The sequence below is a fragment of the Eurytemora carolleeae genome, unplaced genomic scaffold, assembly GCF_000591075.1.
Source record: "Eurytemora carolleeae unplaced genomic scaffold, Eaff_2.0 scaffold733, whole genome shotgun sequence".
Classification (NCBI taxonomy): Eukaryota; Metazoa; Arthropoda; class Copepoda; order Calanoida; family Temoridae; genus Eurytemora; species Eurytemora carolleeae.
This window is the reverse complement of record NW_019396767.1, coordinates 28682-154023: the sequence shown is the minus strand read 5'-3', so window position 1 is coordinate 154023 and position 125342 is coordinate 28682. Positions and strand designations below refer to the sequence as shown.

General features: G+C 34.2%; 13 protein-coding genes and 3 long non-coding RNA genes across 33 annotated transcripts in view; 8 read left to right on the top strand and 8 right to left on the bottom strand.

Annotated features, from left to right (window-relative positions):
• Positions 1 to 2778: 2778 nt before the first annotated feature.
• On the bottom strand, positions 2779 to 6841 carry LOC111708439 (zonadhesin). The gene is made up of 5 exons (XM_023481818.1): positions 6801 to 6841; positions 4868 to 5331; positions 4684 to 4713; positions 4120 to 4229; positions 2779 to 4030 (listed from the first exon to the last, which is right to left on the bottom strand). The coding sequence occupies exons 2-5, from the start codon at positions 5320 to 5322 to the stop codon at positions 2958 to 2960; spliced, it is 1668 nt and encodes a 555-aa protein (XP_023337586.1). The 5' UTR covers positions 5323 to 5331; positions 6801 to 6841; the 3' UTR covers positions 2779 to 2957.
• A 4977-nt stretch (positions 6842 to 11818) lies between these two features.
• On the bottom strand, positions 11819 to 20212 carry LOC111708430 (uncharacterized). The gene is made up of 14 exons (XM_023481808.1): positions 20132 to 20212; positions 19320 to 19411; positions 18284 to 18356; positions 16508 to 16578; positions 16343 to 16391; positions 15865 to 16234; positions 14891 to 15057; positions 14691 to 14801; positions 14388 to 14565; positions 14199 to 14244; positions 13912 to 13974; positions 13537 to 13664; positions 12944 to 13117; positions 11819 to 12777 (listed from the first exon to the last, which is right to left on the bottom strand). Exons 1-14 carry the CDS (start codon positions 20156 to 20158, stop codon positions 11921 to 11923), a joined length of 2406 nt encoding a protein of 801 aa, XP_023337576.1. The 5' UTR covers positions 20159 to 20212; the 3' UTR covers positions 11819 to 11920.
• Positions 20213 to 22688: 2476 nt separating this feature from the next.
• Positions 22689 to 24629, bottom strand: LOC111708434 (UDP-N-acetylglucosamine transporter). Its single transcript, XM_023481814.1, has 2 exons — positions 23910 to 24629; positions 22689 to 23019 (listed from the first exon to the last, which is right to left on the bottom strand). The coding sequence occupies exons 1-2, from the start codon at positions 24613 to 24615 to the stop codon at positions 22748 to 22750; spliced, it is 978 nt and encodes a 325-aa protein (XP_023337582.1). The 5' UTR covers positions 24616 to 24629; the 3' UTR covers positions 22689 to 22747.
• Positions 24616 to 25073, bottom strand: LOC111708435 (tetratricopeptide repeat protein 32-like). The gene has a single exon (XM_023481815.1). It carries the CDS (start codon positions 25020 to 25022, stop codon positions 24639 to 24641), a length of 384 nt encoding a protein of 127 aa, XP_023337583.1. The 5' UTR covers positions 25023 to 25073; the 3' UTR covers positions 24616 to 24638.
• A 2497-nt stretch (positions 25074 to 27570) lies between these two features.
• On the top strand, positions 27571 to 34072 carry LOC111708424 (protein kinase C-binding protein 1). Its single transcript, XM_023481788.1, has 3 exons — positions 27571 to 28032; positions 29097 to 30773; positions 32039 to 34072. Exons 1-3 carry the CDS (start codon positions 27960 to 27962, stop codon positions 33874 to 33876), a joined length of 3588 nt encoding a protein of 1195 aa, XP_023337556.1. The 5' UTR covers positions 27571 to 27959; the 3' UTR covers positions 33877 to 34072.
• Positions 31514 to 49518, top strand: LOC111708429 (signal peptide peptidase-like 3). The gene is made up of 10 exons (XM_023481807.1): positions 31514 to 31520; positions 38094 to 38098; positions 42944 to 43083; positions 43226 to 43482; positions 44206 to 44302; positions 45337 to 45581; positions 46046 to 46275; positions 46714 to 46858; positions 47678 to 47758; positions 47830 to 49518. Exons 3-10 carry the CDS (start codon positions 43032 to 43034, stop codon positions 47896 to 47898), a joined length of 1176 nt encoding a protein of 391 aa, XP_023337575.1. The 5' UTR covers positions 31514 to 31520; positions 38094 to 38098; positions 42944 to 43031; the 3' UTR covers positions 47899 to 49518.
• Positions 49502 to 62286, bottom strand: LOC111708425 (aprataxin and PNK-like factor). 16 transcript variants are annotated; one of them, XM_023481805.1, is made up of 7 exons: positions 55988 to 56143; positions 55474 to 55530; positions 54348 to 55054; positions 54219 to 54293; positions 52256 to 52732; positions 51954 to 52180; positions 49506 to 50083 (listed from the first exon to the last, which is right to left on the bottom strand). In XM_023481805.1, the coding sequence occupies exons 1-7, from the start codon at positions 56110 to 56112 to the stop codon at positions 49862 to 49864; spliced, it is 1890 nt and encodes a 629-aa protein (XP_023337573.1). In that variant the 5' UTR covers positions 56113 to 56143; the 3' UTR covers positions 49506 to 49861. The 16 variants fall into 16 exon arrangements, with proteins under 16 accessions (XP_023337570.1, XP_023337573.1, XP_023337566.1 ...); XM_023481798.1 differs by lacking the exons at positions 54348 to 55054; positions 55474 to 55530; positions 55988 to 56143 and adding exons at positions 59271 to 60085; positions 60479 to 62242; XM_023481800.1 differs by lacking the exons at positions 54348 to 55054; positions 55474 to 55530; positions 55988 to 56143 and adding exons at positions 59325 to 60085; positions 60479 to 62242.
• A 50-nt stretch (positions 62287 to 62336) lies between these two features.
• On the bottom strand, positions 62337 to 67711 carry LOC111708428 (E3 ubiquitin-protein ligase MYCBP2; the record flags this gene model as incomplete). Its single annotated transcript, XM_023481806.1, has 11 exons — positions 62337 to 62852; positions 62923 to 63007; positions 63690 to 63768; positions 63827 to 63899; positions 64176 to 64260; positions 64726 to 64800; positions 65169 to 65238; positions 65483 to 65583; positions 65731 to 65783; positions 66665 to 66801; positions 67311 to 67711. Coding segments are annotated over 11 exons (1338 nt in total), but the record flags the coding sequence as incomplete, so codon positions are not given.
• A 490-nt stretch (positions 67712 to 68201) lies between these two features.
• LOC111708423 (uncharacterized) lies at positions 68202 to 68906 on the bottom strand. Its single transcript, XR_002766665.1, has 3 exons — positions 68665 to 68906; positions 68354 to 68412; positions 68202 to 68240 (listed from the first exon to the last, which is right to left on the bottom strand). It is a non-coding gene; the product is annotated as an uncharacterized LOC111708423 (long non-coding RNA).
• A 3800-nt stretch (positions 68907 to 72706) lies between these two features.
• LOC111708438 (zinc finger protein 628) lies at positions 72707 to 92634 on the bottom strand. Its single transcript, XM_023481817.1, has 6 exons — positions 91923 to 92634; positions 76415 to 76564; positions 75809 to 75997; positions 75502 to 75751; positions 74491 to 75014; positions 72707 to 74291 (listed from the first exon to the last, which is right to left on the bottom strand). The coding sequence occupies exons 1-6, from the start codon at positions 92103 to 92105 to the stop codon at positions 74208 to 74210; spliced, it is 1380 nt and encodes a 459-aa protein (XP_023337585.1). The 5' UTR covers positions 92106 to 92634; the 3' UTR covers positions 72707 to 74207.
• Positions 92635 to 98816: 6182 nt separating this feature from the next.
• On the top strand, positions 98817 to 101179 carry LOC111708433 (uncharacterized). The gene is made up of 3 exons (XM_023481812.1): positions 98817 to 98915; positions 99336 to 99784; positions 100189 to 101179. The coding sequence occupies exons 1-3, from the start codon at positions 98841 to 98843 to the stop codon at positions 100568 to 100570; spliced, it is 906 nt and encodes a 301-aa protein (XP_023337580.1). The 5' UTR covers positions 98817 to 98840; the 3' UTR covers positions 100571 to 101179.
• A 1458-nt stretch (positions 101180 to 102637) lies between these two features.
• Positions 102638 to 104383, top strand: LOC111708431 (uncharacterized). Its single transcript, XM_023481810.1, has one exon. The coding sequence runs from the start codon at positions 102713 to 102715 to the stop codon at positions 103946 to 103948; it is 1236 nt and encodes a 411-aa protein (XP_023337578.1). The 5' UTR covers positions 102638 to 102712; the 3' UTR covers positions 103949 to 104383.
• A 345-nt stretch (positions 104384 to 104728) lies between these two features.
• LOC111708422 (uncharacterized) lies at positions 104729 to 114023 on the top strand. The gene is made up of 13 exons (XM_023481787.1): positions 104729 to 104846; positions 106636 to 106985; positions 107395 to 107520; positions 107910 to 108191; positions 108372 to 108497; positions 109341 to 109640; positions 110203 to 110241; positions 110406 to 110531; positions 111236 to 111550; positions 111609 to 111739; positions 111840 to 111872; positions 113078 to 113153; positions 113886 to 114023. Exons 1-13 carry the CDS (start codon positions 104729 to 104731, stop codon positions 114006 to 114008), a joined length of 2145 nt encoding a protein of 714 aa, XP_023337555.1. The 3' UTR covers positions 114009 to 114023.
• Positions 114024 to 114857: 834 nt separating this feature from the next.
• On the top strand, positions 114858 to 117346 carry LOC111708437 (uncharacterized). The gene is made up of 3 exons (XR_002766669.1): positions 114858 to 115172; positions 115233 to 115388; positions 116545 to 117346. It is a non-coding gene; the product is annotated as an uncharacterized LOC111708437 (long non-coding RNA).
• Positions 117347 to 117417: 71 nt separating this feature from the next.
• On the top strand, positions 117418 to 118842 carry LOC111708436 (uncharacterized). 3 transcript variants are annotated; one of them, XR_002766668.1, is made up of 2 exons: positions 117418 to 118004; positions 118129 to 118842. It is a non-coding gene; the product is annotated as an uncharacterized LOC111708436 (long non-coding RNA). The 3 variants fall into 3 exon arrangements; XR_002766667.1 differs by having other exon boundaries at positions 118113 to 118842; XR_002766666.1 differs by having other exon boundaries at positions 118104 to 118842.
• Positions 118843 to 121288: 2446 nt separating this feature from the next.
• Positions 121289 to 125342, top strand: part of LOC111708432 (pumilio homolog 2) — a 27331-nt gene continuing 23277 nt past the window's right edge. Inside the window, exons 1-2 of the mRNA XM_023481811.1 lie at positions 121289 to 121609; positions 122689 to 122746. Of these exons, the coding sequence (XP_023337579.1) occupies positions 121590 to 121609; positions 122689 to 122746 (78 nt within the window). The 5' untranslated portion in view covers positions 121289 to 121589. The remainder of the gene's footprint in view (positions 121610 to 122688; positions 122747 to 125342) is intronic.

Here is a 125342-nt window from a genome sequence, read left to right as displayed (position 1 = left end):
TTATATTAGCTGTCACTGTAGGTAACATTTCGTAGACTACACTTTGTATTGGTAACACTTGTCATAGATAACATTTCATATAGTACACTTTGTATAAGTAAATTTTCATATACGGTGGTAGGCGATTATATCAATAAAATGAAGACGACTTTCGATTTCAATTTTGATTTATATCAAGCTTTTAATCAGCATAGATACACAAACACACAAAAAGAAGGAAAAGCTGTTAATAAAAAAGCTTCTCTTTAATTACTCGTAACTTGTAATTCGAAAAAATAATTATCGTTGTATTGGCCTTATTATCAAGGCACTTTGCAACATTTCGTATATATTACATTTAGTTTCAAGGCAACATTTCATATATAGAATACTTTGTATTGGCAACATTTCATATATAGAATACTTTGTATTGGCAACATTTCATATATAGTATACTTTGTATTGGCAACATTTCATATATAGTATACTTTGTATTGGCAATATTTCATATATAGTATACTTTGTATTGGCAGTATTTCATATATAGTATACTTTGTATTGGCAATATTTCATATGGTACACTTTGTATTGGCAATATTTCATATGGTATACTTTGTATTGGCAACATTTCATATGGTACACTTTGTATTGGCAACATTTCATATGGTACACTTTGTATTGGCAATATTTCATATGGTATACTTTGTATTGGCAACATTTCATAAAGTACACTGCATATTGGCAACATTTCATATAGCATACTTTGTATTGGCAACATTTCATATACTACACTGTGTATTGGCAACATTTCATATAGCATACTTTGTATTGGCAACATTTCATAAAGTACACATTGTATTGGCAACATTTAATATTGTAAACATATTATTGGCAACATTTCAGAAAGTACACATTGTATTGGGAACATTTCATATAGTACACATAGTATTGGCAACATTTCAGAAAGAACACATTGAATCGGCAACATTTCATATAGTAAACATATATTAGTGTAGGTTCTATGCATTATGTTCCTTAACCCAGATTCGCTCTGGGCCTCACAAATAACTTGTTCTCCCCATTTTTTGTTCTAAATACAAGACAGCGTTCTCAATAAATATCTTAAACAATGGAGAAGAGGGGCGATGCGTACTCCATAACACGCTATGCTGGGAGAGGGTGTGGGCCAGGAACGAGTACTTTTAAAGTTTTTTTTCGGATTCGCATAAACACTTTTTATTTTTACAATTTAAAATTTGTTCATTATAAATCACTATGCATGCAATCTATTTCTATGTAATATATTTACACACTATCTTGGGAACCCAGCTTTGCCTAAACACTAAACTTTCTCTCAAATATTCACCCACTCAGCAATTAGACATTTTAAACCAGGCTAAGAGCATTCACTTGGTTCTAAAAACTTGCTCAGTCAAAATTTAAGGCAAATCAGTCACTAGATGTTGATCGGACATACAAAGAAACAAACAAAGATTACTACTTAATTTATATGTACACTGTACATAAACATGGGAATTTATTGACAAATTCGATATCGTCTTTTTAAATAATTCTTTGATTTAGTATAGTGATACCTACTGAGAAAGCTGTAATCTGTAAGAGTTTCGTCTGCTATGTTCACATTTTGTTTGTTTATGTTTTGACTGCATACGGTTGTACTTAGTAAAACAAGAAAATAGCAGCATACAAACAGAGTAAACTTGTCCGTCTTTACTGTATATCTTGAGGATACATTATAGACACATCTTTACAGTCTTTTACCCTTTTCATAAAATAAACTCTAGCAGACATAATAATATTATGGGTTTGAAATTAGGTATTACAATGCAAATTCATAACAAAGACGATATCCAATTCGTCACTGAATTCCCATGTTTTTTGGGACACCATGTAGATGAATTCGTTTGTCTGTTTTTTTATTGTATCTAATCTAATCAAGCTCAACGCTCAACGTTTAAAAATTTAAGAAATCAGTCAATAAAAAAATATCCTTATTGATCAGCACCAAAAACCTAAAAAAGTTAGTTGATTGGCGTGAATCGACCTGTAAGTGTAGTGAGATTAATACCACTGTTCAACAATGTAGCTTGGTAATCTTAAACGGATATCATCTTTTTAGTGATATGACTTGATCTTTACAAGATTTAACGCTGCAATTATTATATATCTATAATAAAATAAATAAGACTAATAAATTTCTGTTGAATTGTTTCTAAGATTTCATCCTTTATGTAAAAATAATAAAAATTAAAATTAAAGGTCGTTATTTATTCAAACTTCGCATTTATAAACATACCACATCATATTGTACATAATATTCTGATAAAATAGTTATCCAAGAAATCTTAGGATTTTAATCATGTTTTTTCAATAAGAAATTATCCTAAATTAAAGGAATTGAGCCTTTGCCACAAACTCTGATTTTCTATTCCCTATAATTTTGCAACCCAGTGTCGTAGAGCTTAGATATTTCAAACTATGAATTATGTTAGATCAATTAATCTAAGTTTGAAATACCAAAGGTTAACACTTGCAAAAACATAGAGATTATGAAAGTAGAGTTTGTTGCAAAGATTTAATTCCTTTATCAATTGAATGGCGTCAACATATCTGCGTTCCTTTCTATTTTTTTAGCATTAAGGTTGTTTTCTTTAACGAATACGATTTGCATAGCAGAATATAGATCCGGGAAAACTAGACACTTCTAAAATTCCATATAATAATTTTTTAAGATCATTCATGCTTTGTACATTTGAATTTAAATCTGTATTCAATTATGTTTATAACATAACATTTATATTCATATTTTACGATTATAATTATATTTAAAGAAAAACATATTAATTACGTTATAATGGGTTTATGTTTCAAATGATTGTAAAAATGTCATCTATTATTCTTTAACTGAAAACCAATTGAAATAAGCTTGAATCATTTGATGGATTCAATTAATTTTTTTAAAAGTAGTTTTCCACTCCGCTAGTTTTCTTTCTAGAAGAAAATAAGGTTGAACTCGTGTTCCTCCTGCTTCCTTTATCATTGGAGAATTCAACCTGATCATCTGATTTCTCAGGTCTGAGGAAGACTGATTTGAAGCTGGTTTTTCTCTCCCCTGCAACTGGAGCAGGTTCTCCAGTAATCTTTAACCTTACAGTCATGGGTTCAGGTTTCAGTGTTAGAACTGGAGTTCTTTCAGATTGGGATTGTTTCTCAGGGACGGAGAACTTGCTATTTTCGAGTTGACGCGTAGAATGGAAAATTTTCTCAGGTTTAAGAGTTTTCTCGGGTTTTAACGGCGAGGATTCAAGGTTGAAGAGAAGTGTTTGCTTGAGTTTAAGAGTAGACTGATCATTTATCGGAGTTGATTGATCATGGTTCGGAGCAGATTGATCATGGTTCGAAGTAGATTGTTCATGCTTCGAAGTAGATTGATCATGGTTCGAAGTAAATTGCTCATTTTTCGGAGTAGACTGATCATGGTTCGGAGTAGATTTTTCTGTGGGGCCAGTTGAGTACCTTTGTTTCATGCCTGTTTTCTCGGCTTTCAGAACTAATTTTACGGGTTTTACTGTGGTTTCCTCAGGTTTCAGTGTAGATAGTTCAGGTTTCAGTGTAGATAGTTCAGGTTTCAGTGTAGATAGGTCAGGTATGGAAGTAGTTTGCTCAGGACTGAGTACAGGTTGTTCAGATCTGAGTAAAGATTGCTCAGGTCTAAGTATATATTGCTCAGGTCTGTGTACAGTTTGCTCAGGTTTTAGTACAGTTTGCTCTGGTTTAAGTATATATTGCTCAGGTCCGAGTACACTTTGCTCAAGTATAAGTTCAGTTTGCTCAGGCCTGAGCACAGATTGCTCCTTTTTGAGTGCAGATTGTTTAGTTGAAGACTTGGGTTTAAGAGTCAGTTGCTCGGCATCAGGGGTGGTCGAATACTTGGATACTGGGATCGATTGCTCGGGATAAGGGATCGAATACTCAGACGTCGGGGTTGATTGTTCCTTGGTTTTATCTGTTCCACATTCAGAAACTGTCTCTGCAAGCAATGAATAAAAATTGTTTTAATAAGAGCTGGTTGTGCAAGAATTCATATTGGTTGAGATAATTAAATAATTCTATCTGAACCTGATCCAGAATGGGACGGATTTGGTCTAAGGAATCCAAGTAATTCCAAGAGAATATTTGAGGCAAGGTTTCGTTGAATATTGACAACCTGGAGAACCAAGTGGATAAACCTAAACAAAATAAAGATTGGGAAGGAATCCTTTTTCAGTTTCCGAGTTTCATAAAAACTAACCACCCTGAAAGGATTCCTAAGTAAACTTTTAGCTCCTAAACAATCCGTACTGAAAGCTATGAAAACGAAAGAATAGTTCTAGAAAATAAAAGAACTATAAACTTTAGAAGACAAGTTTTACTGGAATATATTCTCGTCAAACTTATCTAAAATTCATTAAGTTTGTTTATATCGTGAGAAATTCGTGAACTATCGGTGATTTCATGATATTGAAAAAATGCAAAATTTTGGATTGTTGATTAAACATTCAAGGTAAATCCTCACATTCCTGTAAACCGTTTCATAAAGTGTTTCAATAAAAGAACAAGCTAATCGGCTCTAGCGTTGAGATTTTATAAAAGCACAACTTTCAAAATATCCCAAATCTAGATATTTTCTGATTTTTTTTCTACCTGAAAGGTGAAGACTCTTCCCCTGAGGTTCTAAAAAAGTTTTGAAAGAATAAAATTTAAGTTTTGGTTGATAAAATAAAGTATAATAATTATGCACAGATTCATGGTAAGTGTGCTAGAACGATGGAAAAGGAAAAATAAAGAAATCATGACTTTAAAGCTAAAACTATAATATAAAAAATACCTGAAATCTAGGAAAACAATCTTTGTTTTCTCCGCTGTTTCAACCACAGTAGCGAGAGTATACTGAAGACCGGCGTAAACCCGTTTTGTATAGACATTTGCTCCATTCCAGATCTCCCCCTTGGGATCTTGAACAAACTCAGAAATCTGTTCCAAAACACCCATAACTCGGTTCAGTGTTGATTCCGAAACTCCGTTCAAGACATTGCTACTTCGTTCCAGAACAAGTCCTCCAGTTACTTTAGCTCCACTCCAGACAAGTTCTCCCGATCTAACTACTCCGTAAAAGACTACCTCTCCGGACTTTTTGACTCCAAAAATGAGAGTATCTCTTGAATTTACTGCTGTATCAACTGCCCTGGAGAGAGATTCTCGGAGTTTTTGAGGAATAGGGTTCGAACCTTGTCTAGCCAGGTTTAGGGACTCAGTAATTAGATTGTAGGATTCCAGGACCATCCCGGATATCTGGGAAGAGAAGATTTAAAGAAAATTGTAAAACATTTTAAACTTCGGAGATATAGTTGTAATTTTAAGTGACCCACCATTTAGAAAGGCATACCACGGAACCACAAATACAAATAATCAGTTTTTAACAAAAAACATGGATATATAATTCATTCTTGATCAGACTTAGCTTTTTAGGGTCCAGAGGAGAATCTGATGCACAATTATTTCAATGGAGGGTCACTTGAAATTGTGTTTACAGTCCCTTTAAAACTATTTTTTTGAAATCCATATCTTAATAAAAAAAACTTTAAAATTACTTAAATATGTTGAATGAATTTTATTGAAAGAGAGGAGAAACTGTCAGTTTATTGTCAAATTCGACTTGTTAAAAACTGTTTGTTTTTAGCTAAAAAATGCAAATGGGTTTAGTCTAAACCTGATAAATATATGAATCAACGGGATCTATCTGTTCGTGAAAAGAGAATTCAAATTAATCTGTCCTTCACTGCTCGACAAAATCTCCAACCTTCGCTGCCCAGAAGGCAGCAGGCAGTACAGAGTTATTAGAAAAACTATATTAAAGGACAGATCATATCAAATTCACTTTTTTATATTTATAAAATAACTTCATTTTATACCTAGCCCCCCCCCCTATTCATTTTTCGAACACTACCTTTAAATAGCAACAAAAAGCCCGTTTTGAATCGAATTCAATATTCATCAAATGTTTCAAAAATTTTTAAATCATTAATTTCAAACAATTCAAATCATTTTTTTTAAATAATATAAATTAAATACTGATTCTTTTTTCCAATTAACATTAGAATTGAATCAACATTTATTTTTGATAAATATTTGATAATTTACAGTGAAAAGCTTTAACAAATGTATGAAATTGCGTTGACTGTGGTTTGTCTTGTGCAATCGTATCTGAACCATGAGTACTGTATCGTATCATGTTAAACACAGTATAAATAGGGTACGGAGTTCGTTCCTCATCAAATTAGAAAGATCAAATTTTAGCAGGAATAGTTATACTGGAAAGTGTAAAAAATATGTTGTTAATATAGGAAAACGGATTTGTTGAAGTTATTTGATTTTGAAAAATATTCAGAGATGCAAACTTTTTAACTCCTTTACTTAAAAGTAATTAGCTCTGAAAGCATTTTAAGATGATTAGCTAAAAACAAGGAGAAGACATTTTTCCTGCTGATCTTTTTTACTTCTTTTAATTCATTTGAATACTTCCAAATTTCTTTGCAACCCAATATTGAATTCTGCGAACAAACAGAAGGAGTATAAAAGGTATAAAAAAGAAAGACTAAATTCCCTTTTCAAGTATTCAATTACTCCAAAAAACAGATTTTAATATTAAACATTGTTTCTTTGAAAAAGTTGATTTCATTTAAAAATATAAATTTTAAGAAATGTTAATACATTGAAGACGATATTCTAGCTTCTTAGTTTGGATATCACTGTATACTTACAATTTTGGTTGGCCAGCTAGTTATACGAGTTACGTAGTCCATGGTTAAGATCTTACTAGATCAGATTTCAGACCTTGTAAGAAGGGATATGTTTGAAATCGTACCATACTATTCAATCTTTAAACGATTATTCAATACGTGTCAACAAAATCCCTGATATTATAATTAAACTTTAGATTATTCGCAATTTTCATTAAAAAACATTTTCACTGATTTTTTAATACTTCAATCAAGGGTTATGCCAAGATTTTACAACATCAACATGAAAAATCCCGGTCAAAAATCCAGCAAATTCATCAAGGTTAGAGACACCTTCCTCACACATGAAAATAAAGAAATTTTAAAAATTTCGATTTTTGGGAAAAAAAATAGTTGAAACTTTTCAGAAATAATGTTTGAAAAAACAAATTATATCAAATTTAGAGAAGTCACGTGGAGCTAAAGTAAATTGCACTTAAGATCAGATTATTATATGTTTGTATTAAAAAGTTTTCGACCTACTTATTACTCCCAGTTCTTTAGTTTAACCTATTTTCAAAAGCTTAGGTTAAGTAGTTTTCAAGAAAATGATTTATATTGGCATAAGTCTGCATTCATGAGAACTAAAATGTTGTCCAAAAACAATTCATTATTTTTCTCAATTTCATTGATTTTTGTAATAAAAAGTTTTTGACCTACTTATTACTCCCAGTTCTTTAGTTTAACCTATTCTCAAAAGTTTTTGACCTATTAATAACTAATCTAATTGAAGAGATATTGTGAAAAACAAAAATGTTTAAAAGGAATTGAGTCTTTGTCACAAACTCTGATTTTCTAATCCCCATATCTTTCCAACACATTGTCGTAGACTCTAGATATTTCAAACTATTGATTCTGTTAGATCAAATAATCTAAGTTTGAAATACCAAAGGTTTACACGATTAGGTTGCAATGATATAAGGGTGAGACAATTTTAGACTGTGGCAAAGACTCAAAGACATAAATCTAATCTAGAGGAGTTACAAGGTCACAAAGTCGTAGCAGTAATTATCCTATTACTCTATCTCATTCGGTCTAGTTCACAGTGGAGTAGTGTGCAAAATCCTGAGCTATTTTTAAAAGTTCAATAAGAGTGTTATTTTAGTCTATAGGTATACCCACTTGATAGAGAATAAAATATATAGAGAGGAATTTACTAGAAAAAAGTGTAAAACGGCCATTTTGTTGTACTGTTTCCATACTGCAGGTGTACTTCACATATTTATGCTATATAACCTGGTGGGCCCTGGAATATCATTTTATTGAAAATCTAAAATTATTGTTAAAAGAAAACCAAATTATGAAATAGGCTGGTTTCATGATTGACCAATGATCATTTCACATAGACTCTATGCCTTCCACTTTACAAACGATGATTTTCCGTTATAACTATAAATCAAATGATGTTTTTATTCATCTAATTCATTATAAAGTTTATTTAACAGTTTAAAATATTCGAAATTGAAATGGATAGTCTAGAGAACATACTGTATTAATGTACTCTACTGCATATAATTTGTGAACATTTACATGATTTGTACACTTTGAACTCTCTATATATTCTATTCTCTATGACCCACTTGCAACGATTGAATATTATTATTATAAAATTTCACCAAGTTTCAATATTTCTTGTTTAGCAAGGGAGGTTAAACTTGAGGAATTGATGAGTCTCCAGGGTGTAGGTTTATGATTTATCTTTTAACCTTAGGCATCTATTCAATATTCATTATACAGACTTCTCGATTTTATACAATTTATTATTTACATATTTATCCGTCTTAGTGTTCTCATCTTTAAAGGAACAGAAGACTTAGTATCTAATTTTACCCCAGTGCGTATTCATTTTATGTGATTTCAACGAAACAAACTTGAAAACCACCAAAGTAACAATTTTACACATCCGATCTAGATTGGAGTTGAGTCTTTGCATTAAACTAAAATTTCCTAATCCCCATATCTTTGCAAACTAATGATGTAAACCTTTTATTAATTAAACTTAGATTATTTGATCTAACAGAATTTATAGTTTGATATATAAATCTTTTTTAGTGCAGTCTGCCAACATACATTGAAAATTGTTAAACTGGTTTTTAGGTCCTCGGCTCTAAATTTCAAAACAAAAATAATAACGGCAGTTTAACTAGCCTCCTGATATTGCCTTTTCACACATAAATAGGTTTTCTACGGCTTGAGAAAATAATAGTTCAAACTCGGAAATATATCAAAAAGGCAAAGTTTGAAATAAAAGTTTTGCACCATCAGGTTTCAAAGATTTTGAGAGCAGAAAAAGAATAGAATTTGTGGTGTGTAATTAGTTACTTTGTGCTGACCCGTAGCTATTATTAAAAGGGTAAAAATTAATAACTTAAAGATTTTAACTAGTTTTCTAACTTATCACACATTAAAGTTTAATATCTATTTTGCATTAGGTTTTCTTTCCTCTAAGAGCTATTGAGAAGCTTTTGCATCAAAAATGGAGGTATATAATTAGATGTCATAATCATTCTGATACATTATTTAACTGACTCTTATCATTTGAATTTAACCATAAAAAATGTATTACTGTATTACTGCCCTAACGTGGTCCGATTCTTAAAAAATTGTTTTATCTTGGAGGACTAGACACTTTTAAAAAATAAAATAGGAAGGACAAGAATTTAGAGGTGGCTCGTAAGAGAAAATGAGGAGAATTTGGCTCGGACTTGAAATTGTTGTGATTGGCCTTCCTCCCCTCATTGAGCCGTATTCTGCACTAAACCCAATCAGGGTCGGTTTTATTTTCATTGGGCCTAACTCCTTAAGTCGAGCCGAAGATCTTGCAGCTGTCAATCAAGTGACATAAGCTGTCGTTAGAGTTAGGTCGACGCGAAGATTGGGTCTTAAAGTCGGGTTTAAGGAATTAAGGTTTTAAATCGCGTGGTCAGAAAGCACTAAATTTTTCTTTAATTTGAAGAAAAAATAATCCTTAACAAATAATATTGATAACACATATTAGAATTTTTGCCAATTTTCTCCCCTTTTTTTCTTCTTTCTTTTATTTTTTGTTTTGAGTTTTCGAATCCAACTCTGTGATGAATCGTTAAATCTTATAGTTGACGGAGTTATCTTTGGATTTAAAGAGAATCACAGAGTTATTAAAACATGAAATAATTTGTATGCAGAAATAAAATGGCAAATTAATCTGTGTTTTACTTGATCAGATTTAAATATATAGATATATATAAAGATTGGGTGTGGGGAAATCAAATCTTATAGAAATCCAACGTATAGAAACCGCTATGTACAGCAACAAGGCGTATTTTCCGGGAGAACATTTTTTATATTTTTGAGAAATTAAATAATCAGTGTAAAGTAGACATAATTTTCATAAAATCCTTTTATTTAAATGGTAAAACGGAATTTTATGAAATCATATTAGCATTACTGAAGAACTTATTTTTATACTTTTAAGAAATTATTTTTTCTAAAAATAAAACTGTAGATAGCATTTTTATTAAATTTTTTTTTTTTATAGTAACACGCAATTTTATGTATAACCATATAATCATTCATTTATGTTGTCAGTACATAATAAAATCTGGGGGACCTTAAACACAATAGAGAGCAGTACTAATGTACATATTAAACTATTTTGCTCCTTTAATGTCTAGGGTATGTAAAAATAAATAGAAGTTATGATAATGATAATGATAAGGTACAATGTTTTACAAAAACGTTTAATTAAAAATGTTCTCCCGGAAAATACGCCTTGTTCCTATACGTTGGATTTCTTTAAGGTTTGACTTCATTTTTTTATGTTCCATGAGGTTCTAACGATGCAACTAATATTAAGACGAATTTACGCAGGAAAAATGCGGGGTTTCTAAGAATGATCTTTTGCTAAAATCAAATTTATTTAAAGACATTCGTATTATTTAGGAGTAGAAATTATTTCTTAGCTGTTATCAAACTGTTTTTAGATTAGAATATATTATAAAAGTTAAAACAGAGATCAAAACCTTTGTGTTGATATAGCGATAAACTATAACGCTTGATCTCGATAGACAATAGTGCAACTTTTAGGAATATTGATCCCTTGATCCCTTGATCCCTTGAGGAAATATCTAAAAGTAATTAATATGTTCCTTCAGGCATCAGCTTAACGGATAACTGATTGATCCTCGGATTAAGAACACAAAAGTTTTGATCTCAGGTTGTACATAAAAAGTTCAAAGTGCATCAGGCCAGCTTGCTGTTGTATCTGTTCTTTAGTTTGCTGTTGTATCCGTTTTCAGTTTGCTGTTGTATCTGTTTTTTTGCTGTTGGATCTGTTTTTTTTGCTGTTGTATATTTTGTTTAATTTACTGTTGTATCCATTTTTAGTTTAATGTTGCATCTGTTTTTTTGCTGTTGTATCTGTTGTTACATTGCTGTTGAATCTATTGTTATATTGGTGTTGTATCTGTTGTTATGTTGCTGTTGTATATCTTGCTATACTTCTGTTGTTTAGTTTGCTGTTGTATCGGTTGTTATATTGCTGTTGTATGTGTGGTTATATTGCTATTGTATGTGTGGTTATATTGCTGTTGTATTTTTCTTTAGTTTACTGTAGTGTCTGTTGTTATATTGCTGTTGTATCTGTTGTTATATTGCTGCTGCATCTGTTGTTACATTGCTGTTGTATATTGCTGTTGTATATTGCTGTTGAATCTGTTGTTATATTGCTGTTGTATCTGTTGTTATATTGCTGTTGTATATGTTGTTTAGCTTGCTGTTGTATCTATTGTTATATTGCTGTTGTATCTGTTGTTTAGTATGCTGTTGTTTATTGCTGTTGCATCTGTTGCTATATTGCTGCAGTATCTGTTGTTATATTACTGTTGTATCTCTTGATACTGGAACTGGAGTTTCATATAATATTGTAGTTGTTGTTAAAGTTATATTTTTAGTTGTAACTAATGTTGTAATTGTAGATTCATTAGTTGTTATTGGAAGTGGAGTTTCATTTAATATTGTAGTTGTAGTTGAAGATTTAGGTCCAACAGTTGTTGTAGGGCTTAGAGATTCTTGCAGGGCAGATGTTGTTGAAGTTTTCATGAGAATCGGCGTTTCATACGTGATCATTGTTGTTGTAGTGTTGGGGTCTTTGGTAGTAAAAGAATCAGGAGATTGAGACTGAGGTTCAGAGGTCGGAGGTTGGGTTTCAGCAGAGGAAGGTTGGGGTTCAGAGGAAGAAGGTTGAGGTTCAGAGGAGGTAGGTTGAGGTTCAGAGGAGGAAGGCTGACGTTCAGAGAAGAAAGGTTGGGGATCAGAGGATGTAGGTTGGGGTTTAGTGGAGGTAGGTTCTGGTTCAGAGGAGGAAGGTTGGGGGTCAGTTGAAGAAAATTGAGGTTCAGTGGAGGAAGGTTGAGAATCGGAGGAAGAAGGTTGGGGTTCAGAGGAGAAAGGTTGGGGTTCAGAGGAAGAAGGTTGAGATTCAGTGGAGGAAGGTTGGGAATCGGGGGAAGAAGGTTGGGGTTCAGTGGAGGAAGGTTGGGGTTCAGTTGAAGATAATTGAGGTTCAGTGAAGGAAGGATGAGGTTGAGAGGAGAAAGGTTGGGGTTCAGAGGAGGAAGATTGGGGTTCAGAGGAAGAAAGTTGAGGTTCGGTGGAAGAAGGTTGAGGTTCAGATGAGGAAGGTTTAGGTTCAGAGGAGGAAGGTTGGGGTTCAGAGGAGGTAGGTTGAGGTTTAGTTGATAAAAGTTGAGGTACAGTTGAAGAAGGTTGAGGTTCAATGGATGAAGGTTGGGGTTCATTTGGGGTTGAGAAGAAATGGGTTGAGGTTGGGTTGACGACGATGTGATCATGGTGGTTTGAGAGCAACCAGTTTGCTCCTGGTACTCCACACCACTGGAACAGATACAGGACGCAACACCGGAGCTAGTAGAACAGGTTGATGGAGATAAACAGCAAAGTTCCCCGGAGCAAAGTGATGTTTCTAAAAATATAATTTTTATAAACTCTGGTGGTTAAAAAACAGCACAAAAAGTTTTTATCGAAACAAAAATATTTAAAATTCGTCAAATATGTTATTTTCTGAGACTTAAAATATTGATAACGGATTAAAAATTCTTTGAGATACATTTTCTAGATTAAAGTTAAACCTGCGTATTGAATGAGTTCTAGGTTCTGTATGCAAGGCTGGAGGTTGAAGAGAAGGCTGTATCCCCGGAAGAACGGGAAGAATCCTGCCTGCATTATCTGCTGGAACGGGTTGGAGAGAATTCTGTTGAGAAGATACAGGACGGTTCTGAGAATATTCACCACTCTTTTATATTCTGTGCAGAAATAATTCTAAATAACCAGATAGATATCGAAAAAATACGTTTTAGAATTACGCAAAATCCTTACTTACTCCAGGTTAATATTCGTCTAATCCCTATTTTTTTCAAGTTGCAAGTTTTTCCTAGTTGATTTTAGATTACTTGCTAATAGTTTATTGTTTGCTTACTAACGGGAGTATTTGTGAGAAATGGATTGGTTATCGGATAAATGAACATTTTTTGTTCCGTCTTGAGATTTTGAATTACTATGAAAAAAATTAAAATTCTTAATTTTCCTTGAAAATCTAGACATTGAGACAAAGATCTTTCACTGAAACATTCAACGGAAATATAATTACCACCAATTGACGGCAAATAAGATTTAGATTCATTCTGCCGCTTTTTTTTAAGGTTCTGTTGATTTAGAAACTATCCTAGAGATGAAAACACTGAACTGAGAATGGATTGGAGCTGAGAGCAGGACGGATCGGAGCTGAGCAGTTTCTTCAAGGCATCAAGGATAGAACAAGTCATGTTATTTTTCAAAATATTTCTAAGCTCCCTGTTAAGGATACAATTAAAGATTATAATTAAAATCCCTAAAATATATGTATATTTTGGTGACGGTAATTATACAATATTAACGACTTGAGAATTTTAAATTGTGTTTAAATAGGCAATAAAAGAAGAATCAAGGAAAATGGGGGAACCAAAGATTTTATTTAAAAATAAAAAGTAATCTGGAAAAAAATTGATAAAAAATGTCAAAGTATAAAAGTTAACAGATTTTTATTTAGAGATTTACTTACTTTACAAATTTGAAAAATTGTCGGATGTATGTTTTCAGTTGTTTCGCTGTGTCTCTTTTAAGTCTGAAAGTATAAGGAAAAAATTAACTGACACCAGTTTTTCAGAAATGATTTATATGTTGAATATATCTGATTTGATTTTAAATCTCTAATTATTTAAGTTTTGATAATATAGATATATATACTTACATACATAACAAATCACCCATTAGAATGAAATTGATCAACGTACAAAGATACAATTTACAATTAAATATATTAACATTTAATCATACAAGTTTTTTTACCTATTTTTCCTACTAGAGAGGGTAGTGAGAGGAGGATAAACAATTCCTTAATAATTTAATTTTTGATTTTACAAGAATTGCAGAAAAAGTGGAAACGTTGAGTGTAAATATCTTTTTAATAGAATAAGGTTCTGCATTTTTGCCGCGTGGAACAAAGACGAGTTCATTTAAATTATATTTGGGAATAACCTGCAACACTCAAAGCTTGAATAAAGGTTTGAACTTCTTTAGTATTGTTGCCTAGACCAGAGATAACGGTTTCAATTGCAGTTTGATCCGACCCTACAGCTGACACAAGTAGCTGGAGAGTGGTTTCATTATTTATAAGACCAGCAACAAACTCTTCAGTTGTACTGGTACCTGGATCCTAATATCAGATTATGTTTAAATAAAGATATCAGAGCTAAACTACACTTACCAAATCAGAGCTATGCAATAAACATGGACCCATCAAGACAATGTTAATGAACTATGATCATTGAATGTACAGACCTCGGCTAAAATATCACTAAGAGCATCTATTGCAGATGTGTTTAGAAATGTAGCATCGAACAAAGACGATGGGTCAGTAAGATTGGTCAGTCCATCTCCCAATACAGTGCTCTGAAAGTATAAAACAAATATTTTTTTAAAAATCTTAAATTAATTTCTTATCTTAATTTTTCTTTTTTTACTCTTAAAATCCTTGCTACCTGGTTACTAGAGCTGAAGCAGGCCGTGAGGGTGGAGGAACTGTTGAACAGATCAACTCCTGTACTGTTAAAACCATCAGGACAGGAGCAGGAGTAGGAGCTAGTATCTGAAGGAGCACACACAGCTTCAGGATGACAGGGAAAACTTGTTAGACAGGGGGATTCATCTTTATATTCATCCTTATATAAAATTATCTTTTAACTCAAAGCTTTCTGTTTCTGTGATTCCCAGGAAGTTGCGGGAGAGGATTGTGAATTGAGAAAAGAAATTAAGTTTTTGCCACAAATATAAAATGTCTGATACCTTTATCTTTGCAACAGACGGTTTAAACCTTTTATATTTCAAATTTACATTATTTGATCCAACATAATTTATAGTTACAGCATTGAGTTGCCAAGATATTGGGATTATAAAATCAGAGTTTTATGACTAAAAGAAGTTCGTAGTAAGATTTTGATTCTACTGTAGACAACCGGAGGGATTTAATTTTCACTGGAGGGGTTTGAAAAAATGCTTTTTACATTTTAAAACTTTACGCAGGGTGATTTATATTCCACTGGAGGGTATCAGATATCTTTACAGGGGGGTTATAATTCCAGTGAAAATGAATTCCCTCCGGTGGTCTCCAGTGGAGTCAAAACTTTACTACGAACTTCTGTGACTCGTTTTATGCAAAGACTCAATTCCTTAACAAAACTTTGAGCAATGCAAGGATAAATCTTAGATGAAACATATTTAGGAATACATTACTCCGAGATGTATTGGTCAACTACGAATAAAACTACTATGATTTGAAAATATTGACATCTATAGAAACAGATCTCATGAAAAGTTTCATTTAAAATAAAGGATAAGTATACATCAGGCACATAAAAAGTGACTAGATGCAGTTTCTAGGCGAGCAACTAAAAATAGGTTTACAAACTTTTCCATTCATTTATAAAAACTCAAATTTAATGGTAAGGATGTATCCCTGTAGCTGTAGTAAAAGATATTTCTGTGGTGATTTCAGAGATTACTGGTTCTGAAACTGATGCTGCATCAGTAGCTGACGTTTTAGAAGCTGCCACTGTAGACTGAGTTTCAGAAGCTGCTTCTGGAGACTGAGTTTCAGAGACTGCTTCTGGAGACTGAGTTTCAGAAGCTGCTTCTGGAGACTGAGTTTCAGAAGCTGCTGCCGTAGAATGAGTTTCAGAAGCTGATGCAGCTTTAGTTGTTGCTATATCTTCAGTTGTTGCTGCAGCTTCAGTAGCTTCACCTTTTCCACTACAATCTGGGGATTGGTCGCAAGTTGAAAAAAGTACGGAGTTAAATGTCAGATTAAATCCGAGCTCTACGCCGTACTGAAGAAGATTTTTTTATATTGAACATATGTAAAAACCACGTGGTTTTTAACATAAATTTTTCATCAAAATTTAATTTCGATAAACTTAAGCCTGAAAAAATCTTTCCTTGTGTCTAACTAAATAACTAATTTCAAGACACTGACAAGCATATAGCCTAATATTATCAAATATTCAACATTATTGAAAAGGTTTCATCTTAAATTATTTATCAATATTGATTTAATGTCAAGTTGATTTGCTGTATTGAGGAAATAAATATTTGAAGATTTCCTTCCGTTGTAACAATTGTTTGTGATGGAGAAAGTATTGTCGGAGATTTGAGAAACATCTCCTTTCCAGGCCTGAGATATGTAAACAGTTTAGTTGTCAAATAAACACATTTGAAAATATAATATTAATAAATAATGTATACAGGGCGAGAAAAAAAACCGGGATTAGAGTTTGTTTTACACAACACCAAAAAATAAGGTTTATGTTTTAGGATGAAAATTTAATATGAAGTGAAGGTAGGCAAAAAAATTTGGGTACAGTGATAACTAGAAAACTCTGGAATAGGAAGTCGACTTTTGGACTCAAGTTCAGACTTTTCATAGTCCAACGAACACGAGGCACAGCAATTGTGCAGTGTAAACAGACCCATACCACTTATTAAGTGATTTAATAACTTATTAGAAAGCTTTTTGTTTTGTAACAACATCAAATGAACTTTAGTATTGATTTAATGTCGTCTTCCTATTCTATAGTTTTCTGGTTATCACTGTACATGAGAAAAAAAATCCGTGAAACTATTTTTTGGTAAAAAATATATTTCCTTCGGAAATCTTTTCTAAAATGCATAATGTTTATTATTTGGTCTATTCTGTTCCAAAGTTTGATGAAAATCTATTAATGAATTACATAGTTGTTACATAAATACAAAACTTACAAAAGTGGAAAATGGAATTTTCTAGTACAACAAATTGTTATTAAAAATGTTAGCCAAAAACTATGTTGTGTGAAACAACATTATCCCGTCTTTTTGACTCAACCTGTATAATGTGAATGCATAATACAGCCTGAAAAATAACTTATTTATATAAATAGATATGGACAGATAAATAAGAAAGAAAGTAGAAAAAAGGAGTAGGTTTAAAAAGAGTAGGGTTGGATAACGGAGTAGGCTTGAATGAAGAAGTAGGGTTGGATAAAGAAATAGGGTTAGATAATGGAGTAGGTTAGGATAAAGGTGTAGGCTTGGATAAAGGAGTAGGGTTTGATTAAAGAGTAGGTTATGTTAAAGAGTAGGGTTAAAAAAGAAGTAGGTTTGGATAAAGGAGTAGGTTTGAATGAAGAACTAGGGTTGGATAAAGAAATAGGGTTAGATAAAGGAGTAGGCTTGGATAAATAAGTAGGGTTAGATAAAAGAGTAGGTAAGGTTAAAGAGTAGGGTTAAAAAAGAAGTAGGTTTTGATAAAGAAGTAGGTTTGGATCAAAAAGTAGGGTGGGATAAAAGAGTAGGGCTAGATAAAGAAGTAGGGTTGGATAAGGGAGCAGGGTTGAACAAAGGAGTAGAGTTGGATAAAGTCGGGTTGGATAAAGGAGCAGGGTTGGATAAAGGAGTAGGGTTGGATAAAGTCGGGTTGGATAAAGTAGCAGGGTTGGATAAAGGAGTAGGGTTGGATAAAGGAGTAGGGTTGGATAAAGGAGAAGGGTTGCATAAAGGAATAGGGTTGGATAAAAGAGAAGGGTTAGATAAAGGAATAGGTTTGGATAAAAGAAAAGGGTTGGATAAAGGAGTAGAATTGGATAAAGTCGGGTTGGATAAAGGAGAAGGGTTGGATAAATGAGTAGGGTTGGATAAAGGAGTAGGGTTGGATAAAGGAATAGGTTTTGATGGAAGAGAAGGGTTGGATAAAAGAGAAGGGTTGGATAAAAGAGAAGGGTTGGATAAAAGAGAAGGGTTGGATAAAGGAGTAGAGTTGGATAAAAGAGTAGGGTTGGATGAATTGAAGGAGAAGGGCTTGACAACAGAGTTAAAGTTGGATCAAGGTTAGATAAAAGCAAGACCTGTAATTCTAAATCTGTTCCATCGAACTCTAAAGTTATGTTCCATGAGTCCATGTTCTCAGGAACAGGAATACTGAAGCGAATATTCAATCCAGATACAGGTTGTACATTCAAATAATATGATAAAATAGCTTGGAAACCCAGCTTTTTCTGGAAACTAAGATATCTGTATAGGAGTCAACCTATTTAACTTAGACCTTTACAACCAAGCTAAGAACATTTCCGTGGTTCGACCGAGTTCCTCAGTCAAAATTTGAGACAAATCGGTTAACGGGTTTCTGAGTTATGATCAGACAAACAAACAGAAAAACAGAGACTACAACTTTATATACATATATAGATAGATAGTCATGAATAAACCTAAACCCATATCCAGTATGAAGCGGAATCAAATCATCTGTGTTTATGCTTTTAATCTTTATATTAAAGCTCTTCGTTCATAAATATATATGTATATGTTATCTATAGCAGGCCAAAATTCTGGCTGAATTTTTTTCAGGGAATCCATGGGTACCCTAGGGTTGACATAAGCTAAAAAAATATTTTTTTTCAGTCAAAATTTCAAATTAAAAAAAGAAGATTTTTGATTTTTTTATCGTAAGATGATATACCTCTAAAAATGGTAAATTTTCAGAGATGACAGATACAAACTACAAAATTGTTAGCAACACGCTTATGCCTCAAAATGAAAAAACGGATAAAATTGGATGCATGTTATCTGTTAAGCATGCCGGATGCAAGCTTGCTCTCAAAATGACATGTTATTATTCAAAATATGCACTTTTTTGAGTCAGAAATTCATTTATAGGGTTAAAAATAAAACACAATGATGTATTTACTAAAGGGAAGCATGAAACAAATTATTAAATTTTTTTATGAATTTCTTGTGAACATGATCCTGTATCCGGGCCTTTTTTATCTATAGTTTATGTATATTTTACAATTGAACGAGTATTTGGCAAAATTATGACACATTTTTGCATCCGAATGTGCAAATTCAAGTTCATAATAAGACTAAAATTGAATCAAAATAAACCTGATTAAACTTCGTTTCCCGCTAGACCAGCTGTTCAGGACGTTTTCCCAGTAGCATTCATCCGCTACTGTTAAACAAACCACCAAGAGAACCTGAAATTCAAGGTTCGATTTATCCATCATCAGAACTTCATCAGATGTAAAATTGGTGTTATACGACGTAACTATTAAACATACGACTACATACAAATAGAATTTCGCGTTCTATGATTAATTTCAAGGAAGTAAGTTTGTTTGCCTGGGACTGAACCAAGAGGAGTGTCTAGGACGTATCTTTATTTAATACTATAGCTGGAGAAACCCGGTGTTGGCTAGGTTTATAAAATTACTCACAGTTATCTCCCGCCGTCTGCACCCGCGCTTGGTATTTAATCATAATCTAAGCTGAAGTGCCCGGTGCCCTAACTTTGGTATTTTTACCCCCGGGAAGCCAAAATGTTCCCTCAAAAAAATTCAGTAAATTTTGTCCTGCTGTTTGGCCAGCTATAGCTAACATACATAATGTATATATGAGCGAAGATACTTATTATATACTTAGATAGTAATGAGTTAAGATCTAAGACTATTGAATTGTGTTATGTAACTTTGCTTAAGTTGTCTTACCGAAAAACTGGAGTTAAAACACAATCTTTTTACCATAATGATTCATATAATCGTCGGAAGTACTTTAAGTTTTAGAAATGTTTGTCTGTTCGGTAAGGGGACGTAACGTAAGGTTCTTGTATTACAGAAACCAAAAGGGATTTATTACGTTAAATGAGAATTCTAATCACAATTTTTATTCTTATCTCTAAAATGAGATTTTTCTCCGACCTGAACCCAGAACAGTAGAAACCTCATCCTTCCGTCTGTACAGTCCAATCAGGAATAGTTTCTATTGAATATTAATTACGCGTTGAATATAAATTTCATTGTTATATATTTAACCAATTTCTACTGTAACAGCTTTTCACGGATTCACCCCAATCTTATAAAATCTATCATTGTCAAATCTAGTCATAAAAAACATTTGTTTTAATTTCTTACTTATGGTTTGGGGAAAAAATCTTTAATTTTAGAACATTAAGGCCCCATGGTTGCTGGGTTAAGTATTGAAAACAAACAATGAATGGTTAAAAATTGAAAAAACACTTGAAAGTTCTTAACAATTTTTTTACAAAACACATGTAATAAAACCTTTAGACTCAAAAGAGAAATATTTAATTCCTGCTTTATGTATATACATAAAAAAAATAGTTGAAATATCGGCAAGTCAAAATTATGTAAAAAATACTTATGCAGTCAGAATATTAAAGAAGGCAGTCCTATATATATAAATAAAGCTAGTCACCATAAATTTACATGAAGTAAGATAAACATACATGAAGGTATTTTTGATAAACATCCATGAAAATAGTCTCAATAAACATACATGAAGGTAGTCTCAATAAACATATATGAAGGTAGTCGTAATAAACATATATGAAGGTAGTCTTAATAAACATACATGAAGGTAGACTTAATAAACATACATGAAGGTAATCTTAATAAACATACATGAAGGTAGTCTTAATAAACATACATGAAGGTAGTCTTAATAAACATACATGAAGGTAGTCTTAATAAACATACATGAAGGTAGTCTTAATAAACATACATGAAGGCATGAAGGTAGTCTTAATAAACATATATGAGGGTAGTCGTAATATACATACATGAAGGCATGAAGGTAGTCTTAATAAACATATATGAGGGTAGTCGTAATATACATACATGAAGGTAGTCTCCAAAGACATACATGAAGGTAGTCTTAATAAACATACATGAAGGTAATCCCAATAAACAAACAGTGAGAACCAGAAAACTGTGGAATAGAAAGACGGCATTAAGGCAAAATTAAAAGTGTATTTGAGATGTTAAAGGAAAACAGTTTTAGTAGTAACTTAAATATCAATTATAAAGTAAAACGGTCTGTGCGCACTTCACAATTGCTCTGTTTCATGTTCATTAGACCCATAGATTAATTAAAATAACAGATAGGACACTAGATATTGTCTTTTCAAGATTTCTTCGTTTCGTTCACAATGACCCTGAGGCAGAAGCCGAAAGGAGTTACGTGTAGTTAGCAAAGAACAAAGACAGAGAGAGTCTGTTCTACGCCGACTACGTAAAACTCCTTTGGGCTTCTGCCTCAGGGTTATTGTGAACGAAACACACAGAAATCTTGAAAAGACGACATCAAGTGTCCTATATCTGTTATTTTAATTAATCTATGATTAGACCATTTAAAATGTATTTAATGATTATGCAAAGTCCAATAATTCCATTAAAGATAAATGCAAGTAGTTCAGTTAGTCATAGTCTCATTTAACATAAATGTATGTAGTTCAATTAGACAGTCTTATTTAACATAAATGTAAGTAGTTCAGTCAGACATAATCTCATTTAACATAAATGTATGTAGTTCAGTTAGACATAGTCTCATTTAACATAAATGTATGTAGTTCAGTTAGACATAGTCTTATTTAACATAAATGTATGTAGTTCAGTTAGACATAGTCTCATTTAACATAAATGAATGTTGTTCAATTAGACATGGTCTCATTTAACATAAATGTATGTAGTTCACCTATAGACATAGTCTCATTTAACATATTTAAATTAGACATTTAGTCAATAAAAGTATATAGTTCCAATAAACATAAATATATTTCTCTACCTCGGCTCTTTTAAACAAAGTTACCAGAATATTAAATATAACAGAAATGTATTTAAAAAGTTTTCTGACAAAAATATGAATTAAAGTAATGATACGATTTTATACAGCATCACATTTACATTCTTCAATACAAATAAGCAGTAAACCTTGAATATAAATAGTACACATTTGTGATTTGATGGAGTTTGTAAAAATACAACATTCTTATCGAAAATGTATAACTTACAAATGTCGAAATATAATATTAACACAAATTCAAAAAAAAAAAATGGTGATTGTCAAATACTAATGGATAGCGTTGTAATTTTTAAATCTAATAAGATTTAGAGCACCAACCAACCCAGGGTTAGGTTTTTGAGAACAGTTTAATTAATAGTCTTGTTTTCCGATATTTCGTTGATAACATTTAAACTGACAATGTAAGATTATCTACAGATTAAAAGAAAACAGTTGCGTTGCTTATTTCAGAAGTGTTCTAGATTTTCTTACGAGTTTGGAACTACTTACCGAATAAAAAAGCCGATATGTCTTGAGTTAATTATGTTTCTTTGGTTTGAATTGTATAACAAAGTTTAGGACAAATTTTATAACAAATTTTATAACAAATTTTATAACAAATTTTATAACAAATTATGACAAATTTTAACTTTTGATTTATCTTTTACAAATACGTTTCATGGAGAAAACATTTATTGTCAAATTTGATTAAGAAAGTTTCCAGAATTGTTTCATTAAATTGGAAGTTTTGAGTCAGGTTTAGGAGTATAACAGTAGAGAGCACTTGAAATTAGGACGAGGGAGGTTCCTAGGAGAAAATAAGAACCTGGCTCCAGGTCCCCTAGGAGCAGCCAGGATATAAACCCTGACATAAGGATGGAGAGGGAGGTTGCGAACCCCTTTAAGATGTTGTCAGCGTACTTGATAGTAGCTGCTACAACTAGTCCACCAACAGCCTGGAGAACGATGACCGTAACGACCGAGCTTGTGTAGCCAACAAACAGTCCTAAAATAAAAGAACAGGTTTGCAACAAATCCTCAGTTAATCATAGAGCACAGGAAATTCCATTTAAGTCATATTAGAGCCAGGGGTGTATATATTTTCATATTAGAGTCAGGGGTGTATATTTTCTCATATTAGAGTCAGGGGTGTATATTTTCATGAAAAATCAATTTTCTGCCACCACCCCCTTTTGAAAATCATTTCCCCCCAAAAGTTTTATATGCTTTTAAATAATTTTTTTTTATGGTTTTATTCGCTGAATTGGGGAAAGAAATAAATTTTAGGGTAAAAATAAAAAAATTTAAAAGTTGAGCCTTTTGATGTCAAATTATTCATTTTCTTCCCTAATCATCAAAAATCATTCACCCCCCCCCGCGGCGAGGGGGTAATTCTGAAAAATATTCACCCCGATAAGAGTATCAAAGAAGCACAGGAATTAGAAAATATCAGAACTTTGCCATTTTTAACAAAAAGTTTCTTGAAATAAGTATAAATGAGTCAAATATTTACTCAAGTGAAAACAATTTTTTTTGATTTTTCAAACAATACTATCTGTACTGCCATTTTTGGGCATTGAATACATTCTAATATTTTAGACAATATGCATTATAACAGAAACAAGGCTTTGGCCGGATAATAAATGTGAGAAAAAGAACCCATACAGGATGTCCTGGGGCCAAACATTTTTATATTTAAATGCAAAGCAAAACTCCGAAATATTCGCCCTTTTTTTGGGACACAATGTAGAGCTAATAGCACTGCTATTTTACTTCGGATAAATTCAAATTATTGAATTTATATGTGTAGTGTATATTCCAACCCCCCCCCCCACACACCCATTCCTCGAAAATATATGATGGATTTGTATAGATTTAAGATAATATCAAATTTACCCTTTTCGAGGATTTCCGAAAAATCCGAAATCATCATTCCAGATCCAGACAAGAGAAGGGAGAATACACCAAGCTGAAGATTCCGTATTATAACTGAAGGCTGAGAACTTGTTTTTAAAAGTTTCTCATAGAATACCCCGGCAAATCCTGAGGAGAAGCAGGCGACGAGGACGGATATAAGACCGGTCAGTCGGTTTCTCTCCGGGTGTATAGATAGTACCTCTGCTCCTGGTATCTGAACTAGAGCTACTCCTACCGTGAGCAGGATCAAACTAAACCATTGAGTAAAATGAAGCTGTTTCTGAAGAAGGAGAACTGAGAAGCCTGCTGTAGTGAGTATCTTGAGCTGGTAGGTCACCTGGTAGGTTGCAGCATCAAGATTCTTCAATGCTAGAATCAGAATATTGTTCTGAACAGTGTAGAGAAGGGCAGGGATGGATAGGAGTATAGTTTGACGCGGCTTCTCTAATATCTCCGACCTGTAAACAATCCAACTTCGCTTTAAGGAGAACCCCTCCTGTAATAGAAGAAGGAGCAGGCTTAATGTATATTTAAGACACTCTGTACAGAACACTATTGTAGTGGAGATAAAGTGTTCAGTGGCATGAGTAAGACTGTACCGGAATAAGAGTACGGTGAGTGAAGTTTGTACTACTAGAACCAGTAATATCACCCACCTTATCCTGGATTTAAAATCAGTTGTCATATCTAAACTTTAAATTTCCGTCTTCACTTTGCAGAGTGTTTTTCTAAAAAGTCAAGACATGAATCGAGGCCTGCTTTAAACTCTGCATTCTCAGGAGCCAACTCTACGGCTTTCTTGAACCCTGACAAAGCCTCTGTATAGTCCCCCATCCTGTAGAGTATAGTTGACCTGTTGTAGTGAATAGAACCTTCTCCGGGATATAATCTGATTCCTAGATCATAATCTTCCCTAGCTTCATAGAACTTGACCTGTTGATACCTAGCTTGACCCCTGTCATTATACAGCAGAGCAAGATCACGTGCCGGGATAGAATTAGTATCTATATTTTCAATGATTCTGCACAGTGCTAACTCTGCCTCGGCAAATTTTCCGATGTGGAGATCATTTTCGTATCCGAACCTGTTCATTCAGATAGCATAAGGAACCATAAATCTGAAATAAACTACTCTCAGAAACTTGAAATAAGTAAGAAAAGGGGTCTGTCCTAGTGAACGATTTTTAGACCCCCCTCCTTTCAATTTTGTACATGACCATTTATTTTTCAGCAAATTTATTATTATTTATCTTTTTGTTATTTAGGGTTAGGTTAGGTTAAGATGGGGGGTCCAAAAATCGTATACTAGGACAGACCCCAAAAATCGTTCTCTAGGAATATACCCGGGTTTAAACACTACACAACGGTTAAAGCAGAAACTGTTATCAAAGGATAACAAGTGACAAATTGACAATTTTAAAAGTTAACTTTAAATATCGGATAATAGGGGGCAGAGGAGATATTGAAGAGAGAAGATGATAATTAATGAAATTAGATAGTGCACAACCATGGAACAAATTGTAAATTAATCTGTGCTATACATCGTTTACGGTTATTTACTATTTAATTTACATGTATTTTCTTTTGAAATAATCAGTCCCAATTTATAAGTAAACAATAAATATTATTCGACTTGATACCGCTGAAAATTTTTATCTAAGGATTAGGTCGTCTTTGATCTAATGAAATTGAAAATAATTGTTAAAGATTTGGAAGAGGTTTGGTTAGAGCAGAGTATAGTTTAATTCAGAGAAGAGTAGCGTCAGGATCGAGAAGAATAGGTTTATTATACAGAAGAGTAGTTTTAATATAGAGAAGAGTAGGTTTGGAAAATGGAAGACTAGGTTAAGATTATGAGAGCAAAAGAATTCGAGTTGAAATAAGTATGGTTAGCGCGCGGTTAGAGAAGATTAGGGAGATTAGGTCTAGTTTTAAGACTTGATGTTTCGGATTGAAAAGAATAGAGTTCTGGGTAGAGAAGATTAAGGGTAAGGTTGGGGAAGAGTATGGTTCAGGTTGGATAAGAGTATAATCATGTTGAGAAGGGTAGGGTTCAGATTGTAGAAGAGTAGGATCAAAGTCGGAGAATTGAATAGGGTTCAGGTTAGAGAAGACCGGGTCAAGTTAGAGAAGAGTAGGATTAAGTTCGAGAAGAGAAAGGTTCAGGATAGCAAAGTAGGGTTCACGTAAGAGACGAGTAGGTTTTAAATAGAATATAGAATAGTTAAAGTTAGAGTAGGATTATGTTCGAGAAGAGAAAGGTTCAGGATAGCAAAGTGGGGTTCTCGTAAGAGACGAGTAAGTTTTAAATAGAATATAGAATGGTTAAAGTTAGAGTAGGATTATGTTCAGGATAGCAAAGTGGGGTTCTCGTAAGAGACAAGTAGGTTTTAAATAGAATATAGAATGGTTCAGGTTAGAGTAGAGTAGGTCTTATGATAGAGAAGAGTAGGGTTCAGGTTAATGAAGAGTAGATTTACGACAGAGAAGAGACTGAGTAGATTTATCATTGATAAGGTTCTGGATTAAGAAGAGTAAGGTTTAGGTCGGACATCGAGTTAGGTTAAGGTTGAAAAATCGAGTAGGTTTATCATTGAGAAGATTCTGGATAAAGAAAAGTAATGTTTAGGTCGGACAAGAGTAAGGTTTAGGTTGGATAAGAATAAGTTTATGTTGGGGAAGAGAAGGTTCAGGATTAGGAGATGTAATTGGTTCACGCTGGAAAAGAGTAGGGAATAGGTTGGATAACAGTAGGTTCAAGATAAAGAAGAGAAGATTGGAGATAAGTAGGTTTATTATTAAGAAAAGGATGTTTCTTGTTAAGGTTGGATAAGAGTATTATATATTGGAGAAGATTAGGTTCAGGATAAAGAAGAGTAATTGGTTCAGTTGGAGAAGAGTATGTTCAGGTTGGAGAAGAGTATGTTCAGGTTGGAGAAGTGTAGGTTTCGAGAAGAGTTTCAGATTGGTGAAGATAGGTTCAGGATAAAAGAGTAAGGTTAGGTTGGAGATGATTGGGGTTTATGTTGAAAAAGAAAGGTTTCTTATTGAGAAGAGTAGGTTCAGGTTGAAGAGGTATAGGTTCAGGATAAGAGAGTAAGGCTCAGGTTGGAGAATATAGAAGGGTTCAGGTTATGGATTTAAGTTGAAAAGTTTACAGGTTTCATTTTAAGTAGACTAGAGTAGGTTTAGGCTGGACAAAGAAAATAGCTGGTCACTGGGAGTCCAGCTGTTTAGAGAAGAGTATATGAAGGTTTTTAAATTAGAGAGATTGGTGTTAGAACAGTTTTGTTTGTAAATCTTTCTTCCTTATTATAATTATTTCTGGCCACATATCCATCCTTTCTCTCGATCTATTTATTCATTCCGATCATTTTACATTTAATATTTAAAAATATCCCCCCCCCCTCCCTCCTGCCGGCTGCCCAAACCCACGATTAAATCTGCGAGTTATTCTGCTTAATGACATATCTTATTACTCCCCACTCCCCAGGTATAGGATGGATCGGATGGAAGGTAGTGAGAGTTAAGAATTTATCTATCTATCTATAAAGATTGTATTTCTCAATGTATTCCTATATATCAACCTATCCGCGTACATATTTATATACCTATCTATCTATCTACAAAGAGAAAGACCGCGGTGCTCTACTGCGCATGTGCACATTTCCAAACCAATCCTAGGCGCAGGCGCATAAGCATTTAGTAACAATAAACTAGTAAATATATCCATGTTTAAGGGAAAGCATGAGATAAATCTTCCTAATTCTTCACTCTAATACGAGATAAACGCTAATGTCAGATCAGTTAACAAGTTAAAAAATTTCTGTTAATCGGAGTAAAGTTATCATCCGTTCTGAACCTTGCTTGAAAACTTTACGTACAATTCGATACATAGGAGTGAAAATTATATAAATACACTCGTTCAATCCTCAGTTTAACATAGATTAAAACATCTGCAATCAAGTTCTGATCTTTGGGATTGATGATAAAGGATTCTTGATCCGGGATTGATGATCCAGGATCCAGGATGGAAAGCTCTGATGATCCTACCGCGGTAGGACGGAGCAGGAGAGCCCTGAGAACTAGAACTAGTAATACAGGTAATTTATGGGTAATTTCCTAGAAAACAATTATTTGATCCCGCCCCCCCCCCTTCCTATAAATTTTGTACATGGATCTAATACGTATCTAATGGATATAATTGGTCATGTGGCCGCAGCGCTCGGCCCCTAGCCTGTCCTAGTCGCGGCGCCCAGCCCCCTAGCCTGTTCTAGCCGCAGCGCTCGGCCCAGAAATTGTCTTGACCTAATCTAACCCTAAATTTTGTACCCACTAAAGTTCTACAAACTGATTGATAAATAGTATTTTATCCTAATTAAAATCCTATATAATATTTAAAGCAAATCTTGTTGAACTTTTCATCATAATTGTTAAAAATGTAATTATTGTAGACAATTTTAATATTCAATAAAAAATAAATCCAAGAAATTACAATACTTTCAACTTAAAGATAACTTGGCATCTTCTATTTCAATTGTGAACATTTTCTCTTTGTGCACATTGTGAAACAAAAACAAAAAAAGTTCACGGATTTAAAAAAATTCTTGGATTTTCAAAATTGGCTGAAAGTCAAATTTTGTTAAAGGCTAATATTTGAAAGTTTAATTAAAAAGTACATGTAATATATAGTATATTAGAAAATAATATATTTGATTTTTTAACGTTGCTTAATTGTAGGGCGCTTCGCGTCTCCTTGTTAGTAAAAAAAAGACATTAAGTAATTAAGTAAGTAATTTTTTATATAAAATACAACAAAAATTACAAAATAAAGTGTTCGAGGAGGAAATATTTTAAAGCCTCCAAAACAGAAGTTGTGGAAATATTACCCCCCCCCATCCTAAAAAAAATTTAATTTTTCTTTAAAAAATTGTTTTATTTTCATCCATTTGACTTTCTTCTTTTTTAGATGTAATAGATTTTAATCTTTTTCTTGTGATTTAGATTAACAAAGTAATGAACTAAAAAGTCTCTTTGCTTATCGCAATCTGTGTCCTAACTCTGCAACTTTTTACAAATAAAACATAAAATGACAATTAATCATTTAATTAGTTAATTACACAATTATATAATTATTACAAGCAGGTAGATAATTTGTTTGTTTCAGGTGGTGCCTCTGAAGGTTCTGCAGCTACAGGATCTGCCCTACCACCTCCAGGTCCACCTTCAACAGGAGTAGCTCCGGTGGGGGCAGAATCTCCCAGATCTGAGGCCAGTGATGGCCGAGCCAGTCGATCATCCAATCCTGAGTTTGCAGCGAAGCAGAAGGCATTCATGGCAAAGGTGACGGCTGCCACTAAAGGAAGTATGGATACTTATCTAACTCAGGAGATGGTTTCTATTCAACCCGTCTCAGGGAAGAGGAAACAACTGGTAAGAAACGATGATGAAAACGTGAAGAGACGGAGAAGTACTCGAACCAACTCCAGTGGGTTGGATGTACTAAGTGATGGATACTGTTGGATTTGTCACAAGGAAGGTGACGTTATGTGTTGTGAAACGTGTCCTCGTGTTTATCATTATAAATGTATCCAACTAGAGTCTAGTCCAGCAGAGGACTGGGTTTGCCCTGAATGCGTCCTGATAATGAGTGCGGAGAACATGGAAACTCGATCCAGGGCAATGCGTCTCCTCACAATAGATCAGCTATGTACCTTGCTCAAACACGCCTTATCTAGAATAAAAACTGTTACAAATGTTGACCCCTTCCTGAAACCAGTTGACCCTCTCCAGTTCCCAGCATATAAGGATTACATCTCCTGCCCAATGGATCTACAGAGCATTGAACGGAATATCCGACGGAAACAATACGGAAGCACGGAATCAATGTTGGCGGATTGTAAATGGATTCTTCACAACTGTATAATCTTTAATTCTCCGTCTAGTAAGCTGACCAGTATTGCTAAGAGTATTGTGAAGATATGTAAGCATGAGATGCAGGAGATTGAGAATTGTCCTGATTGCTACCTTAATGCTCACGTAAAGAAGGAGGTGTGGTTCACAGAGGCGTGTCGGCTTCCCCACCCCTTGGTCTGGGCTAAACTCAAGGGATTCCCTTATTGGCCGGGGAAAGTTATGCGCGTTAATTCCGACAATAGTGCGGATATCCGATTTTTCGGAGCTCACGACCGCGCCTGGATTCCGATTAAGGACGTATTCCTCTACAGTAAAAAGCCTCCATCTGATATAAAGAAGAAGAGAGGAAATATTGATACATGTTTTGATGAAGTTGAGAAACATTTAAAGAAGCTCAGAGACAGATTTGGCAAAATTGATTATGCTAACCATAGAACTCCTTATGATCATTCGAAGGAGGCTGAAATGATAAAGATTTTGTTTCCCAACTATACCCTGCCCTTCGATATAGGTAAGCTGGGACGGAGAACCCGGAGCTATAGTTTCACCGGGAGTGAAAGATCCCGGGACGATGATACTCCGACTCCTAGTGAGTCCGGAGGTATGGAAGATTATGAAGAGCAGGAGGAGACAATTAAGAATATTGAAGAAGAATCTATTACTGCAGAACACGAAGAGGAGAATGTCGACAAGGTTCTTGAACCTGTTGAGGTTCAGGATAATATAGAGTTGGAGGCCCAGCTTGAAAAAGAAAATGCTCCGATTGAGTTTAAAACACCAAATGATGATAAAAAAGAAGAAATGGAAGAAAAAGATGAGAAAATGGAAGTTGGTGAGGATGAAAGCCTGGCGGAGAAGAATATTCCTGCTCAAGATAAAATAAATGGAAATCCCAAAACAACTGTTATCAATCAATCAATTTCAACAGGTAAACAATTATTTTATAAAGTGGATTTAATTTTTAGAAAGCTTATATTGTGAATTTGTGGAAGAGGAATGAATAAATGAAAGGAACAAACTTTGATGTAAAGTGAGTTCCGTTTTACCGGTCCTTGTTTTATTAGGATATATATATACAAAGTGTGGGCATTGTACGGCTCAGTTTCATTTGCCATAATACTTTTGTCATAAATACTTTTGCCATAATTACATTTGTCAGAATACATTTGCCATAAGTAACACTTGCCATAAATTACACTTGCCATAAGTTATACCTGCCATGATGGTTACACTTGCCATAATTACACTTGCCACAATTAAAATTAAATTTGCTTAGAATTAACAAACATATCTATATATAAATTTGGCTTGTCTGTCTGTTTGTTTGTATCCAATAAACTCAAAACGGCTAAACCGATCGGGCCCAAATTTTTGTGGGACATCACGTGACTACAGGGAAGGTTTACGAATGATAAAAATGAAAATAAATTGTTTTAAAGGTTTTTAATTTTGTAAAAAAAAAAAATTCTTGAAAATCCGCGAATTTTTTTTTTAAATCCGCAAAAAATTTTTCTTTGTTTTAAAATGTAAACAAAAAGAACATGTTCACAATTAATTTAAATAGAAAAAGCCTAGTATATATATATTTTTTAATTACAAATTAAATACAAATTACAAATCTAATTCAGAGACAGCTGAGCACATTTTAACCGAACATTTCCAATATTTCACTTCTGTAAACGAGGTATTGGCTAAATAGGTGTAGTTGTTGCTGTCTCAAACTATTGGTTTACCCTTACTTGTGGTCTCAAAGGTCACCAAAGGGTCCTCCATTGTGAGAAAATATGGAGTTGAACTTGTGTCAACTGTTCTACTTTAAAACAATGAGAAAACTTAAGGTAAAGGTATTATCATATTATGGCAAGTGTAATTATGGCAAAAGTATTATGGCAAATGAAACTGAGCCCATTGTACCCAATAGCAACACTTTAGTGGGAAAAGCGATTAATATCTTCTTTAATGGGACTGAGCACATTTTCGAATATTAGACCTAATTTTAAAGGTTTAAACGGCATTTAGAGAAAAATGTTTCATCGACGACCCCCCATTTATTTTCTTTGTTACTTTTAGGATCACTTTTTGATAAAATATCCTTTTTTCAGAGACGTATACATATTATTTGTGTCTGTAATTTTTGCTCCGGGTGTGTCGGAAAATGACTAAATTGCTAGTATTAACTTGTTCCCTTTTTAGAAAATGAGAATAAAGAAGAAAAGATGGAGAAGGACGAAATTGTCAAAGAAAATACAATCACAGCTGATAAATCAGAAGACGAGACAAATACTAGTTTAGTTGAAGATGTGAACCAAGATAATAAGGAAGACGAAGATATCAAGGTGCAAAAGAAAACAATCGAGACAGGAAAGGAGGATCCGAAATGTGAATCTAAGCTTGCAGAAAGTTTACAATCATCCCTTTCAGCTGATGTTACAGAGGTTGCCGTTGTACCTGGAGAAGTAGGGCGTGTTGCATCCTCTCCACCCTGTGAAGTAACTTCAACTACTGCAGGCCAGGAGAAGGTTGAGGAGAAGAAGAGAGAGGAAGGAAAGCTTGTTGAGGGAATTATAGCGGATAGCAATGAAAAAGTTATAATAGAGGAGGAAGATTTAGAGGAAATCGATGATGTTGAACCTACTGAAGATCTAGTCGAAGAATCGACACAGATAATAAATGATGAAGATAAACAAAATAAGAATGACGATGCCGGTGATGAAGAAATAGATGACGTGGAACCATCCTCAGATGAAACTATAAACCAGGAAAAGAAAACCCCCAAACTAGTTGATACTGCAGGCCTGTTAGAAGCAGGAGTTAGCATTACAAAGATTGACAGAACCAAGATAAAAGATAAACCGCTCAAAGATGAAACTAAAGATAACTCAGATGATATTAGTGTAACCTATAGTAGCAAGGAAGGAGCTAAGTCTCGGAAGGACGAGGAGAGGGAGGAGTCCAGGAATCCTAGAGGAGTTGAAAAGAAACGTTCCAGTACAAATACAGAGATCGATCTGGACTCTGAGAACGATTCTATTCTGACAATCAGTAAAGTTGTTTCTTCCAAGGAGGTTCGAGAATCTCCGCGTCCTTCCTCACAGAGTAGTTCTGGAGAGGGAAGAAGATCTCATAACTCCAGTCCCTTAGTTCAACAACAACTATCCCACCCCTTCTTTGCTCCTAGACTACCTGGTTATAGGGGACCTATCCCGCCCATGGGTCCTAGGGGACCTCACATGATGATGGGCCCTGGACAGGGTATGATGATGAGGGGCCAGTACCGTGTACCTTCTCCTGGACCACATGGTCCACCAAATCTGCAAACTCGTCCTGCTGGACCACTCTCCCTTCCACCCAGTCTTCCATCCATAGCAGGTCCAGTGGCAGAGCAGCTTAATAAGGTCGCGGCCAAACTTGCCGAAACCTTGAAGAAAAGTCTCAGGGATACCTTTGCGGATCTGGAGAACGAGGAAACCCCAGATAACACGATTAAAAAGCTGCAGATAGAGTGTGAGAAACTTCAGTGGAGGCATCAGCAGGAATTAAACGAGATGAAACACAACGCTGACCTCGTCATCATGGAGATGAGAAGCACAATGGAGCAGGAGAAGCAGAAAGCAGTCCGGGACTGCAGGAAGGTTGCAGATGAGGAGAAGCAAGCTGCAATCCAAGAAACCAAGAAGAAACAATGGTGCTCTATGTGCGGAAAGGAAGCAATTTTCTACTGTTGTTGGAACACCTCATACTGCGACTATCCTTGCCAGCAGGCGCATTGGCCGGCACATATGTCAACCTGCTCACAGAACTCAGATGCTGCCGGGGCTGAAGAGGTGATGAACGGAGTTCATCATGAACCAATTCACCATCAACCTCATCCTTCTCATCCACATTACATGCACCAACTACCACCTGTACCACCTCATCATGTACGAGGTCCTACGCAGCATATGCGTATACCCGGAGATATGAGCGGAATGAGGTTTGGAATGCGTCCGACACATCCCGGACAAATGTTTAATCGGCCTTATTACATGTAACCAAGCATAATAATACTTTTTCTATGCAGTTTAATTGTGACAAAAAATAATATTTTTAAAACTTAAAATGTATATACGTATGTACAAGTACTCTGTACTTAAGCGTGTACATATGAACAAAATTTGTCTGTATCTTAAAGCGCTAATTTTTTAGTGCGAGTTTTCTTCGGTAAATAATAAAATTTAAGGAACTTAAGATGTTTTATTTTGAGATTTTGATTTATGTTCAGTTTTCAGAAATTGTATATTTCTTCGGAGAAATTCAAGATATTAATTAGTTTCCAGGGGATTGATAACTGAAGTATTTTGAACAAGATTTCTCTGAAAAATGTGCCTCCTCTAAAATCACGAACAATATATGATTTTTCTGTGATTAACATTGCTCACGAAGAGTTGGGGGAGGGGGGGGGCCTGCACAGAACATCAGTGATAAAACTGGGAGAAAAATTTAAATACAGGGAAAAAGTGAAAATGTTTCAAGGATAAATGAGAAATGACAGGGTATAATAGGTTTAAAAGTCAAATTGAATCGAGGATATATCAGAAATGACAGGATACATAGAGAAAGGGAAAGAATACATGGAGAAAGGGACAGAATAAATATAGAAAGGGACAGAATACATAGAGAAAGGTACAGGATACACGGAGGAAGGGACAGAATACATGGAGAAAGGGACAGAATACATGGAGAACGAGAAAGAATATATGAAGAAAGGGACAGAATACATGGAGAAAGGGACAGACTATATGAAGAAGGGACAGAATACACGGAAAAAGGGACAGAATGCATGGAGAAAGGGGCAGAATATATCGAGAAAGAGACAAAATGTATGGAGAAATGGACAGAATACATGGAGAAAGGTACAGAATATATGGAGAAAGAGAAAGAATATATGAAGAAAGGGACAGAATTTATGAAGAAGGGACAGAATACACGGAAAAAGGGACAGAATGCATGGAGAAAGCGACAGAATACATGGAGAACAGTATTTTAGGACAAGAGAAGGATACATGGAGAAAGGAGAGGATTCTCTAAGGAAAATTAGTTTATTGACTATTGCAATTATATAATTTTTAAATTTCCAGCGATATCCGTGATTTAGCTTGACTTTGTTAATAAAAACTTTATAATTGCATGATTATCCAGCCTTTCCAACCATTCAGACCTGCCTTGTTCACATTTATTGATTTTAATCATGCCGTTTTCCTGGATTCCCTGGATATAGTATTTATTTTTCTTATATAAATAGATATTATAACAGTAAATCAGTATATTAAAAACAATTTATACCAGTTCAAAACATGAGATTACGCGGATTTAAATACTTGTCTCTATTTTTCTCCAATTCTTCTCATAATACGCGTCCGTTAAATACTGAGATATTTTTGATTTTTCATAACAATTATGCGACAATTTACATTCTTTGACATACTTACATAAAGTATCTAACAATTTTTTACATTTCTATTAGAAATGAAAATAGAATAATTTGTTATTTCCATTTAGGGATGGGCTCGATGGGCAATAGACAGACTCGTTTTATTGAAACACTTAATGTTTTAGACTTTTAAAAGTTTTACGACAATATGAAAAGTTTACCACATTTTAAAACTTTATTCTGTAGAAATTTGCTTTTATCAAACATGTAAATTTGTAACCCTAGAAAAAATATAAGACAAAAACTATCGTTTTTAAAAAGATAGTTTTTGGGTTTTTAAAACGATAGTTTTTAGGTTTTATAGCGATTTTTTTTGGTTCGTTTTTCCTAGGATAACAAATTTTCGTTTTTGACAAAAGTAAATATAATTTCTACAGAATACAATTTCAAATAGTTGAAATATTTTATAAATCTAAAAATATTAAAAGTTTCTGTGAAACGAATCTAGCTATTTTCATCTTCTATTGCTGAGTCCAATAATAAACTAATTTTAAATTCTAAATAATATATTTGATATTTTTGATAAATATAAATTCACAAGTCGTCTCAATCATTAATCATGCTAGTGGGACAATACAAGCTCTGTAAACTGTAGTTCTGAACTTGTGAGTTGATTTGTAATTGAACATTTTACATTTTACATTCCCCTTTTTCAGAACTATCTTAGTGTAGATTGCGTTAAATCATTATCATAATTTGATTAAGATAAGATAAGAATATTAATTATAAGATTAGGCTATATATTGATGCGGGTTTATGTTCTCTCGCTACCGGAGACAGGACGCATGCGCAGAAACTCCGGATCCATAGATCCTCCGAGCTCCCATCAGCTGTAAAACTCAGACATAGAAACAACACCAACTCTCTGGGCCTTGTCTCACATATTCTTTACTCAATCTACGGTTTGAGAACCATGAGAAATGAGTTCTAAATTCGACCAAAGTGATCCATTGTAAAATTTAGTGAAAAATAAAGAAAAAAGTTATATTAGTTTATCGCCAAGATATAACTTATATTCTTTATGGTAAGATTAGTTTGTTCATAAACATACTGATCTCAGTCAGTTATACTCCTCTGTTATATAGGGTAGGTAATTGTGTTTAATACTCAGTTATATATTTATTATACATGGAGTAGATTCAAATCCTCGTTTTCTTCATGTTAACAAGAATTTAAAATCTACTTGTCATGTCATGGACTGAATAACAAGGATTTGCAACCTACTCCATGTTAATATATTATGCACTGATTATAACAAGGATTTGAAACCTTATTCATGCATAATATATCATGCACTGATTACCAAGGATTTGCTTTCTTCATGTAAAAAATATCATGCACTGCAGAATAACAAGGATTTGAAACCTTCTTCATGTATAATATATCATGCACTGATTATAACAAGGATTTGAAACCTTCTTCATGTATAATATAGCATGCATGATTATAACAAGGATTTGAAACCTTCTTCATGTATAATATATCATGCACTGATTATAACAAGGATTTGCAACCTACCCCATGTATATCATATTCCATGCACTGCAGAATAACAAGTATTTGCAATATAATCCATGTATATAATATATCGTATGTCATAATCACACCGTGCATAATATATTATATACATGGGATAGGTTGCAAATCCTTGTTATACAGTGCATGATATATTATATACATGGGATAGGTTGCAAATCCTTGTTATACAGTGCATGATATATTATATACATGGATTAGGTTGCAAATCCTTGTTATACAGTGCATGATATATTATATACATGGGGTAGGTTACAACTCCTTGTTATTCAGTGCATCATATATTATACATGGGGTAGGTTGCAAATCCTTGTTATTCAGTCCATCATATAATATACATGGGGTAGGTTGCAACTCCTTGTTATTCATTGCATCATATAATATACATGGGGTAGGTTACAACTCCTTGTTATTCAGTGGATAATATAATATACATGGAGTAGGTTGCAACTCCTTGTTATTCAGTCCATCATATAATATACATGGGGTAGGTTGCAACTCCTTGTTATTCAGTGCATCATATAATATACATGGGGTAGGTTGCAACTACTTGTTATTCAGTGCACCATATAATATACATGGGGTAGGTTGCAACTCCTTGGCATTCAGTCCATCATCTAATGTACATGGGGGAGGTTACAACTCCTTGTTATTCAGTTCATCATATAATATACATGGGGTAGGTTGCAACTCCTTGTTATTCAGAGTGATATATTTTGAAGCAGTTTTTCAACACCTACTCACTTATATAGTTTGTATTCCTAAATATTTACATCTGAACACAATCAGGAGATTGCGTCTATAGTTTCCGTTTAAACAGAGTAATTGGTAAAATTCCCATTGAATTTCTCAAATTCTAATTTTACGACATAAATTCTAAAAATTAAAAAAAAATAATATAAATAGAAATTCAAGGCGCTTCGTCGCGCCCTTCTTTCTAGCCTTAAAGGGCGCTTCGCGCCCATCTTCTAAATTAATTGTGAACATGTTCTCTTTGTGTACATCGTAAAACAAAACAAAAATAATTCGCGGATTTTCACAAAAAATTTCGTGGATTTTAAAAAATTTTAAATTTTTAAAATTTAATGAAGATCGAATTTTGATGGAGACAAATATTTGAAATTTTGATCATTCATAAACCTTCCCTGTGGTCACGTGATGTCCCACAAAAAATTTGGGCCCGATCGGTTCAGCCGTTTTGACGTTTATTGGACACAAACAAACAGACAGACAAACAGACAGACAAGCCAAATTTATATATAGATTTGGCTTGTCTGTCTGTTTGTTTGTTTGTCTGTTTGTTTGTATCCAATAAACTTCAAAACGGCTGAACCGATCAGGCCCAATTTTTTTGTGAGACATCTAGGACCCCAGGGAAGGTTTATGAATGATTGAAATTTCAAATATATGTCTCCATCAAAATTCGATCTTCATTAAATTTTTGAAAATTTTGAAAATCCACGAAATTTTTTGTGAAGATCCGCGAATTATTTTTGTTTTGTTTTACGATGTACACAAAGAGAACATGTTCACAATAAATTTAGAAGATGGGCACGAAGCGCCCTCTAAGGCTAGTTTATATATAGAAGGGATTGTTTAATGTAAAGCACGTTTAAAAATGTTCCAGAGGTTATTTTTCAAAAATATCTATGATTGGACAAAAATAAGTTTAATAAAACAGTAATTGTATGAACCAGTATCAATTTTTTACACCCTATCTGGTATATCAGGTATATACCAGTTTGTGTTGGAGAAATTAAACCTGGAAGGGCTTTCCTTACTTATTCATCTATCTGACTAGTCAACAGTCTGCCCACAAAAGTACATCTAAACACTACAAAATGTTCATTGTCATGCATTACACCGTAGAAATTTATCACTTGGTAACATCGTCGTTTTACAATATGTCTATTGTACTGTGGAGACTAGATACAACAGGAGACCATAGAGTACTGAGGAGACTAGAAACTACAGGAGACCATAGAGTACTGAAGAGACTAGATACTACAGGAGACCATAGAGTACTGAGGAGACTGGAAACTACAGGAGACCATAGAGTACTGAGGAGACTAGATAATACAAGAGACCATAGAGTACTGAGGAGACTAGAAACTACAGCAGACCATAGAGTACTGAAGACCCTAGATACAACAGGAGACCATAGAGTACTGAAGAGACTATATACAACAGGAGACCATAGAGTACTGAAGAGACTAGATACAAAAGGAGACCATAGAGTACTGAGGAGACTAGATAATACAAGACACCATAGATTAAACTGAGGAAACTAGAAACTACAGGAGACCAAAGAGTACTGAAGAGACTAGATACAACAGGAGACCATAGAGTACTGAAGAGACTAGATACAACAGGAGGCCATAGAGTACTGAAGAGACTAGATACAACACGAGACCATAGAGTACTGAGGAGACTAGAAACTACAGGAGACCATAGAGTACTAAAGAGACCAGATAATACAAGAGACCATAGAAAACTGAGGAGACTAGAAACTACAGGAGACCATAGGGTACTGAGGAGACTAGACACTACAGGAGACCATAGGGTACTGAGGAGACTAGATACTACAGGAGACCATAGGGTACTGAGGAGACTAGATACTACAGGAGACCATAGAGTACTAAGGAGACTAGAAACTACAGGAGACCATAGAGTGCTGAGGAGTCTAGATACTACAGGAGACCATAGATTACTGAGGAGACTGGAAACTACAGGAGACCATAGAGTACTGAGGTGACTAGAAACTACAGGAGACCATAGAGTACTGGGGAGACTAGATACTACAGGAGACCATAGAGTACTGAGGAGACTAGATACTACAGGAGACCATAGAGTACCGAGGAGACTAGAAACTACAGGAGACCATAAAGTACCGAGGAGACTAGAAAGCACAGGAGACGATAGAGTACTGAGAAAATTAGAAACCACAGAAGACCATAGAGTACTAAAAAGACTTGAAAAACCTAAGGACTGAGGAACTTGAAGCAAACGGAGTAGACAGTTAAAAGTAACGAGGAACTAGAAACCACATGGTGAACAGGAAACAAAGTAGAAACCAGGAGCACCTGCTTTCCATAGCGTCAATCTCAATGGATCTGTTTAGATATATAATTGCAAGGGAGAGGGGGACTTTGCCAGGTGGGGAGAAGGGCGGGAGACCTAGTTTTGAATATGGTGTTCTGTGCATCTATCCTTGTGAAACCCAACATAGCCTTGCTCGACCTTGAGCTTGGTTTCCGTCCGTTGTTGAGTGTTGGTCGTGAAGCTTCCTAAAATCTCAACAACCAAGATAAAATGCATAATACATACGCTTCATGTGGTTTATCAGCGGTCATAGGTTTAGTTATCCAACATCTGTCTCTAATTATTTAACGGTCTATGACTTAACCGTTTTAAAACTAAAACTCATTTCTGAAACCGGAAGAATTGTTTTCAAGGTTGGGAAAGATATAGGAACTGTGCTGCGCACAGTTTCAGTTTGAAGTTTGCAGAGCGCAGTGTTGCCTGGTGCGCAGTCAACCATAGTAGTCGGATACTAGTAGAACACAGATATACACAGTTGTCTAGTCTAATACTAGAGCAGAGAGGATTCTTTTAATAACAATCTTTCCTTATAAGCTTGTTTTCAAATAATGAAGATGTTAATTTTTAAAGTAAAAATAGTGAAAAAATGTAGTGAACTTGACATATCAAGTTTGGCATTAAGGCGTGAGTAAACATAAAAAATAAACGGCATCATATTGGTGAGGCACATACTAAAAATGGGTGAGGGTGGGGAAGGTGGAATGACTGCAGAAATGATTCAACGCGTAAGAGATTAGATGATTTGTGTTGTATGTATTGTATAAGTTAATGTGAGTGTCACAGAAGTCAAGGCTGAATCTAATAAAAGCTTGATTCCAAGATTCTCAAGTTTAAATCATGAAAACATAAAAACATTTTCCGCTGAACAGAAATTCACTTTCTTAACACACTTAAATCATTTTTATCAACAAAAAAAAAGTACGCTTTTCCAAGGGTGGATATAGGGGTGAGCCATGAAGCAAAGGTTTGCACCAAGGAGCTACGGAAAATGAAGTAACGTCTGAGTTGGCTCACCCCTAGTAAATTCCTGTATCCATACAACACATAACCTGTAAGTTTCATTAAAATAATGTACCATGATTTTAAGTCGGAGCAGATGGGGGGGGGGGTGCCGAAGAGTGTCAAACAAGTATCAACGAATTACACGTGAAAATATTTAAAGAAAGTTTATCTCATAAAAATACTGGATTAAAAGCTAAAACTAATTTTCAAGTTTAATAAGAAATACCGCACTAGAAAGTTCAATGATAAAGGGATTAGATAAAATAAAAAGATTCAACCTTTAAAGATAGAAATATTATCTTAGATAAAGAGAACTGTAATAGAGAGCAAGCAGGAGATTAGAGAAGAAGTAAAATGTCAAGGGTTGAGAAAAGGTTATATAAAACCGTATGCTCTATAGGGTACAGACAGTATTAACAGTATCGCTCAATCCTGATCAAATCCTTGAATCTTTTCAAAGGAACTGATTACTTGCCAAAGTCGATAATTCTCTAAACCCTATATCTTTTCAACCTGATGATATGATAAAGTCTTTCATATTTCAAACTAACTCTATTTAATCCAGCAGATTTATTATTTGAAATAACAAAGGGAACAGATTTAATGAAAAACGACATAGTTGAATCAATTCTCTTTGAACTTGAACCTACTCACACAAGAATAGTAGTTCAATTATTTTACACTAGCCAGTAAATTTGATCCGAGGTTGAAAAAATTAAAGTTTTAGAAAGTTGAAAAAAAATCGGTTCATTTATGTTTAACTTGTAAATCATACAGTGAAACCCTTAATAACGAATTCATTGAAAAATTGTCAAGACGACATTTGATAAATTCTTCCGATGTATTTGTTATAAAGGGTTTCACTGTAGAAGGAAATTTTAAACTGAAACCAGTCGAGAAGAACAAAATAAAATTCATCCTTGAGTAGTTCTTCTTTTTCCGGAATCCTGGTTCGACCCACCTTATTTCAGATTCTTGGAATAGTTCCGACTCCTCCAGATTATTTTAGTAGTTCTTTCGGAGTTCACAGATCTATTTTTATTACCCCATTATCTCTTATTCTGATTTCTTTAAACGAAGAGTACTCCAGATTCAGGGTTCTAGGAGGAGTTCACGGTCTTGAGAGAGTTTCCTTTATCTTGAGTTTTTTAATTAAATCAATTCTTTAAATATGAATTTTTCTTTCCGATTCTTCTTCTTCTGGGGACTGGGATCAGTTCTTCTAATTTTAGAATTGTTAAGTTTTTTTACCTATTTTTAAATTATCTTTTCAGTTTCTACTTGGTGATGTTATCTAACGACCTTGCATCTTGATTTTGTATCTTTACGCTTGGAATCTAGATATTTCCTCTTTGATTCTCCATCTTTCCATCTAGTTTTGTTTCTCTGTATTTCCTTCTAGTTCTTAATTCTTTATCCTCTATATCTCCGTTCTCTTATCTGATTTTATCAACACAAAAATACCATTAAACGACGACCTGAAAATCTTGTAATGGAACGCTTCAAAGGTTGAAAATGGTTCTCTACTCTTATTAGTTTTTTTTAATGGATAACCAATAAGGTTGGCAATGGCAGTTCAGTTTTCTCTGAAGTTTTAACACTTTTGAGTATTCTTATACTTTGGTTTTTATCCTGTTTTCTAAACATCTTAGGTCCTTGAATCATATCCTGTATTCTCGGTTCATGTTAATCGTTGATAAAGTAATATCCTTATTTTGTAATCCTAATTCATGTTTATTGTTTTCCAGTTTTATTCCTGTTTTTAATCTTAATCTTTTCTATTTATCTTGTACCTTGCATGCGAATACTTGAGGAAGTTACATGTATAATTACACAATTTGCCTTTAACTCTGAAAACCACAATTAAAAGATATTTCCCACGTTATTTTGTAAAGTTATATAATATGCATTTTACATATGATTAAGACACAGTAAAAAATCAATGATAATTTTTCTAAAAAATAGTAAATAATAATTTTAATATTTTCAGAAAAATGTCGTGATTTGTTCAAGTATTATCTTGTAGTCCAATGGTTTAAAGTTGGTGGAGAAGAGAGACCACCAATAGTGCAGAATATGGCTGGAATTACGGAGGAGCTGGGGGACCCGGCCATACAGGGCACTACAGGTAGATAATTAGATAATATTAATAATAATAATAAAAATAATAATAATAATTATAATAATAATAATTATAATAGTAATAATAATAATAAAAATAATGATAATAATAATAATGATAATAATAACAATAATAACACTAACTGCAGCTGAGACCTTCCACCTGGCATATTCTATTATGGATTCCTCCCGTGTCTCAACCTTCTTCATCTCCATCCTTCTCATCGTGTACGGATCCTTCCGATCCATCTCTATGGAGGAGGGGAAGGGGGTGGGGGAGGACGGAGAGGATGAGAAGAGAAGGGAGCAGAGCGTGACCACTCTGGACTCCCTGCAGGCAATGTGTCTCCCCCTGGGAGCTTCAGTTTCTCTTCTCATCATGTTTTTCTTCTTCGACTCCATGCAGGTAAACAATCTCCACGCCAAGGATTTATGAAAGGAGGAGGGCGACCATAGGGGCTACCCCCCCCCCTCTGAAAATTGAAAACCATGTTTTCTAGGAGATTAAGCCCCAGTCCACCCCCCCCCATATACTCAAGCGGTAAAACGGGGGTTGCTTCAATGTTTTTAATTTTTGGCAAGCAATTCTTGAAGGGTGATTTTAAAGAAAACAAGATAAAAATGAAAAAGATAATATGGTTAGCATAATAAATGTCCTCCGTTGTCTCAACACCCTAAAATCCAAAAACTTTTCCATTTAATCATATTTTGTAGTACGGTATGATTCTTTTCAAACTTGAAGTTAAATGTCATGATAATACAAGATAATCATTTATCAACCATCTCTCTAAAACAAGGGCTTAAATGTAAGGGCAAGGGCGTATTAAGGATTTAGTCTATGAAGGGTCAACAATTCTCCCCCTCCATACTAGAAAATATGGAGTTCCAGGGGACGCAAACTTTTTCATAGCGTCCTTAAGTTTTTTATAGCAACTGTTATTTTATTTGTTGTTTGCTGTCTGCACAGCTGTTATAGCAATTGTTATTTTAGTTGTTGTTTGCTGTCTGCACAGCTGTTATAGCAACTGTTATTTTAGTTGTTGTTTGCTGTCTGCACAGCTGTTATAGCAACTGTTATTTTAGTTGTTGTTTGCTGTCTGCACAGCTGTTGTAGCAACTGTTATTTTAGTTGTTGTTTGCTGTCTGCACAGCTGTTATAGCAACTGTTGCCCTGGCGTTCCTTCTTCTGCCGATGTGTCAGTATCTGGTGAGACCGTGCTCAGCAGGTTGGTTCTTCAATCTTATTATTTAATCTATCTCGGGAACCCAGCTCTTCCTGGAAACTAAGTTTTCCCAAATAGATTGTTAAGTAGTATTTGTACACTCTCAGTACAGCTGTATTCTTACATCACAAGTGTCAACTTGCAGTATTGTATCCGACATAATTAATAATAATAGTGATAATTTTAGAATAAAGAGCTTATCTGACAGTGAAAAAAGGTGCAATTTTATGTGTTATATATTTTCTGTTTTTACACTTTTTTATTTAATCTTGAAAAACATGTCAAATAATGCGAGAAAATTTCGTTTTCTTTGTTATATTTGACACTTGTGACGTCGTGTATAATTGATCCATTTCTCTGTTGCCACCCATAGTACTTTATAATCTATTTGAGTTCTCCCAAAAAAGTCAATTGTGATCTTAACCATATTTGGAAAAGATACAAACTGTGAGTTGAGGATATATATATTTTGATACAAATATTATCATCATCTGTCCAATTTTCCCAATAAAACTATACTCAACAATCTAACATAATTCTGTTCTTCTACCGAGTTTCCAATTCAACATTTGAGGCAAATTCCAAGCTAGTTATTAGTTATCCACAAAGGATGAACCTTTTAGGTCGACCTAGCTCCGAACTCCTTGGTTACAATGTGAACAAAGGCTGTAAAAATTTCGAACAGTCGTCTTCTGAAGCCTCTTCCTTTGATGGGTACTGGGTAACCCCATGTATAATGTATGAAGATACTTAAATATTGAAATTGCTACGATAAACGTGGGAATTAATTGACGACTTTCGAGTATTTTAAGTCGTCTTAGATTTTTACAATTTTTGTGAGGGAACATTATTCTTATTAGCATTATGCTTTAACAATTATCTCAAAAAATCAAGAATCTTTGTGGGGGGCCACCTTATTCAATAATAGAGTTTGGTCTTGTATATTGTCACAGATTATTCAATTATATAATTAATACTATTTTATCTTGGTTTTTAATGTATGGAAATATGAAGATGAAAATGTTAAATTAATTCAGGAAAGGGAAAGATCTCGCTGGGTATGTGCGGCAGATTCTCCCTGGCAGAGTTGGTTTCGGTAACCATCTCCGTTGGAGTTGTGTGCGTCTGGGTCCTCACAGGGCACTGGGCTCTCATGGACTTCCTCGGGATGGGTCTCTGCGTAGCCTTCATTGCGTTTGTGCGGCTGCCAAGCTTGAAGGTGTCCACCCTGCTCCTCACCGGACTTTTGCTCTACGACGTTTTCTGGGTCTTCTTCTCACAGGTTTAAAGAAACAAATACTTGATGCGTTTTTAATATTACTTTTTAACTCCTTCCTTGAAATACAGCTCGAGTTGAAAACTAATAAATGAAGCAAGTAAATTAGAATGTGTTTTTTTTACCATGAGATTTCTGAATTATACAGTTAAAAAAGAGTTCTAATTGTCATGTTTCGTGGGACACCCTTTTGTTCAACTACTTCTTAATCATTTATAAATAAACTGGGATTTTTGACACAAACTCAAATTTTATAACCCTTAAATTTTATAACCCCTATATCTTTGCAACCCAATGTCGTAGATCTTTGATATTCCAACTATGAATTCTTTTAGATCAAATAATCTAAGTTTGAAATATTAAAGGTTTACACCATAAGGTTGCAAAGACACAGTGATTCGAACATTTGAGTCAAATATAATTTTTTTTAAGTCATGTAAATGTTGTTATTGACTTAACATGTTTTTTAGTACGTATTCAGCGCCAACGTGATGGTTAAAGTAGCCACGAGGCCAGCAGAGAACCCAATGGGAATAGTTGCGCGCAAGCTCTCCCTTGGCGGAAGCATGGCTCGCAATGCCCCACGACTATCTCTACCCGGAAAACTGGTTTTCCCTTCAACACACAATGTTGGTCACTTCAGCATGCTTGGCCTGGGAGATATTGTAATGCCAGGGCTTCTTCTTTGCTTTGTCATGAGGTAATATTTTAGTTTTACTAAAAGTTTGGTATCATGAGTTTGGAGTATAAAATATTCAATAAACATCTCTCTCAAGAATAAAAATAGATGTTTTATGTAAAATAGAAATTTAGAAAATGTTTTAATAAAGGGTTTTAAGAAATAAGAGGGGGAAAATGTTAAACAAATTCCATTTTAAAGAAATGGATACTTAATGGATATAAATTTTTAACTTTTTCTAAAGTTAGATGTGATATTATAGATAAAAGGCTTTCAAGAATCATTAAGAATTTAATATGTTTTTTCCCAGTTGTTTATTTTTAACACTTAAATTCACAACAGCGTTTAAAATTATACAGCAAAATAACAAAATGAACTACCATCTAAAGAAAAGGGTAACTTTAAAAAGCAAAAAAAGCAGTTTACCAATATCTAGAAGTTAAACTAATTTCAATTTAGGTATGATGCGTATAAGAAGGCTCAGGCTGCCAAGTTAGCTGAGAATGGCATTCCTCTACCCTCACACTGGAATAGACTTTCCTACTTCCACTGCTCTCTCTTCGGATACTTCCTTGGGCTCCTCACTGCAACCATCTCTAGTGAGGTAGAAAAGAGATATTTGTATTTTTGGTTTGGATATTTACTCCAAAAAAATATCAACGATTATAAAAAGACAAAAGTCTTAACTTTTATCAATAATCGCTTCTGGATGTAATTCGATTTCGGTTTCAAGCTAAGATAAGAAAAATATTTTGATTCCAGGTTTATTTAAATTTTATAGATCCCTAAATACCTAAGCAAAACCTACAGTTTCCAGACCCGCAGCAGGTTTTACATGTTCTGCCGTTGCCAGACCGATAAGGCTGGTAAAACATTGTACAATTTCAAGACCCACGCATACTGTTCAACATATTCTTTAGTACAGGGTTACCCACAAAGGATGAGGCTGTAAAGACGACTAGAAACACATTAAATATGACTAACCCTTGTTTAAACTTAGTCTTCTGCTTTAAATATAGTATTTTATTTGTTAATATAATGATTTGGCAAAGAAACAGATAGTATAAAATCACTAGTCGTCTCTGAAGTCTCATCCTCTGTATCCCAAGCACATGGTTTAGCATATCCTGCAGTTTCCAGCCATATGCAGAAGGTTTATTACCAGGTTTATGAGAATTTACAATTTCAATGCTTCTTCTACAACTAGTTTAGAACTTAAAATTTCCAGACTCATGCTGCTGGTCAAGAACTTGTGTTTTCTTAGGCTTATCTTTCACTCTTGCTGATGACACCAACCCATTTCAGACCATATTGTTTTAAAAGCATTGATTCTCAAGATATCATTAAGCAACCATTGTTGCTGGGTTTTAATTAAATTTAGTTTTATTATCCAATATTATGTTTTAAAAACAACATAATTCAGGTATTCAAAGCAGCTCAGCCTGCCCTGCTCTACCTTGTTCCATTTACACTTCTCCCTCTACTAACCATGGCTTGGCTGAAGGTAGTCAAATATTTTTCAAGTATTTTTCAATTAAAAAAAATAGAATTAGAATTAATAAAATGTAATTTCAGGGAGATCTGAGATCCATGTGGTCCGAACCGTTCGCGACTCAGCCACCAAGCAAATTCCAAACAATCTGAATTTCATCTTGTAATCAAACATATTCATCCTACCAAACTCATCTAGTTTTTCTAAATCCTTCACACCAAGAATCAATTCTGTTTATTTAATATTCATCTCCTTCCATTCGTTACGAGACAAAAGCATAGGAGATCTAGATTTTCAGTTCTTAAAAGGTTATCATAACAACTAGATTTAGTCTGTTCAAAGTATTATTCAGATCTAAGCCTCCAAGGCCAGATTATGATACATAAAATTGAAGTAAATTTAACGTGATTCTGTTCAGCACTGTAATACTCCGAAAATGAGACGAATGTACCCAGTATAAAATCAATATTTAGTCATAAATTAATAGAAACCCTTGATATTTGATGAACAAGTACTTCGGTTTAAAATTATGTTCGTTCGCAACTGTTTAAGCAATGTCTCTCTAGTCTATGAAATCCTGCAGGATGCTTATTACTTATCCTAACCATCTTGAAATACTTGTTTATTTCAAGTTTATTGTTCGTTCTAGTTCGTTCCCACCCGTTCATCTTCAAGAAGGGCATTAAGTGTGTTGTTGGCTGTGCTGTGAATGGAATAATTCTCAATTATAATAGTTATTTACATTTTAATTACCATATGATTTGTGTGCATAATATTGTTGTACTTAGTACATAACATAGTTGTACCGTGTACGTGTTCCTAATCCTGTAGTGAATTGAATGTGTTTGTTGTATGTTTACATAATACTAGTTAATTTGTATCATGTGTTATTTAAGTATTGTAAAAACGTAAATTCTAATTTTGCCAAATATCAAATATTAATTTTAAAAATGATATTAACCACGTGATTATTAAGTTAACATTACATTCTGATAAAAGCTTTTTTTACATTCTCATTCTTATCAAGAAAACTCCATTCCATTTATTAGATCGAAATTATGAAAAGTCAATTTGTAAAATTATTTTAAAAAGAAATTAGGGATTAATTTTTTGTTTAAATTCTATTTCAATTTATGATACAGTGAAATCAAATAAATAGCGATATAGTTATCGTCTTTGTTATTTCGTAAGAGAAGAGACTCCACCAAGAACTTTGTAATCGATATCTTTGGAAATCTAATCTAATCATTTCCAGAGCTATATCAGTTGAAACACTTACCAACCTTAGCTGCATTTCTGATAAAGGAAGAACGAAGACGACAATGTTTCTTCTGAATATTGGTTGTCGTTTTATCAAGGCGAAACAAATTTAAATTCTATTAATGATTGTAAACCTTATCTAGAGTGACAAATAAAAGGATTAATAATATAAAATTAAATAATGAAAAAATAAAACAGAAATCCGCATTGAGCTTTTTATGCTCTTTTCATCAAGATTTAATGTGATGTTAATGAATTCCCATTCGTAGGAAGGTATTTAATGTGAATAATGCCTGACAAAAGACCCTTAAAATAATGTATACAACCCCTTTAATACTTTATATAACAACAATAAGAAGTTGAGAGTTGCATAGTTGCATAAATGATGTGGAAACTATCCGCCAAGATCCTGTTGTATAATTATTATCAGCAAAAACAAATGTTAAATGTAAAACTTCTGCACCCCAGTAATTCTGTAGATTTAAGATTTAAAAATAAATTTATAGAAATCACAGTTTTTATTCATTAAGATTTACAGGAAATACAATTTAGCACGATTAATTTTAAGAAACGTACCCTTCTAAACTGTACACTGTACGGCACAGGTGCAGTGCAAAGAACATAATGTACAGGTACTGAGATAGTGAGATAACTTCGACTAGAAATTACTCGATCGGTAAATGCTGCGGAATTATTGACTTTAGATGTTGCTGGATTTAAATATAATCTTCGACAAAACAAATACTTTGTAACATAAAAATAATCACGTTTTCATTTAGTTTTCATAAATGAAGTATTTTCAAATGCTTAACAATAAATAAATATCTGGTTTTTCATGATTTCTTTTTTCACATTTCACTTTTTAATTTCCGTCTCCCCTTTCAGTTCTACCTTCTCCTCTTGGAGTTGGAGTTCCATCTCCTCCTTTTCTATCTCCATGTCCATATCTTGCACCTTTAACTCCTGAAGAGAAGGAACAAAGTCCTCGTCCTCGTCCGTATCATCTATTGACTCCTCTTCGTCCTCAAATTCGTCTTCGTAATCCATTTCGAGTTTAATTTTCTTATCAGCGTTAACCTTAACAAATGTTCATAAATAAAGTATTTACATAAAAGATATAATCGTTTGAACTGTTCTCCCCCTGTCCTAGAAGTCTAATTATCATCATTCTTCTCCTTTTTGGGGTTGTAGTCTTCATCATCGTCAGAATCATCTACAGGTTCAAAGTCATCAGAATCATCGATAAAGTCACTTTCGTATTTATCTTCATCCTTCTTCTTCTGACGAAGCGCATCAACCTTGAATTTTATTATATACAGGGTGTCTCAAAAAAAACTGTGCAGTAGGGGTATCAGTAACTGAAGAAACAATCTTCGTTCAATTTTTACGATCAAGGTGTCATTCGAAAGCTCTATATTTCAGTTATTTCATGATGTAAAATTTTTCTTTCTAGGCCTCATACTTTTTTTGTTACAACCAATTATTTGAGCATAAGTCGAAAATCGATTTCCCGGATTTTTCAAATTTTTGATTTTTCATGTCTCATTTTCATTCGTTCATAAAGTATGGAAAAATTTAAAGATTTTCGAAATTTTTTTTTTAAATCATAAGCTGTTAGTCTTAGGTTTCATTTTTAACTAGAATTTTGGATCAGCGATTATTACTTTTGAAGCTAGAGCAATCTAAGAATAGAAATATGCATTGAAAAAAAAACGAAAAGAAAGCTACGGGTACCTCCGTACGAACCTTGCCCAGACCAAAAAAATAATTTTTTTTTAAATTTTCTTTTTGAAATCAGTTGGTACAATCCACAGCTCGCTATTTCAATCAAATTTTTTTTATCTAACCCACCAGGGTACAAAAATAAAACATTTTTTTCTGAATCTGAAATTACAAAAAAAAAACTTTTAAAAAGTCATCACTTTAATTAATAATATTTTTACTTTAGAAATGATGTTCACGCTTTCATTTGTTATTAGTCCATTTATATGATAGGTTCAAGGTATTAGGTAGTTAAATAGGCCAAAAATGTTGTAAATTTTTTTCAGGGGCCTTCTAAGGGACTGTTCACGCAACAAAAAAATAACACATTCTCAAATGTAAACTTATGTCTTTGAGAGCACAAGCCGTCCAAGGTATCGTTTTATAGGTAAAAGCATATGCATGTTTCAACAATGATATTGGTTTTTGAAAAAATTTACCACCGAGGTCATTATCCGCAAATTTGATTTCTAAGGGGTCATTTTAGGAGGTCAAATTATTTTAATAGCACACAAATATCGTCATGGGTGTCTAAACAGGGGTAAACGCCCATGGTAAGTCCATTTTCAATCTTTTTTTTCGAAAATTTAACTCCCGAGGCCACAACTGCCCATTTTGACCTCCAAGTGGTCATTTTGGAGGCCATATTATATCAATAGAGCACTCATACCGTCATGGGTACCGAAATAGGGGCACATCCACATGGTGAATTCATTCTTACTATTCTTATGTCATTAACATTTCCGTCTACGGCACTTTTGACCTCCCCCCCCCAACCCGCTGTTTTTGCTAATCTTCAACCTGCAAATTAATTGATCAATTATAGTTTACAAATCTCATTTATGTGCTTTGAGAATGTTTTTATTGAATAATTTTGTTGATATTTTTCCACTTGGATCCGCATATTGAATAACACAAATATACAAGTAAGATTCAAAGATTTAGATAAACTATTGCTAAAATGGTAAATGGGTGTCATTGTGCAAACAAGGCAAGGATTACATAAAACAGGCCGATCTCTGCTACACTAAGGTCGGCAAATATTTCTTTAATCTAAACCATTCCCACACAAAATACAGTTTTGGTATCTTTCCTTTCAGCAACGAATAGACAGACACAAGCCCTGTCATAATTTTGCTATTCTAATATATTATTTTCTATTCTTTAGAGAGAATTTACTATTCACCTTTGCTCTGCGTTTAGGCTGCGGAACTCGGGTATGTTTATAATTCTTCTTATGCTCCGGGTTCTTCCTATAGCAGGCGGTTCCGTGCTCACATTCAGGTCTGGAATCATCCTCATCAGTATCTTCATCCTTAGATTGAAAATCTGAATCTCCGGGATGACTGTACTCCTTGAAATGACTGGGATTTTTCCTGTAGCAGCTAGCTCCATGTCTACAGGGCCGTTTTCCTTTAACAAAATGAAGAAGTTTTATTAAAAAATAATGTTAAATTCATTAAATCTCAGCAATATTTATACACTTACTGTTGTTTGGTTTAGGTTTAGGTTTTGGTTTGGCAGGTTTCTCCTCATCACTGTCCTCTAGGTCTGAAGGAGTAATAACAACAGGAAACTTGGAACCACTCGGCTTAGAATCTTCTCCATCAGACTCATCCTTAGATTTATGGCCATCGGACTCATCGGAACCTTTTGGAGATCTAGCTCCGGGTGGGGTTGTAGAACCACTTTTTTTCTTTGGAGGGGTGGTTTTGAGCTTTCTCGCTGAATCTGGGGAGATTGGTTTCTGTAAAGTATTATGCTCATCCTTCCTTCCGGATACTTTACGATGTTTAGGCTTAGTTCCAGTTTCCCTCTGGTTTTTAGGATGTTTAGGCTTGGTTCCGACATTATGATGGGCATTGGGAGAAACTCCCCCCTCTCCAGAGCCTGACGACTTTTTACTCGTAAAACTTTTTCCAGGGGATTTAGAAGATTTCCAGTCTCCAGAGCTGTCAGCACCTTCTATAACATAAGAAAATATATCTATATATGGGGGGGGGGGGCATAAAACGTATTACTCTCCTGGAAATTTAAACAGTGTGTAAACATAACTTAGCATTGTCCTAGGAGACTGATTTTTTGCATGCGAACTAAAAATTATATAAATTACATACATTTTTTGGTTTCAAACGGATCTGAGCAATAGTGCGCGTGCGCGCGCTCTTTGTGAAAAAAATACGACATTTTTTTAACAGTAGATCAATCTTAACTTCATTTATTGCAATTGAACATTTATCCTGATACTCTTAAACAAATATGCTCTCAAAAAATTCACCTCCAAAGCCTTAAATGTCCGCGCGCGCGCAATAGGAGAAAATATCTTTTAATACGTATGTGTTAAGCTTGGCCTAAGTCAGACTAAAAGTAGCATGAGATACATCAAACTATAGCAAAATTAGGACAAGGAATTCATTTTCGAGGTCAAAATAGACATTGGACCGGCGCGTTTGTAGCCAGCAGTTACATTATGGTTCATCTTAGAACAGATTTTACATGTTGTATGTCGATTAATAGGTAATTGGGCACGAGGAATTCATTTCTGAGGTCAACCTAAATATTGGAGCATTCTGACCGGCGCGCTAGTAGCCGGCAGTTACATATGGGTCATCTTAGCACAGATTTTAAATGTTTTATGTTTATTAATGGGTAATTGGGCACGAGGATTCCATTTCTTAGGTAAAAACTTTTGTAAGACCTCTCTGATCGACGCGCTAGCAGCCAGCAGTCACCTTCTGGGTCATTTCATGCCCCCCCCCCTAGCTTGTCTGTCTGTTTTTTATTTTTGAAAATTTTGAAAATGCGCGAAAAAGTATTATGAAATCCGCAAACTTTTTTTGTTTTTGTTTTACACGTACAAAGAGAAGATGCTCACAGATAAATCCATCGTTAAAAGTTGAAATAGAAGATGGGCGCGAAGCGCCCTAAAAGCCCATTTAGTATATATATAAATTTAGCTTGTTTGGGTGGGTGTTTGTTTGTTTGTTTCCAATAAACGTCAAAACGGCTGTACCGATCAGGCCAAATTTTGTTTGGGACCTCACGTGGCCCCAGAGGGTTTATGAATGATCAAAATTTCACATATTTGTCTCCATCAAAATTCGATTTTCATTAAATTTTTGAAAATTTTGAAAATCCATTAAATTTTGATAAAATCCGCGAACTTTTTCTTGTTTTGTTTTACGATGTACACAAAGAGAACATGTTCACAATTAAAATAGAAGATGGGACCTCACATGACCCCGAGGAAGGTTTATGGATGGTCAAAATTTCAAAAATTTGCCTCCAACAAAGTTAAATTTTCCTTAAATTTTGTAAATCCACGACATTTTTTTGTCTAATAATGTATACAAAGAGAAAATGTTCGCAATTGAAATAGAAGATGAGCCTAGTAAATATAAAATAGTGTTAAGAACTCAAAATAAAAATGAGATCAGCGAAGAAAAGCTACCTGAGCCTTTCTTGTTTTTGAGCATCCAGTCTGGAAGCCTTCTTCGCGGTTTCTTATTAGATCCCGACTCTACACCTGTAGCTACCGGAGCAGGTTTAGACGGTTTCTTGTTAGATCCTGACTCAACACCCGTAGCTACCGGAGCAGGTTTAGACGGTTTCTTGTTAGATCCTGACTCTACACCTGTAGCTACCGGAGCAGGTTTAGACGGTTTCTTGTTTTCCTTTTCATCCTCTTGCGGCTCCACTTTCCGTTTCTCTTTCTCCGCCTCCGGTTTGTGGTTAGGTTTGATCTCATTTAACTTTGATCCATGTGCATTCGCGTTATCTTTCTCCGACTGTGGTTTGGATTTCACTGAATGGCCTTCTTGATTTTGTGTAGATTTCTCTGATAAAGATTCTACTGTCTCCGATTTTGGTTGAATTTTTGTTGGTTTTTCAGGTTCTGGATCATACTTTTCCTGTCTGGATTCAGGTGAAGATTTCTCCTTCTCAGATTCTCCTCGGAGATGATTCTGTGATTCTGGTTTAGCATCTTGAGATGGATCCGAGTCAGGTCTACTCTTTTTCAACTTTGGAGATGGCGGAATTTCCACCAAAGATTCTGATTTCAAAGGTTTACTCTGATCTGATATTGCTTCCGCTCTAGACTTCTCAGGAGAACTTGGAGCTGACATTTTCTGATCAGTTTCGTTGTCTGACTCGTCTGTTAGAAGATCAAGACTGTAATGGAACTTATCCTCGCAGAACTTGATGACGTCTCCATCCTTGATCTCGTTCTCCTGATCCTTAGAAACCTCGACCTCAGACCCACCTGTAACTACCTTCACAGGGTTCCTATAAAGGGCAATAATATGATACATTTCCTATTTAAATTCATAAGTATTTTTTCTTCTCAACTTAAATAGCCGGGTATAAGATAGATTTCTTCACAATTTAAACTTAATAATTCCAGCAAAGTTAAAATCTAATTTTCACCTAAATATTTGGCTTTTTTATTTTATATGTATTGAGGTTAAACCCCTTCTTGCTTACACATACATTCATCTTAATTATAAAGGGATTATTAAAATGTATTTTTAGATCTTTTTTTTGGAATTCTGCATGAAGGACAGATTTTTGGACAATTCTGTTCAAAAATAAGTTTGATCATGTTTAAGGTGAAAAATGACAGCTAAATATTAAATTTTAATGCTACTAAGCAGCTGAACTCTGTTCAAGACTTGAAGATTTTTTAGCGTTACATTTTATTTTACCTGTGTAAGCATTTTAGAACCAGTTTCCCATCCTTTAGATTAACCGACACATGCTTCCTGTTATCAGAAAATCATTTTATCTTAATAACTTAATTACTAAATTTTTCCTCGATAAATATATCCAACTTGTAAATAAATTATACATCTATTTATACTCTGCTTGTCTGTCCTTTTGTATCTTATAAACGTTAAAACGGCTCAACCGATCGACCAAATTTTTTTTGTGGAAACTCACATGACCCCAAGAAAGGTTTAAGTATGGTTAGAACTGAAATAAATTGCCTTAAAACAAAATTTGAATTTTCAAAATCTACGAAAAAAATAGATAAATCAGCGAATGTTTTATTATTTTTTATTTTACCAATGAGAATAGAAAAATTGGTATAATTTCATTTCTTCAAATGGAGCTGTTATGCATGCAGAGTGCTTGTAGATCAGCAAAAAACTAGAACTAAGGGCGCTATTTACGCCTACTTAATTTAAGAAATTCTAATAATACATTGAGATTTCCTGCCTGGATATACTGGTAGCATCTATCCTAAGGGTTGGACCCCGACCTAGTAGAACACCATCCTTTCCAACATCCAGGGGAACATCGTCACCTCCTGACTCATCTAATTGATGGAGCACAACACGCATTCTTGATCTGAAACACAATCATATGCATAAAGATATTATAAACAAAAATAGAATTTCTCAAAAAAACATGGTAACAAGAAAATCAGAATAAAGTTCATTAGTTTTTGTAAAATTAACTAACTCAAATCAACTGTTAAAATCAACATTTTTTTTTTATAATCATTAGAAAATTTATAAACAAGGGGTTAATTTTTTATGATTAAGATCTATTCACTTAACCAAGTCCAGTAAATACAAAATAAAACAATGAAAGATGTTTTAAGAGAATTAAAATAACAAAAAACATTCTTATAAAACAATAAAGCTATATATATTTTTTTCATTTTCATAACTCTTTTCTTCTTTTATAAATTGTGAACTTGCAGAAGCCATAAATATTTTACAATCTAATTGATTTAAAACTTAAACTGCAAAGGTTCATCTGTCAATAAAAACATTTTTATTAAAAATTTTCAAATTATCAATTAAGTCATAAGTACGGATTAGTGCTTTTTGATGAAACTACCAAATAAGCTCCAACCTCTCTGTAGGGAGTTGATGAAAGATGCAGACATTGGGCGTTTGATTCAAGAGAATTGACAAAATTACTATTTGGGAAATTGCTTTTATGAAATAGTTGAAATTGCATGCCCTAGCTAAATTACACCTTGACATATTCTAATTCTAGTTATAAATTAAATACAAATAAAATTTACGGTACAAAAAAAATCAACTCTAAATTAGGTTTTATATTTAGATCTTAAGTTTTATAATCAGATCTACATTCAGATCTCAGGTTTACGAGAATGCTTGAGTTTTTTCAGATGCTCCGGGTTTTTCCTGTAGCAGAGAACACCGAACTCGCACTCTGGCCTGGAGTTTAAAGCTGCAGTATCCGTGAGATAATAATCGTGATCTCCAGGATGACTAAAAACCAGGCTATGGGGAAAATATCCGCATTTGCAGTTTTTTCCGAACTGACAAACTTCTACTCAACTGTGAATAGATATTTTGCAATTAACATAACTTTTTAGAGTTTTTAAGAACATGAACAGATTTTCATTAAAAGAATGTCTAATGTTATAAAAAATCCTAAATGCAATGCAATGAATAAAAATTATCGTTGATTACTGAAAGTCGACGAAAATGTACAAAAAATAATTTGTTCTGCATTATTTCTTATAGGGAGTGACCGGTAATGTATGGCAGTTGAACTGAGAATGTAGTGTTGAGAAGATATTTGTTTGAATTCATTTGAGACATATAAAACGTTTTAAATGATTTCTAAAAAATTTCTCCACAATACGACATTCTCAGTACCATACATTGCCGGTCACTCCCTTTCATGAAAAAATGATTTTAGTTAAAATAGCTCAACTAATAGGAACAGACTGAAAAAGGTAGAACACATTTAGTAAATTTCAGGGTTAAAGGTGTATGATGTTAGTTATAGGAGAAAGAAATAAAATTCAAACAATTTAATGCTGCGTAAATTAAAAAGTGTGAATGTACCTATATGAAAAAAATGACTTGATTTTAACTAGAATATATGGAGATTCGTTTAGATACACATCTTACCCGGATTCTCCAAATTCTCCCTTCCAGTCTTGATTCCAGTCTTGACAGTGAACAGAGACATCACAGATTGTGTTATAAAGCTTATTGGACTTCTCTGAACAGAGTTATTTATAGAACCTCTCATCTGGTAACATGGAAATTTTTCCTCCACTGCCTCAACTGCCGGTTCTATTTCGTCAGGTCGTAACTTCCATCTGCCTTTCTTTGTTTTAGTTCTTTGCACCAACTTTCCTGAGAGTTGATTTGTTAGGCCTTGGTTAATATATGGGCCACTCTGCAAGCTGGGATTATTAGATATCTGGGGAGAGTTTGGACTAGGTTGAACCGATACCGGAGAAATGTTTGAACAAGGTTTAGCAGGTATCGTAGAACTGCTTAAACCAGGTTTAACACGTGACAGGGAACTCCTTGAACTAAGTTGAACCGATACCAGAGAAATGTTTGAACAAGGTTTAGCAGGTATCGTAGAACTGCTTAAACCAGGTTTAACACGTGACAGGGAACTGCTAGAACTAAGTTGAACCGATACCGGAGAACTGTTTGAACATGGTTTAGCAGGTTTCGTAGAACTATTTAAACCAGGTTTAACACATGACTGGGAACTGCTTGAACTAAGTTGAACCGATACCGGAGAACTGTTTAAACAAGGTTTAGCAGGTTTCGTAAAACTGTTTAAACCAGGTTTAACACGTAACAGGGAACTCCTTGAACTAGGTTGAACCGATACCAGAGAAATGTTTGAACAAGGTTTAGCAGGTATCGTAGAACTGCTTAAACCAGTATCTTCATCCTTTGATTGATAATCTGAATCTTCCGGATGACTGTACTCCTTGAAATGACTGGGATTTTCCCGGTAGCAGCTAGCTCCGTGTCTACAGGGTCCTTTTCCTTAAACAAAATGAAGAAGTGTTACTAAAATATAATAATAACATTAGCTTCAAAGTCGTTAAAATCTTAGCAGTATTTATAAACTTACTGTTGTTTGGTTTTGGTTTAGGTTTTGGTTTGGCAGGTTTCTCCTCATCAATGTCCTCTAGGTCTCCGGGATGACTGTACTCCTTGAAATGACTTGGATTTTTCCTGTAGCAGCTACTTCCGTGTCTACAGGGTAGTTTTCCTTAAACAAAATTAAGAAGTGTTACTAAAATATAATAATATTAGCTTTAAAGTCATTAAAATCTTAGCAATATTTATAAACTTACTGTTGTTTGGTTTAGGTTTAGGTTTTGGTTTGGCAGGTTTCTCCTCTTCACTGTCCTCTATGTCTGAAGGAGTAATAAAAAGAAACTTTAAAACACTGTGTTTAGAATCTTCTCCGTCAGACTCATCCTTAGATTTGTGGCCATCGGACTCATCGGAACCTTTTGGAGATTTAGTTTCGGGTGGGGTTGTAGAACCACTTTTTTTCTTTGGAGGGGTGGTTTTGAGCTTTCTCGCTGAATCTGGGGAGATTGGTTTCTGTAAAGTATTATGCTCATCCTTCCTTCCGGATACTTTACGATGTTTAGGCTTAGTTCCAGTTTCCCTCTGGTTTTTAGGATGTTTAGGATGTTTAGGGGTGGTTTTAAGTTTTCTCACTGAATCTGATCCTGACTCTACACCCGTAGCTACCGGAGCAGGTTTAGACGGTTTCTTGTTAGATCCTGACTCAACACCCGTAGCTACCGGAGCAGGTTTAGACGGTTTCTTGTTAGATCCTGACTCAACACCCGTAGCTACCGGAGCAGGTTTAGACGGTTTCTTGTTAGATCCTGACTCTACACCTGTAGCTACCGGAGCAGGTTTAGACGGTTTCTTGTTTTCCTTTTCATCCTCTTGCGGCTCCACTTTCCGTTTCTCTTTCTCCGCCTCCGGTTTGTGGTTAGGTTTGATCTCATTTAACTTTGATCCATGTGCATTCGCGTTATCTTTCTCCGACTGTGGTTTGGATTTCACTGAATGGCCTTCTTGATTTTGTGTAGATTTCTCTGATAAAGATTCTACTGTCTCCGATTTTGGTTGAATTTTTGTTGGTTTTTCAGGTTCTGGATCATACTTTTCCTGTCTGGATTCAGGTGAAGATTTCTCCTTCTCAGATTCTCCTCTGAGATGATTCTGTGATTCTGGTTTAGCATCTTGAGATGGATCCGAGTCAGGTCTACTCTTTTTCAACTTTGGAGATGGCGGAATTTCCACCAAAGATTCTGATTTCAAAGGTTTACTCTGATCTGATATTGCTTCTGCTCTAGACTTCTCAGGAGAACTTGGAGCTGACATTTTCTGATCAGTCTCGTTGTCTGACTCGTCTGTTAGAAGATCAAGACTGTAATGGAACTTATCCTCGCAGAACTTGATGACGTCTCCATCCTTGATCTCGTTCTCCTGATCCTTAGAAACCTCAACCTCAGACCCACCTGTTACCACCTTTACAGGGTTCCTATAAAGGGCAATGGTATATTTCCATTTTTAATTTAAAGTATTCTTAGTAAAGATAGTTATCTTCACAACTCAAACTTGATAATTTCAACAAAGTTCAATTTTCTTCTAAATATTTGGTTTTTTATTTATTTGATATATATTGAGGTTTAACCCCTCCTTGCTTACGTTACGTACATTCATCTTAATTATAAAGGAATCTTAACAATTATATTTTTAGATCTTTTCTTTGAAATTTTGCATGAAGGACAGATTTTTGGACAATTTTGTTTTTAATATATAGGTTTGATCAAGTTTAAGGTGCAAAATTACCATCAAATATTAAATTTTAATGGAACTGAGCAGCTGAACTCTTCAAGACTTGAAGATTTTTTAGCGTTACATTTTATTTTACCTGTGTAAGCGTTTTAGAACCAGTTCCCCATCCTTTAAATTAACCGACACATGCTTAGTTTCCAATGATAATCTTTGATTTAAATGGTTGGTTGGATCAGGCTGAACATTTCTCTGTGGGTTGGTGGACTCGGGGTGAAAATTTGTCGACGGGTTGATAGGAAAGAAGTGGACATATCTTTGCGGGTTGGTAGGAAAGTGTTGAACATTACTCCGCGGGTAGTTAGTATTAGAGTAAACATTACTTTGGTGGTTGGTAGACTCAGAGAGACAATTTGTTGACAGGTTGATAGGAAAGGGGTGGAAATTTCTGAACTGGTTAGTTGGATGAAGGTAGACATTTCTTAGCGGGCTAGTAGGATTGGTGTAAACATTACTCCGCTGGTTGGTAGGATTAGAGTAAACATTACTCAGCTGGTTGGTAGGATTAGAGTAAACATTACTCAGCTGGTTGGTAGAATTAGAGTGAACATTGCTCAGCTGGTTGGTAGGATTATGGTGAACATTACTCAGCTGGTTGGTAGAATTAGAGTAAACATTACTCAGCTGGTTGGTAGGATTAAGGTGAAAATTACTAAGCTGGTTGGTAGAATTAAAGTGAACATTACTCAGCTGGTTGGTAGGATTAGAGTTAACATTTCTCAGTGGATCGGTAGGATTAGAGTGAACATTACTCAGTGGATTAGTAAGATTAGGGTGAACATATCTTCGATTAGAAATTGTTGAGAGTGAGGAATGATTCTGAAATTTGTTCCGGATCTGATTATCAGGAATCTCCGGAGAGCTTGGTTTATCTTGAAATTTCTCCAAGGAATAGAAATTTTGCAGAGTAACATGCTTACCTTCAGGTAAACCTTTCCCTTGTTTCATCAATTCTTTTATTTTATCAGGTGATACGGGTCTAACAAACAGAATCTTTTTAGGCTTCCCATCTGCTTCAACCTCCTCCGGGGTTTTTACTTTTTTCCTGATATCAAGATTTTCAGAAGCACTGCTAGGATTATCCCGTAGTTTACGGAGAGAGTCCGGAGAGACGGGACGAACGGAGATTAGCTTTTCCATTTTCTCAGTTCAACATTCACCTGCAGATATAAAAATTGATATACAAGGAAGAAGAAAAGCTTAAATAAATTTGAAAAAGATGATTCGCGACAGGTTTTTCTCAACCCAACCGTACCCTTGTGCGGTAAAAGGACGATATGCTCTTTTCCCATACTGCATCCTTTGAAAGGAAACCCGTTTGAGTCCAAATTGAGTTATCCGTTAATTTATTTCAGAATGTTTATCAGTCGAATCGATATTGAATTTGGAAATGTTGAAATAGTAGTAGGTCTCAAAAAGACAACTGCAGGAAACGAATATTAATAGAGAAAACAAATTGGCTCGGTAAAAAGAACAGTTTTTAGCCTTGATAAATATTTATATGTTGATAAAATTAACATTACGCAGGTTGAGAATATCTCTAGATATCCTAATCATTATTTTCTTTTTTTGTCGACTTTTTATATTTATTTGACCCTTGTCATATTGCATAGAAATAACTCGAAAGTTCTTTAGATTGATTTCCTAGAAATGAAAGGTTCACTTGTCGTTGGATCACATGTCGTTGAATCACTTGTCGTTGAATCACTTGTCGTTGGATCACATGTCGTTGAATCACTTGTCGTTGGATCACATGTCGTTGGATCACTTGTCGTTGGATCACATGTCGTTGGATCACTTGTCGTTGGATCACATGTCACAAGATCAAATGTTGTATCACCGTAGAAAGTATTAAATATTGATCCACTGAATTTTTTACAGTTTTGTTAAAAAGATACAGCAATACCATCTCCCATCTCATTTGAGAACACACTAGATCTGAAATTACGATAAACATTCTTTGTTCAGTATAAATGTAGAAAAATATGTAACTGTAGTATTATTCATAACTCCTGAAAGACTTAAACTAATCACAAGTTATTTTCGCTACAGTTTCATCCGTTTTAACATTATCACGCACATTTAATTTTCAACGTAAAAAATCTCCTAAGGAGGAGAATATCATGCCCAGGCCTTCTGCTTCTAATGTCATAATTTTGCCAAATCCATTTAAATTTTCAAGAAAAATGTCTATTCGAGAAATATAAAATATTTTAAAATGTAGAACCATGACGATAACATATGTAAACACTTAAAAGTATTCACAAACATAATTTAGAATTCTTGATGATTTCTGCAGAGCCCACAGCCTAGAGTGAACTCCTGGCCAGCGACAGGATGTTTTACTTTAAGCGGACAAGTAGTCCCTCCACTGCACGAGGGTAGTCCACTTCGAGATCCACCCCACAGCCGTCCAGCGTCGTTGTGGCATCGGTTGCAGAAATGAGTTGCTCCTGTGGAAAAAAAGATTTTAAGAATATGATTAATTGAATACTTAGTTAAAAATGTATTGAGTTTTAGTACCGCCGCAGAAGAAAACAGCTATCGAGCAACAGTAGCGGCATTTATACTCGAGAAACTCAGCCCCATGCCGAGGACATCTCTGCGTCTGAAACAAACAAGAAGGGTAACATAAAGTCTACATATATACACATATATATATATACAGGGTCAAGGGTGAGAAAAAAAAATCAGGGATTATCGATGTTTTGGACTAAATTTTCAACAAACAAAATTTGTTCGGATTTTAGAAATAAATAAAATGAAATGTGATTTTAAAAAATAAAAACATTTTAAACATTATAAAAAATCCGCGAAACCAATTTTTTTGAAAAAATTAAAATTTTTAACAAAATTGTTGGGAACAAGTTTATTCTATTGTTTTCCAAAATTTTATAAAAATTCTTCAAAAATTGAATGATATAACAAAAAAAAAACGTGAGCCAATTATTTGCATTTTTGAAGTCTTAACAGCTCTATGGTTATAATTTGATAACATTTACTGCAAATTTCAACTCGAAATTTTTTTTCGGATTTTTGAAAATTTTGTCTAAATCATCGATAATACCTGTTTTTTTTAACTCACCCTGTATATAAATAATATCTGCCGAATGTACAATGTACATGCTATGACAATTCGTTACTAAAGGTTTGTTACGCTACTGCCCGCTTAAAAACCAATATAATGAAGGCCAATATTTTATGACAGAATAGGCTAAGTCAAGAGAAAAAATAGCATTATAGGAAAACTAATGTCGAAATGGCCCCCCCAACCCCACAAACATCCTTACATTTGAAACATCACTGCAACTTCCACAAAGAAGGTCCTTGGGATCAAAGTTGTTGTCCACACCAAGAATCTGTTCACACCTTAAAAGAAAAACTGAAATTATGATAAAAATTGCAATAGACGTATTTAATGACAAACCTCGCTTCTCCGCCACAATAAGCTTTGCCGCATTTAAAGCAGTTATAGTACGCGTATCTATCCATAGCAAATCCTATGAGTACATTTCATTAAATTAAATGATATTAAAAAATAGATTAAAAGATAAGAGTAGTTTTCATTAGATAATAAGATAATATTAAAACACAATAGTTTACATTAAATAAATATAAAACATAGATTAAAATCCTGGGAGTACATTTTCGTTAAATAATTTAAATCATAGAAATAATTTTCATTAAATAATAATAAAACATAGATTCTAATCTAAAATAGTAATTTACATTAAATATTATAATAGATTCAAAGAACCAGTTTCATCAATTTATACCTGCTGGATCATTGAACCAAACTGATCCAAGCTTAGTGAGAGACTCACAATTATCTAATCCTTCGTGCTTCAACCTCATCACAGCCTTCAGTATAAATACTTTAAGAGAATAGATTTAATCTAGATGAATGCACAAATGACTTAAAACAGTTTAAGTACTGTGAACTTGGCTCGTTACAATAGTCCAACCACTAAGGGAAAAAGCTCTGATGAGTTTATTGCAGGGGTGTATATTTTCTCGAAAATCATTACTTATCTCGTGATACTAAATATGTTTGTCAGAAGCGATTTTTTTATATATTCGCTAAATTGAAGAATTTAATGATTTAAAGTGGAAAATAAATGAAAGAGGGTAAAAAGTATAAATATTATTGAAAAAACTTGCCTTCTGATGAACACTTTTCATTTCTTCCCACAGAGTAATCCAGCCCCGGGGCCGAAGGTTGTAATTTTTTGGAAAATATATACCCCTGGTTTATTGTTCAGATTTTGAACTAATAAAACCATGACAGTCTCTATCTATTTAATGTGTTTGCTTTCTTTTGTTTACCTTCTTCTTGACATCGTCTCTGAGTTCTTGAATAGGTTTGAGAATATCGTTTAGAGAAGTATGATTGATTTCCACCTAGAATTAAGCTGAAGTACAAGAGGTATGCAGTTAGAAATATACGTCGTTTGTATGTCATGTCCAATCAACTAACAAATCAACCTGTTAAACATCTAACCAACCAACAAACTAAAGAACGAAGCAAACAACCAACAATTAAACCAAACAAAGAGCCAACCAACCTACCAACTAACCAACCAAGCAAACAACCAATAATTTAACCAACCAACCAACCAACCAACCAACCAACCAACTAACCAATGAAGCAAATAATCAATAATTCAACTAACCAACCAACCAGCCAACCAAACAACCAACCAACCAATCAAGCAAGTATCCACCTACCAACCACTCCACCTACTCCAACCACCAAACAGAGCTCTTACTTTGCAAATGGGGCACTGAGAGAAACCAAACCCTATCCTAGCTCCTGGCCATCTTGCTTTCAGAAGATTCCTGTTAAAATATGTGGTATGGACTCATTAAAATTTTTGAAAGGTTTCAGACAGAGGGTGTATTTTCTCGAAAATTTTTTTTTTCCCTCCCCCCTCTTTAAATTTTTTCCCCAGAAGTTATATATGTTAGCGCGGAGCGGCACATTATTTTAGGGGAAAATATATGAATAAAATAAAATAAAAGAATTCAAACAACAAAATATTAACCAACCACCGATCTTGAATAAACATTGAATATTTGTAACCTGACACAGCTGAAATGAAACACATGACCACATGTTAGAAGAATGCTTGGAATAGGATATAAACCAAATGTCAGGCAGATCGAGCAGTCATCGGTCTGATTCTGAAATAAATAAAACATCTTTAATAAAAATATTTCCCCCCATCACTTGAAAACTATTTCTTCCTCGAGATGTTTGTGTGTTTTTTTTTTCAAAATTAATTATTGAGTTAAGTATCAAAAAAAACTAAAATAAGAATTTTCCGCAACCTGTTTAGTTCCTTGACTGCATCCTTGTAAACAGGGTAAACACACTCGTTCTCCTGAATAAAGATAAGAATTAAATATAATATGTATAGAAAGAGCCAGAAAACCTTGGAATAGACAGAAGATGACTTTAAGACTAAAATTATAACTTCAATAGTCCAATGAACATGAGACACTGCAATTTCGCAGTGTTAACATGCCCATTTAACTTAGTAAGTGATTTAATGACTTACTAGTAAAAGTATTTGCATTGAAATAACATCAAATGCATCGTATTGCTTTTATGTTGTCTTCCCTTTCTACAGTTTTCTAGTTCTCATTTTACAACTAGCTTGGAAACCCGACTTTGCCTGGTAAATAGACTTTCTCTAAAAAAGTCAACCTACTCAACTCAGAATTAAAAACCAAGCTGATTAATGAAAACATTCTTGGCTTCTGCTTTAGCAGTCGTTTGTCATTAAACAGTCCAAGAATTTCACCTCTATCGTTTGAATACAAATGCCCCCGACTATCGTCCCTATTAATCATTAAGATGATTTCAGAAAATAAAAATAGAGACGACTTCCTATTCTATTAATTCATGCACGACTATTAAAACAATCAAGCATCCTTTGAGCATTCTAATTTTTTCAAAGTAAACCTGTCAGTTTATTGTCAAAATTTAAGACAAATTCTAATTGGTCGAGTGGTTAATGAGTTATGATCGGACATACAAACAAACAAACTAACAGAGATTCTTACTTTATTTATGTAGATAAAACCCGCCACCCCTTTTTTCTTCTCCTTAAAAGACTCATATTCCGGTCAACGAGCTATACTTTAATTAATTATACAATCCTTTAATTTTCTGACGCCTTTGTGTATTATCTACCATACGGATCTTTTAAATTCCTTTGAATTTATGTAAAACATAAAATAAAATCTATAAATTGTAAACCTTTAATGCCTCCACAAGGATGACCACAGGGATTATATTTGGAGCAGGATAGTTCAAAGCTCTCTTGACAATCCTTGTCCTTGCATACTCCGTGCAGGACCGGAGTCTTGTCAGGATTATAGAACTCACCACAATACCTAGTTTATAATATCTCAGGGTTTATATTATCTTTTATTAACAATATTTGAGCAAAATGCGATGTATCCGTCGACAAGATACCACGCGCCGTTGTGAATCGTTACTGACACTCATAAATAGATCACCATTTTATAAATTTTCTTTTTACCCGTTTAGAAGTAAATAAAAACAACACTTTTCGTAATTCTAGATTAATAAAAATAATAAATATGGGTTCCTACTTAAATTGCAACATTCAAACATTAACAACTTTTTGGGAAACTATTTTTGCAATATCAATATTATTGACATTATTCAACTATAAAAATTGTTATATTTTTGACAGAAAGTTTTTAATTAAGAAAGTGTATATTAATAGCTCTGCTAGCATTTTTTGAGGTTTGATAAATATTGTAATGATAAAAAAATATTATTTCCGGAAAATTTCAATTATTCTAAAGACTACAAGAGAGTGGAAAGAACTAACTAAAATAGTTTTGAATGTGCAACTTGGCTGATTTCACCTTACCTGCATAAATTAGGACTAAAATCCTTCCTGGCAGGTAGAGTTTGATCATCTTTCCGTGCTACCAAAGCTGGATCAACTTTCCGTACTACCAAAGCTGGATTAGCTGGAAGTGCTGAAATTCCAGACCTGCGCTCTTCTCCTGGTTTACGAGTGTGCTTGTACTTAGACTTATGCTCCGGGTTCCTCCTGTAACAGAGTAGCCCAAACGTACACTCGGGTCTCTCGTCTCCGTCCTCGTCCGGGATATAATCCTCATCCCATGGATGACTTTCCACCAAGAAATGATGGAGATTCTGACGATAGCAGATCTTACCAAATCTACAACTTTTCCGAGGACCTACAGTAAAGCAGGTGTGTAATTTTCTCAAAAAATTACCCCCCTTCCCCCCAAGAATTTTGGCTTAGGGTTTTAATTGCTAAATTAGTAAATATTAATGATTTTGGGGTAAAAAGTATAAAACAAATGAAAAAAGTTGCCTTATGATGTCAAATTTTTCAGTTTTTCCCCCAAATCATCAAAATAATTTCATTCCTCCTCCCAAGATGAAATAGAATCCCTTGAAGTAAAGAAAGAAAAGTAACAAAAAGAAGGCAGATACAGCAGCTTTCTTTGTTTTCGGTGTTGCATTGTGCCCTCCGCTCTCCCACCAATAAGACTATTAAAGCTTTGAAGGATTTTTTCCCCCTAGCCTGTCCTTGCCGCGGCGCTCGGCCCCCTAGCATATCTTAGCCGCAGCGCTAGGCCCAGAAGATCTCTTAAAATAACACAACCCTAAATCTATAACAATTTTGTTAACAGTTGTTGAAATTGAAAGTCTGTCCTGGCCGCAGCGCTCGGTCCCCTGTCGTACCCTAGCCGCAGCGCTCTGCCCCCCAGGCATATCCTAGCCGCAGCGCTCAGCCCAGAAATTGGCCTAACCTGACCTAACCCTGAAATGATACAAAATAAATATTTGTTATTGAAAATAGTTAAAATCTAGATCATGTACAAACTGTATCTGAAGATATTATTGACTGCACTACTTTGTTGTTCAGCTAAATACCTCTTTTTACGTTGATGCTAAGAGGCTAATCAGCTGCAACAACCATTACAAATCGTTATCTGAAAATGTATGTTTAAATTAATGCCAATTAAAACTTTTAGCGCTTTTAAGGCCATGGCTCCTAAACAATTTTCGTGATCTAAAGTGAGAGCCCCGTCCCGACCGACCCGACCATCCTATTAAGTTTGTAAATGATCCTTTAACACCATTTTTTACCAAAATATCGTTCTCTAGAGGGGTTCAAAAATCCAATTTTAATCCGGTAAGCGCAATGTAAATTTCTACAATCAAATTTGAATTTGTTTAAATACCTATTCAAGTTTAACAGTCGTAATATGAGATCAACTTGTAGATTTGCAAGTATCTGTTAACAATTAGCTTTCCATTTTAATTCAACTTGAGTTTGCCTTTCGACAAACGGGTTGGGACAGTTGCTACGACAGCAGTATATTATACCGAGTTCAACCCGACTTTGCACTTGTCTGCAGGGCTCTACTCACATTACACATCTTGCCGATTCTGCACTCTGCAGTCTGCGCCGCGGTAACAGTGGTGAATCATATTACGAATTAATGAAGATAACGCGGCAAGCGCTCAAACGAAAAGTTTTCGTATAAAATGACGTAAAAGCTTGGTCGCCAAAAAACGATTTTTTTCAAATTATTTATACATTCTCAGCTTTGTAGGCAAAATTTGTTTACGTTTAATAATTTAGTTGGTCTTATTTGTTATTAAAGTGCAGTTTTAAGATTTTTTTTTACCTAGATTCTTAAAGTTAACAAACAATTATTATAAGACGACATTCAATGTATAGACGTCGACATTCAGGAAATATTTCTCAATTCTTTCCAGGCTGAGACCTCAGAGGCGATTGTACCGAATTTGTTTAGTTCGTTCTCCTTTGGGGTTCTTTTCTGTCAAAACTGGTTTATTTCTGTGCTTAATCATTTAGTAAAACATCAACATATACTAAACTTGAATGCAGAATCAAAAAATCAAGCTTCAAATTGTCATATACAGGGTGTCCCACGAAACATGACAGTCATGCAAGAGGCCTTGAATGTCGTCTTGATTTTTGATATAATTTGCTGCGTTTATTTGTCAGCCTAATTTTAGAAGTAAATTTCTAGAAATAATAATCACAAAATTCCCCTAGTCCAGCTATTTCCAAAATGTGGTCTGCATTTTTTGTGCTTTCAATATTGCCCGTGATATGAACAATTTCGTTTAGATTTCGACAATTTTGCTTTTTTTTAACAAAATTGAAATCTGAACCAAACTCTTTTTATCTCCGGTAATATTGAAAGCACAAAAAACGCAGACCACTTTTTGGAAATGCCAGGGCTAGGAGAATTATGTGATAATTGTTTCAAGAATCATACATGTTAAAGTAGATAGAAGACTAAATGTCACAAATAAATTCAAATATCAAAGACGACTTTCAAGTCGTCTTGCTATTGTCATGTTTCGTGGGACCCCCTGTATTTAGAGTTTTGAGTCGTCTTTACAGTCTTTGTGGGTAACACTGTATTTCCTAATATCTCCGTCACTTTTTCAGGTACAAAATGGTAGACCACATTTTGGAAATCCCGAAGACTAGTATTTTTCGGTGTAAAATTTGTTTTAGAAATAATCCCGCATGGAACAAAGACCATATAGAAGTCGTCATTTAATTTCAATGTTTGTGGGGACGTACCTTATCTATAGATTTTTGGTCCCTCTGGTAAACCCCCCGCCCCCCGGACCACTGAAATATATGGATTTCAGGGAGTTTTCAGGCCCCACGGGTGCTAAGCTCCCCCGTGGAAAGAAAAAAAAAAATGTAAGTCCCCCCATGACAAATTCCTTAATACGCCCCTGGCTAGTATAATTATAAAGAATCTCGTTTTTTTTAACTAATATCTCTGTTACACTCTTTTCTCATAGTAACATCATAATTATGACTATTATAATATGACTATTTTAATTAACTATTTAAATAGTGCAGCTATAGTAAGGATCGCTAACAATTAATGAAAACTAATTAGTCGTCCTGAACTGAAAGTCGTCGACTATTTCCAACTATTTAGGACCGTTTGACAGTAATAATCATTAAAAAGCTTAATGGTTGTAGTCTTTTTAATCTGCAATTATAAATGGAGAAAGGAGTCATGGAGGTGTCTTATGGAGGTAAAGGGGGGAAGCAGAGGCAATTTATGGGTTTGGCTGGAAAGAGAGACGTCCCCCTCCTTGGAAAACTGGAGGGGGGGGGACGTCCCCCCCTGGAAAAATTAGGATCGCAAATAGAGAGTGCAGGCACCTTCTAGCCTTCTATTTCACTCAAAATAAATATTTTTATAAAAATCCAAATCTTGCAAACAAATTTTTAACCTTCCATCCCCCCAAGCTGCTAATGGTTTTGACATAAAATTGACTCTGTAACAATTATTCCAGAGGGGGGGGGGGTGCCCGGGGGTGGTAACAAATCTTGGCGCAATTATTCAATAATTCCCCCCCTCCCCCACTGGAAAATATCATGATTCATGACCCGCCCCAGGGGCGTACGAGGGCTTTTGCGAAGGGGGGGGCACAATACCCTTTTTAAATTTTTTTTTGCCCCCCCCCCTCCCACCTGGACTTGTTTTGTTCACCATAAAAATACACCAAAAAGACTACATTTATGGTGGTTACTAACCATATAGTCTAAAAATTATTCCTTTGCTTGAAAAACTAAGTTATTAACTTTATAAATTTTTCACTTAACTCCATCACAGCTAACTAAATCAATAATCACAGCATTTTTAAAAATTATATTTTTACTAATAAACGAAATTTCTTCTGAAATTTATAAGTAGAATTTACTCAATCTACATATTCCCCAACTCTTTTAAGCTACAATTTTCTGGGATTTGCTTGCACAAACATTTCAATAACTTTTTCAGTAGAGAGCTCAGACAGCCTTATAGGGTGTAAAGCTATAAGTGCAAGATAACGTTAAGTCTGCTCTCCGTCATAGTACAACTTGTGTAATGAAGAATTCTTTTTAGAAGGCTAAAACTTTTCTCTCCTTGTATTAACAGTGAATTTAGACAAATCCTTAGTCTTTGTCATTGTCAGGTGTTACTTTTTAAACGTAGTTTCCTTTTAATTTTGTATTTTCCAGGGGGGCAGTGCCCCGCCTGGAACTCCCAGGGGGGCAAGAGGACTACAGCCCCCCTAGGTACGCCACTGTGCCTGGCCTGAGGAAGGGAAATGTAAGCAGATGTAATATTAAAAGAGCCTCCCCCATGGGTGCCCCCTTCAGCCTCTCAGGGGGGGGTACGCGTAGAGGGGGGGGGGCGCGGTCCCCCCCTCGTACGCCCCTGACCAGCCCCCCATACATGTATAGGATTTAATATTTGTAATTGTTTATCGAAGCCACCAGGCACCAATCTTTGCATAATCATACAAATACGCAGCAGCATATAATACGCAGCAGCATATAATCAGATATATGTGACCTTTATTTTTGTAACTTAATACTGAAAATAGTATATTACATATAAAGAGTAAAATAAATGACGATGAACAATAAACTTTTTAATAATTTGGTTTTTCCGTGAATGCCCGTTAATTCTTATGTTCAAAAATAAACTTCTATTGAATTAATTTTGTAAAAATATATCTTGTCTCCAGTGACTTGCATAGTTTTTAAATATTACAGTGATACCCTAAACTCTGAAATAGGAAGACGACTTTATAGCAATACTTAAGTGTATTTGATGTTGTTCCAAAACAGATATGTTTACTATACACTTATGAAATCACTAATTAAGTAAAATGAGCCTGTTTATACTGCAAAATGCTCATTGATTTGTTAAAAGTCCATGAGTCTAAAAGTCGTCTTCCTATTTAAGAGGTTTCTGGTATCACTGTAGACATTACTTTCCTGATTTAAAATCAGTGTTTAGCGTTACAAGTTGATAAAGCATCATCATGAAAACATTTACATCACGATGTTTGGTTTGCAATGAAATAATTAAACATATTATAAAATAAACTATTTTTCTAATCCTAATCAGTCTCTAGGTTTCAAATGTGGCAAAAATTGGCAAAATCACATTTTCTCAGATAATTGTTTTCTATTCAATATATACAAAAAAAAAAGTTTTGTGTAAAAATTTGAAACAAAAAAATAATTTGTTGTTATATGTTAGAAAATAGTTCCATGATTTTAATTAGTTAAAGCTTTTTACGCATTATTTGAATAGTTTGATTTTACTTTTTACATGATATAAATGTTTTGGGCAAGGACTAGTTTTTTAAATAAAGAATATATAATATATCCAGGTTGATATATAATATATCCAGGTTGATATATAATATATCCAGGTTTATATATAATATATCCAGGTTTATATATAATATATCCAGGTTTATATATAATATATCCAGGTTTAGACCTACTTTGTAGGATATCAGTCTTATTAAACTTAATAGGTTGCAATTCTTATTCATTCTTAGAGATTACGTAAGAAAAATATACATTATTCATTCACTCGTAATTAGATTTGAGAATATGTGAAAAAGTGGAAAATGTTAAATAAAAACCACTCTTTGGTAAAAAGTTATTAAAATTGGTAAATATTTGAAAACATAGATCTAATTGCTATATTTTGATCAGCTTAAATCTTACACATGGGTCGGTAGCTTCAATAGCTTTATCTTATAGAATGCATTCAGGAATTGATCAATAACTTTATCTTATAGCATGGATTCAATAAGTTCAATATTTTTGTCCTAGAACCAGTCTTATAGTAGTTGAATACTTAAGTTTATTAGATAACTATTACAGTTTATAGAAGTTTACTACTTAGTACTTAACTTTAGTAGCTTTTAGCTTTTAGGAATAGTAGTTTACTGCTACAGTTTAGTAGTTTATTACTAAAGTTTCCAGTTTACTACTAAACTTTAGTAGTTTTTCACTATAGCTTAGTAGTTTACTGCTACAGCTTAGTAGTTTATTACTAAAGTTTACAGTTTACAATTAAACTTTAGTAGTTTAGTATTAAAGTTTGACAGCTCACTTTGATATTTAAGTAGAAACATTTGTATGAAGCTATTGAATCTGAAGCTAATTGACCCAGTATAAGATTTATCAGATTTAAGCTGCAATCATCCCACGTCAAAATTCAAAGAGGATTAGAGATAAAACTATTTTAAGATATAATATATGATAGAAATATATGAAGCAACAAAAATAATGAACGCTAAAACAGCAATTGTATTGCTAGTTTTCAGTCTTATACATTCAGACTTATAATTATTGAGCTATGCCCAGTTAATCTGACAATAATGTGGCTAATATCAGAGATGCTCTCCGTATACTAGTGGTGCTAGGGTACCCAGAGATGGGTGCATCTCAAGATCCAAAGAAATTTCGATTTAAAATTCTCCACAGAGTCCCAGTGCAGTCTCTAAGAGCTCTTAAAACCCTGTAACATTGTTGTATCTTTGAGATACTTTCATCTTTCAGTTCATCATGTTTTGTTTTAATTCCTCAGAATTTCTCGATGCAAACTATTAAATTCTATAAATAAATCACTATAGATTTTGGAATTTCCCTTCGTTTTTTGTAGCAAATTATTTCTTGATTTAGCCTGGCCGGTTTAATGTAGGTTTGAGTCCAACCAACCCTTGTACAAGGTTAGGCCATGGGTTCTAGATAGTTTAAACCCTAGGATATCTTTATCCGCCAGATTTCCTTTGATTATTATGATCTATATAACAACTTGCTAACAGAGCTAAATTATCAATATTCCAACTAGGATTTGTTATCTTTTTTCTTTGATCTTCTCTTTTCTTGGTTAAGCTTCGTCTCCTGGTTCTCCTTCTCCTAGTTCTCTTCCTTCTCCTTATCTATACTAGAGAAATCTCGAATTTGAGAAAGAGCAATCAGGTTTGAGCCGTTCTTTACGTCCTGAACAAACAAAATCTATAAGAAAACTGAAGTACTTTCAAATACTTAGGTTATCAGAGACCGGCAGGATAGTTATACATATTGAAAAAGTTCTAAAAATTACAAGTTCTCAGCGACAAGCCAGGTTTTTACAATTGAACATCACTTCTCATTTTTCAGTATTTAGAGAAACTTAAAATATCCTATAATAGTATTTTACCTGGACTATTTGCCTTGAGAAATTGGATGATTCAAATTCCTGAGTTTTAGTCGCAGTTGGGGGAGGAGCCTGGAGCGGAGAGAATGCCGAACTTGTCCTTGGTATCTCGGGCCATGGCGGAGAATAAGGAGATAAGTCTCGTCCATCCGTATCTCCCAAAAGTCCGGATCCACCGTATCCATACATGGTCATGGGGTCCATTTTTGACCACGCGTATGGATCTGCCATGAGCCCGGAGCCGGTTTGACCTCCACTACTGATTATAGGAGCGCGCTTGTCAAGCCGATCAGAGTGCTTCTGCATATGCTTAGCCAGGTAGGTCTCCTGGGTGTAGCTCTTCCCGCAGTAGGAGCAGATGTGGGTTTTCACATGCTTGGACTCCTTATGCTTGGGAATATGCTCAAGCAGTGCAGATTCTTCAGTGAAGCATTTGTAGCAGGAGTTGCACTTGTAGGGTTTATCCGTCTGGTGGCACCTGGAGTGGGACTGCAGGTTGGACAGCTGAGAGAACGCTTTAGTGCAACCTGTAAGCAGAACAAAAACTAAACTTTTTATACGAAAGAATAAATGGCCTTGGTGAGGGCCATATACATGATATTATTTATTTTATGTTTTTACTGGGGAAAGTACACCCGATCAGCTGACTCCCATGATTATTTCTTATCCAACCTTTTTTTGCAGGAATAAGCTGAAATTTTTTGTTTAAAGATATATATATACATTTATATAGGTCAGGTTGGGCCTACAATCATTATGCATTGATTTCATCAAGGTGTAAAAACGTAATAACTGTTTTTGCCTTGACTGAGTTCCTGTTTATGAATGTATATAAATAATCGATATTGATGTAGCAATAAATACTGTGACAAATAGGTAGAAAACAATTCAGATTAGTTTTATATGCGTCACCGAATTCAGAAAATAACCACAAAGCCGCTAATGTACCTTATAATGGTCAAAAACAGCCTTCGATAAGATTCCAGTGGATTTGACTGCTACATTATTTTTTACCTGGAATCCTGCACTTGTAGGGTTTGTCTCCGGTATGTGTTCTGATGTGCTGTTGAAGATGAGAGAGCTGGGTAAACTTTCTCTGGCAGATCTCACATCTGTAGGGTTTAATACCAAGATGTATTCTAGTATGTTGCGACAGGTAAGAGCTGTTTGCGAATGCTTTCCCACAACTGGCGCATTTATAAGGTTTGGGTTCCCGTAAGTGAATCTGGGTGTGTAGCTGAAGGTCAGCTTTGCTAGCAAAAGCCTAAAACAAAATTAAATAAAAATCTAAACACAAACTTCTAGATGATTGAGGGGTTACCTGTGGACACATCTTGCACTGGTACTTCCTCATCCCTCCATTATGCATCCCCATAGAGTTCTGGATCCGGGGATTTATCGGCTGAGGTACGACTAGACTTGGAGCAGGGGGAGATAGAGAAGTGGACGATTGAGGACGAGTATATGCGCCCATAGGGTCCTGTAGTCCTCCGTCCATACCCATCTTTGACTAAAATTTAGAAAATTAGTTTTTTTACAAGAAGATTTGTGTAAAATAGGAAGGAGAAAAATAAATCTTTATCAAAAAATTGTATTAATGATGTTACTGAATGAAAAGTCAATTAATTCAAAGGACTGTTCTTGTCATTTAAAGTGACCGGCAATTTAAGGGAGACATGTCCGATTTACAACGGTAACCTTGAAGGTTATTTTATCAAAAATGTGAAACCTCAATGAAAAATAATGAAACTTGAAACAGATAAACATGTATATCTTATTCATTTTTGATCATACAACAACTTTTAAGGGATCGGACGTGCCACTCACGAAAAATTACTCGTACGGTCCCTTTAAGTTTGAGTTCTTAAATATTGTAAACTGTCCCTTAAACGAAATAGAATTTGGAAGAACATTTTTGAGATCTAACCTCTACTCCGTTCCACATATACGCCGGATGAAGGGAAGTAGGTTCATGATTCATATGCTCCGCCATTACAGACATCCAGTGAGCTAAACCCTGGGTTCCGCCACCAGCTCCGCCTCCACTCTTCTCTCCGCCCCATACCAGACTCGCCTTCTGTAGAAAAAAAATTCATTATTAGAACCAATAAATTAACTCTTAGGATGCCTAGTTTAAAGGAATTGAGTTTTTGCCACAAACTCTAACTGTTTCCCTCCTATATCTTCGCGACCCAATGTAATAAACCTTTGATATTTCAAACTATGAATTCTGTTAGATCAAATAGTCTAAATTTGAAATATCATCGGTTTATGCCATCTGGTTGTAAAGATATAGGGATTAGAAAATTTGCGTTTGTGGCAAAAACTCAATTCCTTAGGACGGACATATCACACACGTTGTAGTGTTGTACGATGTACATAAATACACACCACATACAATTTACATCGGCATAAAACATTTTCATTGACTTATGAGACCGGGCCTGCTGTCAGGTGTTGCCTTAGTTATTGCTCTGCCCATTCATACAATTTATTATTTTTTAGCCTAGGAAATAGGGATTTTAAAGCTGCAAAGTACTTTTTCTAGCTTTAGTTTTAATGGAGTAATTTAATTTATACTTTCAGTGTACACTGTGTACAGATGTTAAATTATACCATAAATTAACTTTCGTTAGGGAAATTCATAGGACAGTATTCCTAAAGTAAACCATGCCGGTAGCGCTATAGTGTACCAAGACGTCAATTTTTCCCTATTGCATTAAATATATAATTCATCTAGCAAATGAAAAAATCCACGAAAAACAGGAATGTTTAAAACATAAAAACGGAATAGAATAGAATGTTGAGTGTAAATATATATGAAAATATTTGTATAATAAATTAGATATATTGTGAAGAAGATATATTATATATAAAGCAAGACGGATATTGTGTCTAGGAATTATAGATTATGAAGAAACCTGTAATAAGATTACTGGGGGCTTAACAACACCCTTCAATAAGTAAAAATATCAGAAGACTTGAGAATTTACAGAGGAGTAACTAGATATCAGATATCAATTGTACCAAATAGTTAATAATAATAATGATAAATTTTTCGGTGTACATAATTTTAAATATTTGTTTATGCATTATGTCTAAAATTCTATATAAGATTATTTAACATCTTGACAACAATAAAATACGTGTATGTTTATCCAAACAATTATACAATTGTTTTTTACATCTCATTAATTGATTACAGGCAAACCAATAAAAACGACCTAAACTTGCGATGGTCTATTTCTAATGTTTCATGCGTCGTAGGAAAATATTAAGTATGAGATTTAAGAAAGTTTTTCTGGATGCCGTTTGATAATTATTATTGGAACCTAACCAGAGGTAAGAGAGTAACAGAGATCAATTGAAACCTATAATATGTGATATTTTCCACAGCAGGTTCTATTGTGGACAAGTACTGTACACGACCAATCAGCAGACATCTGTATTCAGGGATATTTAAGGATCCTTTGGATACGAATAACAAAATCTTCAAAAATAGACTAAATTCATAAATCGTGTGTTTCTTGTTAAAAATTGGAGTATTTCTTTATAAGTTGTAAAACTGAATGGGTATTATATGCAACAAGTGGCCGTTAGATAGCAGTCAAAAAACCTTTCAAGAAAGTGTAGCATGGCGTGCAGGGACACTTAGGCCTGCTTAGCCTGTTCAGGAATTTGAAGTGACCCTACATTTCAAGATCGGTCATACAAAGGTAATTAAAGGGTACCTTTGTAAATCGGACTTGCCGTTATTTTTTTTAATGGAGGGTCATTTGAAATTACGTTTACAGTCCCATAATTTAATTGTCTGATATTTGTAAACTTTCTCATGAAAGCTTGAAGTATCTTCAGAACAGAAAACTCTATTATTCGAGGTTTCATGTTATCTAGTTGTTAAAAATTTATTAAAATTTTTGTATTAAGTTCCATACACGGTTACAAAATGTTTCTCGCTTTTTATCTCTGTAATATGTTTTGTACAGAAAATGACAACAAACTGTAGAACTTTAAGTCAATAACAATCCATATAAATGCGGGAAAATATGTTGTGTACTGTACATCAATTAATATAAATATTTACAACAAAAAACACCTAAATACATGTTTACTGTTTATTCCCAAGTATATTAGAGGCCGAACATTGGCCCCAAATTCTGTAGGAAGTTTGGCCTCCTTCCGAGGATATTGAACCCTAGACCTCGATCAGTGTCCGTAGAAGGAACAGATCTTATCTTAGATTCAATGCTTGGAAATTAACTTAGGATTTTTTCTTGGGGTTGGGCAGGGGGGAGTGGGGTGTTATCTTTAATTAGAATTTTATCAAATTTCCGAAATGTTCTTTTTTAATCTGTTTCGTCAGCCGTTATTTCTGCTGACTAGAAAGAATGTTTATCTTTAACTTACATCTGTCCAAACTCAAGATCTCATCAAATTTAGATTCATAAAAATTTTATTTGATAAAAACATGATATCAAATCATTGTAAATTAAAAAAGTACAAAAATATTTTTCCCGGGCGATTTTTTCGAACTTAAATTTCCAATTTTCCCAAAACAAACTTAAGTCTTGCTTTTAATGCGTTTATGTTTAGTATGACTGTGAATAGACAAAACTAAACTTGTCTACATGTGGCTTTAATTTGTCAAAATACCCCCCCCCCCCACACACACACACAGACAACTGCTTCCCTCCCTGATAGCTAGACACCCACAGGGCTAAAAAATTGGATGATTCAGGGGGTAAATATTAATAGAATCAAACACTTGAAAGAAATTGAGTCTTTGCCAAAAACTAAAATTTTCTAATTCCTATATATTTGCAACCTGATGGTATAACCCTTTGATATTTCAAACTTTGACATTTTGATCTGTTAGAATTGCTACTTTTAGATATTAAGTTCTACATCATTAGATTGTTAAGATAAGTGATATTCCAAATTAGGAGAGTTTGATGAAAGTAATTCCTTTCGAAACTACTAAAAAAGTATGAAAATATAGAAGATTGATTTGGAAAATTATAAGACAAGTTTAAAGCTAGATTATGAAAAAAAGAATAAAAAATATTAAGTGGTTTAGTAAATGTAGTAAATGTAGGAAGTAACTAAATAAAATCTATAAATGATACCACGGATCACGGTCGGTAGTGTGCTGATATAGAAAGGCACTTAAAGTGTATACCTACATTCTTCATACATGAACATTTTAGAGAGAAAATAACCATAAAATAGTTTAATATCGTTTCTGTCAAATCAAAGTCTCATATTTGTTAACACTCGCTAAAGGTTTAGTTAAAAAGAGTTAAAAATAATGAATTATTACCATTAAAGTGAAAATCTTTGTTTTTGGTTGATAATTTAAAGGCATGAAGATAAGACCAAAAATAATCATAATTAACCTGAGGCCGAATTAAAAAAAAATGAGCAGCGGCTTAGAGACATGACTCAAATATGGCTGATTCCTCTTAAAATTGTATTCAAAGTTTCAAGATTTAAGCCGGCGCTAATTGAAACCGGTTTTTGGCGGATTTGAGACGCGGCTTAAATTCATTAAATTTGGGCTCTGACGTGTAATTACAATAGCTATTGCTATTTTAAATTAATAATTAGCCTTGTGTAATTGTATGTTTACTGTATGTATTAGGAACTATTAATTGTATGTTTAATGTATGTAATAGCAACTAGTAATTGTATGTTTAATGTATGTAATAGCAACTATTAATTGTATGTTTAATGTATGTAATAGCAACTAGTAATTGTATGTTTAATGTATGTAGTAGCAACTAGTCATTGTATGTTTAATGTATGTAATAGCAACTAGTAATTGCTGGAAATTAAGATTAATATCAGAAATAGAACAATAGCCTTTTTCTAAACAACAAAATTAAATTCTAAACTTTAAAGTTGAATTAAAATTTGCTCAGAATTTAAAAAAAGTGATTTTTTTTTGGAAAAAGCTAGTAGAAATGATTAAAAAATTAGATGATATTCAAAACTATTTTTCTATTCTTAAAAAAAAATAACTCTAGGGATCGAATACTTAAAAAAATTAAGACAGCACTGTAAATGAAGAAAAATAAGAAACATATTTTTAAAAGTTGAATTTTGAAAAAAACATGTTTTTTAAAACTAGAAAATTAGTAAGATAGCTAGATTGCGTGTAAGCCCGGGGGTTGGGGACTAGGAGTCGTTGAACCGAGTTTTTGTAGACATCACGTGACGGGCAGACAGGCAGCAGACACGGCCAATAATAAATCAGGACCAGGCTTGAGTTTACTCGGCTTAGATATCTGCCATATTTGTTTATTTATTAAGGTATAGCTGAGAACCGTTAGTCGTCTTCGATTCTACATTTGAACTAACGTTCTTTGCCGTAAAGTGGCAGCTGATAAACAATAAATATGATAATATATATATTTTTAAGGATTAGGCACGACTGTTACTATTAAATGTCATGAAGTCAGGAAAATTCAGAGATTTGATTTAAAGGTTTAAATTTAAAAAAAGGATTAAGCTCGCGAGAATAGGGTTAGCTCAGAAAAGACAAGATAGGTCATAAAGTACATTGGTTTATCAGATCTGATGGATCAGTGTTGGGTCAAGAAGGACAAAGTCATCTCGAAAAGGTTTGGGTTTTAAGTCAGGAAGGACATGGGTAAGTCAGGAAGGACCATGGTAAGTCAGGAAGGACCATGGTAAGTGAGAAGGACCATGGTGAGTCAGGAAGGACCATGGTAAGTCAGAAAGGACCATGGTAAGTCAGGAAGGACCACGGCAAGTCAGAAAGGACCATGGTAAGTCAGAAAGGACCATGGTAAGTCAGGAAGGAACATTGTGAGTCAGTAAGTGCAAGGCTAAGCCAAAAATACGGTTCGATATTAAAATTTGAGGGAAAAAAAGGTTTTAGGTGATAAAGAAAAAGTTTTCAGTTAGAACTAATACAACATTGTTTAAAGTCTGGAAGAAAAACAAAGAAAGATTGAAAGTACAAAGATTGAAAATATGTTTAATTGTTTCTTTCTGTAGAAGATTCAAACAACTAATAATAATTAATTATCATGAATATAAGTTTTAGAATTATTATAATTAGAATAATTGATATGTTGAATTTTTTAACAAATTGAACGTTACACGAAACATAGATTTTTCATCTGTTAAGCCACAATTCAAGAAAAAATTATCTATCCTCTACATTAAATCCAGGTTCAGTATATTCTATTGGTTCTACATTAACTCCGGGTAGGCTAATATATACTCAAGTTCTACATAACTTCAGGTTCTACAATCTACATATACTCCAGGTTCTATATACACTACAGGTTCTACACAAACTCCAGGTTCTATATACACTCCAGGTTCAATATATACTACAGATTCTACATAAACTCCAGGTTCTATATACACTCCAAGTTCAATATATACTACAGGTTCTACACAAACTCCAGGTTCTATATACACTCAAGGTTCAATATATACTACAGATTCTACATAAACTCCAGGTTCTATATACACTCCAGGTTCAATATATACTACAGATTCTACATAAACTCCAGGTTCTATATACACTCCAGGTTCAATATATACTACAGGTTCTACACAAACTCCAGGTTCTATATACACTCCAGGTTCAATATATACTACAGATTCTACATAAACTCCAGGTTCAATACTCCAGGTTCAACATATACTCCAGGCTCAATAAACACTCCAGGTTCAATATATACTCCAGGTTCAATTTATACAACAGGTTCAATATATACTCCAAGATAAACAAGTACTCCAGGTTCTAAATATACTTCAGGTTTTAAATATACTCAAAGTTCTTTATACTTTTGGTTTTAAATAAACTTATATCTATATCTATATGTATCTATCTATCTAGTATCTATATATTTAAATAAAGTTCTACCTTTATATACTCCAGTAATGATTAATACCTGATTGAAATCCAACCTATTCCCACGCCCATTTCCAGGGATCTAGTCTACATACCATACATACACTGTAAGTTTGACCAAAAGCAAATTCTTACTCGATCATGTTTAAAGAATTTTAAAAAAATCGTTGATTTGATTTTAATTTTAATTATTAAGTTTTCAAGTGTTTAACTCGATTATGTTAAATGTGTATTATGAAGCTTAAATTTTGATTAATCTTTATCCCTGCACATATAAAGACGACCTTACATACGATAAGGTTCTCTCTTCTCCCCCCCCCTCTCTTACTAGCTACGCCGCCCCTTTGTACTGGGTGGGTCACACATATATATTCTCAGTGTTGTAACCATTCTTTTAAATCTGATTAAACATCTAATTCACTTAGTCAAACTCACACACTAACTCTTTCACACTCAAATCATCAGCTTATCTTCCCAACACACTCACTCAGCCAATCACTCAATCACTCACACACTTAGCTATCACGCACTCACTGTTTATCACCCATCTAAATATTTATATATATGTATATGTATATGTATAGTCAAAAATAATATTCCAACAAATGAAAAGAATATAAAATTATCTATATTCTAAAACAAGGAAATGTTACTCCCCTTGGTTCTTTGACAAAAAGTGTCCCTGAACCTGTTTTTTATCCACCTTGCACTGTCATTAAATCAGCAGAATACTTTTTGCGCCTTTTTTTGCAGGTTTAATTTCTATGGAGGGTTTTTTGTCGAGTAGCCGTACAAGTGCAATCCATAGCTTTATATAGATTCCTTACTTTATATAAAAATATAATAAAACAATGTACATTTTACTCTGTACAATAACTGTGTCGAATCAGTTAATATAAAGATATATATAAAATTATAATAAAAACAATGTAAATTTTACTCTGTACAATAACTGTGTCGAATCAGTTAATATAAAGTTATTTATAAAATTATAATAAAAACAATGTAAATTTTACTCTGTACAATAACTGTGTCGAATCAGTAAACATAAAGTTATATATAAAAACGCTGTGTTTATAATCACACAAAAACCTTGTTTGAATTAAACAAAAACCTTAAAAGTGAAAGTTAAGTGGATACTTCCTTGTAACATTTAGAAATCTACCAATAGAAAAGGAGTTAAAAAAAATATTCTATTTTTATACAATTCTACGCGTGTCAAATGCCATTGGATGATTTCTAAGCATAATACATGAAAAGGAATATAGCGTTGAATAAAAAGGTTTCCTATTTCTAACTGCAGTGTATGTTTCATTTTGTTCAAATAAATATATCCATCGTTTTTACCAGTTGTTCTTACTCTGTCAGGGGGGAAGGTATTTTATCGCAGTTTTTGTTCAGTATACAGTATACAGTCTACAGTATACAGTCTCCAGTCTCCAGTATACAGTATACAGTCTCCAGTATACAGTACAGTCTCCAGTCTCCAGTATACAGTATACAGTATACAGTATACAGTATACAGTTTACATTATACAATCTCCATTATACAGTCTCCAGTATACAGTCTCCAGTATCCAGTCTCCAGTCTCCAGTCTCCAGTATACAGTCTCCAGTATACAGTATGTATACGGTATCCATGCAAGATTAGAGAAAAAAAAAAATTTCATAGCTTGTTGGCATGTTTTTTTTCTACAAAGTGACTGTTTATTTTATTTCTCCCTCAAAGCCATATGCAGAGGAATTTTGTTTTTAAGAAATGTTCCTATTCTGAAAGTTGATTTTTTATTTTTTTTAAATCGACTTCACTTGAACAGTACACACCAAATAGATTATCAAGTACAATAGGTGGCAACAGAGAAATGGACCAATTGTAGACGACGTCACAAGTGTCAGATACAGGGTGTCCCACATCAAATTAGACCGCGTCAATGGGTCTAAATTACGATTTGGGGGACAAATCAGAAAATTTAAGAAGAATGAATCATTTTAAAATATTTAATAAGGCTAATAGAAAATTTTGTTAGCAGAAAATGCTAGATTTTTCGCGTATTATGTGCGTATTTTGGCGTTAACAATTGTTGATAATCTAATATGATATGGGACGCTCTGTACAACAAGGAAAACGAAATTTTCTCACATTAGATGGCATGTTTTCCAAGATTAAATAAAAAAGTGTAAAACGAGCAAATAAAGTTGCAATTTTTTACTGTAAGACAAGCACTTTATTCTAAAATTTTCACTATTATTAATAATTTTGTAGGACACAAAAACTGAGTTGATACTTGTGACGTCAGATTACGTCTACGTCTACGTCTACGTTGCCATCTATTGTACTAGAATCTATTTGGTACACACTAGTCTCAGCCATCATGAGCAAATAGATATATAATATTTAAGAAGCTCTGTACGCACACCTCTTTAATATTTCGTCATTATTTTTGAGATTATTTAATATATTTTTTAAATTCTTTGAGTTTATTTCTATGTTATAGAAGTGTCTAAGATACATAGTAATCCAAGGGATCAAATTCTGTATTGTAAGAACGGAAAACAAACCTTTATAAAAGAATCTAAAAGAAAGATAAACAAAAACGACGAAACCATCACAAACAAACAAACAATAAAATAACAACAATAAATCTGAACTTAAGAAAAGGGATTATTGATTGTACAGGGTTATCCAGAAAGGATGAGACATCAGAGACGATTGTGGATTGGACGCAATTTGTTTAGTCCGTTTTCTTGCATTCAGGATTCCTTGTAGGCCAAAAAGCTTAATTCTGTGCTTAATCATTTAGTTAACTATCAAAATACTTAATAAAATGTACAAACAAAAAATACTTAATGAAATGTAGAAACAAAAAATTAAGCTTCAATTCGTCATATTTTATAGTTTTGGGTTGTCTTTACAGCCTCATCCTTTGAGGGCTAGGGTAACCCTTTATGTACAGGGTAGTTTTAAAAAACATAAGCCGTCTTCATTCAAGAAAAAATTAAGAACAATTAATTTTCATTTTCTTCGGCTCAACTTAGTCTTTGACAGTCTTTAGCTGAAACTCCCAGGGGTTCGTTGAATAAATAACATGAGCTGAACCATCCATAGAACAAGGATTAAATTAAAAAACAAGTTGGTTCTTTGCTCTCCCCGGAGCTCCGGAGCTAGGACGTATAAATCTCTGAGTTTGTGTCACTGAATTGTTCTCAGCCAGAACTTTTTGCGATATTTCTCCGACAAAGGGATTTATATGGTTCCTCAAATGTAAACACAAAAAAGTTTTAAATTAGAGACTAAAAACTAGAAACCAGGGTTTCCTCTCATTTTTCAAGGTAGAGTATAACAATAAATATATACTTCCCTGCAAATGGTAAAAAGTTCCTTATTCTGCTGTATATGCGTTGCTATACACTACACAAAGAAAATGCCTTTTTGATTAGCCTCGCAGCTGAAATTAGGTCAACACTATGTAGAACTCCGAACACCAGGAAATGGATAAAGGACAAAAACTAGTGCTGAGCTGTACATTGCTCAACTTTTTACCAATTTATGATAGATAGATAAATATATTTAGATCAACTTTTTAAATTGCACTTCATAGACATATTAAAAGTATTTTCTGTAGGTTTCAAACCAAATGCTTAGAGTTAGACCTAAGTAAACGTTCTATGACAGGATATAGGCTAGAAAGAAATACAGAGTAAAGTCTCTATGAAAAGATAAGAGAAATACTGAAATACGGAATAAACTATCTATAAAAAGATAAGAGAAATACAGAAATACAGAGTAAACTCTCCATGAAAAGATAAGAGCAATACTGAAATACGGAGTAAACTATCTGTAATTAAGAAAGTATAACAGCTGGTCAAAAATACGGAGTAAAATATCTAGGAAAGGTTAAAAGCTAGGCAGAAATATGGAGGAAAGTATCTGAAAGAAAGAATAAGAGCTAGACAGAAATACAGAGTAAACTATCTTAGAAAGGATAATAGAAATACAGAAATACAGAGTAAACTATCTGTAAGAAAGTTTAAGAGCTAGACAGAAATACGAAGTAAATTATCTTAGAAAGGATAAAGGCTAGGCAGAAATAAGAAGGAAATTATCTAAGAAAGGATAAGAGCTAGACCAAAATAAGAAGGAAATTATCTAAGAAAGGATAAAGGCTAGACAAAAATACAGAGTAAACTATCTGTAAGAAAGGATCGCAGACAGATAGAAATACGGAGTAAACGTATAAAATAGGATTTGAGATCTATTTAAAGATAGCTTTATAAAACCCTCCTCACTACCAACATACTTTAAAATTTATCAGATATTTGAGATCTATCGATTCAATATATCAGGTTTACTACAGGTTCAGGGTCTACTTAGATATATTGGAGAGGATTACTAGATTATAGGTCTACATGGAGATATTGGAGAGGTTCACTACTCTGGAGGTCTACTTGGATATATTGGAGGTTCACTACTATACTTAAGATCTTCGTGGATATATTAGGCAGGTTCACTAGACTTTAGGTCTACTTGGATATATTGGAGAGGACAAAATTATAGGTCTACTTGAATAAAGTGGAGAGGTTCACTACTCTGGAGGTCTTCTTGGATATATTGGAGGTTCACTACTATACTCAAGATCTTCTTGGATATATTAGACAGGTTCACTAGACTTGGATATATTGGAGAGGTTCGGTAGATTATAGGTCTACTTGGATAAAGTTGAAAGGTTCATTAGATTATAGGCCTACTTGGATATATTGGACAGGTTCACTACTAGACTCTAAGTCTTCTTGAATATATTGGACAGGTTCTTAAGACTGTAGGCCTACTTGGATAAATTGGAGAGGTGCATTAGATTATAGGTCTACTTGGATATATTGGAAAGGTTCACTACTAGACTTTAGGTCTTTTTTGATATATTGGTCAGGTTCATTAGACTGTAGGTCTACTTGACTATATTGGATAGGTTCACTTGACTGTAGGTCTACTTGAATATATTGGACAGGTTCACTTGACTGTAGGTCTACTTGAATATATTGGATAGGTTCATTAGATATATATTTGAATATGCAAGGATATATTGACGGAAAGAGGGATGTATGTATTCGGAGATATCCAAGGATATATTGGAATATAAAAGGATAAAAGAGCACATCACTTGAATACGAGGATATTTTAGTTGGCCTGGATGGATATATATTGTAAACTATATTGTTTACAAGACCATAATAAACCTGCCAATAAATACTTTAAAATTAGGTTTCAGCAAAATATCTGAAAATGAAGTGTGGAAGAGACAAATACAGTTTTTACTTAAACTATTGGTTTTCTATAGTATAGTCAACTTGGAGAACTTAAGAGAACATGAGTTTAAACTTTGCTGCAGAATTGCAAGAAATTAAACTGATTTTCTGCCGCCAGGCTGTGTTATTCAGGACGTGTGAGAGAGAGAGATCCTTGCAAATTGTAATATTTGCAGTGTCGGAAGGATTCTGATTGGACGGGACGGGGCGGAGGGAGGAGCCACCAACCCTTTATGGTCCCGCAGAGTTAGGCTTCTCACTCAAGAGGTAGGAGAGGAAGGATCAGAGGGTTGGAGAGTTGAATTGAGAGAAGATGTAGGGTTGAGCAATGAGCAAAGATAGAGAGTAGAGGATTGAATCTTAAGAAAATATAGAGTAGAGTCAGAGAATTAAAAATAGAGAGAATTTAGAGAGAGAAGAGAATTGAAAATAGAGAGAATTTAGAGAGAGAATAGAATTGAAAATAGAGAGAATTTAGAGAGAGAAGAGAATTAAAAATAGAGAGAAGTTAGGGAGAGAAGAGAATTGAAAATAGAGATAATTTAGAGAGAGAATAGAATTGAAAATAGAGATAATTTAGAGAGAGAAGAGAATTGAAAATAGAGAGAATATAGAGAGAGAAGAGAATTGAAAATAGAAAGAATATAGGTAGAGTTTTAAACATTGAGAGAATTTAGAGTAAAGGGTTAAATAGATAGACCATGCATAGAGAGCAAAGGGTTGAGCATAGAGAGAATATATAATAGAAGATTTAACATAGAGAATAGAGATGATACAGAGTAGAGGGTTAAATACAGAGAGAATATTGAGTAAAGGGTTCAATACAGAGAGGATAGAGAGTAAAGGGTTAAGCAGAGAAAGGAAAGAAAGGGTGTAGAAAAAAGGGTTGAGGAAAGAAAAGATTGAGGATGAAAAAATAGATTAATATTTAATGCAAAGGCCTTTAATCCATTAAGCTTTCCTTTTAATTCTATTTCTGGAATAAGAAAGGATAAAATGTTATTATTTAACCCAAATATTGCTGAACCAAATCTATTTTTATATGATTTATAGGAACACCCACAGAAGAACAGGAGTTCGGGGTTCCCTGTAAGTGTTCAATACAGGAAGAAAGATTGGTTTCTGCAACTTTGTACTTTTTCCAAATAAGTTTTTGTTTGTTTGCCTAGATCCGTTCTTTTACTCTGGAGTCCTCATGCAAATTCTAGAATAAATAAAGGATTGAATTTCTCCTTTCACTTCCATCATCGGAGGTTAACTTCTTTTACTGAAGGATACAAACAACAATGATAATAAAATTAGATAGTAATCAATGCTCATCATTAGATAACATAAGAAAGTTCTTTAAACCCCTCTGACTCAATCTAAGATTTGCCTAATTTCGTCGAATAGTGTAAAGTCTTATTTCACCATGTATACTTTCTCAAAATAGAACTAAATACGTTACTCATAGCCTATTGGAAGGAAATGGAATGGTAAAAGGAAGGTAACGGAAAGAAACCATGAAAAAAGATAAACGAAAGGAAAGGAAATGGAAAGAGAACAAGGAAAGAAAGAAAGGTAATTTAAAGAGAACAAGGAAGGATAGAAAGGATATGAAAATGGAACAAAGGCGGATGGAAAGGAAATGGAATGAGAACAAGGAATGATAGAAAGGGTATAAAAATGGAATAAAGGCGGATGGAAAGGAAATGGAATGAGAACAAGGAATGATAGAAAGGATATGAAAATGGCTACAAAGGCGGATGGAAAGGAAATGGAATGAGAACAAGGGCGGAAGGAAAGGCGGACGTGAATTAGCGAAGCGTAAAAAAGAGCCTTGATAAAGAGTAATAAAGTTTTGTGTAATAAACAAAATATTGCTTGAAATGACAGACTAATCCCAGTTTGCTCAGCAGTTTCGTAAACAAATGAATATTAACTAAAAATGAGTTAATTATCCGAAACTAACGAAGTTTAAAGATAAACTTTGGATTTATGATGTTTAAATGATTTCCTACAGAATCTCTCCTGCAGAGCAGTTTTTATTCTAATCAAGGAGTCAAATATCTTTCTCTTTTTCCCTTTATCTTTCATTTTACCCGCCCCCTCCTCCCCCTCCCGCCCACAACCTTTACTTTCTAGCCCCCTCCCCTCTCAATATCCCGCGTCCAACCTTTTCCTAAATTTCTTTCTTTAAAAAGCTCGAAGAATAGTTAAGAAAGTCTCGTCAAACTTAATTAGACAAGGTTTGTTTCCTCCTCTCAACCCTCTTATACTTGGATTCTCCAGGTTCCAAAACTTATCAGGTCATGGGTTCTCTAGGTTCCAGGATATATTAGGTCATAGGTTCTCGAGGTTCCTGGACTAATCAGGTCATGGGTTCTGACTTATCAGGTCATGGGTTCTCAAGGTTCCTGGACTTATCAGGTCATGGGTTTCTGGACCTATCATTTTCTGGGTTCGGATTATAAGGTCATGGGTTTTTCTGGGTTCAGACTTATCAGGTCATGGATTCTCCAGGTTCCGGGATTTGGGTATAAATACTAAAGGTTTAAGAATAATAAAAAGTTTACTTTTTAAAAAAAGGGTGACCCAGATATAGTCTAAATGATAAATAATTAGATATTTCCATTAGCCGAAATTCCATGACATTGACATTTAAAGAGTTAAGTAAGTAAATTCTTGATATAAAACAAATACATATAACTATATATAAACATCACACTTTTTCATACTTTGTAGTTGATTTGGTAAAAATGTTGTTAAAGTAAACTTCTCATCATATAAAAACCGGAGATTTATGAAAGACTCTTTAAAGGTATTGCAATTGTTTAAGTAAAGAAGCTATGTTATAAAGAATAAAGTCTTTATTCATATATACTATAGAGTAATGATAACTAAAGATGATAAAAAGGGTGCAATGTTGACCAATTTTATTATTTATTTACAAAATATCGTTTTGTAGCTTTCTAACAGTAAGTACTCTAAAAATGGGAGTGGGAGTCTTATGTAAAGAGTGGATGTTTGTCTAAGGGGAAGAAAGTGTTTTAATTAATGTTGGGAGTGGATGCTTGTCTGATGGGAAGAATGGGTGTTTGTCTGATGAGAACAGTGTGTGTTTGTCTGATGGGAAGAGTGGGTGTTTGTCTGATGAGAAGAGTGTGTGTTTGTCTGAAGGGAAGAGTGGGTGTTTGTCTGATGGGAAGAATGGGTGTTTGTCTGATGAGAACAGTGTGTGTTTTTCTGATGGGAAGAGTGGGTGTTTGTTTGATGGGAAGAGTGGGTGTTTGTCTGATGAGAAGAGTGTGTGTTTGTCTGAAGGGAAGAGTGGGTGTTTGTCCGATGGGAAGAGTGGGTGTTTGTCTGATGGGAAGAGTGGGTGTTTGTCTGATGAGAAGGGTGTGTGTTTGTCTGAAGGGAAGAGTGGGTGTTTGTCTGATGGAAAGAGTGGGTGTTTGTCTGATGAGAAGAGTGTGTGTTTGTCTGAAGGGAAGATTGGGTGTTTGTCTGATGAGAAGAGTGTGTGTTTTTTTTAAGGGAAGAGTGGGTGTTTGTCTGATGGGAAGAGTGTGTGTTTGTCTTATGGAAAGAGTGGGTGTTATCTAATGAGAGAGTGTATGTTTTTTGAAGGGAAGAGTGGGCGTTTGTCTGATGGGAAGAGTGGGTGTTTATGGGAAGAGTGGGTGTTTGGCTGATGGAAAGAGTGGGTGTTTGTCTGTTGTGAAGAGTTTGTGTTTGTGTGTTTTTGCTTGTGACAATACCCTGGAGGACTGCAGATAAACACCAGTACAGACACACAACACACACAAACATAAACCAGACATTTCAAACACAGATTTCACTACGTGAACACATAAGAGTACACAATTCACACAATACAGCTAAAAAAAACACAGAAACACTCCGACTGAGACAAATCGACAAATCACAAACACACACAACAACATTAACATAGACAACAGAAAATATTGCTTACCCGCATACATTGTAGAGCACACTAAACAAAATCAAAATCTATAAATACAAAGGATCTGAGTTTCTGCCACATAATCAAATTTTATAATCACTAGATCTTTGCAACTTATGGGATAAATCTTTTTTATTTAAACTTTCACTTTTTGACCTAACATAAGTCATAGTTTGAAATATCTAAGGTCTACGACATCGGGTTGCAAAGATATAGGGATTTCAAAAATCAGAGTCTGTATCTACAATTCAGTTCCTTTGTATCAGATAATTTATTTTTGTAAAATCTTACCGAATCCTCGCTTCGTTCCTCCTGTGTAGTCGTAATGGTAGATTGTGTGGGGGGTGTTGGACCCCAGGTAGTGACTGGACTACCTCCAAGGGGGCCGAACTCCCCCATCCCACCTCGATACTCGTCATATGGGAACTCGAAGGGTCTGTAGGTCGGTGGACCGAGCCCTGTACTCGACCACATGTTTAATGCAGATTTTTAAAATTATATTCTCAATAAGTATTTAATTATTTATTTATTTAGACTGGCTTGGCCAGAAATAGGTCGGAGAAGAGAGAGATTTGATCTCAACCCTTCTCCTTCAACACAGATAGTTCACAGCTTGGAACAGAATATTATTTTTCTCACATTATTATCTTTTTTGCAAACCTTTCCCGGACCGGACCGGAGTTGCAGAGTTGGCAAAAACCCATGGTTGCATTTTCAATGATAAAACCTGGGTTGAGTTGAGTTCTGCTAGCACCGCTTAAGGATTTGCAAAACCGCTCTTCTCTCTCATAACAACAAGAACTGCTCACTGATTCACATAAACTTTTTTGTGCTCAATCTTTTTGTCAGATTTTTAGTGCTCGCATGTTTTTTACCGCAGTATAGTGTACATTTAGTTTAGAGACAGGGTTGCCGGTCTGGTTGGAACTGCAGTGTAAGTTGGTGCCCGAGAGTGGGGCGGGTGCAGGCCTAGGGCCCGCAGTACTACAGTTCTTTGAACCCAGGCCTGGGGGTCGGGACAGCTTCTCTCTCTCTCTCTCTCTCTCTCTATTGCTCTGCATCTCTCTCTCTCTCTCTCTCGGTCTCTCTAGCTTCGATAACTGTTCATCTATCTATCAATTATAATCTCTATCATTTGTAAACTAGTTTTTTTAAATTTTGTTTTACTACAACTATCCTCATTTGGTTTATTGTAGTTATTTTCTATCATCTTGTCACTAATTGTTTCTTTTTTAATAAACATCCTATACATGGCAGTATTTTTGTTTGGAATTACTTTAAGAATTCATTTTTTCTTCGATTATTTCATTCTCTATTCCTAAACCCTAATTTGAATCCTCCTGCTCTCCTCTAACTTGAATCCGCAAATCCTAGTGATCTGCTATAACAATAAATTCCTGAATCTACCCAAACTTGAACCCTGAATTCTCTTTCTCTGTTCGAATTTAAATCCTTTAACCCTTCTACTCTGCTTTAACTTGAATTTCTAAATCCCCTTTCCCTACGTCCTTACTTAAATTGTCCTGCTCTCCTATATATGTGAATCCTTTAACTCTCCTACTTTGAATCCCCGAATCCTCCTGCTCTCATGTTATCCCCGAATCCCGAAACTATAAATCCCTGAATCTTACTGCTTTTCTCTAACTGTAAATTCCTGAATCCTCCTTCTCTGATCTAACTTTAATCTCTAAATCCTCCTGCTCTGCTCTAACCTAAATCCTTCAATCCTCTTGCTCTGCTCTAACTTGGATTCCTGAATTCTCCTGCTATGCTCTAACTTGAATCCCTGAATCCACCTGCTCCATTCTAACTTGAATCCCTGAATCCTCATCCTCTCATCTAACTTGAATCCCTGAATCCTCGTGCTCTCATCTAACTTGAATCCCTGAATCCTCCTGCTCCATTCTAACTTGAATCCCTGAATTCTCATGCTCTCATATAACTTGAATCTCTGAATCCTCCTACTCCTCTCTAACTTAAACCCCTGAATCCTCCTGCTCTGCTCTAACTTAAATCTTTGAATCCTCATGCTCTCATCTAGCTTGAGCCCCTGAATTCTACTGCTATGCTCTAACTTGAATCCCTGAATCATCCTGCTCTGCTCTAACTTGAATCCCTGAATCCTCCTGCTCTGCCTAACTTGAATCCCTGAATCCTCCTACTCCACTTTAACTTGAATCTATTGAAATCTATCTCTAGGCTGAAGCCGGGTTTGACAGAATAAATAAACATTTCTCCCTTCTCCCTCCTTCTCCTTCCTCAACCCTCACTTGATCTATGAAATATTTTAAATTCAGTTCAGATCATTGACTAATGTATTGTTGATTTTTCAATGTCTGTTTTCTGTTTACTCAAATGCACATCCCTCTACACATAGATTCAGCTTCTGGATTCATAGGTTCATACTATATATTAAGTACAACATGAATACATTATTCATATTCCTAATTATTTATTTTACATTTTCCTCTTTCCGTTAAACAAAATGCCCTTATGCTTTAAGTGTTCAACGTGAAACCCAACCTATGTATTGAGTGAGCCCCTGGAACATGGCAGGGATGGGTTTGGCCTGTCCAGTTCAATCATCCTAGGAATGATGTATTGGAAAAGGTTGAATGAACTCTATGATACGTGGGCCTAGTAGGCCTAACAAGCAGACAGGGCCAAGCCTGACAGACAGTCCGGTAGGGTCTCTTATCCAGGCCTCACAGACTGGCAGACAGGGCCTACTAGGCCTGACGGACCGGCAGACAGGGCCCATCAGACAGGCTGGGTATGTGGAGGTTTAGCCCGGACACATACATACCTCTCACACTCTCAGATGGATTTGAAGTGTCATAAATCGATATCTTCTTGATTCTCAGGTATTCCTAGAGTTCTCCGTACTTTTTAAAACTTTTGGCCTGGAGAATCCACGCGAAGGAAAACATAAAAAGAGATAAATAGTAAAATCAAATGAATGGTTTTCCGTCTAAAAAAATATTTTCGTTGATTTTTCCTGATTAAATCTTGTTGTGTTTTACTGAAAAGTTGTATAAACTGCAAATTATACTACACATTCTATTCATATTTCCCTAATCCTAGATTTACACTTCTACACCTCCACTCTACTCCTATATACACACTTCTTCTCCTATACTCCTAGATATATACTCCTACTCCTCTACTCCTAGATATACACTCCTACTCCTCTACTCTTAGATATAAACTCCTACTCCTCTACTCCTGGATATAAACTACTACTCCTCTACTTCTAGATATATACTCCTACTCCTCTATTCCTAGAAATATGTTCCTATTACTCCTAGATATAAACTACTCCTCCTCTACTCCTAGATATACACTCCTAATACTCTACTTCTAGATATACACTTCTACTCCTCTACTCCTAGATATACACTCCTACACCTCTACTCCTAGATATAAAGTCCTACTCCTCTACTCCTAGATATGCATTCCTACTCCTCTGAACCTCTACTCCTCAGAATCCAGAATACAGAATACACAATACAGTTTTCACCTGTGCTTACTTGTACCAATAAAAACGCTGACTTATGCCAACATTGAACTTATACCAAATACTTATACCAATATTGGTGTAAGTAAGCAAAAACACCTAAAACTGTCGTCAGGTCTGATGTGGCAGTAGGTCCAAAGTATCGTAGGACGGAAGTACCGTAGGACCGAAATGCTGTAGGACTGAAGTATATCGTCTTTGCATCTAGCACGTAGAATACAGTCACAGAGTACAGAACACAGATACAAAATACGGAATATTCTCCTAGATATAAACTACTACTCCTCTACTCCTAGATATACACTCCTACTTTCTTATTTTAGCTGAGATTGAATTATTTCTTGATTGATTACCAACAAAATATCGGGGTTTTAAATATATATAGAAGTTACTAAATATTAACGGTACACTTTTAAAACTCTGCTCCCTACATCCATCAACCACCCCCCCCCCCCCCCCCCAAGTATTCACTCTCAATATACTCCCTCCCTACTCCCTCTATCATCCTCCTCATCCTTCATCTACCTCCCCCCATATTACTCTTTTAACCTTCCCTATATCATCTTTTCCACTACCCTATACCCACTTTCTTATTAGCCTCCCCCATCCCCTCTCATAATACTCATTTTCCCCCTGTTCAGTTCCCCTCAGGGGATTATCCCATGCTTAACACGGGAATATCTGTGAACAAGTATTATTCAAAATTGTTAAAACATTCTATTGTATTTTGACTAACTCTTAGAGTCAAGGTTTCTATAAACCCTAGACTTTTCATATAAATGTAGGATTACGTTGTGTCTTCTGAAAATCAACTAAATGTAATAATGTGTGTTCAAGAAATTAGTATTTAAGTATAACATTTCTAGATTTAGTTAACTTTCAAGTAGGACGGATTAGGTTTGTTGCCTGGTTAATGATAATGATGATTATAAGAAATATCATTGAGTTTAATTCTCCGTCCCAACTTTAAACCAGGGTTTCCGACAAATTAAGGTCCTAGTTCATAGAGAAAATTAGAGACATATTGAAAAACTAGGATTTCATTGAATTCAGTTGAAATATAAACCAAGAATCAAAATATAGAAAAGATCACTCAACACAAACACTTATGTTTTTTAGTATAAGATTTGTTCTCTAATCCACTCTATGGTTTGACTATTGATCATTAATTTTCAATAACTATTAATCACTAAGATTCTTGACTTTGTTACACCGCGCATTGAACTTTAGAGACCGTTCGAAGGTTTTTTTTAGGCCTTGAGCCAATCTATTATTTTTAACCAATCCTTCTCAGTCAGTTCTCCTTTTATTTTTTGCTAAATTCAAAAATGTTTAAACTTTTGAATAATATAAAAGAATCATCATTATATTCTTATCACCGTTGCTTCATGAATAAGTGCAGGGCAACATTTCATATTTTCCTTGTGTGCCCCTATATGTGAAGAGCTGATGTTAGATCTATGAAATGTGAATGATATAAATGAATATTGGCAGCTTCGGCAGATACACTGATATTACTCATCAATTTATTCATTCATTCATAATACTTTTTACCCTTTCTCGTATATTTTCCTTCTTTCTTCCTTTTCTCTTCCTTTTCCTTCATCCCACTTTCCTTTCATTCTTTCTTCGTGTTCCTTTGTTTCTTTCGCCTTTCTTTCTTTCGTTATTCTCTCTCTCTTTTCCTTTCATCCTTTTAACCTTTCTTCCTTTCTTGCTTCATTCTTCAATTCTTTTCTTCCTTCCTTTCTTTCTTTCTTTCTTCCTTGCTTTCTTTCTTCCTTTCTTTCTTTCTTTCTTTCTTCCTTTCTTTTTGTGCTTTATCATTCTTTTCTTCCTTCCTTTTTTCACTTTTCCTTTCTTTCTTCATTATTTTATTTATCCTTTCCTCGCACCGAGTGTTGGTTTGTATTTGGTAATTAATTTAAACTGATCTAGAGTGTTATCAAACTCCTCAAATACAATTTTAAACTTGACTTTCTCCAGGAATAGGTCAGGACTTGGAATGTTTATTATTTCTAGATTTACTGATACTAAGCTTTTCTCAGGGATCATTTCACTCTAATTGAATTCTACTTGATGTAGGAATAATGATCACCTAATGATGAAATAAAAAAATTTAATATTTTCAAATTCTGATCCACATACGGTCATAAAATGGGAGCAAGGTTCGATGCTCTGTCCCCTAATGACAAAAATCTGAGAGATGGGACCGACGTGGGGGGGGGGGGGTTAGGGCGCGATCTAACTTTAAATCCTAATAAACCTGAAAAACCTAAAAACGAGAAAAAATCAGGTACTAAAGTTTAGGATATACCCGAAAATATTTGAACCCTACAAAAAAAATGGCGGCGCGAATTATTGAAAGTATTTGGAAATAAATTCAAGTGGATACATTACAAGTTAATCCGTTTGGTAAATCAGTTTTCGGACTGTATGTAATAACTGAGTGCATTTTGTCCAAGGTAATTCCTAGCAAGGTACTAATGCAAGGAAAGTTAATTGCCAGTTCTCTCTGGGCGGAATTTGTAAACAAGAATAGATGCATCAGTGTTCGTCTAGTATCCTAGGAGGATAAAAGTATAAAAGTTTCCTATGACCAGAAGATTTCATAGATTATTTTTGTGAAAATGGATTCCATGTCAGGCTGTGGAATACGTCTTGTGTTTACTTTTCCGCCCAAAGACAGTAAACTGCAGTACAAAAAATGCGCACACCTCTGAAATAACTTTCCTTGCATTAGTACCTTGATTCTTAGTATCTGTATCCTATTGGCTAAAGAGAGTCCATTCATTACAGTCAATATGTGAAGTAACAAACGAATTTCAAAAAATAAAATAAAAGATAATAATAAGATTGACAAATTCTCTAGAAACTATTAAAACAGGGTATCGTCATGAAACCCAGTATCAGAAACCCGGTTTCATGAATGGGGTTGGGCAGTTTTATACGAATGTTTTTTGTTACAAAATATAATCTTTTTAGTTTCTTTACATTCTCTTTCTGTTTTCTAATTTCTTAAATCGAAATCTACACAAATTTTTAGACAAAAGAAACTCTTATATAGAGATATTAAGTAGAGTACAGAAATGTGTACTCAAAGATACTCTCTTATATAGATAAATGTTTGGTTTGGTAAGTGGACGGAGGGTCCAACGGAGGTACAGTTTGTCAGAGACGACCTTACAACAGGGTAATTTTAGGGGTATAGTTCACAAATATATATAGATACGCTGGCAGGTAGAAACCTCCTTCCTAAATTGCTTGTAGCAGACAACTAATTTTTGTACCTCTCAGATAAAGTGCAACGAGAGACATCTATAGCAAATTGATTACTTTCTATAATCCTTTCTCCCCTGCTGCCATCTGTAGGAAAATTTCTAGGTAACACAAACATACAGTACGCGTTTTGTTTATGTTTTGATCAGTTGTGTGATATCTATTTAATCAAACGGTTTTTATGAGATATTTAAATAAAATTAGATTTTTTAATTGGTACCACAATATGCAANTTCTGAGTTTCTGGAAAAGACGACAAAAATCAGTCTAGCTGTTTTGCCGCGTTTCTTTCCCGAGTTCAGTTTTTCATTCGGCCCGCCAGAAGTCACATGTCTTGGGGCTTAAATTTTAAAAAATATTAAAGACACACAGTTTAATCAAAACCTGAGCAAATATAAAATATTTACAGAAACATGGCGTTAGAATTTGAAAAACTATCAGAGGAAGATCTTGCAAGCCACAGAGCCAAAATCATCAGCATTATTCAGGAATTTCAATTTTTCATTTCAAGTAATCAAAGTTTTTCGAAGTTTCGGGAAAAAGGCCGTCGGGCCAAAAATATTTTTTCTTAATCATGTTCAAGCCGTCGAGCTTTAAATTTCAAATCTTATTAAACATGTAACTTAGAGAAAGTCATTTGAGATCAAACAAGTATGCCGTCGAGCAAGAAATTAACACTGAGAAAACAAATCAAAGTAAGCCGTCGAGCTTTTTTTTTAAAAAAAAATAGAGGAAATAGTTGTTAATACCCGTTGAGCTAAAGTAAAATTTATTGGTCATGAAATCGGCAATTTTCTCTGTTTTTTCAATATAAAAACAGAAAAGATATCGAATGTTGAACTAAAGAAAAAATCGTTTTGTTTCGGGGTTTTTTAAATAAAGAAATATTAAAAATTGCAATAAACCAGATTCAACCGACCGATTCAGACCAGAAGATTGCTATCAAGAGGACTGCAGAGCTCCTGGGGGAGGCCCTTTTCAAAGAAGAGGATCAGATCAAGTCGTTAGCTGCCGCGGCTGATAGGACAGAGCAACAGAACGAGTTCTTAGGGAACCTGAGATTGTCGGCCAAGAAGTTGTCGGATGGGCTGACTGGACATCTCATCAAAATTCAGGAAGGAGAAGAAGTCTACATCAAGTACATGAAAGCGAGCAGGGGAAGTCTAGTAATTCCGGGTTTATCTGAGGCAGAGGCCAAAGTCCTAAACGATTGTAAGAAAGAAGCGGAGGAGGAAAACAGAAAGAGAGACAAGGAAAAGCTCAACGTGAACACAGACTACCAGGCTCAGAAATGGAAATATCCAACCTACGGGAAGTCTCAATACCAGTACAAGTACTCACCTTACGGAGGACAGAGGTAATGAAGTAGGAGTAAATGAATTGTTTGGCCATTTTTTATTTCTTTTCCCAAAAATATATTCCAATTCAGACTGATTCAGAAGAAAAAATTGTTATTTTCAACAAAAAACTCAGCAGTAAAAATTAATCCTAAGCAGAACAGAACAGTAAGATGAATATCGGTTTTTTCTAGAATAGTTTCTCTAAAATGAGGGTTAAATATCGTGATAGTGTACAATAGGTACAATGATGCCGATAGTGTATCTTTTGTTTTTCTCCAAATATTTATTCTACCTAAAACTGTTTCAAGAACAAATTATTTTTTTCTTTTTCTTTTTACAAAGAAACTTAGCCGTCAATATCAATTCAGAGTTATCTAAACAAAACCTGTTATCCGTAATTAATTTAATGTTGTCTTTCCAGGAGACCATTTCAACAGTTCACAAACATACAACAAACCCTGGTCAACCAGCAACCTCAAATCCTCCTGCCATCTCAGACGCAACAGATCCTTCCAGTTCCCGCTCCTCAGCTCGCGCAGGGTCCGACTCAACAATTCATGCAGGTTCCCCAGTTTCAACAGTTTTATGATTCACAGAATCAAGGAGCTGGTACTTCAGGAATGTCACAGCGGGGGTTTGGAAGAAGGTTCATTGATAAGTCCAACACTCAGTGCATGAAGTGTGAGGCCTGGGGCCACTGGCATAAAGACGGGTTGTGCAAGCCTGAAGACGTGGCACGAGTAAACTACCAGAGGGCAACTCAGCAGGGAGCTGCAAATGCCCTCACATATCAAGGGAACTAGTGTAAAACTACAAAAGAGAGTTTTTTCTGATCTTAGAACAGATCTTGGGGTCCGTTAATTGCTAAAAAGCTCTTGTTCTTCAATTTAGTTGCTCATTTTTTCTTTGTAATTTTTTTCGCTGATTAGTGTTGTTTGTCTTAGAGTAGGTCGTCATATTTATATTTTTCATTTTCACCTGTACAAAGTTATACAAAGATAAAACTGAAAAATTCAAATGCATAGGCGCGAAGTCAGATAACCTAAATCTTTGTTATTCTATGAATAGTGAACAAACAACAGTGTTGCCTTTTCCGCCCTTCAATCATGCGGGGCCTGACTCCGATGTCTCACAGAATCTTAAAACTGGTACTTTAAGACCAGATATTTCTGCCTGTAAATTTCTCAAAAGTTCTCGTGTTTCTATATAATTTTGTTTCTTATATGTTATTATTTCTCTCTCTGAAAATTGTTTGGTTGTGTGATAATCATTTTTCTTACTCGCCAGTTACGGTTATTCCTGTTTACGACTTCAAACAAAGTTTAAAAATGGAAAATTCGGACTCACAGGTCTGAAGATTAACTCTGACTGTATGTCTCAAATTGTAAATAAATAAAAGAAAGAGATATTTGTTCAGTTTCAAATTTATTAATTTTTTCAGATAAATAGTAGATTGATATGTCAAAGAGAAAAAATTCGGCCAAGGGCTGAGGCGTCATTTGTCTGTAAAAAAGGAGTTTAGTTAAATAAGGAAAATGTAAAACGAGAAGATAAATTTTCTTCCTTTTGTAAAATTAAATCTGAAGCAACCAGGAGAGTTTGTCAGATGGTCTGATTATCACAAACAGGGAAAAAAATATCGTGTTTTTTCTGGTTGTTCATAGTTTAGTATTTTACCTGGTTTTCTAAAAAAATTTCAAAAAACGGGGACGAATGGTTGCTTTCATAGCTCGGAACAAAAATGGCAACAGGAAATAAAAATCGAATAAAGATAAACATAAAGAAAACATTTTTTCAAAATATTAAAAAAGGGGTTAATTAGGGGGCAAAACAAGGTCTAGACACTTTTTGATTCTGGCAAACAAAGGAAAAACAGGCCTTCTCAAAATAAAAAACAAAGAAAATTTCGTCCTTTTTCTACTCAAATCGGTAAATAATTAAGGTCTTTCTGTTTTTTGATTACTGAATATGAGCTGGAGGGAAAAAATCGTTTTTTAAGAAAAGAAGTTTTACACTAAGGGTATGAAACAGGAGAGAAAGGGAACAGCAGGGGACAGGGCTCGGATATTCAGGACTTCTGGATAAACCCAAAGGAGAGGTTCGAACAATTCGTATCGATCTTCAAAAGCAAAGGTTTTGAACTCAAAGAAGAACAGGAAGGAAACATAAGTGCAGTAGACAGTATAAGGTTTATGAAGGAACAAATTGGAGCAGATAATTGGACCATAGAAACCCTACGACATGGACTGAAGGTGGTGCTAAGAGAAGAACCAGAACCTTTCGAGAAAGGAAACAATAATTCAGCCAGGAAATACATGAAAATCCTAAAAGAAAAGGTCGACGAGTGGGAAACAAAAGGTTATGTGAGAAAATTATCGTTCAAACCTAAATATGTCAATGCGATGTCGGTGATCAGACAAGAAAACAGCACAACGAAAGAGTTAAAATTCAGACCGGTAATAGACATGAAAACAATAAACAATTTAGTGTTATGTGAAAAAACCAAGTTGGACGACCTGACAGTAGTAGAACCGATGCTCAAGGAAAGAGATTTCATGGCTTCCTTTGACTTAGAAAACATGTATTTTCATGTGAAATTGCATCCAGACTCAATCAAATATTTTGGTTTCAGTCTCCCGGGAGAGCAAGGAGAGTCAATCTATTATCAATTCACAATCATGTGTTACGGATTCAATCAAGCAGTGCAAGTGGCCACGAGACTCACAAAACCACTGAAAGCCTGGCTTCATGAACAAGGAATTAGAGCAGCTCAGTACTTAGATGACAACCTCACGTTGGGGAAAAATAAGCTAGACTGTGATTTCAAGTTCAAACTAGCCTTATCGATATTTCAATTAGCAGGTTGGAAGATTCAATGGAAGAAGACTTCCAAGGAACCAGAACAGAGATTGTTGTTTCTAGGTTTTATAATAGACACAGTTCAGATGAAATTCTTCGCAGCGGAAGAAAAACTAGCAAATATAGAAAATCTCATGGTCGATTTTTTGATGAAAATAGTGTTCAAATGTAGTTTCAATTCCAAGGATGTTGCAGGGGTTCTGGGAAAAATTCAGAGTCTCAGGAGGAGTCACGGATCTCTGGTAGGAATAATGTCAAGGTCCACTCAACATCAGCTAGGAAAATTTGTTACAAAAAATGATTGGACGACAGGTTTGGTCCTCAACAACCAATGTTTCGAGGAATTAAATGCTTTGAAGAACGAATTAAAAACGTCAAATGGTCAATTCATCCAGAATTCGTTCACAGCAGGAAAAACTTTCGAACTGGAAGAAGTCTCGAGAATGGTCAAAATCATTGAAACTACCGAAAACAAAGTCGAAAATTTGATGGTGTCGGATGCCTCAGCAACTTCTGCATTCGTGTACCATGATGGTCAGGTAGAACTAATAAACGATCATGAATTCGACAAATTCGAAAAATCGACAAGTTCAGGTCATAGGGAACTCTTAGCAGTAATCAAAACACTGGAGTCAGAACAAAATTCGTCTTTCTTTACCAACTTAATCAACAGGAGGCTTTACTGGCAAACCGACAGCAAAAATAGTTTCATCTTCATGTCAAGAGGCTCCAGAGTTCCCTCCATCCAAAAAGACGTCTTCAAACTCAAAACATTAGAAAAACGTCTAAATCTGCAGATCGTACCAGTGTGGACTTCAAGAAATCACAACAGAATAGTCCTAGAGGATCTGGGTTCCAAATTCAGTCAAAGCACCGACGAATGGGGCGTTTCAAGGGACCTTATTCAACAAATATTTTCAAGTTGGGAAATCCAACCCACCGTCGATTGTTTTGCGTCTTCATCCAACACAATCTGCGGAAAATTCTTCTCGAAAATACCACAGATAGGTTCATCAGGAGTAAATTTTTTTGATCAAGACCTCAAGGTTCATGAAATATATTTCTGCTGCCCTCCAACTAAGCTGGTGGGCCATACATGGCATCATTTGCTAAACCACAAGGGAATCACAGCTATTTTAATTTGCCCAGTTTGGAAATCTGCAAACTACTGGCCTCTTATATTTCAAGGTCCAAATCCACACAAAAATATAAAAGAGTTTCGTTTTTTTTCAGGGAGATTTCTTGTGTTTAACCAAGTAAAATCACTTTTTTCCAAAGCTAGATTTATGGATATGGTGGCAATTCTGTTAAAAACAGAATAATCTCTGAAAAAATATTAAAGGCAGTGGGGGTCCTTTGTCTGTTTTTTTCCTTTTTTTGTTTGTTTTTTGTGATAAAAATGTAAACTTCTCTTCACAGTGAAACAAAACTATTCGAATTTTTCTATAACAAAAATCAGTATTAACATTCATTTTTTATGAAAATCTCAAACAATGCAGAAATTATAAGTTCAACAAATATATTTTTTGCAATGTTCATTTTTTGTTCACTTCGTTATCTCAGAGAAGGAAAATATAAAATTGTTCATTGGCTCTTCCCAATTAAATCTAACCTAGTACCAGTAACTCTAAAGTTACAGGTTAGACCTGTTAACATAGTAATCGAAGTGCTTGCCACAGCAATTAGTGTTTTGGATCATGACAGATTTTAAATACAAAAATTGTAAGAAAAAATCATAGTTTTGTAAACTTGTATAAACCTATCCTCAGTTAAATAAGTCGAAGTGTCTTGCTAAATTGTGAGGATAAACTCAGTAAAAGAATACGCCCAATGTCATCTTATTCTTGATTGGTTTTCATCGTGTTTTGGACTAAATTCAGAAAAATGAGTATTATATAAGATCTTTTTGTCAGAGTATTGCAATTAAAACAGGGTTAAAACAAAATTACAAACAAATCAGTTAAAAATTTTTTGATCTTTCACTATTAGTATTCTGAGTAAAAGCTAGATAGTTCTTCATGTTCAATGTTTATTTTCACGAGTTTTCAAAATCTTTTAATTAAAAATGTTTTTCAGATCGTTGCTTCGGTTCAAAAAAGAAAATGGAAGTGGCAGCTTTCGAAGAAATAGGTGGTCCTCCAGTAACCAGAATCATCAGAGATGATTATCATGGACTGACCCTATTCATCTCAGAACCAGGAGTCAGGACAAACTTCCCAGGTCTAAAAATTCCTTTTGGACTGCAAATAGGAGCTTTTCCTTTGGTACACAATTTTTTACTTAAGAATCCTGAAGCGGTCGAAGCAGCAAACATCATGCTTTCAATGCCGTTGTCTTTAGGTTCGCAAAAAAGTTATTCTCCAGTCATTAAAGAATTTCAAGATTTTTGCCAAAGAAAGAATTTTTGTTTGACAAATTTTTCTGAAGAAAACGTAGTTGAATTTCTGGGGCACGCTTATGCAAAAAAGGCATCAATTTCTTATTTTGCAAAAATTATGCCAAGTCTGAGGGCATACGAGAAGATGGTGAAATTAGGAGACTCAGCCTTGACCTCGAGAGTCGAAGCCATGGTAAATAGTTTCAAAAGAGAGCTATGCAAAAAGAGGGCAAAAGTCAAAAAAGGAACAGGTTACCCTATTGACATTTTCAGTGAAATAGTAGTTAACGAGATTTTTCCCTATGAATTTGAGTTGTACAAAGTGAACGTGAATGAGTTTAGATCAGTTTTTAGGGCGATAGTGATTTATTTTACATTCTGCAGATTCAGTGATTTCAACGTCTTAAGGGACAGAGATTTCGAGGACAACGGTCATTTTATAGAAATTAACTTCACAAATTCGAAAAATGATCAATATGTTGAGGGTACAAACAGCGTCATTCCAATCAGTGGAGAGAATTTCTGCCCAGTTAAACTCATAAGATTATTCTTCAAAAGATTTGGGTTGAAATTTGCACATGAAGAGGGCACTGAGATAAGCTCAATAAACTTCAGACTAGCCAAAAGAGGACAGGGTAGGAGTTTTGCCTTAAAATCGACCAAGCTGAGTTGTTCTACTGCAACAAAATACACAAGGAAACTGTTACAGAAACATGGGATAGATGGCTCAAGATTTACAGAAAAATCGATGAAGATTTCAGGTGTGACAGCACTCTGCGATACAGGGGAACCCTTAGAAAACGTGGCGATAGCAGGAAGGTGGAAAAGTTCCACTACCCCGATGCATTACAGGAACACCAGTAAAAAATTTAGAGTGGAAGTAGCAAAAAGAATCCCTTTGTCAAACAAGGATTAGAATAGACCAATAAATAAGTTACAATGCCAACATGTTAAATAGTAGGCGTAGTAATCAGTCGTTTTCCTAAAAATTATGTGCTGTTTTGGAAAATTAATAGAAGCAAAGATGTTGTTATTTTCAGAAAGAAATGAGGCGCAAGGAATAACGTCGCTGGTCTCCCAGGAAACTGTCAACAGATCATTCTCACTCTATCAGGGAACTGAAAACAGACCCACCTCAGTTGGTGTGCAGCCTGTCTAGCACGCAGTCTCGTCGGGCTTAGGAGCACCTCTCTCTCTGGATGTACGTAAAGAGTAGTCAGTCGCACTCAGTTTTTCGTTCTTAGCAGGCTCGGACACGCGAGAGTCCCGGGACGCACGAGACATGCTTGTACACCGAATTCTTTATTTTTCGCGAAGTACCTTACAACCTCAAAAACGAAGCGAAAAATATTAGTTTGATAACGAATGCCGCACACCAGTATTTATTACGGAGGCGTGGTGGATCCGCATCTGAACTACTGCCGTTTGAACTATTGATCATTTGAAGTATTTTTCTTTCTAACAACTGATAATGACGTCATTTCCTGTAGTTCGAGCAACACATTATTTACTCATTTGAACTATTAAATATGCGGTTTAANTGTTGTTCTGATGGCAAATTGTCACGATAACAATGAGCCACTATGTTAAAAATAATAGATTTTCTCTAAAATCATGTTTAAATTGTACAAGGAAAAGTTGGTTCTGAGAAGAGAAAAACTACTTTTCCTACGAGCACTGTGAAACGAACTAAACTTGATGATACCACGCCAGCTGTCACTGCAGGAGTAGTTCCTGTAACCACCAAACCTGTAGCAGTAATATCGCCCACCATTGCGTTTGTTGAAACTGAATGTAAAACTTCAAATACAAAGGAAATTCATCATGCTAGTTCTTCACAAACTGTTGTTGCTCCTGTTAAAGAACCTTTGAAAACCAAACCTGATAAATCCTCTTTAATGACTTCAAAAGTTCTTCCGAAGAAAACCACTAGCTCCTGTGCCGATTCAGATCATAGTCATACTGTTGAAGTAAAGAAACAGGTAGGCATACAGTTTCAACGATTAAATATATATTTCATGGGCCCAGTACTGTGATGAGACATAAAGGGTGTGGCTGTGTCTAAATGGCCTTGGGGTTCAGTGCTACAGCAATTTTCTTTTTCAAATGTCTTATATGCATCTGTATGTTCATAATGTTTGTGACAATCTGATAGAATTGCCCTGTGGAGGTCAACTTATAGAAATATTAGATTTAGTCATGCTATTTAACAAATCAACGGTATATTGTTTATGAATCAATTCCAAGAGTCCTTTTTTGCACCTGTATTTTCTGAAAGTCTTTTCCTCTAAAAAAGTTAGAATCATTGAAATTGTTTCATGAAAGGTATCTAACCAAAGACTTGTTTACAATTGCTTAATATTCTTTTCTTTACTTATTGATAACTTTTAGGAAACACTTAAGTTCTTTCCATTCAAATCTGATTCTATCCGAATGGAAGCTCGTCTTCTTGTTCCATTTAAAACTACCAGCAAAGATATAAAAGATGTAACTTTTGCAGAAATCGTCAAAGATCAGGTCAGTTATAAAAAAATTTCAATTCAATCCAGTCAGAGGCGTATTCAGGGGGGCTATGGGGGCTAAGCACCCCCCTCTGGGCCAGTGAAATCTATTGATCCCCTTGGGACAAATTCCTGAATACGCCCCTGTCCATTCTTAAATACTTTCGTATACAAACTATACAATCAAAGAGCAAAAAATTTGTAAGGGGGATTGTGTGTGATTTTGACAACCTTTTGTTAATGTTTCTTATCCATAAGCATTGTTTTAATTTTTATTTACCTCTTAAATTTTGGTAAGTCAGATTTGACTTTAAAAATAATAAAAAACATGGCATTTGTGAGGAATATTTATTTTTTGTTGTCTTCCATCAAGGAAAAAACTCTTCTGATTAATATTCTTTTTAGGAGCTTGGAATTGGTTTGATAGTGAAGAAACAGATATGTAAAGTAAAAACTGATTCTATCTGCGTTTATGTGAATAATGACACCACACACCATGTTATTCTAAGAAGCACAGCTGCTTTAGAAGTTGCTGTTAATGGTTCATTACCACAAGATGTAAACGTGCCTAAAATTGAGTCTGAACCATCTTTAAAACCAAAATTAGAAACACCCAACGTAATAACTTCCCAAGTACCCTCAACCAAGAACACAGCTCAAAGTCATTCTATTCCAGTAAAGGAAGAAGTAAGTTTTCTAATCTATAGCTCTCAAAACACTTTAAAGTTATATCGAACAAAAACTTGCTATTGCCAGGTTAGCTATTCAAGGGCGGTTCTTATTACATCCAGGGTTGCTAACTTTAAAATGTTGACTTAAACATTTCTTTTATAAAACTTTTAATGTTTATAATTTATGACTTTTTAGGAAACATTGATGTTTACTCCAGTTTCTCCCACTACTATCAGAATGGAAGCTTGTACCCTTGTTCAATTTAAAACTACAAATAAAGACTTGAAAGAAGTTGTCTCGGCAGAAATCATCAAAGAACAGGTCAGTTCTGAAATGGAGCTAGTTATTTTGGGCAAATCAGCTCTTAAATCCGTAGTTTTGGGAAGACCGATTAGGAAAACAATTAACTGAGTATCTATGATGATTTGGATATAATTGATTAGCAGCATGTTTATAGCATCCCTAAACTGGATTTGGATTTCTATGCGGATCCAAGGATCTGGATCCAAGTGGCAAAATATCAACTAAAATACGCACTTAATGTTTTGCACTAGAATTGGATGTTTTTACTTGTGAAAGATTATTAAAATATGTTTGATCTCTAAATGTTAGATCACAACAATTGAAGAAAAAAATGAAAATATCACTTTTGTAAATGAAATAAGTAAAACCTTAAAGGGAGTGTAAATGTATTTTCAAGTGACCCTCCATGCAAGGATGGCAATGCCGATTTATAACGATACCCTTGAAAGCTTTGTTTAACCAAGTATGAATTAGATATCAATGTTTTTGTTTCTTTAAACTGTTCATTTTCATTTGAGGTTTCTCTGCGAAAGTGACTTATGACATTCCTTGTTTATAAGAAGCAATGAAAAAACTCAAAGAAATAAAGTTTTTGAGTCAGAAAAACGATGGTATCTTCCACATTTTTAATCACACTAAGGTTTCAAGAGTACTGTTGTAAATCGGGATTTGCTATCTTTGCATGGAGTGTCACTGGAAATTACGCTTACAGTCCCTTTAAGGTTTTACTTATTTCATTTAAAAATTGTTATTATCATTTTTTCTTATATCCATAACTTTAGCACTGGATAGAAAAATAGTTTGCACTGCTTATATCATTGATGAATGAAAAACAATTGGGTTTCAAAAGTTAAATTTTAGGAAGTTGGAGTTGGGTTGCTAGTGAAGAAACAGATATGTAAAGTGAAAACTGATTCAATTGCGGTCTATGTATATAATGACACAACTAAGCATAGTCGACTGAAAAGTACAATTGGTCTAGAGGTTTCTATAAATAGTGCTGTACTACAAGTTGTGAATGTCCCAAAAAACGAATCTATGTTGTCTTTGAATCCTAAATTAGAGACATCAGTCTTAATAACGGCGAAAGAACCAACAACCAAGAACACAAGCAATGATACTATACAAGCTAAAAGTAACTCTCTTGAAGTAAAAAGTGAGGTAAGTCTTACACATAATTACCATTACTTAACTAATATATTACATATTGTGCACACATTTCATTAGTTTTTTTAAGTTTTTAGATGGGGTTTTCTTAAATAAAATCCAGGAATAATTTTATTTAGAGTAGGATGTGCCAGAAACCCCCTTACATTTCTTCCTAAAATAAGTGTACTACAATAAAGAAATTTGGGTGTACGACATATCTTCTTTCCAAGGGGTATTCATTTTTTAAATTAGGGATGGGAGATGGGATAAATGATTTTTGATGCTCGGGGTTAAATTGAAAACTACAACATTTATTGGCAAGTCAAAGCATTCAAATTTTTTACATTTTCTTTATATTCTGATTAATTGATTAAACCATGGCCAAAAAAAAAACAGAGCACAGAGCAAAGATCCCACATCAAATCAAGCCCAGCTCAGAACGAAATGAACACAGCAAAGAAAAAAACAAGTTTTCTACATCAAATTAAAAATTGGGGGTTTCAACTTTTTTTGACACTGTCTGACATTTAAAATATAATAACAAAATTGTTTTTCAATTATTTAAATATCCTAGGAAACTACTTCCAAACAGGAAATAAAGTTCTCTGAGGAGGTAAACAAACATTTTTTGATGAAGGTTTAAATTTGAATGTGATGTTAACTTTCAGAGAAACTTTCAAAGTCATACTCTATTTTTTGTGATTACTTCTTTAAAAATTGAAATTAATGTTTGTTTTTTTATATACAGAATCAGACAATCTTAATTTTTTAAATTAGGAAGCCTTGAAGTTTACTCCAGTTTCTTCTACTTGTATTCGCATGGAAGCTCGAATTCTTGTTCCATTTAAACCTGCCAATAAAGACATGAAAGAAGTTACCTCAGCAGAAATTATCAAAGATCAGGTCAGTTCAGGAATATGGTACTTAAAAATGGTCAAAAATGCTCGTTTTTAAGAATAGTACATTTTTGGGAGATTTTTTAAACCAAACCAAGCAAATTTTAAAATTTTTCTAAAATTTCAATGGATCTAATCTTTTTAAACAATACGAAGGAATGATATATGTCATGATAAATCAAAAAAATATTTTTTAGCCATGTAGAATCTACATGCATATTTCTTAAAAGTATATAAGGCGAGTGGTCCCATCTCAAAAAGAAATATTTTCTTGTATTTGTATGACTAAGTGTCACTTCATTCCAGTCTGCATCATGCAAATATCACAACTTAGTCTTTTTTTGGGTACCCTATTGGGAATATTTGGTTTTGAACTCCAAGAGGTCCAAATAGGAACATGCTAGTAGTGTTTTGTGGTTCAGTAACTGCTTGAGGTCTTTACTTATAATTCTTCTAAGCACAGGAAATAGTCTCTTTAAACCATAAGTCATATCTTGATTCGATCATGTTGATAGTTTTTGACTCTCTGACCTACAAAGGAAAAAGTTTCATTTCTATGGGATTCTAAACACTATTTCGGTTTGATTAAATTTTTTTATGGATTCTGAATTTATAGGTTATATAAAAAATTTGATTATTAATATTAGATATTTTCTCAGCTTAAAATAAGTATGCCTAATTAACAAAAATTATCCTGAATAATTTTTTCAGGTACTTGGAGCTGGGCTGATAGTGAAGAAACAGATATGTAAAGTGAAAACGGATTCAATTTCCGTTTATGTTAACAATGACACCACAACGCATAGCTTTCTGAAAAACACAGTTACATTGGAGGTTCTTATTAATAGTCCTTCTCCCCATGCTGTTGAGATACCTGAAAAAGATTCTAAAAAAAATCAGACCTGCAATTTAGCCCCTGCTGTGAGTGAAGTATTAAAAAATGACTTATTGATCGCTGGATCAGAATCAATGCCAGATCAACCTTTTTCAACAGAGTCATTTAAATGGAAAAATGGATTCATTAAGGTAGGATTTTTTTCTTGATGTAAATAGTTATTCAAGACTTTTTCAATGTTTTTTTAAGGAATATGTTGACTCTGGAGACATGGGAAAAATTGGTGTTATCCAAGGAGATGGTGCTGAGGATGGAATTATTTTCTTCTCTTGTCATCATGTCTGGGAAAATGATAAATGGTTGAACTATGTATCTGCTAGGTAATTTAGGGAGATATATTTTTCAGAATCCCCCCTCTCCAAACTTTTCGAGAGATTTGAGGGAGAAGATTCTTTTGTAACATTTATCTCTTAATAATAGAGTACCGAAAAGTGTTGGACAGAAGGGCAACAGGTATGACGGTAGAATTAAGAACTCACAATTCTCATACAAACAAAAATAACAATTGTATAAATACACCTTAAACTTTTTAACAAGCATTTATTTGAGCATTTGATTTGAGCAATGGTTTATATTCTGAACTATTAAAGAGACTGTGTTATTTGAATTAAACAATTTTATACATAATGAAACAAATAGTAACTTAATAATTGGAAAATGGTTTAAAGGGAGTGTTCGCAAAAAATGCAAGGGGGTATAGGCTTACAGCGAAAATTAATCGCTTTTGATCACTACTAATCTTACTTCTATCTGTTGCGTCTATAAGGAGAAAATTGTTAAAACACGACTTATACTGAAGAACGTAGCGTTCATACAAATTCAGAAAGTTGTAATATACAACTCATATTGTATAATAATCAATTTAATTTCAAACAAATCATTCAGATATCACAAGTCATCAATTATTTTTCGACGCATTTGTATATAGTTAATATTTTATAATATTTGTTATTAGTTTTATATTCAATGCATTTAAAAAACTTTTTCCCACTAGGTGTCTCTGCCACATGTAATCATTCAAAGCATTGAGAGCAGAAACATCTGGCGGCCAACTATTTTGGCGTTTTAAGTGCATTATATACAAAACGAATATAAAATATTTATTATATACAAATGCGTTGAAAAATAATCGATGATGTTAGGTTGCAATATCTGGATTATTTTTTTTTGAAATTAATTTGATTTTTTCCGGTTCGAGTCGTATATTGCAACTTTTTGAATTTGTATGGACGCTACATTCTTCAGTGCAAGTATTTTTTAACAAATTTCTCCTTAAAGACGCAACAGATAGAAGTAAGATTAGTAGCGATCAAAAGCGATTATTTTTCGCCCAAAGCCTATACCCCCTTTCATTTTTCGCGAACACTCCCTTTAAGGGTACCTTTTAACTCAGAAATTTCCATCCGTGCTTGTAGGGTCACTTTAAATTGGGCTTTTACTTTACTTACAGTCCAGTTAACAAAATTTTCTGAACATAGTTAAGAGATTGTCAAGGTAATTTTGAGTGATCCTTTCCTTAAATGACCTTTAAATCCTAAATTGAGGCTTGAAAAACAAATATGTTAAATACTTAGATAAGGTAGAGATGTTTTTGTTTAATAGTGTCACTGAATATTTCATTGTTATTCCCCTTTAATATGAAACCTTTTATTACTCAGGAAAAGTTTGCCTCCTGGTACGAGAGTTGTTTTCACTGCTGAAAAGCACACTATGGATCATAATAAGAACTGCTATGTAAGTATTAAATAATTTTTCGTATAATGGTTTTAAGCATTGGATAAATTTTATTTTTAAATATGAACTTATTACATTCAAATTATATAAATCTTTTCTTCTTTAAATCTTCTCTTCATAATTAGCTGGATGTTAGGACTGAGCCTCCCCCCCCGTTTATGCCATGTTTGCAAAGTAAAACATTATACATTCAAATATAGATATGAAATCAATGGTGGAATCGATTATTTAATTATCATCATTATTTTCAATTCTTTATGGCTACAAATGCAATGTATTCTTTAAATATCGTCTTTGCAATAAAATTCCTGGAAGTCTATGGGAAATGTTTTGGAAAGAATTCAATATTACAGAAACTTGTGCATATATTTTCGATGTAAAGGTTTAGTTATTATTTTCTTAACCTGCTTCTAAAATTTATATTAGGTTAAAGATGAATTTTGTTACATTAAAAAATCCGAATCGTGGGAGCTAACCACAGAAATATCATGTCTCGTGATTATTGAAGAACGAGTTTTCGATCTTATTTAGTAATTATGGAACTTAATATGCGTTTTTTATGTATCAAATGAATCCTGGTTTTTTTATTTGATAAAACTCTCTGAGCTAAACTACAATACTTAGCCAGCCACTCCCTTTGAAGAGTTAGTGAGATTGCGAGTCATTTCAAGACTCGGTCATTCTGGAACCTATCTAGTATCTACCCTTTCATTGCACATTTTCTATGTTTAGAATATACAGCAGGCATTTATTTTGTGCAAGCATAAAATAAATCTGGACAATAGTAAAGCTAAGACAATAGTACAGCAAAGTTCATATTTGTCCTCATTAGGTAAGAATGTAAATTTTTTTTAACTATGTTGAGAATGTGGATATTTTTTCAAGTTAAAAACTTTAAGTTTATCATAAGGAAGTTTATAAATTTTAAAACTAATGTAGACGGTATAGGAATCAAAACTAAGGAGTGTCTTTCAAGGAAAATCGTTTCCTCTAAAAATATCAATGTAATATTTTACTATAAAGATGCTAATGCTAATGCTAATGCTAATACTAATGCTAATACTAATGCTAATGCTAATGCTAATGCTAATGCTAATGCTAATTATCTAGGAATGTTGAGAATATCTTGATTTCTTCATGTGTGGTCTGCTATAGATCAGATGTATAAAGCTTCAGTTTTTCTCATATCAGCCGCCGCTCCATTTTCAATGGTTCTTATCATACAGTTCTTTAAACTTTAGTGGATTTTTGATATGTTTAACATCATGGGGTAAAGAATTTCATAAGTCAATAACTCTGTGTGAGAAAAAATGCTTCCTAATCTCAAGTCTAGCAACAGGTTTAGCAAGAATAAGACCTCTTGATTTAATCTTGTGACTTGTTCTCTTTCACCAAAAAAATTAAGACCAGAGATTCTTGTCAACATTGTCAAATCTATTGACAATCTTAAAAGCTTGAATCATAGCTGCTCTTTTTTTCTATCCTTTAGTGTTTGTAGATTAAGCTCCTTGAGTTTTTCATCCTAGATTGATCCCTTCAATCCAGATACAAAAGAGACAACTCTCATTTGTACTCTTTCTAGAACATTACAATATGGTTAATTATAATATTTAAAACTATTGTTTGCTCTCAAACACACAAATCAAAAGCTGTTCCCTAATAAAAGATTGGTAAATCTTCTTTAATCCCTCAATTGACAATTGAGTTTTAGAATAAGAAAAAAAAAATATAGTTAAAATGTTGTTTTGAGAAAATTACGTAATTTTGAAGAATTGTCAATATGCTGGATTCGAATTCTTACATGATAGATCTAGACTTAAAAATGGAAGGGAATGTATCAGGATCCAGTTGAAAATGGAATGGAATGTATCCGGATCCAGTTGAAAATGGAATGGAATGTATCAGGATCCAGTTGAAAATGGAAGGGAATGGATCCGCTTAAAATTAAAATTGAATGTATCCGATTATGGTTGAAAATTTAATGGACAGGATCCGGATCCACTTGAATATGTAAAACGGGTAAATACTCCAACCAAAATGGAATGGATTGTTTCCGCAATGTGTTTATTATTAATCTAGGTGCTGTTTAGTCTGAAGCAAACTTATTTGAACGGAGAATTGTATTCTGGAGATCTAGCTAAGTATAGTTCTTCTGCTTGTTGGGTCCATCAAGATATACCTCCAGGGACAACTGTACAGTTTGATGCCAGGCACGGCAAGGGCATTAGCTTCCAGGTCAAACTAAAATGTTCTAGAAAATTAATTTTTTTAAATAATACAACCCCGCCCCCTCAAACTGCAAAAATTTATTTTCTCACTGAACATTTTTCGATTTATCCGAAAACCCAAATTCAGGAATACTAAATACCCCCAAAATTGCGCCTAGAACATTATATAATCCCCTTAGTAATAAATTCTTAAATTAATGAATTATTATCATAATTAACTGATCGTCATAAAAATAGGATTTCTTTTCTTTCAAATCAATTAGGATTAATAAGGCTGTAAAGAATGATTTGATTTGATTTGTGGAAATTAAGGGTGAACCTTTCTTAATCGAATTAAGAAAAAATCTACCTCATTGATGCTACACAGGGCAAGTTTTGACATGCTGAAAAAGTTTTTTTGAAGGACTGTTCTGGTTCCATATACATGAACGGTTTCGCCCATAATTTCCAAAAGTTTTAAATGATTTGTCAGAATTAACAGCTTCGAAATGTTCTTTAAGGCCTTTACAAATAGATCCGGAAGAAATTAAACTTTAAACTCGGCTTAGTTTCCGGCAGCATGCTTCATGTATTTGCAATGTGTTTCAAAGTTTCATTAAAAGTGCGAAAATCCTTGGGGTTTGAAAAGCCCAGTGAATCTGTCTGTCTTGAGTCTAGACTCTTGAGATGGGCATAGTTTTTTTTGAACAATCGATAATTTTTCATGAAAAATGGTGTAGCTAGAACGATGAATGAACGAAATGGATCGTTTAGAGAAATTAAAAAATTATCGTTTTTTTAAAAAGAACAATAAAAAAACACGTACGATTTAAAATTATTCAAACGAACTTGAAAAAACGATAGTTTTTTTTACTGAAAGAGCGATTTTTTTTATTTATTGTTCTTTGTTACTGGAATAACGATTATTTCTAACAAACTTATGACTGAACGAACGATTTTACTTAACGGTCGTTCACTGAGAAAACTAACAAAATAGATGGAAATTAAACGATAACTTGAGAATAAACAAAATCAAATTTGTTTGAACGATTGAACAAAACTACCGAAATGGGTCGTTCACAAACAATTAAGTAACGAAATAAAAAAACGCCCCAATATCTATTAATGACGTGTTTTAAGTTTTAATTTAACTTCCACGCTGTTCAATATTTTTTATATTCTAGGCTATTTATGTATTTATTGGAGCTCGGCCCAACCATGTCCGTCCAACCTATATTCCTGGTGGATCTGGAACAGTCCTGGACAAAAAATATCGTCGACTCTTCCTTTCACGTGGAGAAGCAAAGATGGCGCCGGCGGAATTCAAGAAAACATTCTACTTTTTTGATCTAGGTTTACCCGAGTGTTTGGGCAATGATTTAAAAAGAATTAAAGCGCTTAAGGGGATAGTCTTCTAGAATGTTTAAATAACTGCTTACAATTAAAGGGATTGCAACTAAGTAATGTCGTTTTTATTTATAGCAAATCCTTGTAATATGTTGTTGCTTATCACTCTCGTCAATTGTTATTTATTAATTGTATAATTTATATTGTGTAACAGTTTGTCTTCCATGATTTTGTTTTGCAAAAGCACTTGTACAGTAAACGCAATTTCAAGTTACATTCCATTAATAGGTTCCAATTCATTTTGATGTGGAACTTTAAAAAATATGTTTATTTTTTTTCGCTTATTTTATGCTAAAACTCGATAAATCTGAAGAGATGAAAATTTTTAATAAATTCTCTTTTTTTAAATTTTAGATTTGGGGGAATTGAGCAATTTGTGGGGTTTTTTTCAGGTTTTTATTGTTATTTTGTTCCTCGGATCGATCCGTGATTTCACGTATTTTGCGTTTGCGGATGAAGTACGTAGGCACTCCGTCGATTGTCATTAATGATCAGACAAACGTTTAAAGGGCACCGTTGTGAATCGGACACAGGGGCGTACGAGGGGGGCCGAGCCCCCCCCCCCCTTTAATATTACATCTGCTTGCGTTTCCCTTCCTCAGGCAATTTACATTCTACATTGCATTGCATTGTACTCACCCAAACTAAAAAATTAAGAAAAGAACAAAGGTATAAATATTTTTTCAAAAAGTGGTTTTTAAGGGGGGCACAAAAAAAATTTTCGCGCAAATTGTGCCCCCACCTACACTAATGCTCTTCTACGCCCCTGATCGGACATGCCATTCTACAAATAAATGGTCTCTTGAAACTACGTATACAAACCCTTGAGACTGAACAATTTAAAACTTTTTTATCTGTTTTCGTTTTCTTCAATTCTTATTTTGTATAGTTTTTGTATGCATTGTATTTGTATTGTATTTGACATCTAGAGTTACCCAGAACGGATGAGACTGTAAGGACGACCTAAAACTCAATTTTATGGTCATGGGTGCGATTAAGTCTTCTTTTTTAAAGTAATCTTTTATAGCTTGTTCAATGATTAGACAAAGAAAGAAACATATTTATTATCGTTGCGTTGAATCATTTGTACAGTTTCTTTGAAGTCACATGCTTTGTGGGTAACCTTGAACCCTGTATTTGCAAAAATGTCAAGTATTATTTAACGTACTTTTTGCCAACAAAATTCGCCGGATTTTACCAAATTGTAAATTTCAATCAAAAGCTTCGGACTGTGGCCGTGAGTTAAAAACTATGTTATTCTAAAATCTTTATTGTGAAATAAGTGTTGTACCTATAGGAACCAGTTACTACAGGAACTAGTTACTATAGGAACTAGTTACTATAGGGGCTAGTTACTATAGGAACTTTGACTTTAATCGTATATCAGTTGTTCACAAGTGGAAAAAAAACTATTAAAAATTTTAAAACTTTTTAATTTCAAAAATTATGTCCTGATGAAATCTTTATTTGGAAAGAAATGTTTTTTTGCCTTTAATCATATAGGATCTGTTGTTCACAAGTGGCAAAAACAATCAAAATTTGAAATCAGTTTTTCTGATACTTACAAATTATGATATGCTGAAATTCATCAATAAAATCATATTATAGTGCAATATACAATATACATATTCAAAACTAAACTCTGAAACTTCACTAAATTAGTAGCCGCGGTTGCTTTAGAACGTGACTTTCGGAATACAGGGTTATTTAAAAAATGAAACGAAAGTGTTCAGTCCATTTTTTTTGTATTCAGTGTCCGAATTTAATGAATTCAAGCCGCATCTCAAATACCCTAAAAAATCGGTTTCACTTGAGCGATCCGTCTTAAATCTTGAAAAATTGAATACAATTTTAAGTGGAACCAAGCTTATTTGAGCCGCGGCTTAAATTAATTAAATTCGGCCTCAGGGTTCCTTGTTGGCCAAAACTGGCTTATTAATGTGCTTAATCATTTAGTAAACTATTAAAATACTCAATATAATTCAGAAACAAAAATCAAAGTTTAAATCGTCATATTTTTAGAGTTTTGGGTCTTATCCTTTGTAGCTAGAAAATAAATCTGTATATGTGTTAAATCCTAAATGAAAAATCTTTTTTATTTTTATTGTTTTAAGATTTAAATATTTACTTCTGAAAACATTATATGTTTTTTCTTTCCATATCTTTAGTGATGTGTATTCAGTTGGTTCGGTTTCATAATTGTTTATTTTAAAAAATTTTTCTTACATTATGCAAAGTTTTGACCCGGACAGAACATATTTTTGAAGAGGTCTCTGCTTTGATTTCCACCAAATGATAGTTGATCTGTGATTTATTTATTTATAGACAAAAAACGAACTAAAGACATTTGTGTTGTGAGGGAAGGGGTGCAGGGCAACCAGTCCCAGTCCCACAGAGATGGTTTTGCGGGGCTTGAAGATCATTTCGCGGGGCTCATGGCCCGGTGGCTCTCTCTGCTATTGTAACAATCGGTTTTTTAATTTAATTTTTTGGGATAAAAATATTATTAAGTTTAATAAAGCAATTCTCAACTTTAGACACCTTTTTAAATCTTGATTAAGTTTTGTAAGTTCGACTATGGATATTTTTAGAGTTTATTGTTTGGTTATCAATTTATAAAAAATCATATATTGTTGTCGGGGGTGAAAAATAACAAAAATTGTCCTTTTCTAATACATGAACTTTTTACACTTCCATTTCTTTCAATAAAAATTAATTATATTCCTAGAAAATAATATTTTTCTTAACTTATTCCTCCCTGACTAAATTATGATGTCTTTTATATATAAAAAGAAAAAATCTGATTCCTTTTAATGATAATTAAAATTTTGTTATTTTCCTGAGTGGCAATTTCCCAAGAGGCAGCTTCCCAGGTCAATTCTAGTCGCAGCGCTCGGCCCTTCTAGTCTGCTCTAGCCGAAATGCTCGTCCTCCAGCCCATCATAGGCACAGCGATCGCAGTCTGCAGTGCGTAAGAAGGCCTTAACTAACCTTTAGCCTTAAATGTATATTTGGGATGTTGCATACTTGGGAAAGTACCTTTTTATTAGTCTTTTTATCTAATTAGAACTGTCGAATTTTGTTTATATTTGTCGTCGTTATTTAATAATTAAAAAAAACTATTCTGAAACGTATCCACCCAAAAGTACTATTTTAACCATCGACTCAACAGATTTACAGATCTTTATAATGTTTTATATGACTCAAATGAATCCTAAAGAATTTGTTCACATCACTGCATACTCAGTATAACTACCTTACATAGCCGGTCTGTCCCTTTATGTTTTGATTTCTAACAAGCTTTTTTCCAAGTTAAGCTTGGTAGAAATCTAAAGTCGTTTTGATTGTATTGATAAATCGACGACGACTGTTGTTCAAACGAAAATTTCGTAATTGGAAGTAATTCGGAAAAATCGTTTAAACCCTAACTGTGAGACTAGGATCTCAGAACTTGCGGTTCAATTAATCTTAACAAAAGAAAAGCTTGAGAGAATGCACTACGAAATCTTAAAAATGTAGGGAAATGTTCAAAGTATTCTTTTTTCAATCTAGATAAAAGTCAAGGATTTTTCATATTTTAAAAGAACTTTTGCGGTTTTCATTTCAAAATATGTAGAATGGATTAAAATTGGAGAATTTACTTCTAAATAAATAGATTCATGCATGCCGCAAAACACGTTTGGGTGACGGTGATTACTAATAAAGGACTTCTGCACTTCCCCGAGGGAGGGAATCCCCGGACGCCATGAGCCTCTTCTATGCAGACACGAGCCTCCCAGATTTGCCAGGAAGGCCGAACCTCCGCTATGCAGACCGTGCCTCCACTATGCAGTGAACGAGCCTCCACCATACAAAACAGCTTTTTAAAATCTTGGTTTTATGTGTAATGAAAAATGTCAACAATTTTTTTTGACATAGTGGCATGATAGGTTTCTCACAGATAAGAAGTACTCATCAATTATCATAATAGTTCCTAATTATGACTAATAAAGTGGAATATAAAACTTTAAACATTCCTTACATTAAAAGAAAAATATTTAGAGAAAAAAAATTGAATTAAATTTTATTTCAGCTTTTATAATCTTTGATTTAAGAAATACTCTTTTTGAAATTCAAAATAAGTCTAGAAAATTGTATAATTTATATAAATCTTAACATTTTTCAAAAAAAGGTATTGTTTAAATCAAAGATTACAACAAAACAAACTAAATTTACTCCAATAATATTTCTCCAAACATCTTCCTTTCTGCGTAAGAAATGTTTAAAGTTTAAAGTTTACGAGTCCATTATGATTTTAATCATGACAATCAATAAATAAATCTAATCTATAATACATTATATTATATAGTCCTTTAATTGGGACTACAATGGACTCCAAAGGGCAGTAGTCACAGGAGACTACTCAGGACTTCAAAGAGTAATAAAGAACAATATAAAGTACATATAATATATAGTCCTTGAATTTACATTTTTGTATTTTCTAAATTTTGTACTCTTCCCTGAAACTATATATACGTTCTTATTGTACTTGTACCGGACTGACTGGAGTCTAATTGTTTTTTTACCGGACTGAGATGCCGTCTCCGAAGAATTCTCCGTCAAGAGCGGAAGCCTTTGCCCTATAGTCAAAATCCGCGAGCTCTACAGTCCACACACTGTACAGGGAATACTTGCACACAAATCTCGCAACTTAATTTATAAAACTCCAACATTTAGCCAATGTTCATCTCATTTTTGTGATATGCTTTAACAGCTAGCGATCAGCAAACCTATTGTGAACGGTTAGTATATTTATCAGAAGGAGAAGAGTTGAATTCTAATCATGAAAGAAGTTAACAAAAGGAATAATATCTTGATTCTCTATAAGTTAATTCCTTTAGAAAAAGAGGATTATATTTTTTTCCGAGCCCCCCCCCCCCTATCCCTCCGAAACTCGATGTTGTTTATGAATCGATCCTCCCATATGTTTAATTTATCATTTATTCTTAGAAAAACTTGTTTTTTTATATTTTACTAAAAGGTTTTTAACATCAGCATCAAACAAATTTCACGCGCAAATAAACAAAGTGAATTTTTTTAAAGTACGTTTGTTAAATTAATGGAATATTAATTAATATGTAAAAGAAATGGTAGCATTGATAAATCTACCCGATTTTACTTTAAAAATGCAAAAACTCTTTTTTTGTGAACCTAATTTAAAGGGACCCTCCATGGGAAGAGGGGAATGACCGATTGACAACGGTACCTTTAAGCCCTTTGATTGGGTATCAAGGGCAAAGAACTCCGATTGTTTATCTATTTCCGAGAAAAAAAACTGACGTTACTTATATTTCTAGAAAATTCTATCCGTCCCAATTTTTTTACAATTTAGTCAAAGTTTAAAAGGTTAACGTTGTATTACGCTTACAGTCCCTTTAAGTTAAAAATCAAAGTATTATATGTATTTTTTAAATAGGTGAATAATAGAGTTATAGAGTGGGTTGATTTTGGAACCATTTTTTATTTAAAGAAAAAAGTTAAATAATCGGCCCACCCTAATGAACAATTCTTCTTAAAAAAGTTTCTGTGCCCATGCGGTGCTAATTTCCAAACTCCGAGCTAAAGCTACTATGTGATTTTTGACTCTTCTTCCTCCCCCATCTCCCAATTAATTCCTTTCTACACTCTTAATGGGGGGGGGGGGGGCTGTAGGGGGCTTCTCTTTCATATATACTTTCCAAAAGATTTTTGGACCACAATGGATGCTAAGCCACCCGCCCCACCCAAATAAATTTCTTTAGAAGGGGGGATCATTCCTTTGACGTACAGGCCCGTTTTGAAAACTAAATCCCAAGGACAAATTCTGAGAACCCCTGATTCAGTTGGTGGGTTCAAAGATTGTTACATTGCCGCTATAGTTTATCAAGATATTGATTGATTAGATTTATAAACATCCACACCAACTACAGTCCTATCAATAATAATCTTCATCAACATCTGGTAGGTTATATGTAGTGCTTTAAACCATCTATCTGCATTGTATTTTTATGAGAAGTTTCTCTCCAAAATAAAATGATAAATGAAGACGACTTCTGTTCGAGAAGCCTTAAAATTAATGATTGAAAGTTGTCATAGTTTACTGTTTTATTTGGTGAGCACTGTAAATTCAGGAAACACTGATTATTTCCACAAGTCGTCATCACTTACTATTCTCTTTTGGGGAGCACTATATATTTATAAAAATTTATGAGAAAGTGTCATCATTTACCATTTTATCGTGCACAATAAAAGTGAATTCAACTTAATTCTTTGTAAAACCCATATTTATTTATCTATGTTACAACCAAAAATGATAATAATAGGGGGGGGGGGTAATATAGTAAGCCCCCCCCTTCCTTTCATCCAACCTGATTTTTTGTGCTTATTTTCATATCCCTTTTCCACGTACTGCACCTAATAACAACAATGAGTGAAGTTACGAAACTTCGTAAGCAAAAATTTTTCTATCGTACATTTTTCTCCACTTTTCTCTACGGGACCAAAAAAGAAAAACATTTAACGATTGATAATAAATAAAAAAATGAGGGACACCATTAAAGTCGTATTCCTTTTCCAAAGTTTTCTGTTTCTCACTGTAATAAAGTTATTTAATCCAATTTTTTCTGAATAATTCTTATAGATACGTACAATAACTTTTTTATATAAATTAGAAACAATGTTTTTAAATACTTACAATAATACCGGCCAACCAAACTTTTTCCTACGTTCCGTGAAAATCCAGGACAAGCCTTTTTTAAGAATAACCTTCAAAGAACGGATATTAATATACCAGTTGATAAATGACACAAGTCTAGTGTATAAAGCATACACCTTCTATATCACACTAGCTTTTCTGAACCCCACTATTTCTACTTCAGTACAAGATCACTGCAGTACAAAATCAAGGTTATAATGCAAGGAAAGTTAATTGCAGTTGCGTATACTCTGTGTACATATTGAAACCAGTTCTCTCTGAGCTGAATTTGTAAACAAGAACAGATGCATCAGTGTTCGTTTAGTATCCGAGGAAGTTGAACGAATTAAATTTTGATAATTTAGAAAATTCACATAATAGTTTCCTATGACCAGAATATTTCATAGATTTTTTATGTGAAAGATGGATCCCATGTCAGGCTTCTACATCCGCCTTGTATTTACATTAGCGCCCAGAGACAGTACATTGCAGTACAGAAGATGCGTACACCTCTGAAGTATTTTTCCATGCATTATAACCTTGCACCAAATAAGTAGTTTAGAATATGATGAAGAAAAGAAAGGTAGAAGTTTGGTAATGTTATGTATATTTTTACAACTGTATATTTTTATAAATTATGGTTACATCAAATGATAACAAACAACTTAATGAAAACATTCTATTGTAGTCACAAATACTTATTCAACAAAAAGGGGAATTCGTATATTATGCAAGTAAATTAATTTTTAATTGATTTTAGTAACACAATTGGAAGAAAGAGGTGATTAAGGTTAAGGCTAAAAGTGTTGTAACATATACGTTGTCCACAAAAGAAGTGTACTGCAGTTTCTGAAAAAATATAAACAAAGACATATGCATTACTGTTTATATCCCTCCCGGATAATGCTGTAAACTCGTACACCTCTGAAATAACTTTCCTTGCATTAAATCCTTGACTCAGTCAATAGAAACTATTCTGTTTTCACTACTACCCTGTATACAACAAGCTTGTTTTTGTTCACACTGGGAGTTTGTTTACATATCACGAAAATGTTTACAAAGAAAAACTAATTTGAAATTACACCAAACACATTGTGCAATAATAATAAAAAAGTAAAAATGCTGAAGATCCGGTAACAATAATTTTTTTATCTCATAAAACTTACAATTTTTCTGAACAAATCGAAAGTGACGCCATGGTGTGACAATGTTTAAACCCCCCATATTCAATAATAATAACAAAGGAAGCGGCCGGCTTTAATATCGACTTCAACACCTTTACATACCAAAATATGGAGGTTACATTGGGTGTAACTGTATCGTTTGTGAATTTGGTTTTATTGGACACAAACAAACAAACAGACTGCAGACAAACAAAGCATATATAGATTAGCAAGAACAACATATACTGCATATTAAGAATGAAGTCGTCATAAAATATAATACGGCATTTATGTAATTTATGCATATTCAAAGGAAGTAAACCACTGCTAACTAGAGAAAATAAAATTTACTATAGTTTGACGTGAAACAACATTGTGGACCGCTTGAACCTTTGCAATCTTTCTTTGGATAGCTAACAACGATGAAAGACTATTTGTAGGTCGTCTCTCATTTGTTACGTTTATTTACACATCCTATACACAATGTACGCGTATATACACCTCTCAACCCTTGATATTATGCATACAATTGCCGCCTATTTGTATCATGACAACAATATTAGAACACTAGCCAACAATTTATACGGTTTTGATTAATTTTTTACCCTTTAGTGAAAGGAGGAAGGGGTGGAAATGAAGGAAGGGGAAAATTGAGGGGGGAGGGGGAAATGGAGGGAAGTATAAGAAAATGAAGAAGGGG

What these genes read in the sequence shown, in the direction of transcription:
- LOC111708434 (XM_023481814.1), bottom strand. Translation starts at nt 24,615, where the DNA reads ATGACAACTGATTTTAAATCCAGGATAAGGTGGGTGATATTACTGGTT. An exon ending in TTCGGAAATCCTCGAAAAGG is followed by an intron (nt 23,020 to 23,909) that starts GTAAATTTGATA and finishes CTTTTATTTTAG; the next exon opens with GACTGTTTGTTGGCTACACA.
- LOC111708430 (XM_023481808.1), bottom strand. Translation starts at nt 20,158, where the DNA reads ATGAGGTTTCTACTGTTCTGGGTTCAG. An exon ending in GTTATTTAGTTAGACACAAG is followed by an intron (nt 16,235 to 16,342) that starts GAAAGATTTTTT and finishes AATCTTCTTCAG; the next exon opens with TACGGCGTAGAGCTCGGATT. An exon ending in TTCAGTGTTTTCATCTCTAG is followed by an intron (nt 13,118 to 13,536) that starts GATAGTTTCTAA and finishes ATTTCTGCACAG; the next exon opens with AATATAAAAGAGTGGTGAAT.
- LOC111708422 (XM_023481787.1), top strand. Translation starts at nt 104,729, where the DNA reads ATGGAAGTGGCAGCTTTCGAAGAAATAGGTGGTCCTCCAGTAACCAGA. An exon ending in CAGAAATCGTCAAAGATCAG is followed by an intron (nt 107,521 to 107,909) that starts GTCAGTTATAAA and finishes TATTCTTTTTAG; the next exon opens with GAGCTTGGAATTGGTTTGAT. An exon ending in TTGAACTATGTATCTGCTAG is followed by an intron (nt 111,740 to 111,839) that starts GTAATTTAGGGA and finishes TCTTAATAATAG; the next exon opens with AGTACCGAAAAGTGTTGGAC.
- LOC111708429 (XM_023481807.1), top strand. Translation starts at nt 43,032, where the DNA reads ATGGCTGGAATTACGGAGGAGCTGGGGGACCCGGCCATACAGGGCACT. An exon ending in GGCCATACAGGGCACTACAG is followed by an intron (nt 43,084 to 43,225) that starts GTAGATAATTAG and finishes CACTAACTGCAG; the next exon opens with CTGAGACCTTCCACCTGGCA. An exon ending in TCTGGGTCTTCTTCTCACAG is followed by an intron (nt 45,582 to 46,045) that starts GTTTAAAGAAAC and finishes CATGTTTTTTAG; the next exon opens with TACGTATTCAGCGCCAACGT.
- LOC111708439 (XM_023481818.1), bottom strand. Translation starts at nt 5,322, where the DNA reads ATGGTCCTGGAATCCTACAATCTAATTACTGAGTCCCTAAACCTGGCT. An exon ending in ATTGTTTTCCTAGATTTCAG is followed by an intron (nt 4,714 to 4,867) that starts GTATTTTTTATA and finishes AAACTTTTTTAG; the next exon opens with AACCTCAGGGGAAGAGTCTT. An exon ending in GAAGAGTCTTCACCTTTCAG is followed by an intron (nt 4,230 to 4,683) that starts GTAGAAAAAAAA and finishes TATTTTGTTTAG; the next exon opens with GTTTATCCACTTGGTTCTCC.
- LOC111708438 (XM_023481817.1), bottom strand. Translation starts at nt 92,105, where the DNA reads ATGTGGTCGAGTACAGGGCTCGGTCCACCGACCTACAGACCCTTCGAG. An exon ending in ATATGTGGAACGGAGTAGAG is followed by an intron (nt 75,998 to 76,414) that starts GTTAGATCTCAA and finishes TCTAAATTTTAG; the next exon opens with TCAAAGATGGGTATGGACGG. An exon ending in CTACAAGTGCAGGATTCCAG is followed by an intron (nt 75,015 to 75,501) that starts GTAAAAAATAAT and finishes TTCTGCTTACAG; the next exon opens with GTTGCACTAAAGCGTTCTCT.
- LOC111708424 (XM_023481788.1), top strand. Translation starts at nt 27,960, where the DNA reads ATGGAAAGCTCTGATGATCCTACCGCGGTAGGACGGAGCAGGAGAGCC. An exon ending in AACTAGAACTAGTAATACAG is followed by an intron (nt 28,033 to 29,096) that starts GTAATTTATGGG and finishes TGTTTGTTTCAG; the next exon opens with GTGGTGCCTCTGAAGGTTCT. An exon ending in CAATCAATCAATTTCAACAG is followed by an intron (nt 30,774 to 32,038) that starts GTAAACAATTAT and finishes TTCCCTTTTTAG; the next exon opens with AAAATGAGAATAAAGAAGAA.
- LOC111708435 (XM_023481815.1), bottom strand. Translation starts at nt 25,022, where the DNA reads ATGAACAGGTTCGGATACGAAAATGATCTCCACATCGGAAAATTTGCC.
- LOC111708431 (XM_023481810.1), top strand. Translation starts at nt 102,713, where the DNA reads ATGAAATTCTTCGCAGCGGAAGAAAAACTAGCAAATATAGAAAATCTC.
- LOC111708433 (XM_023481812.1), top strand. Translation starts at nt 98,841, where the DNA reads ATGGCGTTAGAATTTGAAAAACTATCAGAGGAAGATCTTGCAAGCCAC. An exon ending in AAATCATCAGCATTATTCAG is followed by an intron (nt 98,916 to 99,335) that starts GAATTTCAATTT and finishes GCAATAAACCAG; the next exon opens with ATTCAACCGACCGATTCAGA. An exon ending in TCACCTTACGGAGGACAGAG is followed by an intron (nt 99,785 to 100,188) that starts GTAATGAAGTAG and finishes TTGTCTTTCCAG; the next exon opens with GAGACCATTTCAACAGTTCA.
- LOC111708425 (XM_023481789.1), bottom strand. Translation starts at nt 61,539, where the DNA reads ATGGAAAAGCTAATCTCCGTTCGTCCCGTCTCTCCGGACTCTCTCCGT. An exon ending in GTTCTAAAACGCTTACACAG is followed by an intron (nt 60,086 to 60,478) that starts GTAAAATAAAAT and finishes TGCCCTTTATAG; the next exon opens with GAACCCTGTAAAGGTGGTAA. An exon ending in GGAGAATTTGGAGAATCCGG is followed by an intron (nt 57,019 to 57,669) that starts GTAAGATGTGTA and finishes CCTGGTTTTTAG; the next exon opens with TCATCCTGGAGATCACGATT.